Source organism: Electrophorus electricus, chromosome 7 (assembly GCF_041902795.1).
Source record: "Electrophorus electricus isolate QZ-2024a chromosome 7, ASM4190279v1, whole genome shotgun sequence".
Lineage (NCBI taxonomy): Eukaryota > Metazoa > Chordata > Actinopteri > Gymnotiformes > Gymnotidae > Electrophorus > Electrophorus electricus.
The window spans coordinates 24,521,457-24,628,323 of NC_137503.1; the positions used below are offsets into that span (position 1 = coordinate 24,521,457).

General features: G+C 46.1%; 1 protein-coding gene across 4 annotated transcripts; it reads left to right on the forward strand.

Annotated features, from left to right (window-relative positions):
- Window positions 1-5,433: 5,433 nt before the first annotated feature.
- Window positions 5,434-104,461, forward strand: nkain2 (sodium/potassium transporting ATPase interacting 2). 4 transcript variants are annotated; one of them, XM_081717447.1, is made up of 8 exons: window positions 5,434-7,408; window positions 7,482-7,640; window positions 41,981-42,118; window positions 44,160-44,240; window positions 76,191-76,391; window positions 95,207-95,267; window positions 99,510-99,591; window positions 101,841-104,461. In XM_081717447.1, exons 2-8 carry the CDS (start codon window positions 7,587-7,589, stop codon window positions 101,848-101,850), a joined length of 627 nt encoding a protein of 208 aa, XP_081573573.1. In that variant the 5' UTR covers window positions 5,434-7,408; window positions 7,482-7,586; the 3' UTR covers window positions 101,851-104,461. The 4 variants fall into 4 exon arrangements, with proteins under 4 accessions (XP_081573573.1, XP_081573572.1, XP_081573571.1 ...); XM_081717446.1 differs by having other exon boundaries at window positions 5,434-7,640; XM_081717444.1 differs by lacking the exons at window positions 5,434-7,408; window positions 7,482-7,640; window positions 41,981-42,118; window positions 44,160-44,240 and adding exons at window positions 74,025-74,377; window positions 74,530-74,670; window positions 74,808-74,840.
- The last annotated feature ends 2,406 nt before the right edge of the window (window positions 104,462-106,867 follow it).

The following is a 106,867-nucleotide window of genomic DNA, read 5'->3' on the forward strand; positions in this document are numbered from 1 at the left end:
GTGTCAGTGTGTGTGTGTGTGTGTGTGTGTCAGTGTGTGTGTGTGTGTGTGTGTGTGTGTGTGTGTGTGTGTGTGTGTGTGTGTTTGTAGAGGGCTTATGCAGTAGTAGAATGTTCTGGTTAATGTTCTGATGTGGCACCTCAGGACTCCTGCTATATCAACTCTGCACAGCCCTGTCCTAATAGAGATGGCATTGGTGACCTTCTTATTGACTTATTGCGGCGTGAGTTTAACATAGATATACATCTAAATGCACCTTGGCTAAATTGCTTCTGAAATTATGCTTCGTAACAGAGGCTGGACTCCATGACAGTTCAGAATAAAATCTGTGCTACTCAAACGTCAGTGAAAGATGCTGTTTGATTGGTTTAGCTATAAAGTAAATAAACATCAGGTGTAAGATTGGACATCTTTGGGTAGATACTGCTGCAACTATGAACTGAATATTAGAACACACTGCACTGTCTGATAAAGCAGGATTACGGATGGATTATGAAGTGCCTCTAATGGCCTGTAATGGTATTTCTGTGGGTTCCACATTTGTTCTTCTGGAAGAAGAGCTTCATGATGCAAGTTCCTAACAAAATTGCGGAGGTACTGAATTAATAATAAAAGTATACGTTTTCTAATTAGCCTTCAAATATAATGTCACTATTATTGTTATAGTTTCTGACTGTCAGACTGGGGGAAACTGAGGAAATCTGGGTGATTTACAACAACAAAAGAAATTTAAAAATAGAAAGTCCAATTTGATGAAAAGAAAAATTTAAATTGATCTTGGCTTGATTCATTTTTTGTCAACAATTTGTCTCAAAAAGCAACAAACAACTTGGCCAAGAATCATCATCTATCAGCAGCCATAAATGATTATGTCAATCACCACGATTCTCTGAACAGCCCGGGTGCTCTAGTGAGTGACAGCAGTATACTAGCACAAGCTGTGAAATGGAAAAAATATATAACACATACAATGTTATCTAATAATACTAGCGTTGCTCCTTGGCCAAAAAGCGTCATGCGAGTGTTTTCCGGTCAGCTATCATCAACTCCGGGACCTTAAACCCCTCCTCCACCCACCTTATTTCCTCTAGTATGTTGTGCACAAACCCAAAAAAATAGAGTGCTCAAGGTATCAGGTAGTAAAGCAAAACTGAGTAGCACCAACCTGGTATGGTGTAGGACCATGTGGCTTCATTGGTAATGAATCCCTGAACAGAAATGCTTCCCTTTGTGGCTTGAACTGGCACACGGCGTTGAGGTTGCCTCCATGTTTCTGGCCCGCTACGCTTAGAGAGCGCAGTGCAGGCAGACATGGAGCTGAGGGGAGGAGTTCACAGTGTAAAGGATGGAGCTGAAACTGCGTCCACACGGCTAATTTGAAAGAACTGCTGATGTAGTCATTAATACTTAAAGACAGCCTGTCTGCACTGCAATAACCACCAGCCCTGAATGACCATAATGGGCAGAAGAGTCAAGACCTGACACTGCTAGCGTTTAGTGTGCCGAACATAGGGAAAAATATTTAATGGTGCTGTCATACAGTATCGCAGGCGGAGGCAGGCGGAGGCAGACGGAGGCATCTTGCTCCAACGCATCGGAGCTTTGTCAAACTCGATCATAATTTATTCCTCTCGGCTCTAAACAGCCCTCCGCTTGCCAAGGGCACTAGGCAACAGCAGAGATATGAACAGCGAAGGGAATGAATGGGGAAACACAGAGGGACAACTGAGCTGGCCAAACACAAGTCCCTTTGACATTACAGAAAGACTTTAATGAGACCATAGTGCACAAAATAGGCAACTTAGCCTGCCAGTGAGTCAGCACAACTGATACTGTAGGAAGAGTGGGATATGTTGAGTTATCATTCTGTTTCAGTCACAGCTGTTGCCTGGTTATGTAGCTCTGATCCGTGGCACCTACACACATTAAAATCTCTCCGGAAAACCAGTGGGACGTCAATAGGACTCGCCTGGGAATTCATCCAAACCCCTCCCCCCTCTCTATCACTCTAGCACTCTGAAGTCCCCAACACAATGCCGAAGGACCTGACTACTCCACACCCATCCTGGTGATACATCCATGTTGAGTGTGGCCCACAGTCTGGGTGGATGCGTTCACGTACCCGGCCGGCCTAGGGTGTGGACCGCCGCGTCAGTGAGGGGTAGCGGAGGTGGAGAGGCGGCGTCCCAGCAGCTCCCGCGGGGTCCAGGGCCTTTGTGCAGACAGTGTGGTGTCGGTTCAGTGCCCCCACCTCATGGGGCGGAGAGCACGCCTGAAGCGCGGTCTCCTTCTCCCATTTACGAGGCGCAGTTCAGAGGTGCAGGCGCGCAGCAAGGGCCTGGCTCTGGGTAAGCATTTAGCATCTGAAAAATGAGCCAGTCGCTCCAACAAGCTGTTTCTGCATAAACAGCGATGAATGATTATGAAGGATTTTGCAAGTGTAATCTATAACCAGATCATGGAACACCAGGATCATGGAAAAGATCCTTTGAACTATGCATTTGTTGTGTTTGATAGACTGTACTTTACTGTACTTAACCTTCCATTATTTTTTGGAGAACCATCTTGATACTTGATATGCCATCATGAAGTTATACCATTATTTGGATAATTACATAATAGTATAAAGACAAACAGGCCATTAAGACATTACAACATCTAATTAAACTTCATTGGCTATTGTATAACCTGCTATATGCTGTTGAATGCCATCAGATGTAACCTGAGTAGCTTGTACAGCATTCACATTGTAAAACAATCATAGTGGCCAGATCGGAGCCTTTGACCCTGGCTGCCTGCTCTAAGATACACACTTTAACCAAGCAGAAGACTTAATTACTAAATATTGAGATACAATTTAGAATTTAGATACAAAACCACAAGGGGGCACTATGTGACCCAAATGAGCTTGTTAGTTTCTTATTAAAATATTAATTACTAAACAGCCTCAAAGGCACTTTTATTGAATTTAATTGCTTAATTATATATATAATTATGTAAGCAGCCTTCACTCTGGCATCAGTGACTCTAAGACAGGTAGAATGCAATGGGGACACTGTGGGTGAACACTTTCTCCATGCTCCACTCATTAAAAAGCAGACAACAACAGCAAAAAGAAAACCAGACCTGGCAGTAGGAAAGAGGATGAAAAATGTAGGGGAATTGTTTTGTTTTGTTTTTTTTCCCCAGTATACCAGTGCATAATTTGATGAAAAATGATTCCGCATGAGTCTCATTAGGAAAACGACTTACCTCTCAAAGTGAAGATGTGTCCCAGTGAATGTGGCTACGTAACTAAGCTTCTAAAGCTTTTGTGAAGTTAAAAGTGAAAATGCAGCACAATTATTAAAAGACTCGGCAGACTAATTACCTGCGTTTATGAAGCTATTTCTCATAATGTACAAATACCCAAAGAGTACAAATACCCAAAGAGCCTAAGTACTTTTATTATTATTACCTATTAAAGTAAAAGCATTTTATTTTTAAGTCATTTAAACATTGTTCATTAATATGCATTTGCTTATCTTTGTGCTACTGAGAGTAAATAATTTCGTATAGCAGACAAAGCAGGGCTGCTAAATATAATTACGTGTGATTTTTAAAATAGCACAACATGCTGGAGTAATTTATCTCCATCATAACTATCCTCTTCAACGCAACTTATTTAGACATCGAAGGAAGCCCTTGAAAAAAAACTGAGCCGGTGTCCTTTCCCATCTTTGTGCTAAAGCCTTGCTTGCTCAAAGCCACAGCTGATGAATGACAAACGTGAGAAAGACGGATCAAATGAAACATTCAGGAGAGCCTGAAGTTCAACCTCACTAAAGCATTAAAGAGGGAAGTGCATTTGTCTAGTGTCCAATTTAAAGCGATAGAAGTCAAGAGCTTTGCAGACGCTCATGAATTTTTCAGGGATCAATATCTCTCTCTACAGCTGCAGATTCCTGGCCTTTGTTCATACCTTATGCTTATATGGTGTAATGGCTTACCCCAGTTTACCAGCAACCTTAATTACGGAAAGATGGAACATAATGGATGTTTAGAGTGGGTGCATTTACACTCAAAATATGTACAAAATACCTTTTAAAGTGTACACGTAGCCTATATTACTTTTGGGTTATTTTTGCTCTCAAGAAGATCCTTCAGTGTCCAGCAGTCTGCCAACATCGGCATCGTATTTCCTTACTAAAAATGTTATGCGAGTATACTCGATACTAGCCTGTTTGTGCTAGCTAAGGATACTTATCTAAGTACAGAACTAAATCACTTTCTTAAGTGGCTCTGCATAAAAGTGTCTGCTAAATGCCATAAGTGTAAAAATACTGGAACAAAAACAAACTAAAAAAAAACCAAACAAAACTAAGGGGCGACAGAGAAATGCTGAAAACATGTTTGGATTCAATGTGAAAAAATACACAAATAACCGATACTTCTCCAAAATACTATTCGACATGTGAAAACTGTATCTTTAATTACATGCAAGTTGCCGACGTCAAATGATGTACTAAGTCTTCATTTATGGTCCTTTTAAGGAATTATGTTTTGTGGTACTGGATGCTGTTATGTTTTATTGCTAGACGAGGGTTTAGACATCGGCTACATGTGGTGCATGTAAGTGTAACAAGCATCACAGTAAATTTGCTAATCACGTTGTGATTAGTACAATTTGTGGTACTGTTCTTGAACTTTTGCCCAAACTAGACACGTTATTTTTCTTTATATTTACTTTGCAATTGGGAGACAAAAGAGCGAGAGGGGCTGTCGCGCTAATACTACTGCGCCTGTAGGTGGTCGAAAGAAAGTCCAATAAATCAATAACAAACTTAATCTGTAGAAAGTACTGCATAGCTCAGGTACTGCATTTGTTAATTTTTATTTCTTGTAGTGTCTATTAGTTAGCTAGCAGTTTTTTTCTATCAGAATATGCTTGATATCGTTGCATTGTAACACTTTTCCTGTTAGTGACGCACATTCGGTGGAAGCACCGATTTCGATATATCGGAAGCTATAGTTAGATATCGGAAGATATGGTTAGATATCGGAAGATATGGTTAGATATCGGAAGATATAGTTAGATATCGGAAGCTATAGCTAGATTGTCTTTTTTTTCATGCATCAAAAAGGATGCCTCCAATTTCGTCCCACGCCGGAAATCTTGCCCGTTCGTTTTGTTGGTATTTATTGGTTACCGAAGCAAATCCGTGCCACTCAGTGATCATATTTGGGGGTCCCTGTAACCCTCTCACACAAGACAGTCTCTAGTCTTGGGGACACCCGTAGTTAAACTAAACGTCCAAAATATGCTCTGAACTAAAATTATTTTTGAATTGTAACGAAAAGAACGTAGATATAACTGAGTAAAGTACATTTTAAACATATTTCTAAAAAGTAAAACAAGTCTTAAAGCTACAATTTGGTCCAAAAGTTACTTAAGTAAATGTAACGGAGCAAATGTAACGCTTTAGTAAGACGTTTCATCGCAACTCAGACCTCGCTAAGCCATTAACGTTTTTGAGTGACAGTCGGCGCTGCCAGTCATACATGATTATCTCAGAGTGAAGATCAGACACCAAATGGCAGGTAGATTTATCTCACCCCCAGAACGCGAGACAAAGTCAAAAGGTTTGATCGATACTGTCAGCGCGGGGAGGGGAGCTTCTCAGTGCGGCCGCTTAGCCACGTGCACTGCCGTCAGCACCCACGCGAGTTTCGGTGCATGTCCGGACGATAAATGGAGGAACAGACAAGCTAAAACGCTGCGCTTCCGAATGCAAACTACTCGGCAAGGTTAGGCACAAGGGAAGAAGGAGGAAAGGCCTGAAATATATTTCGACCAAGGTGCTTTTGCGGAGGTTTCATGAGAATATCATCCTTTTGCAATCTCATAAGCTTTTGTATAGACATTTCTTTTCTGGTGTGGGATTTGTTGGTTGGTTTGTTTCTTTGTTTACTTCAAACTGTATCAAAGCCTTCGTAGGTGAGGTCAGGCTTTCCACTAATGACGTGAAAAGCACAGAAAGCTCAGAAAGCTCCCAAATACATTACTGACTGACGTCATTGGCCTATCTGAGAACACAATTAAATGAAATCCTTGATGCCAAATTCAGTTTACTGTGAAGACCAATCTCTCTCTCTCTCTCTCTCTCGTTATGCGTGTGTATGCCTGTCCCCACTGACTTACGTTTAATGATTCAGCACTTAGGTTATTAACTGCGAAGTTAACTGCAAACATAACTATGCGTTGTCATTATTTGCAGTATCTCAATCTAATTCTCAATTTCTTACGTCCTTGTCTTGTCATTCAGTGTAGCACCCGCGATACTAGCCTGGACTGTCTGCTCTCTCTAATTGTCGTATTTCTTTGGGACATCTGAATGTCAAATGATTTACTGAGTAGCCCTCGACTCTTGCCCACCATTTCCCAAGTGACCCGACACACAATTCTCATCAGTTCAACATTGCGTTTCAGCTGCTTTCTACTCACGCCCACTGCGAGTCGGAGCAAAGAGCTATTCCCGTGCATTCAGAGACGGCCCCGGTCCTCGGCTGCGCGCTGTATCGCATCAGAACCACGCACAGCGTGAGAAAGGAACCTAGCCGCTTCCCCGCCGCGAGGAACACCGCGTGCGGTTCATTCAATCTGGAACGTCAGATGGTGGTGCTGGCGACAGCGCGAGATACGCTGCGTCTTTTGTCCCGCTTCCACCGGGCTGTGTTTGTCGCCGTGCATGTGAGTTTCGTTAAGTACCAAACGGCTGTTGGGGAAACGGACCGCCGGAGGATGCAAAGCGCCTTAGACAAATACTCCAGCCTCACCGATGCCGGGAGAGCAGTTTAAATGCCCATCACCAGTCTTTTTTGTATGGGCTTAAATCTGAGAAGTAACGCAAAGTTGAAGACTGTTCTCGTGCGAGGTAACAGTTACAGTTTTCAAAAGCGTTCATTCGTTTTCACATCGCGACTCAGAGAATCTATCTTCTGAGGGAGGAGCGATGAGTGCAGCTCTATCGCCGTAAACAACACTGGCTCGCTTTGTCTCAGACACCGACTGCGCGGAAGACGGTTGATACGGCTTGCTATTGAACTGGGCGAAGCAATTTTTAAAGCGCTTTGTGCACTCCATTTTGTGCATCGAGGTTTTTTCGGGGGATTTTGTGTGTATTCGTTTTGACAGTAACTTGACAAGTCCTGCCTTGTCGCAAATTTAAATTTGCTTTGACTTTCCACTGTACGTTGGACAAAGCTGACATTTTAGTACAAGTGCGCACCGTGCGAATAAAAGGACTTTCTAGACCTCTCACAGCTGGGCACAACCAGTTTGACTCCACTGAAGACATTTATTCTGCTTGGCTGGCAAACATTTGGATGTTGTTTTCTGCACGAGTACGGGGGAACATTTGGCGTTAAGGTATGATATCAAAAAGGAGGACCAACTGAATTCGCTCATACCACCTTGGAGTGATAAATTGCTCTTTGCGCAGGACGCGGCGCGGTGGTCTATCGCCTAGTCTCCTGCCAAGAGATCTGGGCATTTTTGGAGTTACAGCGACCCACGTGGAGCAAGATCCCAGTGTGGCCAGATCACCATGGGCTGTTGCAGTGGCCGATGCACTCTGGCCTTTATCTGTGGCATGCAACTGGTAAGTTTCAGTACACGCGTTGTAGATCCCAAGCTCTGCGTACAGCCTTGTGACAAATCCGCGTTATTTATTGTTGTGTTGTAGCCGTAACAGCTGTGTTCTCGGACTTGAATGTGAACGGTTAGTGCGAGCCTAAAGTTGCGAGGGAGTTTGCTAAAACGATTAAAGCCATACAGTCCGTTCCTCTTTTCTAACGGTGGACTTCTTATCTTATTGACCTACCTGAGCGGTGATACGACGATAAAATGTGGGTCACCAGAGTGTAAGGAAAGGCACGACTGCAGTGTGCAGTCTTGGTGGAAACGTAAATTATATCTTGTATCTTATTGGAAGGTGAACCTTGGTTATGGAAAGTCCGATTTACACTGTTATCATGTATCGTTTAGGCTTGTTTTAATTCTGCTGTTGGCTTTAAAAACAGCTAGTTGGGAGTGCACGCTAAAACCAGTGTCTCCATGGCCTCACAGGAAGATGGCACTCGGGAAACTCACTGTAAACACCGACGATAATCTAGTGTCTGGATACGTTAGGCTATACGCTATTGGACATGCTGCCTTCCACTGCTAACACAATTATTAAAGTTTGGATATTATTGCGCTCATATTAGACAAATACAGGAATTCTGGTTTTCCCAAAGGTGCTAATTAATCTGTGAAACCTACTACTGTTTCCCTTTGTTTAAAAAATGTGTAGCCCTGCCTAGTGTATAGAAAATGGAAAGAAAATTCTAAAGGATGCGCTGAATTGTGTCTAATTGCCATTCCACTTTGTTAAATATACATAGTCAGTTCAGACTCTTCTTTTTCATGTTGGTGGCTATCCGACTCAAGCTTTATTTTTTTTTACCATATTTGAATTTTCTTTTGATTTTCTATTTTAAATTGGTTATCAGTTCCAGGCAAACACAGCTCACACTAAGCAAGAGACTATTAGAGTGTAACAGTGTATGACAAAGAAAAACAAGTAATCTGGTTACCTTTCAACTGATGACACTTCATACTGTTGAAAAAATCGGAACATGTTACTGACGATGTAACTTCATAACACATTGTGGCACCCACTTTGCATTGAATCATGTCCTTAGTTGATAGTGGGCAGTGATGGCCTCATCATGCCAACCAACTAGCACGGTGAATCAGGCCCGTGTGATCTGGCACTTCACAATTGGCAAGCACAGCTCAGTTATCCCTTAAGCGAATGCAGTTGGCCATTTTGTGTGTTAATGTATTATGCTGGCCATGGTTCCAAAGAAGCTGCTTTAGTGGGTGATGTCACCCTCTGGACTCTGTTAATTAGAGCTTGCTAAGCATTGGTGGCTAGAGCCCTGGTCTTTGGCAGCGTGCTACACGATGTCATAGTTAGCAGCAAATGACTTAGTCATCTTGGTGGACTCCAGGAGTGAGACTTGAAAGTGAATCATGCGCTGCAGGTTGCAGTACTGTAAAGAGAATGTGACTGGATCACTGAATCACTTTTCTTACAAAATGCTTCATGTTTTCTGGTGAATAATGGAAGCAGGGGGAGGACTGTGCCCAAGGACAGAGTGGGAGTGTCTCTTTTTGTAGAGTGTGTTTGATGTGGAGAGGCTTAAGGGGAGATCACACTGCTGCTGCTCAGCCATTGGAGCTGGACTGGACTTCCTCTGAGGCAACAACACCCCATTCGGCCTCAGCACCACTCCGTGATCAATGGGTTTCTTGCTTTTACACAGTCACAAACACGCACACGCTCCCACCCCTATTTCTCTCCGTCTGTCTGTCTGTCTGTCTGTCTGTCTGTCTGTCTGTCTGTCTGTCTCTCTCTCTCACTCACACACACACACACACACACACACACACACACACTGACCTTTTCTAATCTCTCTAGTGCCTCTTCCCTTTCAGTACCATGGGATTGTTCATTCTGAGCACAGCCCTGTCTCTGAATGCAGGATTGCAGAGGTCCAAACATCAGGATCTCTTGGGATTTTGTTTTGGGTGATGCAATGCATGCCTTTGCCACAATGTCAAAGTTCGATTCCCTTGTGTGATGAGTGTTCTATACAGTCATATGTTGGGAAACATCCATTTTGTTAAATCGATCCTTAAATTGCTCTTGCTTCTCTTGGGATGGAATTTGTGGTTTCCCATGAGAGATCCCTGCTGAACCCTGTTATGTATTGTATTTGGTTAAAAATGTCAATTTGGGAAGCTTTTACACCAAGCCAGTGAGCCTTGTGGCCAAATTTAAGAATTGATTTCCAGAGTTTTAGAAAGATTTTTATCATATATGTTGTATTTACAATTAACACACCTGCTTCAGTGTTGAAATAGGAAATATTTGTTTGGAAACTTCAAAATGATAAAAACTGACAACCCCAGCTAGCAAAGCTTAAAAGGTCATTGACTTACATTTTAATAGATTAACTTAGTATAAAATAATACAGTTGTATTAGTATTGTGAACCAGATTGAAGATTTTTAGGATGCGATCCCGATGACCCATCTTTTCGTAATGCTTTGATCATTTGGCTCTCTGGGTATTCTATTTGGATTGCTGAAGATCTAGTGCTATAACAGTGCTTGTGTTGAAAACTGCAGTCGTCTTTCAGAATATGGTGTTTCCTGAACGAGTTACGGCCTTCGTAAAGAATGAACTTGTGGTGTCTGCCTGTTGTGGAAACTAATGACATGCTTGACAGAACATACCATCCTTCTAGATATCCTACTCCAGCCATGCGAATTCTTTCTTCCATTCGATCCAGAACCTTCAAACTGTAATTTCATCCATGCCCAATAACAGGAGAATAGTGAATGTATTTGTTTCATTATTAAGGCTGTACATTTTGTGACTGTATGGAAATTAAGTTCTGGTGATGTGTTTAAAAAAAACAACAGCCCATGACAAGTGGGTACTTGGCCACAAGCGCTACATTTTTAGTGGCCAAAATGTGAAATGACATGACCACACGAGGCAATAAAAAATGTCGACTCCTGGTGAAAGATGGGCTGGTTTACGTATTGAAGAAACTGATCTTCTGGGATTTTCACGCACAACTCAATCTCAAGATTACACAATGCCAAGCGCAAACCGAAAAACAAAATCCAGCACAAGGCAGTTCTGAGGGCAGGACACTTTGTTGATGAGAAAGGTCAGAGGACACTGGCCAGACTGGCTTAAGCAAACAGAAAGGCTCTGGCAACTCAAATAACCAGTCTTCACGACCATGGTGTGCAAAAAAAAAAAAAGAAGAAGAACAGCCAGACGGGCTATATCAGCAGAAGACCACATCAGCGTGTGTTCCGAGAGCTGGAATCCGAAGTTACAGCAGGCACGGTTTATCGTACTTCAGTTTGGGGTTCTTCTGTGGCTTTTTTAGTTGCCAGGTCTGAATCTGAAGAGCACCTCTGAGATGTGGCAGAATGGGAGATTAGCGACCGAATGTGCATCTTGGTACTCTGCAGCAGTGTTGTGATGCAATCATGTCAACATGGACCAAAATCTGGAAGGAATGGTTTCAACACCTTGTGCAATGAATGGCATAGAAAACTGATGTGGGGATGGGAGCAACCCAGTGCAGATCAGGCAGTTTTATACATTGAAATGTGTTGTCTAAACAGTATTGTGTCACACTGTAACACAATAAGTGCCCTCACCTTAGTTTGTGTTCTTTTGGTATCACGTTGCATGTTTTCACACGCACTGGACTCCACTTGTTCAAACGAGCTGCACCTTGGTGTGTGCAAGTCCAGCTGAAAGAGAAGCGCAGATATGGGAGTATTCCCTGCTGTGCATTAGTGGCCCACATGAGTCACGGGGCTGAAATATAAAGCAGTGAGAGCCTTTCACCTTATCGAGTGAGTCTGTTAAAAAAATTGGGTACTGTTTTGGTTAGAAAATAAAATGGGTATGCTAATGTTTCCAGCTCTGGCATATCAAATGGAGAAGCTGGCGATAGCTTACAGAAGCAGTCGTCAACACGGGAGCTGTTCAGCCATAGCGCCTGGTGTTTTTGCAGTTTGGGTATTAAGAACTCCCAGCCTACCTGACCCTGAGGCACCTTGCAGTGATGCTAATGGAGGAAAATGCATAAGTAATGTACACATGTGACTGGAGCCTGAGACTAATAGACACATGGTGCAGTAGTTAAGCTTGTGCGTTGATGCCCATTTCTTGTTAAGCCACTCCAGTTCGGTTATCGGTCCAGCGTACTGTGTTGCTCATGATCTCACATCTACAGAACACCTGAAAATGATGTTGCTCAGAGCTGAATGGGTTTTGAAAATCGGACCCTTTAGAGCAACACAGTATACAATCCCTGTGTTTTTGAACTGCCTTCAGCGCTTTTTGGTATTTAGTAACATGTCCAGTGTGGTAGATTTTCTAGAGAAAAAGTAACTGCGACTCATTAGCTGAGCGCATTTGTTTGCCTTAAGCCAAAAGTAAACGCCAGTGTGATGTCACCAGCAGAAAGCAAAGCGTACAAGCACGCCAAAGTAAAGTGATCCTCCGAAAACACCCTCAGCCACACCTGAATTTATTGGTCTTGTTAAATTCGCCGTGATTAACAATATTTGATAAAGTCATATCAAGCCATATCAGAAGAGAGAGAAGTAAGAGTACATTTATATTACAAAATTAATATAGGCATTTGAAAACTGAAACTGACAAATGATGTGTATTTTTTTAATCTAATGTTATCCAATTTGGTTTTTTTTAGCTGCTGTCCTGACAGGGTCTGATTGCTCTGGTGCCTGGACATATTTTTCTGCTATCCGTGAGCTGCATTTAGAGCATTTAGAGGGCTGGGGAGACCTTCTGAGGACTCATTTGCGATTTGTGCTTTAGTGTTGGGATATTCACTTGGTACAATCCCCATACTCTACTGCCAGCTGAAGCTATTCATTCGATCTCTGGAAATCTGCAGACCTTTATCCAATTTTACATGCTCTCTGCCTAACCGTATCCAACCGCATCTTATTCCCACATTTATTCCTGCTCCTGCTGCCTAAACAAAGCCACATTTATCCAAAAGCTGTTAAGACCGGATCTAAATTCCATTGCTATGAAAAGAACAATTTTGTAATTCTAATTTCTTATTCAAGTGTAACAGCTGGCTTGACTTTGCCTGGAGCCTCACATCCAGTGGTTTTTGTCAAGGTCATAGACTGCCTTGTTCTGTTTTTGTACTATAGAGAGCCGTACCTGACATGATGATACAAAGTAGCCATTAATAAGTACTACAAAAATGCTTTCAAATTATAGTTTTCTCCAAAGACTAACCTTTCTGCCACTGCATAGGGGAAAGGTTATTGTTCAGTGCACTTTATTAATTCCTTTCAAAACTACTGCACTTTCATGCCAAGGTTTTTGTGTATTTGTTTGTAGTGTGAGAAAGAGATTATTTAAATAATGAGCTATATGGAGCCGCACCAAACGTAGCAACCAGTACCAGAGTTTAAGACTAGAAACCACTGCTGTGCAGTTAAATAATTTTTGAATCCTTAAGAATGTGTTCTTCTGTACCCCAAAGTGGAAGGTTTTGTGTTTCAGAAATGCACATGATAACAGCAAAAACAGTGGTGCAGCATTAAATATTGAACACAGTTAGAGAATTTCACATATTTTAACTCAAGTGGCTTAAAGAGAATTCAGCTAGACCCTCCAAACAGCCAAACCCCCATAATAAAAAAAGTACAAATATTTATGCCAGCATTTGTGATATATGACTTTGCGGCCATTCTTGGAGGACCGTGTGCTGCGCGTGAGTTCATGCACGCGCAGAGGCGGTCTGGGAGCCAAGGGTCACTGCAGGGAGGGTGACAGACAGGTGCTCGGCCAAGCTTCCTGGCAGGCTGCTCGAGTCCTTGATGTTTGGCAAGCAAAATGAATCCCCTTTCCAATGCTGCCACCCACCAAATGCAGAAAGATTTAATGACTCTTCAAATATTGTAAAACACGGCAAGCTAAACAACATCAATAAATTCAGGTGTGGCTGATGGTGTTTTCGGAAGGATGGCTTTACTTTGGCGTGGTTGTGCGCTTTGCTTTCTGCTGGTGACATCACGCTGACCTTTCCTTCCAGCTTGTTTAGTCAGCGTAACAGCGTCAGGTGTGACGCCAGTGCTCCCTTGTCGGGCCATTGACTTTGGTAGATTCGCTTTTGGTAGAGCCGAGTCGTAGGCGATAACATGCCAAAAGTCTCTCCTAGAAGCAGTAAACGTAAGAGCTTCTGTATGGCCCCTGACAGCATAACCCTGAGAATGTGTGACTTCTAAAGTGTCTTTTTCCCCCCTTCTTTGCTCTCTAATCTGGCTAAGACTATGGCCTTATTCCCTGTAAAAAAGTCTAAAATTTGAAGTACAAACAGAAATTGTCACACTCCCTGTGAGTTCTTTACATCTGAGACTGTGCTGTTAGTCTGATTCTCACATTTAATCAGATCAAGCTGAGAAGTGAAAACCAAATCAATTCTATGTGACAGCAACTAATTAGAGAGCAATATGTTTCTCCATATCAAAATGAAAAACATCACAACATATAGCGAGGAAAGCACGGAGCATTAAGGATAATGTGAAACCCAGCATCTAGCTACAAAGTCATGGTTGTCAAAAGATAGCAAGAAATCAATACAAAAATGAAATTTGTTCAGGCCAGGCCCACGCTGTTCTGTAATGGGTATATATTCTGTGAAGTTGTGACAGGAGCAGCCCAGGGGAGCCTGCTGGCAGCTCTAATTTTTCTGTTTCCATTTTAAAATAAATGTTCCAGATGTGTTTTATCAAACTTTATTTGCCTGTAAGGCTAAATTGGTCTTAAAACATAAACATTGCCAAACGTGTTGAGAATCAAATAACCAGTAAATTTGCTGAAAGAGACTCCATGCCACTGTAGAGTGAGGCAAGGCAGTAGTGGAGGTTGTAATGTCAGAATGAAACCTGTTTTTTTAGCAATTTGACTTTCAAAAACTGAAGAAAAAAAAATGCAAGGGAACTAAATACAAGACTGATTAGACAGCAGTTTTGGAAAAAGCCCTTGGAAAGCAACTGGAGGAATAAACATCTGGAAATAAACACTACCAAGGTACATACAACATCAGATAAAAGGCAGAATGAGATATGTAAACACATCTCTGGTAGTGGGCGGAATTTCATGAAGCCTGGACCTTTGAGTCAAGGCGGAGAGCAACATTTATCACGTTGCATTCATCATGTTACTGATTTCGTGTTACATGTGCAAAACAAGCTGTTAGTTACAGTGTTGTAAATATCACAGTGTGTCAGTATCTTGCAGCTGCATTAGTAGCTAATGGTATTGTTGTGCATTATTTACAAAACCATCAGATGATGTAATGCAATTGTGGTTTATTCATTGTTTGTACATGTATTGATGGGCCACACAGTAACATCTGGTGCTGTATTTTTTGCCCAGACCCAATTTTAATCTGAGTTCAACAGTGAAGGAAACAACCTTATAGAGCATTGGGGGGTGGGGTTGTGTGCCTATATCACTGTTTTTTCTGGCTATATTTCAGATATTGTAAGAGCATCTTTTTTCCACATGCTGTTGCCTATTGTTTATGATCTAATAATAAACACTATCCAATGCTGTTGTCAAGAAATATGAATACCCATAATGCCTGGGCTTTAGCTGTCTCTGATAAATCCCGGGTGCTGTTTTGCCATGGCAGAAGCTTCCCTGGCTCTGCCTGCAGCGGTGAGCTAGGGAGGATGCCGTCCCACAGGGCCCGACACAAAGGCGCTTTGGCTCGGTGGAATGAAGCAGGCTAGCAGGACTGTCTGAGAAAGGCTGGCTTTTTACTTTACTCCTGCATTGTGTGTGTTTGTGTGTGTGTGTGTGTGTGTCTGCATCTGTGTATGCATACATATGCCAGTGTTTATATGTATCTTACTGCAAAGCACTACCTGAAGCGAGACCCCCTGGCTGGTGCGGGTAGTGTCACCGCAGGGCTGGCTGTCTCTCCCGCCTAGCCATAATTTTCACCTCATATCAGGGTACGATAATGACAGCGTAGGCTGTGACCTTTGCGAGTGGTTTGTTTGTGCAGTGATGGGAAGGCAGGCTGTGGGGTTTCTCCTAGCGCAGCGCCAACGTGTGGAGACGGTACGCGCACTGGATTGCGCGTTCGCTTCCTAGTTGTTTAGAGGTGTCTGTGCAAGGGACCTCATCTTTGCTGAAAGCGTTGAGGAACCTGAATCTGGCTGCGGTGTGTTTGCTCTTTCTCCGCGCTCTCCCTGAAGCTGAATGTCTCCTGCGCTTAATGAGCCCCTTCAAATACATGCAGATTTAAATACAGGGAGTAGCGACCAGCACAGCAAGTTGTATGACTCACTCTTTAAATGTTTTGATTACACCCCATTAAGAAAGGTGCCATTCAGGCTTCATTTGAACTTGCAAATGCTGTATTAATTGGACCACTTGTAGTTTCAATGACATCGTAAACACTAGTTCAGAATACTGCATAGCCAGCTATCTTAGCACCCTTTTTGTGCTTATCCCAGGCTTATCAGTTTTGTTAAATGACTTGTATTTTCTAGCAGCATATCATTTGATGCCATTTAAAAATAAATATAATAAAAACCACTAAGCTACTTGATGATGTAAGATGATATAGTGCCCGGTTCTAATTTGAGCCAGTACGGTTTTGTTTAGTCCTTCCCCCAGTCTCTACGGTCTGATCTTAACATCGCCTAGCCTGGCTTAACCGTGTTCTGTATTGGGTTTCAGAAGGCAACCGAAAGCGCGACATTCGCTCTGTAATTGTATCTGTAATCTGATGATCACACGGCACGCAATCAATGGACAAGCACACAGATGACACCACTGCAAACAGACCAGGGCAGCTTCTCCCATGCCGTCACTAACCTCCAGTGAGTAACATCCCTCTACTCCCTGCTTCCAAATATTGCTAGAATTTACATTTCGCCCTTAAGAGTGAGATGGGGCCGTATTTTCCATAAAATGTTTTATGGCTGCCTGGATGGGCGTTAAGTGGAGAGTCGCGCCTCTTCATGATATTCGTCTTGATTGGAGCAGGGGCTAATGCGACACGAGCTGAGAGAGACGATAGCTCAGGAGCAGGGGGGGGGGAGCAGCCAACACCTGACCACATCAGCTGGGGTGCCTGCCTAGAGTGCTCCTGCAGCTGGAGCTGGGCTCCCATCGAGCCCCTGCTGACACCGCCATGCCTTTGGACCTTTACAAAACAGGCCCAGATTTCTGTCCACATCGGTTGGCCTAATACGATGGCATGATGAAATGACTGGAGAACAGAGGGATCCAGGAACTTCCAGTAATTCCACCCAATTCAGTGGTTTTAAAAGGATCTTACAGAGTTCATTAAAGCAATTTCAAGTATAGGGTTCCAGTGCAGGGTTTTGGCTCTAAGACACTTCCCCAAATCCTGCTGATGAGGAGGCCAGGTATTGTACATGCCATGCCTTTTTTCTGGGGTTTTGATCTGAAGGACATGTTAGTTCAGCTTAATTGATCACATGCTAGATGTACTTCAGGTCCCTGCTCGGAGAGCTTCTCAGCACTATGGGAAAATCCATAATTATGGAGCACAGAAAAGGAAGGCCTCTGATGAATACATTAACAGCATTAGATGCACATTTTATCAAGCAAATTAAAAATAGGTTTTTCTCCGAGCCTCTGTGTTCGGGCTTGGACAGATAGTTGGGCATGACAAATTGATTGTTATTCTATTCACTCAGAAGATTTTAAGCTTCTGCCTGTGTGATTGGACCACCTGGGGAACCAGGAGGCTCGGCATGGAAACGCTGTGAAGCTTGGCCAGTCGTGCCGTAACTCACTTTTGATTCATCCGTCTATTTTATTAATTAGTGTTTTCAGTGCTGGTGACTGCCTCGGTGCCAGGTAGGACGTATGCTTGAGAGCACAAAAGCGCACACAGACCCTGGAGTGCTATTTGCTGTTTGCAAACCTCAGTACCCTGCAGCTTCTGCTACTGAGGTGTTTAGAAATTTAGGCAAGCTTGACCACACCCACTCTCTTCTACTGATTGCCTTGACCAAGCTTTAAGAGGTAGCAATTTAATCATTTTTATAGTTATAATAATAATAATAATAATAATAAGTAGTAGTAGTAGTAGTAGTAGTAGTACTAGTAGTAGTAGTAGGATTAATATTATTATCGTTTTTGGAAAAGCTCAAAAAGCTCCCAAAGAAAGCTTTTTTAGCAGAGAAGGCAAGTACTAAATTACACTGTAGCCTGCAGGAATTTCTTTTGTCGTTTTTTTTGTTGGGTCGTCTGGGGGCTTTTAGGCACAAAGCCACCCTAAATACCGTCATGACTCAAATTCAGCTCCAGCAAACACCGATCGGGCCCCACGAGTCAGCTTGCCCACCCTCCCAAGCCAATGGAGGGAGGGAGGATAGCGATGGAGTGATTGCTGTTTGCGACTCATAAATAGCATTCAAGCCCTACAGCGAGTTGGTTGCCATGTGGTGGCTGTGGTTGCTCCAGAGGGGGCGGGGCCAGGGGGTGGGTTTGTTGGGGGAGGGGGCGGTCTGACCTTGTGAGCTAGGGAGCTAGAGATGTGGTCTGGGATGATAGATTTCTTTGAGCTTGTGAGGCCTCTTCTGCTTCCACGGGGAAGTTTTTTCCCAGCGAAGAAGCCAGGACAGTGGCCTTTTTGATTTAACAATAAAATACTTTTTATTGGAAGGTTTTGCTGAGTTAAAATTGTATTGAATGGGTTTTTCTGTATATTGTTTGTAGTGATTATATTTTCTCACCATTCAGGTAGTTTGAGCTTTATTAATCATTCTTACTGTATTGGCCTTTGCTGCACACTTATGTCAAATGGTTGCAATATGTAAATGAGCATTGTGATAAATCACAATTTGTGTGTGTGTGAGAGAGAGAGGGAGAGAAAATCCTGACCAACTGCAGATGCCACTGATGAGTCTTCTTTTGGAGTCAGGGCTTTCACATAAATAATTTTAGTCAAACCATGTGTGCTAGTCTTCAATCATGTCACATTAAGAGCTCACCAGTGTATTTTAATATATTGCAAATCATATAACAATACTGCCTGAAGCAGTATTATTGCAATACGATTATATATATATATATATATATATATATATATATATATATATATATATATATATATATATATATATATATATATATATATATATAGTTTGTACTTCTGGAATGCCAAATCACCCATGTTAAAGGAGCGCCTGAATCACTGAGCCCTGGCTGGCAGGGTGGCACTACATGTGTTTGTTTAACCCTGGTGCTTGTGTGGTGAGCCGTGTTAAGTGCACCGCATATTTGCATATTTCCACACGCTGCTTCCCCACCTCCTGTGGTAGTGTGACAGGAGAAGCCTCAGCTTATCTTATCAGTAGCACACCACAACACTGCTCTCTTGTTTTGTGTGTATGTGTGTGTCTTTTTAAACACAATCATAGGCACACAAACGCACACAGACACAACCACACAGACCACAGGCAGAATAATGGGCAGAAATTAATTACCAAGCGCCAGCTGAAGATGGAGGTTCAGCCACAGAGCGCAGCAGCCCACAAGGTGCTGAGCTGGCTAATGAGATGTGGAGGCCGCCTGTATTAAGCAGCCCCGGCTGTTTTAATGGGAAAGGTCAGGCGTGTCAGCTGCCATTATTGTTCGCCTCGTCCGCCTGACGCTCCTGCCAGCATGGCCAAATAGAGATCTCAGCGCGCTAATGGCGCGCGCTTCAGCGGGGCTATATTAAAATTGTCCGGAAGCTCGCGCCGCCACCTTGCCACGCGCGGGAAAAGCTAAAGCATTGACGAGGCACGCGGGAGACGCCTGCCTGCGCCCGTGCTGAAATACATGTTCGAAGATGACAAAGACGAACCGCTCGGAGCGCTTGGGATGGAACCCAGAGAGTCGGCGTCATATCCTCTCTTATTCATGCCCTAATGAAATGAGCCTAAATAATAAGTCGATACTAATAGTAAGTCTAAAAAGTAAAAGGTTTTTACATTTTTTTTTTTTATTATTAGATCACTTAATGGGTGTCTGGCATGGCAGTGTGTCATTTTAGCCATCTGAATTGTGCAGCCATTATTAAAGCCTGCGCAAATGGAGATGAGGGCGTGTTTCCTCTGGACTTGCGCAGCTGGGAGAGTTGGATGGCAGCCCCGACTGTGTGAGACCTGTCTCCATCAGGAAGAGCATCAGAAGCCACGAGCTCTCCTTTTGGGGATCACTGATTTAGTGTGGGGATTGTTACTGTGTGTAATTGTTTCTTCATGGTGGTGTGTCTGTGATCGATTGTCTCCATGTAGGATTCTCTTTCTGTAGGATTGTCTTTGTACAGGTCTGTCTCTGTGTAAGATTGCCTTTGTGGGTAATTGTGCAGGACTGTCTCTATGTGGGGTAGTCTCTGTGTGGGATTCTCTCTGTGCAAGATTGCATCTGTGTGGAATCATCCCTGTTCAGGACTGTCTTTGTGTGGGACTGTCTTCCAGGATGTGGGATTGTCTCTGTACAGTGTTGTTTTTGTGCGGGATTGCCTCTGTGTAGGACTATGTTTGTAACTGTGCTGGATTATCTCTGTGCAGGACTATCTGCATGGGGTTGTGACTGCAGGATTGTCTCTGTGTGAGGCTACAGACACCAAAGCCACTCATTTGTTTCTATTCCCATTCACAGAACCTTCACACAGTGCCAGAATTTAAAATACCAGAGGTTAAATTACCTTCTACAATATAGTGCTCATTTAAGACCATCCGAGTACATTTATCAATTGTAAATCTGTTGTGTATTATTTTGTGTAGAGACTGGATATTTTGAGGCTGTGATAGGAAACTGAATGTAAATTGTAGGTTTTACAGAGCAAATTACATACTGTACATTTATGTTTACTGGATTGTTACAGATGCACCAATGCCAACACTTGCACCTACTATATCAGGACTGTCATGTTATATCAGTTGCATATACAGATTTGTACAGTGGTGTTTGTTAGTACCCGTTAAGTGTTTTGTACTGACTGGCTGGACTGTCAGATCTCATGGAGTCGTTATGGAAATTCTAATGAGCAGTATGTCCTAGGCACTACAACTCACATGACCAGTGTCACATGGATGCTAAAAGGCCACATGACCAATAAGTGCAAAAGGGTGTTCTTCACTGGTAGTCAGAGAAGCATCGCATCAATATGACCCTCCTGTTTAATTCATTCTTATTACCGGACCTATGAATTGAAAGGTCTCGGCCACTGAATTTGGTTCCATCAGTGCTGGTTCTGTCTGCAGGCGTCTTTAGCTCAGACTGTGTGTAGAGTCATGAATGCCATTTGGGACACGACGTAGCCCTCTGTACTCCTGAGCTTTACATGCCAGACAAAATCCCATTCACCTTGTGAATTATTAGAGGCCCACTCAACAACCCACACACGTCTGTGCTAAGCAGCCCAAAATGGAGGCTCACAGACTGGTAATTAAGTGGTAAAATTTTGATGTATTCATAACGATGAAGGCCACCAACAGCGCCAGTCGCGCCGTTTTATAGGTCGTGCCTGGTGTCAGGCTGTCAGAAAACTGTTGACGGAGGGAAATTATCATGCATTTAGAGAGCATGATTAAAAGACCACAGACACTCAACGGCTAATGAACGCAGGTCGCATTTTGAACAGAGCTGCACCGGGCCCTTGCACGAGCCGTTTTATAATTCAAGAGCGCGTCCAGACGTTCCGGCTGGGACGTGATTGATCACTGTTTCTGTCGAAAAAGCTTTCTTTCCCATTCAACTATGGCCCGTTTCACTTTTCCTGTGCCGTCCCAACCTGGTGTGGGGAAAGAAGATGGCTACCATCTCACCTGCCGTGGGTGTATCACACATTGCAATGGACAGCACGTTAACCAGTGACTGTTTGCAGGAAGTCACTCGGTTGAGCATTCAGCCGTCAGCCATACAGATGGCAGCGTGGCAGCCAAGGGGCATCGTCACCGTTAGTCCGTGCTGATAGGAAGTAAACATGCTGTACAAGGGGACCCTCTGAACTGACACAGGCAGCACGTTCACCCTCGGCCGGCCTGATGCCGGCCAGATAGCTCACTCACGCCCAGGTGAGTAAACAAGACACAGGAGCAGCCTGGAAATGAAAAGCGGATAGGTTGTCAGGCTGCAGGAGATATAGGATGACATGAATGATGAGAGGGCGGCAAGGAGGGAAGGCATGAGGAAGGGAGAGAGAGATTGGAGATCAAGTAGGTAGTGTTAGCGGAGAAAAAGACGGGAAACGAAAGAGAAGTGAATTAAAGGCCTTGGGGAAACGGAGAGTATAAGGATGTCAGGAGGGCGAGAGTGGTGAAGAGACACCTGGTTGGGGGGGGGGGGGGGGGGGCGTGAGAGGGCTGAGGACAGTGGTAGAGTTTTGGGGGGAAAAGGTTGGGAACTGTGGGGAAAGGGAGGATTCAGAGGGGCTAAGGCCAGAACAGTTTGGCTGGTGATGACACTTGACTGCTGGAGGGCTGGCTGGAAGACAAACTGTCCCTTGCTGTCAGGGCTTTGCGCTCTGATTGATCTGTTATCTCTCCTTACAATTTATCTCTCAACAGCTTTAATGCAGTCTGTTACTCACTCACTCTCTCTCTCTCTCTCTCCCTGTATATATTGGGTTGGTTGATGTTTTCTGGTTTTAAACCTCTGTTGGAGAGATAGACTGTTACCACTGTGAATGTGTGTGTGTTTGTGTGTGTGTGTGTGTGTGTGTGTGTGTGTGTGCGCGTGCGCATGGTATGGGGACAGTCTTCTTGTTTCAACGCTGCTACCACTGCACTGTGTGACTGAAGCAGTTCTGAAACGTCTTCCGGTATTTGTCTTGGAGTAAAGTTGTACTTGGACAAGCTCCAGGGTTCTTTGTCCTTAGCTGCATGTCAGACTCTTGATCTCTGTGGCCAGACTCAGAATCAGTATAGCTCCCTGCTAATTGCCTGTTTTATGAATTACATCGACGTTAACTGGCCTCCACTGCCAGACTTGCTGTGGAAACTGACTGCAACAGAGACTCTGGGCTCCGGTTTATATGAAAAATCTATATGTCAACAATAGCCTCTCCATTTCTAAAAGCTGCAGTGTTGACTCAGCTCAGTCAGCCATTAAGCTAATGAAAAGCTCTAAATGAATCCCTCTTTCCTCCCACTGAAGCCCCATGTATTCGTTTTTTTCCCCTGATTTTCTCTGGATGAAGGAAAGGAGGGGGTTTACTTTTTATACTCACATCATAAGTCTGTAGTGAGTGTACTACGTGTGTGCGTGTGTGTGTGCGTGCGTGCGTGCGTGCGTGTGTGTGTGTGTGTGTGTCAGACCAATATCTTAAGTAGTATAAGCTTTAAAGTGCTGGAGGTGTATGAGATGGATGGAACAGGCTGATAAATTGCATTAGTTAGAAAGCATTGAGAGAATGCAGCCAGGAGCAGGTGGAATTAAGAGGGCTGTGAAGCAGCCGGATGGTATGACATCATATATCCCGGCTCGCCAGTGCGCCGTCAGTCTGCCTCTCCAGCACCTGGGCATTGCCCCCTCACCGATCAGAACACCTCCCGCCCATCTCCCACCGAATACACCCGCACTAGTAATCTCCTGATGAAATGCTCAGATACAATCTATTTGTATTAATCACTGATTTGTTTTGTGTGCTCCAGTAATTCGTGTCCAATGAGATTGCCATGTGCAATTTGCCTTCGCAGTGGGGATCGTTAAACCGGGCATTACAGTAATGTTCGTCATCACCGTCACGTGTGCCAGTTCCCGTTGCGATTTGTGCAGGGGGTTTGTGGAAGGCCTCGGGCAGCCAGCACTCTCCTACCTGCTCTTTGCTCCACCACAACGGGCCGCCTCCGTTTTTTAGCGCCCGTCCGTTATTTGCTTCATTCTGCCGAGGATCCCGCCAGTCAGTAGAAAATTGCTGATTATTTTCAGTGCATGGAAAAATAAGACCTGATTTCGCCCACGCGGTCTCCGAGCTAATTCAGACCATCGCGGACAGGAGAAATACACCCAGCGAGGACTGATGGGGGTTCACCGTAAGAGGGAGGGCATGTTCAAAAACCTAAACCAAAGCGGAGGGGCCTCTAGCACGCGTCTGCAGAACGAGAAGAAGGAATGCAAATGTGAATGTGTTCACTACAGCAGGAACGCCACGGCTCCATCCTCGTGCGCGGCGATAAGGGCTGTAAATAATCCAAATGAAAACGTTGCCTTAATGGAAATAAAGCAATCAAAGCCCAGCTTTCTGATGTCGACCACAGCCCCAAATCTCCTGAGTCTGTGTGCTAGGTGTTGATGTCAGTGTTTGATTTGTGTTTCCCGTTAATGAAAAGCAGAGCTCTTTATTATGATAATTGCTTTTGTCTTGGAAGGAAATCCAGTCCGATTCCACTGGTCCCCCGTGTGACGGGGTTTTTGCAAAGGCAAGTATACAATCACAATATCTTCAAGGATTCTGCCCCACTGATGTGTTTTTTTTTTTAATTGACATATAGATTGTTAGCATTTGTGAGGCCACCTAATTGGACCAAGTATATTTAATATATCCATGGCCCACGGTAACTGAGAAAGATAGCACAAAAAAAAAGATGCTGCACTTATGAAATGTGAACTGAGAGAATTTCTTTTCACCCAGAGGGCTTTAATTTCTAGTTGGTCAGCAGTGTCTAATAAACAGTCTACAAAGTGACCACCACTACAGTGATTCATGAGGTGCTATTCTTCTTAGCCTGTTCCAGATTGGTTTATATCAGCGTTATGGAAACAAGTATTCGGCCCATTAGAGATAATGCTCTGAACTCATCTGTGGACACACTAACTAGTTGTAATTACATTGGATAAATGGCAGTTGTCCGGTGTGGCTCAGTGTGTATGTCCTGAGCCATTAAATGTCTCGCTGTCTTTAAGAACAGGGCCGCTGGACTTGTCGTGGGCTGTGTGGAGACATTCAGGTTCCGGGCGCGGTTATCCATACGCCTGTTTTTAGTGAATACCTGTGTTTTAGGAACGGTTCATCCACTGGCCAAGACGAAAACTGCAATCAGAATCTACACAGCGCTTCAGGTTCTATAAAAAAGATGTCATCAGTTCTCAAAGTTGATGTGGAACAAGTCTTTATTCTTGTCCTCTTCTTCAGATCGTTGGAAGACCATAAACGCTGAACAACTAATTCTGACTTATCATGGCTTCTTTATTTTGATTAGCATATCTAAGCCCATTACCACTGTGGTTAATGTTCACTAGCAGACATTTGAAGTTATCTGTCTGGTGTATTACAGTTCTGGGGATTGAAATGCATAGTTGATGAGGGCTTGCCTGTGTACAGGCAGCTCTACGGGTCTCCCCCCTCGCAAACCGTGCTTCTGCTCGGATCTGTTGTTGTTCTGTTTGCTGCTATTGTTGATCATTCCGTGTGGCACTCTGTGATTGTGTGGGCGTGTGGGTCCAGTACATTAGACATATGTTCCAAATTAGGTTACATGTTATAAGGCTGTTACAAGCAGGCTAAGCTACCTGCTATAAGGCTCTTATAAGGAGGATAAGCAATAATCTCTTGAATTTTAGCACTTTTTATATAAAGAGGTATCTTATTCATTTATACTTAACCAGGACTCCAAAATTTGGCCATTTGGCCATTTGGGGCTGTGAATTTTTTCCTTTATTTGCAGCGATTCATTTGCTGTGTGATTGGCTTAGCCTGGTGAGCAACACTGCGCCCAGAGACTTCACACTGTCTCTGTTAGCAGTGCCCACAATCTCTCCGTATTTTTCCTCTATGAAGACCCCCTTCACTCCCTTCAGGCAGACGCCCAAAACACAGGGTCGGACAGTTCGAACTCTTCCTTCGCGTTCCTAGGCCGCGACTTTTATTAACGACCGTCCGATGTAACTGACTGATAGCCTCCTGCCATACTGCCCCCGAAATGGGCAGCGCTGGGGTGACCGCCACTTAATTCCAACCTCACGCCGCACTTTTAAGCGAGTAGATAAGCTAAGAGGGAGCCAGTCTGGCTCCCAGGATGGGTGCACTGCAGTGACGGAGTGGACCAGGCTAATGTTTTTAGCCTTCTGGCTGTCCATCTGTGAGCGGTTTTCCAATGCCACCACCACTCTGTTTAAGTAGCTGCGCGATGGCTTCTCCGGGCAGAGGGGAGATAATGGCGGCTATTTATCATGCAGAAATTCAATTTCGGGACCACAATTCTCCTCATAAAAGAGTTACCAATCCATATATCAACCATTTAGTTGTCTGTTTTCATGAGCGGGAAATCATTTGTATGCATTTTATTTATTTATCGCACTGGGAGTGGAGGCTGTTGCTGGTGGTGGTGGTGAAGTTGTGAGGGGGGTGGGGGGTGGGATGGGGTTACGTGAAACTCCGGGGGGGGGGGGGGGGGAGAGAATAGACAATTAGATGGTGAGGCATGGGAAAGTGTAGTGGAAGTGGAAGTTTACTTTCTGCATGGGTCTCTCTCTCTTTCTCTCTCTCTCCACAGCTCTGCTAGAAGCCATATCCTATTAGAATTCTTTTAGTAGCTTATGAGAATGGCACAGGCGTCCGGATCGCCGGTAAAATGTACCTTAATAACATCCTGTTTGCCTTTGTCATTTTGGAATAGTTTGTGTCACTGTGATTTGAGCAAAGAAACTAGTAATCATAGGAAATGATTTATTTTCTCTGCATTTCTGCAGTCCGCTGATCCTCAAAAAACACTCAGACCCCCTGAAGACACACACACACACACACACGCATACATGGCCCTGTTTGTTAAACAATGATGGCTAATAAAGGCTGGACCATTATGTGATGAGGATGTGTGTTTGTCACTGGCCGTGCGCTCCTCTTGCCTGCTCTGCGCGCTACCGTAGGCCTGCTTTGCTAATGAGCTCTGCCGTCGCCATACACACCAGCTCCGCTGTGGAGTGTGACCTCCAGGCTTCTGACGCTTACTGTAGCATGATTAACGAGAGCACAACTGCAAAAGATCAAATGTAGGTTCAGACACTGTTCCCCAGGCCCCTTTGATGAAGACCCACTGTTATTAATAGCCATCCAACAATTCTTGTCTTCTCTCGTGGGTGTGATGTTAGACTTTTGTGTTTGTGTGTTTGTGTGTGTGTGTGTGTGTGTGTGTGTGTGTGTTTGTGTGTGTGTATGTGTGAGTGTGTTTGTGTGTTGGGATAAACACCCATGTGTGTGGGAGGCTCCAGCTGTCTGTGCTAAGCGTCTGGTCTGGTCAAGGTCGTTTGGTTGGAGTGTGTTTTCGCGGGTGTGTGACTGTAATTAATTGTGCCAAACTCAGTGCTAGTTCTCTCCTCTTCAGGCCTGCTTCACATAGATCTCCTCTGAGCTGGCTGACTCTGGCTGACTTTGACAAAGCCATGGATTTGTTAGCATGCCAACACAGTTAATGGAACTTGATGGAGAGCCACGCCAAACTCCACTGATTCTGCCCTTTGTCTTGTTCCACACCCCTCCCCCCTTCCTGTAATGGAATGACAGCCAAGAGACTCCCTGATGAATTCTAATGCTGCATTAGAATTGTAAAGGCTGCCGTGGTCGTGTATCCCGTCGGCTTCGTCTAGATGGCAGCGGAAGCAATCTACAGGACACACGCGTTAGTTGTTTTTTTTTCGCTTTTTTTTTTCCCTCCATCGCAGCTCTTCGTATCGGCTGCGAGTGGCATGTGTTTCCTCAGCGGAGTCCGCCGTTTAGCGCTCTCCATTTGTCAGGCCCTAATGCAGCTTAAGCAGCGGTCGTCAGACAGAAGGACCGCTACCTCCGCGTGCATCATCACTCTCAGCCCGGGCCGCGCAGGCGTCTTTGCATTTGCGGTGTTGCTAGATAAATAATAGTCCATCAGCTGCACGACCAGCGTCTGGACAGCAGACGCACAATGTCAGATAAACTCTCTCTCTCTGGATTTATGCGCGCCATTGCTCATCTCGATAAAGGACGACCTGCTTACTCACAGTACGACTGAGGGATATTCAAGGCATGACCGTGTTTAATGGAACTGGCATCAATCTCCCAACAGGCTTTTCCTCTGCTGGTTCCTGTGACACCAGTACCGGTGATTCCAAAATAAAGGAAAGGTCTTTAAGGAAACGGACTATTTCAGCTAATGTTCCAAATGTTCCAGGAAGCGGTTGCTTTATTTCCCCTTCAACCTCTCCAGCACCTGTGGCTACTTTAAGTCATCGGCGCGGAGTTTGGATTTGTGCAAATGGCTCACTAACGCGCACAGCATGGCCTTGTAGGGGGCAGGCCAAGCTTCTCGGGCATGTGCTTGTGCGACTGGGCCGTGGGTCATGATTGCTGAAGACGTAGAGCTGATGGAAAAGCCCTGCGTTTATGACCAGCACTGCTCCTGGTGTATCCAGGAAGGTGGCGTGACTGAGAGGTCGGTCCACCAGACAGCGGGGCACACAGCAATCTTTGTAATATCTTCCCATAAGCGGTTAAGGGGCCAGGCAGTCCCCACTGATTTAATGTGGCAACAGCGCCTTTGCATTGTTGGACGGCAGTCCTTACAGAACATGTGCTGAAAGTTCGTCTCCAAGTGTACGAATTGCACGTTTTTAATCTCATGGTTAGTCGTGCATTGCCTCAGATATATCCTTTAGTATTTATGCTGCCGGAGTGCTGGCTATCTGCCTCTTGGATCCATTTTAGTTCAAAAATCTTCATTACGCTGCCCTTGGGATATGTTTGATGCTTACAAAAAGATGTCATTCTAACCTTTTTTTGGGTTTTATTTTTTATCTCCCCGTTTCAAATTTCATTTGGTATCTCATCTTTCTGCTACTCCTGGCAATGGTGCTTGTGCTCTACTAAACTCTCCCATGAGAGGGAACAGAATGACAACAAAAGGAAGAAAGTTTGAGAGAGTGCTTGGCTGGAAAAAGAGATGCGTTTTTACTGTTTGATAGAGTTTTGTCCATGACAGCTTCATTCAATAGCTGTTATGCAGCTTCATAATCTTGGGTAGAAGCCAGTGTGTGTGTGTGTGTGTGTGTGTGTGTGTGTGTGTGTGTGTGTGTGTGTGTGTGTGTGTATGTACATGCACACTTGTGTTTTGCATACATACACCTGTGCATGTGTGTGTAGACGTTTGCATACGCATGAGAGTGTGTCTGTGTGTGCGTAGACAATCAGCAATCTCTTTATCACATTTGATCACTTCTGCACTTGTGAATGGCTTGTCCTGATGCACATCCCCAAATATCCCACCTGCTTTGAGAAACATTGCAGAATTAGAGATTCATTTAAGAGCTGCGGTTTTCACTCAAAAGAGCTTTTTTTTAAGAGAGCCAGGATCCATCCCAGATCCCTGACACACACTCATGAAGCCCCTCAGCTTGCCTGTGTATGCTGTACTTGCTCAAAATGGGGCTATATACAGAAGCAAGATAGCAGGCTAGAGATGACTGTGCACTTTCACGGTGTTCAGCATGAAATGGGGGAGAATCTGAGCACACTTTTAAATTGCCCTGACACCACTGAGAGTAAATTTAGTTATTACAAAAAAAGGACTGAGTAAATGACCGAATAAATTGATGAATAAGTAAATACACAAATAAATTTAAAAATCCTCTATGAGAACATTTAAATGTCACAAATATCAGGATTTTGAACATAGGGTGAGCAAATTTTCCGAAACAAACACAAGCCGCTTGTCTGATTAGTGGTTTGATTTAGTAAGATCCCAGTAGCTGAACTAAACCGTGGGCTCGTGCGGACTCGTAATTCTGTGCACTGCAGTCATTTTGTAATCAGCCTGTCACTGGGATTGACGCGGCTGTGACACGGTGGATAAAATGAAAAGCTCGAGCCCGTGTTGCAGTTTTTGTGCTGGTACCAAGTGCAATTCTGACTACCCTCCTTCATTTCCCATCAGAGGCTTGCAGTCCTCCTCATATCTGGGTGCAGAGCAGGGCTGAGGAGGGTTTTTCTATGGTGCATTATATGCCGTTGTTTCGCGAAAGACACGTGAAAGAAACTCAGCTCTCCTCTGAAGCGCAAAGCCTTCATTTCTTTTTGATGAGATGCAAAACATTGTTTTTTTGACTTCATGTCATTATTATGATATTGATAATAGGACTCATAAAGGTAACACATCCTCAGCTGGAGGGCTTCATCTGCCTTTCCCTGCATGTTAAAGTCAGAATTAGCACTGTGAAGGTCAACGGCTCCAAATAACAACGCTAAATGACATGGGCTAATCATCTCCCAAACAATGCTCACTGAGGCAGAAATGAACAAGACCACGTGCGCATGCACAATGACCTGTCTTGAAGTACACAACGATTTGCAATAGAACAGCGATCGGCACATTAAGAATATCACTTGGCCGTAATTAAGGCGCAGTTATAGCTGCGAATTTGGATTCCCGCCTCAGACTGGAGCCACTTTTATGCCCCTTCCCCACTCAGATGGAACTTTCCTCACTTTCCTAATGGAAGGAAGAAGATATTACGCTGATTGATCTGGTGTCCATTACCCTCCGAAATTACCAGGAGGGAAGTCACTCCGGATGGGAGAATCAGCAGCATAGCGTTGAAGCGTCTTAATGCAACGCACCTTAAATTTAGGCACGTGTTATCAAGTCCACTCGGAAGGCAAGGGCGGTCGTTAATCAGGGCTTCCCTTCTGGCACCGTTTTCTTCGCGGACACGGTTCTCCGGGTCTTAACTTTTCTTTTCTCCTCCCGAAGAGGATCGCGTCGGCCGATCACGTTGCTTAATGCCTCATCACATCGGCAGGGAACAGACCGATGGCTGGAGCAATCAGCATCCCTCTTCGCTGGTCCACAGGATGACACTGTCGATCAATCCCACTCCCCCCGAAGCCGCACCATTAGAGCTCAGGAAGTCTCGGTAACAGCCGCTGCCGGTTGCCCTCCTCCCGTCTGCAGACCTGGCATGTGTTTTGACCTAAGAAGACCTAACGCCGCACGGCTCTGCAATAGTCAAGATACAGACAGAGTGCCGGGGGGGCGGATCGGGGAATTACATTACTCGCTCTCACACTCTCAAAGCCCTTTTGGGGAGAAAATGGTACTAGTTCTGGGGGGGTTTTGTATACTTAAAGATGGCTGCTTCCTTGATCTCACTCACACAAACACACACACACATACACACACACACACACACACACACACACACTTACTCATTCATTGTGTAGCAGAATCTGCTCAATGGCTTATAGAAAAGGTCAGAATCAGAAAAATGGTGGTAAATCCTAAGGGTAGAAGTTAAAGAGTTGGCTAGCTCCTTTTTCTTCCTTTACTGCTGAGGACATTTTTTTTGCTTGTTTTGTTTTTGTGGCTTCGGGTTCTGCACCTGCACGCGACTTTCAGCGGCTGCACCAATCTCAAAGGCTTAGCCGTTCATCATCTTGAATTGTAAATATTTCAGGAAATCCAATGGGACACTGAACGGTTAGCATGCATAAATGGCCAATTGTTTTCAGGCGTATCCACATTAGGCGTAGCACATCAATTTTTCGGCCTGGGAAACGCTTCGTCGGTCGTGCTGACATAAGGACTGTAGCGGGGAGGCCTGGGGCTACCTGGAGGTGCCGAGCCTTTGTCTGGAGTTCGGTCGCAAATAGCCCCCTTGTCTTTCTTCTCCCACTCCTCCCACTCCTCCCACTCCTCCCAGCTCATGGTATCTCTTGGCCTCAGGATGGAGTGCGCTGTGGGCTTACCTCCTTTCCCAAACTCCTCCGTAATGGGGAGGAGGCATGCGACCGTCGGTTAACTTCCCGAGTCGATGCCAAAGCAGTGATTTGGAACTTAACTCCTTTCCACATTATCATCCATTTCCTTTGTATCCACAGACAGAATGACTCATCGTTCTCCGTAAAACCGACCTTGAGTGAGCCTCAGGATGGAATGTAGAAGACGACAGGCCGTGGAATGAAAGAGACCCTCTCGCGCTGAGCAGTTTCTGAACAGCTAGCTTTCCAGCACACATCAAAGCTAAGAAACACTTAGGAGTGGCCCGTGCAAGTGTCTTAGGCGTCACGCCTGAATAAGATTGCTCTTTACAGCCAACTCTCACCAACACACACACACAAATGCATATAACAGCCTCACCCACCCTGAATGGATCAGGCACTCCCGATCAACATATGTTCTTCTCCAGAGGGGGCCTGTCACCAGGGACCATGTGTGCTTGTGGCAGTTTGACCTCAGTAATCCCCTGGCTGTTGAACATGCCTGATGCCCAAGTTCTGCTGGAAGATTTACATAAGAAGTAGGAAGCCACCTCATGCATATTCACGCCTTCTGCACTCCCACTCTCATGTCCTTGACCCAAAAGGCATTAAAATATTGTTGAGTTACACTCGAAAGAAATATCATTGTTTTGAGAGAAGTCCCCTGTCATAAACATTCTTTCCTATCCCCTCAGCTCAGTAGAACATGACAACAGAGCACGGATCTGGTTTACTCCACCGTTGACGTTCTATGGATGAAGGGTGGATACACGCCAGAGTCAGAATATATGTGGAAATCGATAGAAATAAAAAGATCAAGGTTAGGATGATTGCGTCAGGAAGTGTGAACTGCACTCACCTGCTGTATCACACTTGTGCCGGGTTCGTTCAGGAACCCAGAGTGAAAGGCGGGACGGTTATGTAACAGGTAAGACAGCACTGCTAGGTGCATCAGTCACAAAGTCAATTTCTTCCAGCTACATCCTGCATGTGATAATTAGAAACTCTCCTTTTCCCTCTCTCTGTTATTTACACTAGGATTTAATCCGTAGTGTTATGCCCAGTGTACCAGTGATCTGCTCCTGCTCCCGGTGATGGGGGGGGGGCTTTCTGGGGCGCCAGATCCCCCTGTGTAGAGTTTGAATCTGTTTGGTAATGACGCCCATACATGGCCACTTTCATTCATGATCAGTGGGTTATTTTCATATACATCTGCAGACATCCCCTCACGCACCGCGAAGCTTAAATTGTAGCAAACAGTGCACATGCCTCACTGTTAAGAGAGACAGCAAGATACAGAGGACATGAGCTTGGCACATTCGCAAAAAAAGTTGTGGCGGAGCTCATCTTGTGTGGTAATTCGGCAAGGAACGCCTGACGCTGCCAACACGCATCATTCTCGTTCCTCAGAGGGAGCACTGTAAGGCTTGCTCTCTGCCACGTGGAGACTTCATAGCGGTTCAAACCCAGCCGAACATCCAATGGCCATGTGTCGCCTGGCTGTAACACGACGGAGGGGATTGAAACTCTTTCCAGCGAGCAGTAGCGGGGCTACCGCTTGGATACTGACAAAAAACGTGGAAAATCTGAAGCCACATCGACGGCTCTAGCTGTGTCATGGTCCACAAAAACAAAAATCACCTGAGTGAGTTTTCGGACATCACACGACTCACAGTGGGGAAAAAAAATCAAGCAATTATGGAAATAATAAAAGCTAAAAGTTAAAAGCCAGCCAATTAGAGGGTACCTAGCTGATCTCTGGACCTGAAGGGCTCACTGTGTGATTACAGTGATGTGTGCTTCACCTCTTTGTGCTGCTAAGCCTAAGCAATATGGATTTAAACTGATCTTGTAATAATTTGCACCTCAGATGGGAAACACGACTCAACATGATTTGTTCTCCAAACACCCTTTGATTGAAGTGCAGCACCATATAGTGTCGCTTTATAAATTTTCTATAATAGTCCATATATAGAGTCAATTTCTCACAATAATATAAATCATTTGAAAATTGAACAGGTTTTTTCCATTTCAGAAGGTACTATATGTGCAATCTGTAATGAACAGGTGTTCAGACACGCCAGATTAAAAACATGTCAGTCTGTATCTTCTGCATTCTGTATCTCCTCTGCTCACTTATCAGTTTGCATTGTAGATTTCCCACAACACCTGACATTTGAGTCCTCTAGTCACGGCCAGCTCAACTAAAATATTCTCTCTCTCTCTCTCTCTCTCTCTCTCTCTGACTGTTATTTAAGCCAAAGCTATTGACAGCGTACAGACAAATAGGCTAAAAGGAACTTCATGGTAATGACACCTTATACAGAAAGAAAGCATATGGGTAGGGGTACTGTAACAAAGACTACTGCTAATTAGAGGAAAATTAAAGTTCTCTGTCAGCACTGATTAACACCCCCCCCCACACACACACAATATCTCACACGGTTCACACAGTCGCTCTCACTCACCTGCACCATTTAGGCCATGTTCTCAGTGTCATGATTCTGACTTATCCATATTGATTTTTAAACATATTGCCCAGGCTTACCTCACAGCTCAGACCTCCACCATTCTGAGGACCGATCCAATACTATTGCAGCTCGTTTCTCACAGTAAATTCCACACCAGGAGTCCACATCAGGAAACGCTAGAGGATCCTAACAGATAAGGAGCTCTCCGAGTTAATTTATGAAGAGTTCTTTGTGTTTAATTAGACCTTTTGGTAATTAATACTGGACGATCGTAAAGATTGAACAATCACTTATAAGCAGGTTTATTGGAAAAAGCACAGAACACAGCTTTTACTACACCCTTCAGGTGTAAATTGATTTAGTAGAAAGAGGAACTTTAAATGGAAAGGCTGCAGGTCACTTCAGGAAGAAGAATAAAGGTGTACCTGAGCTTTGAGCAATGTTAAATTAAAACTCCGATCCTCCATTAGTCTCCATAGCTATGCAGCCATTCCGAGAAGTTTTCCCCGTCACGGCTGCTGCAGGTGCGTCACGGCCAGAGGCTACAGGGCCACGTTCCGTTACTCTCAGCCAGAGGTCGTCAGTGCGCAGAGGCAAATACCGCGATCAGTTGCGAGGAAAGGGTCTCTTTACACGAGCGGGAAAATGCAGCATACGAGCCGAAGAGAAGTTGGAAGCAGAGAGGTCGCCGAGCCCCCCGCGACGGTCCGCCTGCACCTGTTCCGAAACCCCTCCGTGGTTTTGACAACACTGCGAAACGGCCGTGGGGGCCTCTGTCTTCGCGGAGAGCAAAGAACTCCGTGCTTCACCCAACCCGCACCGGGCCGACCCCGCAGGCCGACCGGCGCCGTTCCGTCGACACGGGAGATTTTACCAAGGCACTGGGTGGCAGCTGCCGCGGATTGTTTTTGCTTAATTACAAATCCGTCTTTTTTATTTGTTTATATATATTTTATTATTATTTTGGTAGAGGAACACTTGTTGAAAGATGGACTGTTTGATCCCTTTCCAGTGGAGAGGATACTCTGCCAGTCAGTGGCATGGAGATTGAAGTATTCCCTAAGCCCTGAGTGATGCGTATTTATTAGTGAAACGACTGTGGCACTCATCACAGTGGGCTCTCTCGGCGTGTCGACGGGCTCCATCCCTCTCAGTCAAGTGCCATTGGCGTTTAGCGCGGCTCCTATCCCCAGACTAGGCCTCATCATCATTTTGGCCCCCCAGGCAAGCGCACTTTTTTTTTTTTTCTTCCTCATTGAAATGCAAACGAGTATTAAAATGAATTATCTTCATTAAGGCAATGGCATGTCTTGATGAGTTTTATTCAGACTGTGCCCTCCTTCTCGCAGTGCCGGCAGCAATATCGAAATTCGGGTTCCTGCAGAAGCTCGGCAGGGCAGAAAGACGAGTCTGCAGGCCTCGGGGCTTCACTTTGGGATATGTTAATGAGATGTGGCTCACACTCTGGCTTTAGAGTTAACTGCGTTCTTTTCTGTTTAGCTCAGGTGTGTGTGTCCGGGGTGTGTGTGTGTGTGTGTGTGTGTGTTTGTGAGAGAGAGGAGAGATAAGAAATCTAGAGCTCTGTTTAGTGTCCTGATTACATGTACGTATTGAATGGAACATATAAGCCAGGCAAGGACCAATTTTTGAGAAAGAAAGGGGGAGAGAGAGAGAGAACATCCCTATTCCCTTCTAAAAAATAATTTCCTGCTGTGTATTTTAGTCTTCTATCCCTGTTCATTTCCATCCTGTGATCCAAGACGGGGCTGTATGGTCTGTATTTACATCGCCAGAGGCTTTTCGCAGCCCAGAGCTGTGGTGTTACTGAAGACATATGGTGGGTTACAGGTCAAAGAGCAGGCCACGGAGCCCTGCAGGTCACAAAGAGACTTTTTCACACTTAGCTGTAAGTTCTGTCAACAGCTCCAGGGCATCTTCGCACCGAAGCTAGACCACGTGCTTAAGCACACCATCGCCTCTGTCTGATCACTCCAGGGCGACAGTGATGGGAAACCATCAGCGCAGCATTTGACAAACAGAGCGTCGGGGCTTTGAACGTCCGACACGTGTCATGTGGAAGGCGCGCAAAGCTGTCAGATGTGGGGGAGCGTAGCGGTTGCGACGTAGCCGTAAAACCGCAGCAACCGCTCTGGACACGGAAACAACCTCGTGCGTTTGGCGTAGCACCTCTCTGGCCACGTGCAGATGCTGACGTGTTTTCTATTGGTCGCTCTGTATTTACCAACCGGTTGGGAACGGTTTTTCCTATGCCACCATCTCCTCGGGTCCTAGCTTTCCGACAGAGACATCGGAAAACGTCACTTCTTTTTAAAAGGTGTCTTGAAAGAGCCCATGAATGATGTCGACACTTGCTCATTATTTGCTCAATGTGTTCAACGAGTTTTGAACGGTTTCTGATTAGACATAAAAGATTACTGTCTGAACATGTTTAGGGTTCTCCAGGAGATATGCTCCAGGAGATATGCTTTTAGAGACGAGATTTAAAAATAAAAAAGAAATAGTGTATGGCAGACATCGTGACGGCACTTGTGATCTGTGGCCTGTCATCTGTGTCCTAAAGGCAACTAGAAGTAATTAATTTTAATAAAACGAAACACAGTAGATGACAATGTTATTGTGTACTGATATTACAAAAGGTATTTTTGCCTGCAGTGATGCAAAAATGAGTAGTGTTTTGTGAGGTAAGCGGTTTGATATTTTTAGAAACTGCTCCATTTCTCTCGGCCCTTACCTTACACTACAGAAGTGGCATGGATCTCAGAACCACTTACAGCAGACTCCTTGTGCAAATTGGAAGTGTTTATTTGGTCAAGCTGAATTTCGAAGTGACAAACAAAGCTTGTTACCATGGCGTGTGCTTCCTCAAAAAAAAAAACAACAACAAAAAAATCTTCATCTTCACTTGTAACCCATGTTAATAACAGGTCTTGCAGGGTGAATAACACTCCTCTGAATGTCCCTAAAATACAAAGCTCATCGGAAGACTGACTGATGCTTAAGAAAATTCCGCTCAGCCTGCGTCCTATTTGGCTGCTAGCGGTACTGGCGTTAGCTTCGCTTCTCCTTGCCTTCTGTTGAGCTGGAGCGGAGCGTGTCTTCAGCTAACGAGAAACAAAGGAGCTGTATTATCATGTGCATATCTCAGAAGCCCTCGGCAGTGAGCGGCGAAGGATCCCGGCGGGTCCAAACCGCCTGCACCTTTCAGCTCTTTCATCGTCATGGCTAGATGTCTTTCATCCTCCTCGCAAGATTGTTCCGCTGCGTTCCTTTCGGACAGACACCTATTTTTCGTGCCTGGTATCCCTCCCTCACTTTTCACCTTTTTAACAACGCATCAGCCATTGTTATATCTGATTATTTTACGCTCTGCGCACCTCTCGGATATAATGTTCTGACACCTGGACCTTTTTTTTTTTTTGGAAACATGGTGATGAAGCATCCAGCAGGGCGCCACGCTTGGGGTCAGGACCAACAGGACAGCGCACCTGTTCGTCAGCGTGCCGTGTAGCTCACCCTGCAACTGCTCAGAGCCGATGAACTGCGGATAATTGGGTCTTTGCGGTGTTCTTTGATTGGGTTTCATTATTCATGAGTGCGGTTGGAGGTGCGAATTGCCTCATTTTCAGGCACCCAGATTGTTTATCCACAAAGCAGAGTGTCTCCGGAAAAAGTCTACATATTCATATTGACGCATACATTTTGCAGGAATGTTGCCTTTTTGGTGCTGTGACAGATAAGAGCAATCGCAAAACCACTCTGTATTCTGCGCTCCACCTCGTTTTTATGCAACTTAAATTGGGTTATACCCTTGTTCTTTTACTCTGAAGCGGAAACAATACAACTCCTAGAAAAACAATTCTTACTGTGGTTAGTGCCTGCCATCAAGACCTTTTGAGAAACAGCACGAGAGAAGCGATGGATTGTCAGAGATGGCTGACTTCTCAGAGGTTGCGCAAGTGTTTGATGGGAAGCGACACTGTCAAAGGACAGCCGGTACAAGCCAGACAAACAAAAGCCTTTGTATGTGGGATGTTTAGTACACTGGCCAGAGATTGTCATAACGCTGCAACCATTAAACAGAAATGAGGGGCGCTTTGGTGTGCACGATTACACCTATAGATTCCCATCTGACCACAATCTCCTTGTCCTGTTTGATGCCCAGGGTAAGACAGGCTGGTGCTGCCTAATGGAATTAACCATGTAGTGCCTGCTTTTCTTCTCTTTTTTTTTCCCCTTTGCTTTTTTGCTTGCTGTTGCACTTTCTGGCCGGCAGAAGCCACACAAAGCTGGATTACTGATGGACAATTGAACAATGGAAACAGCCCCCCCCCCCCCCCCCCCCATTCCCTCTGTTCTTTATCTGGCCCCCCTTTTAGGAGGGTTCGTTCTGCAGCTGACGCTGGTCGCCGTGTGGTGCCTGCAGCACTGCTAGATCGGGCTTGTTGGAATGCAGTGTGGAACATGCGCTCTACTCAGCCTGTCATGGCTGATTGATTGGCTTTTGTCTCACTGATTAGAGGCAGCTCGTGTCTCTACACAGCAAAATAAATACGTGAATAGAGCGTGGGGGAGAAGGAGAGAGAGACCTTCAGCTGTATCAAAGGGAGAATAAGCTGAGGACTGGAGTGTGCACTTCACTGAAATCAACTCTGAGACGATGCGTTGCAGCTCCAGTAATGAGATGCTCAGTTCCCTTTCACCTAAGCAGTAATCAGTGCTGCACAATAAAATGGAAAATATAAGGACTAAACTGGACTGCTGACAAAGGCCCCTGTATTTAATGGTAATTGAATGTTTAATAGTTGGCTTGCACATCTTTCAACTTTCACGCATTATAGAATGTTTCCATAGACCACCATTTGTAGCCACGGTTGTTCTACATTGCCTTCGCAGCAAGGCGTGAGGGTCCAAACACTACTGTTATAGTCAGTCTACCCCAAATTCTCTGTAATTACCATAAACAGATTAAATGCACTTGAATCAGATACCAAGTAATGTTTGAACTTGCTTTTAGTCCACCACATACACCAGAGCCTCAAACAGCCATCACGGAGGAGTCTTAGTGCATTAAAGCTTCTTTTGTCTCAGATTGCCATGCCAATTACAGCTTATCATGTTACTCTGTCCAAACATACTGAGAGACTTCAAAGCCAGTTTCAAAGTTTTATTTTAGCATTTCTTTTTATTACCACATTCTTTATGCAGTACATATTTTGAATGAGCTTCAATATGTATAGTATTGTTGAAGTGCAATTCCTGTGGCTACAATGCCCACCACTTTAAAGCAGAATTTGTAATGTGGCCTTTGGGTCAATACACCTATGTTTTGGTTCCAGATTTTTGGGTGTTTTGTTTTTTGTTTTTTGTTTTTTGTGGGGGTGGGGGGTTGGGCTTCCTGTCTAAGCAGTTGCTATTATTTCAGTCAAGGCTGACACCTCTGTTGTGCCCATTAATAGACTTGGCACTCATATTTATGCATCTAATTACTCATGTATACATAATTGCCTGATGAATCTGTCACTTTGCCCGCAGCTACCCTACAGAGTTGTTACATCAGTGTTGATAAGCAGAGCCTCAGGGGCCACATTAGTGAGGGGTTGGGTGTGGGTGCGGGGTGGAGGCGGGGCACAGCGCCTCGTCTACAACCGAACCCCACGACCATACTCAGAGACTCAGAAAAGTCTTAAAAGCCTTTTGACTTGCACTGTACTGCGGTGCTGCATAGTTTGCATGTATCGCCTTCCTTGGATTTTCTTTTTAGAGGTGGGATAATTCTCGGGGGGGCAGCCATGCTTTCATACCAATAAATATATGTGCATTGTTCTGGATACAAATGTCTTCCAAATGCTGAAAGTGTAAACGTAACATGTTCATAGATCTGATCGAATTATCTTTTTTAAAAGCACAATACAGTGCGTCAGTGTGCTAGCTTTTCACACAGTTAACACACAGAACCTGCATACCAACTTTAAATCAGTATACAGTGCGAAGAATCAACGCAGGAGCCAAGAATAATCTGAAACCATCAGCTGGTGACAGCGAGTAAACAAAGCTCACATTTCTTACCATGTTCTTTCTTCTTTATTGTTATTCCTCCTGTATTGTTATTGTCTAGACATCTTCAACGCTGAGTGAAATCCCCTTGTAATGATGTCAATCTGACATGTTGTGGGACATCATAAAGTAGGTCTGGGTGGTGCCATTTTGAAACCACAGTTCCAAAAATGAAACACGAAGGCAGAAGGTGATAATGTCTTAAACGTATCAAAGGGCCATTACACCAGACGTCCCTAGCAACATGAATGGACATTGCTTTTGTAAAAAAAACATCATCATAATATTACAACCTCCTTCCTTATTTATTGACTTATTTATTGGTGTTCTGGTTATGTTCTTGTTGCTTTTAATGAGTCTTGCTTCTTCTTCAGCTGCGGTTCTGCTTTTCTTCACCAGGATTCTCAAATGCCGTGAAAATGGTGATGTGAGCTAATGAACATGTTTTATTTCCTCTCCTTTTGTGCTCATCTACAAAAGCGCCTGCGAGGAGATGGTCTCATGCGCGTCACACTAGGTGGGAAAGTCTTTTGCTAATAAAGGCATTATAATACTATAATACTAATTCTTCGCATTGAAGTGTCTCGGTCTTCCCGAACTCCCAGGGTTCTCTTTTTCACTCAGAGCATATATATATTTTTGTACTGGAAGCTGTTCAGGAAACAGATGGTGAAACATCAGTCATCCTTTAAGCCTTCTGTTTTACGAAATGATTAGCGAAGGTGTGTGGGAAGGTGCCCAGACGTGCCCAGGGGAAGAGCAGGAAACTGGCGCATGTGCAGAGCCGTCCGGTGCGGCCTGCGGTTGCGACCAGCGGCACAAGCTGGCACCGTTGGCCTTTTCGCACCTTCCTCTGCGTCCTCGAGGGCCGCAAGGCTGGGGCCGAACTATGCGGCGTGGCGGGCAGGACGAGCGCCCCCCACCATGTGAACTCTAATGCAGCGGACCAAGAAATGTCTTAATTAGATGCATTCTGCTTAATCGCTTTGCATGTGCCGGCGGTGCTCCATGTCGGCAGAGCAGGGTTTATTATGATGGAGGATGTAGAGCGCGCGTGTGTGTGTGTGTGTGTGTGTGTGTGTGTGTGTGTGTGTGTGTGTGTGTGTGTGTGTGTGTGTGTGCGCGCGCATGCACAGCTCACTTACCAGATGTGTTCTAGCAGGGGCTCGAGGGAACCATTCAGACAGCAGAAGAGGCATCCCTTTGGGGAGGTCACCAGCTGGTCAGCACCAGGCTCCAAACAGGAGGCACTGATTAATACAAGCTAAAGCACTGGCTGCCGATGACGAATTTCTGGCATGAAGCAGTTCTCACCAAACTGGAGCTTATCCGCAGACCTGTTTTCTCTCGCAATGACGCTCAAGCTACGGCACTCCTGCTCCTAGGGTGCACTCACATACACAGGGGCCGATGATATTCCGCGACGATATTCGTGTACGGACTCATTATAGACGGGGAGTGCTCTTTAGGGCTGTCAATCATCCATGGCAAAGGGGAGGTGGGATTAAATGTCTCGGCCTTGTCACCAGTCCAGCCCTTCTGCATTGCTATTTCATTTTCAGAAAGGGCTTGGAGATCTTAGGTCTTCCACTGGAGCACTACAGCAGGCATGCCAGCGCTGGGGGAGTCTCATTAGCATTAGCCTGCTCGAGGACGGCAGTTTTGCGGCTCCGTCGGGAACAGGACCTGATCCCATCCCCCCGCCGGTGTCGCGCGCAGTCAGCGTCAGTGATTGCGCCGCATTGCAGGATTTGATCCCTCCCGCTACACTCGTGCAGGGGTGGGGCAGAGGTGGAGATCCCAATTCCTCTGGCCCGATCAGGCCACCATCGGAGCTGCTTGAGGAGGTTTGGGCTCTGCCTTCCACAGCACAATGGAGAATTCATGGGGCCAAGTTCTCTAATGTGTCGTAAAACAGTGTGGCTGCAGCTACGTGTCCATTAAAGGGGGAGGGCCTGATTATGATTTTATGCTCTAGACGTTGCCACAATTCTATTTTTAACTCCACTGTTTGGTGAATTAACGTGTCTTTAATCTCCTCTGCTTCCATTACAGATTAGCATCTTGGAGCGGCAAATATTTGATTTCCTTGGTTACCAGTGGGCACCAATTCTCACCAACTTTGTCCACATCATCACAGTGATCCTGGGCCTCTTTGGGACAGTGCAGTTCAGACCAAGATACGTGACTGGGGTGAGTTGGCAGATACTTTTTTGATATTTTTGCACCACATCAAGCTCTCTCCAATGAGCCCACCCCGGTTTATTTTGCGTTTTCATTGTGGTTGTACCACTGTTAGCAGCGAATCAAATCTTTTACACCCTCCTCAAAAAGCCTCGGATACAATTATAAATTTAGGCTTCCTCTGCATCAGTGTGTCCTGGGAATTGATGCGTTGGCTGTGTCCAATGGCATGTCAGTAAGGACAAACAACATTCATTCTCCACTGGGTGAGGAGCAGGGTCCCAGTACACATGAAAGGAAGCTCCCTGATATGATGGCCTTTCATTCAAATTAGGTATTACAGTCGTTTAAATTTCAGCCACCCAGAGGGAGAAGGAGAGAGAAACAGAGGGAGGCCCAGCTCCTGTGTGGAGGGCCAGAACCCAGTCATTTCTTTCTTTGCACAAACTCAGCTAACATCAGCTAATTACTAGGTTTAGAGAGAGAGTGTGTGTGTGTGTGTGGGGGTTGGGGGGATCACCAACCTTTCCTGGAGTCTGGCCCTCCACAATCACAGTTGGGCACCCTTGTCCCACTCAGAAGCTCTGGCGTGTGAACATGGCCAGACACCGCACTGGACTGAGGGCCTAACCGAAGCCAGTGCCTTGGCCTGGCTCCCCTCCCTCTCAGGGACCCATGGGAAGCTCGTTATCATGCAGCCATGTGCTGGCGCTACAGTACATCAGTTTCAGTCTGGTCAGAAGCGAAGCGTGGCGCTCTGGCCTGTGAGCCAACCCCAGGCACTGAGGAGCCCCCATATATTGGAGGCCCAGTGTGATCTATAAATGAAGAGGCACTGGCTTGCTCCCGAGACTGCCGCTACCTTCTGGAACATTCTGTCTAAGGCCCTCAGTAAACAGCCAGCTTCGCCACTTCTAATACAATGCCAAAGATGAGTATAGTCTTGGGTTTTTTCTGCCATTCACAATAACTTTCCAACTCCCAACTTTGCACACCAAAAACCTTAGCAATAATGCTTATTAAGGAGCCTATATTATTAGTTTTTTATTGTCACTGCGGTAAATGTAGTTAAATACCTTTACCATAACTTGATAGCTGCATTAGCTGGATAAATTCAGTAGCTAGCCTGGCAGCGTGCTGTGAATGAGAACAAAACTCTGAAGCACAGTGAAAGTATTCATACCCACTAAACGGCACTATCCGGCTACCTTTTCAGTCAGGCCAAGCTGTGCTGAAAAGGGCACTTTGAGCTCATGCCCACCTATGGAGCAATGTCTGTCCTTCTCTCCATTCTGAACAAGCAGGGCCAACACGGAAAGGTTCTTGCCGTGCGCAAGTCATTTCACCTTCTGGTCAAAGTCCCTATGGGTAACACAAATAGGGTTTTTTGGGGGTGTTTTTTTGTCTGCTTACTTGTTTGTTACATTTCAGGCACATCATCTAGGTGAGATTATGTCGAAAGATCATCCCCTGCGTAACACATCTCAGGAAGATGCGCTTTACATTTTAATCTGGAAAAAAAATTGTTCTGGGTTTAGAATAACAAACAGTGCTGTGTCCACTAATCTTTTAATGGATTTATTCATGACTTTCATCATTTTGGTTTTGCTTCTCAAGGACACAAGCAGTGTGCATTGGGGGGGGGGGGTTGTTTTGTTTTTTTTGTTTTTTTGGGTTGGTTTGTTTTGTTTTGTCTTTTTGTGGTATCCATGCTCTGCTGTTGCTTGTGCATGGATATTTGACTCATTGTTTTTGATTCATATGCCGCTGTTTTGACAAGCTTCAGCGTATGCAGCAGAGAGAAAGCTGCCCCCTCACACACTCCCACACAGTCTCTCGGCTTCGCCAGGAGAAGGCAGCCGTCTCCCAACAGATCTCAGATCTGCGAAAGAGGGACTTAAGGCGCACATATCGGGGAATTAATTACAGAGAAAGCATCCCACTTCACGCTTTTGCAAACCAATTAATCACATGTACGTAGAAGTAGGTTTAGTTGGCTCCTTCCCATTTTGGATGCAATTTTAATCAGGTTTGTGTCTCTCTTCCCCAGTATGCTGTCTGGCTGGTGCTCTGGGTCACCTGGAACATCTTCATCATCTGCTTCTACCTGGAAGTGGGTGACCTTTCCAAGGTAATGGAGGATTTTTTATCCCCCCCCCCCTCTCGGTTTTTTAATTCAGGTCAGGAGGAATGGAGTCTGTGCCAGAGGTAGATATATATTATCTAGAGCCAACAGGATGATTTTAGCAAGCAGGTTATTTGCAGGTGTCCGTCTTTGTAGCAGCAGCAACCCCATCACCACCACCACCACCACCACCACCACCCCTTTGCAAATAGATTGTGTATCGTCAACTGTGTTTGAAGAGTCTGAAGCAGCGTTGGGGAAGCTGTTCTTTGCCTTCATGTCAGCACACAAAGTCTTTGCTAAGGATGGAAATGTGTTGTTTCTCACTGCAAACGGTGCTGAGGACTTCATCACTGGTAAACTGTTACCTTTGCTGAGCTACTGTAATAATTTCATATAGACTGAAATATGTACAAATATTAACATCTTCATTAGTCTCTATTTCCCTCTGTTTTATTTCAAAGGATAAATCATTCCATAATCCATCCTATGCTCACATGTGTAGAAAGAATAAGTAAAGATGTAATTAAAATGACAAAAATGTCATGTATTGTACCCAATTACATGGCAAAGCAGCAATGTAAGTTGATTATCAAATCCATCAGGCATTCCCTGTGTATCGCATTTTCATTGGAGAAGTGACAGTTCCCCTTGAGCAAATGAGCCATATTCAGGTCATATTTTGGTTTCTGTCTAATGCTCACTCCTGTGTTTTGCTCATCAGTGCAAATGACCTTCCTCAAACAGAGCCCTGCAGACCTCTGAGCCTCCAAGTTCGTTCTCACAAGTTCATTATTACAAGCCAGATATTAAGGCTGCCATTGTCATGGTTACCAAGGTCATCGTTACCGCTGACATTGTTACAGCCATCATGTGGAGCTTGTATATGATCTTGGATGGCAGTTTGGTATACTGAGTGCCCCAAATGCTCAGAAAAGCAAGGTGGATTTTTCTCTCAGTCTTCAGGGGTTTTTGTTTGTGGTGCGGTAGATAAAAACTGAGTGGAGGTGAATAATGGTCAAGAGTGAATGATAATGCAGGCCAGGTGTTGTGGGGTTTATGCAGCACCACTGGACTGGACCCTTAATGATGAAAAATGGGACCATTGCAACAGCACAGGGTTGGGTTTTTTGGTTGTTTTTTTTTTGAGCGCCCATGTGTGATCTCTTAGTTACACCGCTCTGCACTGGGGATTGATTACTTCATCATTAAATCACCCCGTTGGTTGCCAGGTCTTTCTGTTCTCCTTGTTGATCTGTCACCACTGTACAATCTTATCAACCATCTCAGACAACAGATGGAACCTTCACTTTATAACGACCTCTGCTCCTTTTCAGTGCTGCAGTGGCAGAATGTCTGACTTACGGATTGCCTTTTCAAGACCGCCAATCTGTCTTGGGAGATAGCCTCAAAAAGCCTTCAGGTGTGGGGATCCATTCTAGCGCTGGTATTGCAAGGTGACATTCGGGCTCACTCTGCAGGGAAGCGGGAGGCCAACAGCACCAGAAGGCCAGACTTTCGTTTCAGGTTAGATTGGATCCGTTATCAGACTTTCTCTAGGACTGCAGACACGCAAAACATAATGACCCGGGAGAAATCCTCCACACCTTCCCTCAGCAGAATCAGTCGGCTCACAGGGTGCTTCCTGCCCCTTTTAAGGCAGAAAAGAATTTTAAAGCGCTCCAGTCTTCCTGTCCGCTGATAGCCCTTCCTACGAGCAGCATTCTGAAACATACGTTCCCAAGCAACACACTCCTCAAAAAGCCATGGCGAGCAGATCCCCACCTCGCCCGCTCGAGGGATAGTCACAGGCAGCAGACCCTATGACGCTCCTTCTCTGGAGAGCCGCAGACGTGTCAGCGCTCACAGGAGAGAAAAACGACACCCCTCCCGAAACAAACCCTCGCCGGTGCCCCCCACAGTCCACCTGGTCGCCAAGCAGAAGGCGGCAGCAGAAGCCAAAACACCCACGATGATATTGCCGTGTGAATCCAGCACCCAGTTTCAGTGCCACTTCTTTGCTTTAATTAGTCATCGAAGTAATAGCATATTAGTTACTATGATTTATTTCCTTGTGTTGAGGGTGGTTCATGATTTATTAATGTAGGTGTAATCTGTTTAACCAGGAAAGAATCCGTCGAGACCGGCAGAGGCAAGCACAATTAGATTTATATCGCACAAATAAACAAATGAAGATAAATAAATGACAACTCCCACTCTCTCTTTTTTCATTAGGTGATGCTGGCTTGCGTACAGGTCAAGACACGCTCTGACTCGTTCGTGACGGCACCATATCACCTTGTTGTGCCACCGGCAGATGGCAGAAAGAGTGACAGAATTGATTGACACAAATACAATTTCACTCCCCGGGAAAAAATCCAATCCTTGTTGTTTGCCTTCCACGGTGTTTGCCATCCTGGGTCAATCTAATTTGCACTTGTAGAGAAAAGTAATATCTGCTCCCCCCCCCCCCCCCCCCCCCCACAACAGGAGCGATGGCAGCACCCCCTGCTTTGCGCCATACACAAATGCCCCGCCTTGGAATGGATCGTCTTCTGTGCGCCTTTTGTGTTTGCATACGGGAATGGCTGTTGCCAGGTGTGGGCTGGAGGGGGGCATGAGAGCCATCACTGGAGGCTCGGTCCCGGAGCTGAAATGTCAGAGGGGCGTGTCTGAAGGAGGGATCGCCTGGGGAGGCAGGAGGGAGTTAATAACGCAGCAGCCTCCTCCAGAACGGAAGCAAACACGGACATCTAGGGGTTGGTGGTGGTGGTGGTGGGGGGGGGGTAGCGGAGCCAGTTCACTGCTCGCAGCCAGACCGCCCTGCGTTGGGGCGGCGCAGCACAGACAAAAACATGACATTGCGGTGATGACGCATGTTGCGATTGCCACGCGCCTTGCAAAGAAGACCAAGGAACAGTCAATGTGACGTTGTTAAAAGCTGAATTGTCTTTACCAAAATTATTCACATTTGCTGGACTGCGCGAATGTCGTCACAGGAACGAATTTTGTCACATTGCAGAATGTTCTCTGGATACTCTGGATACTGGTAAAAAAAATTCATGCATTGTTAGAGGGCTCATTGGAAAATTCATGGCCTGTGCAGTATCAGGGACCTAAAGGCTGACATTAGTATGTATTAAACGCTAGATGTGATGAACAACGCAATGGCTCTACTTTCAAGAATATAGAGTCAGCCTCAGAACAAATGCCATGGACAAGTTCGGGTAAGGTCGGATTTTGGACAGACCTGCGTAGAGTCAAGTATTTTCATGCTTCTCTCTGGTCTAGATTGCGTTCTGTATAGTAAGCATGCGTCATCTATAGAGCCCCACTAATCAAGCACTATCCCTGCCTGACTACACTCGCTCAAAAAGTATAGACCTGACAATCTGCTCTGCTGAGATTTAAATAATCTTGGTAACAATAACCTTCTGACTCCACAAAACTCTTCCTTTTCCATTAAGATAAAGTAAATGTCACTGAAATGCGATGTTAAATTATGCTGGCATTCACACTGATACAGCTCTGTGCTTGTATACTAATAAACCTCAGTCCCATTGGTTTCGATGGACAATTAATTCGATGGACAATTCATATAAAAGGACACTTCATTTGCACCTTTTTGCGTGGCTTTTGTGTTTGGGCAATTGCACAAGATCCCCTGCTTGAGTGCAAACAGGTTGATGGATTTGATGTTGTTGAGTTGATTCACTCTGCAGCACCTGCACGTGCTGTTAACATAATCACCACAAACGCACGCTGGCCCATTATTCCCACCTTTTGAAAGACGTTCGACTAATGGGACCACGCTTCCTAATTTCCGTATCTTTTTAAACGGATGTGGAAAGAGCAGTAGCACTGCGCTATGGAGGAACCGAGTAGCACACTGACCAGCATTACTGGTGTTGCCACACACTGATGCAACCGCCGCAAGTTAGACACAAACTGATATTCTTAAAGCTCAGTAGAGCGTTTTTGCCAATGTGACTGCCTCGCTGTAGGTAAAAGCCATGCTAGCTTAATTTTTCTTTCTTTCTTATATAAATAGCACAGATTTCCTCTAGTACTAAGCAGATGGAGCAGGAAAATGTTGCCGAGCTTTTCCGAGTGAGCGGGAATGCTTGCCGAAGGGAGCAGGCACACCTGCATAAGCACGCTCGCGGTGCCGCCCGTCGCCTGCTCTCCGCTTCGCTGGAAACATCTGCGATACTTTCAAACTTCAGGACTGAAGGCCCGCCATCCCCACCCATGCAGCAGATCCACCCATGCCGAGTTAACCCTTGCCGCGCTGGCTCGTCGGGCTGCTTTTCGGCGCTGCGGATTTTCCAAGGCAGACTGTGCCGTTGCACCTCCCAGACTTTGCGTCACATTTGCGGTCGTGACGCCGAAACTGCAGCGGCCCTTCCGCGGAATGGAGCTCGGCAGATAAGATTTATTCATCAGCTCCTCAGGCATCCATCCTTAAAACTTTTTAAAAGTTTGTTTTGTCTCATGACTTGCCATTTGTTATATTGATAGTTCTGTGTTGCTGCAGAAGGTGATATTGTTGAAGCTGGCGACTCAATCTATAAAACGGACTTGCTCCAGGTTTATCTTTGCCCTTTACCGTGAAGGCAGCTTTAAATGCATCACACCTGGGCTCTGTCAGCAAACTCAGGGTCTCCTCATATACAGTAAAATGGAGGAATCCTGATAAACTGTCAAGGGGCTAAAAGTGATAAGGTGATTTATAGTCAATTTCACTGGGAAGAGTAGAAAAAAAGGGCTGAGGCTGTCAGCTCCAGGCCCCTTTGAACAAATGAGTTAGAGTCCATGTGCTGGCTCAATAAGGCCATCATTTCCCATCAGCACCCATCACCACCACAGCCCCAATGAGAGTGGAGAGGGGCCTGGAGATTGTAGTTTTGCATAAGATGACTCTGGGGGAGCATCATGTGTATTTGCCCACCTAGTTTATGCTGTACCTTTTGTACCTGTTAATCAGGCAGAGAATTTAGGTTTTGGCCCTTTGTTCAGAATCGGTATTTCACTCGTTTTCCTCAGCACATACCTTGAAAGGGCTTCACAGTGCTTGTGTGCATTGTTGAGTAACCATTACAGCCGAAACCTTGGCTAACTCTTTGAATAAACAAAATGGTTCTCTGCTTCATAACAGAGCATCTTGTCTGCAAAATTCGGCTCATTTTCGCGTCTCCGTGCGCTTCATGAATGAGAGGGTTAAAATATGAGCAAGTTAAAATATTTAAAACTGTTAAAGTTCTGTTCGAGCAGCGGGGGGACCCTCCCTAAGACGCTGTGGCTTTTATATCCACTGGTTGAGTCCCTGTCCCCTGTTCCTGTTCCTCTGACCTTTAGCATTTAGCTTTACTTTCTGTAATGCTAATGAAAATAGGCTATATGGTATCAGAATGATACTGTACAGATGTCTAAGAGCACAGACCAGGGCATATGGTTTCTCATTAATAGGAGTGTTATTTAAAAAAAAGAAACTAGGCACTGGAGTGATTCACCATGGTGTAATTAGTATCTATTTCAGGCTCACCACTACGAGTCTTATAGCCTTTTAGGGGGAAATCTATATATCTGATTTCCTATTATTTAAATTGATCTGACCCTTTGTTAAATAAGTCCCCAAAACTACCTGATGCCTGCTTTTATTGAGCTATTCCTGGCCTCTCAGGACCTGTTGCTGATAGCAAATGAAAGAGCTAACATACATTTCATCATGGTCCATATACCCTGATGTGGTCAATACATAAAATAGTTCCTCCTGTAATGCAAACGGAGCCTTCCGTCTCTGTCCCCTCCTGAGCTCTGACTGTGTTACCGCATAATGCAGCAGCATTGTTACATACACTGCGGGATTCTGGAAGGGATTGTGAAGGCTGTGGGCACAGCCATTCAGACACGGAACATTTTTGTTTGTTGAATGGTTCTTATGGGGCTTTTTCCTAGCGTGATGAACCACGGCAGCCTGGGATCTCCACATCAAAACGTTACACTTTCAGCGTTTAAAGAACTCAGAGACTGGGTTAGGTTTTTACAAAATCCTTTATTGCAGGTTCAACCGTTCCTCGGCAATTCTCTATCAAAGAGTTCTACTTGACAATGGAAGCATAACTGGCGGAATCTCATAAACTGTTTCTCTCCGGTGCGTGTGCGCAGCAGCTCCCACAGGCAGCTGCTATAGGGGCCTGTGACGGAACGTGCCACAGTTGGCTGTGGGTTAAACTGCAGGATGTGGAGAGCTCCATAGGCAGTCCATCTCTGACGAATGTGGAGCTGTGTAAAGGGTCATCATTAGAGATGACAACGAAAGTTCGTATTCCAAAGCACCATTAAGATTAGAGTGACACTAACACGCTACCCAGACACTCAGTGAGCTTGTAGGAGTCGTACCTCTGTCTCGGCGCTGGAGGGAGGACGACGGCGTTTTCCCACACTGCCACTTAATTTTGCTCACACCACACGTGAATACCAGAGCACCTCAGCACACGGAGCGCACCCGACGTTCTGTTAATCTCAATTAACTTTATTAATCATGACACATCTGAGGCTGTGGAAGCTCACGTTCTTTGCCAAACAATAGGGAGTTTGTCGTTTTGGCAGGGATCTTGAAGGAGGCTACGTTCATCACAGATTCCCTCTCAACAGCCCGGGAGCTACTGCTATCAATCATGCCACATCAGGGAGTCTCAATGCTCGTCCCACAGCTTGGTTGGTGAGGGAAACGTGTCATCCTCAGTGTCACTCTGTGAAGAAAAAAAACAAACAAGCAAACGGAGTGACACCCCACACATGCGCACTCTCAAAAACCAACACATCCGCGGGCGTATTATCTAGAGAGTTTATCGCCATTATTTAATCATTCAAAACCTGGAATCAGACATCACATCAGCTGCCTTTCGGTGGGTTTTCAAATAGGCTGACTCGAAGTGCACAGTGTCAGCTATGACATGCAATGCAGGAACTCGGTGCCCCTGCAAGTAAAAATGTGAAATGAGGGTAAACCGGTGAAGCACGGTAATTCTAGCCTCGCATACATAGTGGCTGCCCGCTTCAGCGAAGAGCTGTGATCTCCCAGGCTGAAGCGAAATCCACCACCGAGCCAACTCATCATAAGCATGAAGGCGGTGATTTGCCCACGGCTCTGTGACCGACGCTGTTCAACCGGCCGGTCATCTGGAGAGGACCCTGTCATTTCCAACACGGCTTCCGGGGCCGAGAGCGTCAGCAGTGAGGATGAGGGGCTGCTCAGTGCTGCGCTCTCCTCTCTTGCATTGAGGAGCACGGAGGGTCCCAAGCAAAGACGACGGTCTTGGTGGAGGAGAAGTGCGTTGACGAGAGGCAGCCGGCTGTGGCTTTGGAGATTGGCATCTGCAGGAATCGCGGGCACTTGTTCTTTATCCCTCTGCATAACGAAACCTACTACACAGAACTGCTGCTGGAATCCGTGACCCACACATTTAGAGGTCACAGCTGAGGGCTCAGAAACCGTTGCAAGAACACCGAGATGCAATTTAAAACCAGCGCCATGCTTAAGGGCAAGATATGACAGTGAAAAATAGAGGGAAACGTGTGATTCACCTCAGGTTGACTGCATTCAGATGTTTAATCTTAGAACAGAGTAGGCACTGATTAAACCTCCCTGTAGTACCACAAATTCACAGAAGACGTTATCTAAATCTGAATCATCAGAAGGCATTGCTGATTAGACACTGTTACTCATTAAAAGTGTGGTATTCTGAAGTGTTCTTTTTCTATACCACCATACTGCTGTTTATCTTTGTGTATTTTTATATTTGTGACCATATAGGTAAGGACATTATTAGGAACACCTGTATACCTGCTCGCTCATTTATCCAATGAGCCAATCGTGTGACACCAGCACAATGCAAAAAATCATGTGGTGGTGGGTCGAGAGCTTCAGTTAATATTCATATCAAACATCAAAAAGGGGATAAAAATGTGACCTGAGTGACTTTGACCTTGACATGGTCACTGGTGCCAGATGGGCTGGTCTGAGTATGTAATAAAGCACTGATCTCCTGGGATTTTTGCACACAACTCTCTGAAATTTACACAGAGTCATGCGAAACCCCATAAAACGTCCAGTGGGCAGCAGTTCTGCAGGCAGAAATACCTCGTTGATGAGAGAGGTCAGAGGAGAATAGTCAGATTGATTTGAGCTGACAGGAAGGCTAAGGTAACTCAAATTACCACTCTTTACAACCATGGCGAGCAGAAAAAAACCTCTCAGTTGTGCAACCTGTCAAAGCGAATGGGCTACAACAGCAGAAGACCTCATCGGGGTCCACTCATGTCAGCCCAGAACAGTAAAGGGAGGTCACGCAGGCTTGCTGGAGCTGGAAGGCTGAAGATTGAAAGCCCATTGATGCATCTCAATTATTGCTTCAACTTGCAGATTGTGGGATTTGCCATAAACAGCATTAATCCATTGACCCAACCTCTCCTGTGTCAACAGCTGAGGTCCTCCTAAATCTGAGCGTCATTTGAATGCCACATGGCATATCTGAGTTTTGTTGCTCATATGTGTCCCTTGGCTGCAATTCGGGTCACAATTTGCCATCTTAAAATGGCTCCTACCGGCACAAGTCATCTCAAACCAGTCCCATAAACATGACAGTGGACTTCAGTGGCTTCCCCATTCATCAGATCCAAATCTACCAGAGCGTGTTTGGTATGTTGTAGAGCAAGTGGATCACGGCATGAAGGAAGCTGCGAACTCTGCAGCAGTTACATGACATCATCATGTTATACACAGTATTCGTAGTACTGATAACACTGATATGGTTTCCCTAATAAAGGGTCCAGTGAGTGTACATAAGAGCTATCTTTGAATAGGTTTGACACATAATATGTATGACAGGAGGTATCATCATGTATTTTGTCAAATCCGAACATCTGGAGTGTGTGATCTGACAGTAATTCTAGTTTGCTGTTTCCGGTTACTGTTTGTAGCGGATCGGGTTGTAATAGGCCTTTATTTTGTTTGTTGATGCTTCATAAATTGATCTTTTATCTCTGTGTCACCTTCATCCATTACCTGTTATGAAATGATTACAACTTACTGTCGGATTTGCTTTACTGTGCTAGTGTAAATCACCTCATTCTCTTCAAAGCCACATTAACTTCATCTATGGGACTGGCTACTCAGAAGTAGTCCTGGCTCTGCAAATTTAGATACCAGGCAACCCCAGCAGTTTTTTTTTCCTTACTGGATGAACTCTTTGCAGTGTGATGGTGAGTCAGCTCTTCGGTGTCTCACTTTCTCCAGAGGTTACCCGGTCCAGACCCCACTTTACCCCAGAGAAATTAAGTATTTAATTGCGGTTAGGTTGGTCAGAGAGGAGTTGGAAGTCCTGCAATGCACTAACCTGTGCTAAACAACTGCTTTTCTTCTACACAGTCAAACGATCAAAATCAAATTTAAAACTCTCAACCCTTCAATTGCCCTCTGAAGAACTTTTGTATTGCAACAAAATACCTGTTGAGCATTATTTTAGCATAAGTATTCCTAAAGTGACTTTGGGAAATGTCCTTAGCCATTTTTTATGATATCACAAAAACATGATACACCAATGCATAGTATGATGCATGTCTCAGGCTGCAAAAAAGCTTCTGTATATAAATTTTAAAATGAAAAAAGGAAAGAGTTTGAGAATAAATGGTGTTGGGTTTTCCATAACAGTAAAACATAAAAGAGAGAGCTTTGTTCTGCCATAGATCCTTTACACAAATAATGACCCTCATTAAAGAAAAAAATCTTACAATGCAAATAGAAACCCAAAGAGTGGCCCTTAGCTATATTCCTACTGTTCCCGAAAATGATTGCCTGGGATTCACAGAGAACGAAAGCAGGCAGCCAAGCAACAGAAAATAAATTAAACCTTCAGCAGCTGCTCGCATTTCTGCTATAAATCTGTCGCACAGTCTCTGTCAAACACTGGCAAGTACTAAGTACAAGGGAAACAGAGGGAGAGACAGAGAGAGAGAAAGAGAGATCATTTAACAGGAAAAGATATTAAATGTGTGCACTCACTTCATACCTGTGTGAACCGAAATGCCTTTATGTTTTCATAGAGCATAAGCATGATGAAGCGGACGCCACCACCTAATGTCTTCACTGTGGATCTTCTTTGATGGCCTTTTCCAGATACTGCCGCTCTACCTGTAATCATTAAAGCCAGCATGTGCCACTTGATTTGTATGAAGTGTGTGACTGCTGGCCATTTTGAGGGCTCCTTTGGCAACCTGCAGAGAGCAATTTGGGCCTTATGTGAGGTGTACATCTGCTGATATTTCTCTTCTGCGTGATGGTAAATCCAGAAAATAGGTCACCCAGAAGCAGGGCAGGCCTAGCAGCCTTGTGTTGTTTCTGACTTTGGTATTTCCCGTAATAAGCGTGGCAAAATTAGCGCTTTCGGTGTTCAGGAGTGGTTGCACCTGGATCTCAGCGATCAGGATCCCGCGCTGACATCTGGATCACAGCAACATCTGCAGAGCAGGATTGTATTTGGTCTAGTTTGCATGGATAGAGAAAGACCTGAGCTCTATCCTGAAGCATGCGCGCGTCTTATTTTGAACCTTGCCTGTGCATTATAGTCAGGCAGAAACGCAAAACTTGTTTTTGAAACTTCGCTCTCCTGGAAAATGAGACTCACATTAAACACACATAATATGAACAAATTTAAAACAACTCCAGCAGAGCACAGTAGCATATACCATTTAGGTATATCAGAAGGCACCCAAGAACAATGAAACCATTGTCTCTCTCTCTCTCTCTCTCTCTCTCTCTCTCTCTCTCTCTCTCTCTCTCTCTCTCTCCCTCTCTCCCTCCCTCTCTCCCTCTCTTTCTCCCTTCTTCTGTCTGATTAGTCTTCATTAAAACCTTGTGAGTCACTCCCTGCAGCTCCCTGCTGTTGTAATGAGATGCAATCCCTACAGTCGCAGGAGCCGCCATATTCCCCCGTAATCTTCCCCACTTTCAGATTCCCCACACAAAGGCTCCTTTGTTTGTTTGTTTAGGTCGGGCACCACGCTCGCTCTTCATCTGGCTTGGCTTTGTCCCAGCACCCTTAACGAAAGACGAAAAACTACATTACAGAGATACCCCCCCCCCCCCACGGATCCCCTACTCCTGGCATATGCTTATAATTAGATCATAACGGGGATGTCGATCCGAAAGGACTCTGCGCTTATTGGTTGCAGCTGATGCATGGGGCCTTGTGTTGGAGAGCTTCAAGGATGAGAGGGTGTCGCACCTCTTCATGCCTCCTGGCGCAGCAGGCTTTATTAAAGTGACATGGCCGCCACATTTCATGAGATGATGGGGGTCAGCTTTCAGACACTGCCGTCTCATCACAGGAGACCAGGGGACCTTTTGTTTAGGTAATCCGTAGCAATATAACCTCGTCGGAGTCTGTCTTTTCTTCTCCCACCCCCCGTCCTTTGTTCTCATCTTCTCTTTGTCTGACTGTTCCCGATCATGCATTCCTACGTTCTACGTTCTGCGTTCTTCTCATGCCTTGGATGATGCGACTGGACCAGAAAAGCGCCCCCCCCCCCCCTTTTTTTTTTTTGAAGTTTACGTGTACGCTTACAGCTGCCCTGCCCGTTCCAGAAAGCGCATTTCTGGGAACTCTTGTCTCCTTGAGGGTACCCGAGGTCAGGTGAGGTCATGGAAGGTCACCCAGGTGGGTGAAGACGAGCCTCTCGTCCGTCTCCGCAGTGAAGCAGGTGCCTCTGGCCACGTGTGGCAGAGCGTTGCACTGTGATGTGTGAACTCAGGCAGCTTGTGAGTTGAGACCTGCCTGCCTTTTTTGTGCCCTGGTACTTTTCTGCTCCACATGTTGCTCGCGACAGCGGTCGAACCCAGACAGAGCTGATATAGGCAGCTTAAGATGACAGTAGCCTGGGGTGGGGGGTCAACTTTTCAATCATGGACATCATTTAGGGATAGTTGCGGTTGATGCACAGCACAATACACAGCACAGGGTAGGGTTTGTGGTTAGTGAGCTATCTGGTATAATGGAAGGAAACACAGCAGTGTTTGGATGATTCTAGTGTTGTTGGGGAAACACACCCCTGCTTGGATGACCCCTGGTGTTGTGAGTGAAACAAACCAGTGTTTGGATGACTAGCATTGTGGATGAAAGACAACAATGTTTGGATGACTTTAATGATATTGATGAAACACAAAAGTGTTTGGATGACACTAGTGTTGTGGATGAAACACAACACTGTTTGGATGACTGTAGTGTTGTGGATGAAACCCAACAGTGTTTGGATGACTGTAGTATTTTGGATGAAATACAACAGTGTTTGGATGACTGTAGTGTTGTGGATGAAACACACCCTTGTTTGGATGACTCTAGTGCTGTGGATGAAACACTAGTATTTGGATGACTCTAGTGTTGTCGATGAAACCCAACAGTATTTGGATAACTCTATTGTTGTGGGCTACTGGTTTGTAGTCTTGAGTTTGAATCTAGTCCTAGCTGAACTTTAAAAGCTTGGCACTAGCTTGATCTGAGCCTGAAGTTGTCCAGAGGTTAAGGCTAAGAAAATTGGTGGCATGTCACTGTAGATTAGCAATGCTGTACCAGGTTACTCCTGTGTCTGTGTAATAACGTTTTTTTTAAATGAATGATTGTGTGTGGAAAAGGAGTGGGGCACCCATTAAGATGACGGCCTTCCCAGATGTACGTGCGTGCCCGCACGTGCCACCTGGCCGTCTCGCTGACGTATCTCGCGCACGCTGTCAAACAAGGGCAGGCAACGGCAATAATTCCTGCAGCCTGATCATACAGCTCTGGCGGCAGACTGGCTAATGAAGAGGAAGTGTAATTGTGGAGCATGCAGCATAGAGAACATTCACAGGCAGACTGGCTCACTGGGAGACCCCCAACACCACCCTTCTATGCGATCATTACTGCTTTCTGTGCCCCGAGCAGATAAATAACATTCAACTGCGCATAATGGCGGATTGAGTTCCTGGGAATAGAGATCCCGCACGTACCGTCCACAGTTTCACACCGGCTCTCAGGCTGCCGGTTTTGCTAAGCTTTTGAGAAAAATCTGGGAACGTTTTGTTCCACTGCAATCATCCGTCCCCCAGACAGATCCGAGCTGGAAGTCGGAGTGAGACATGGTGTTCCTGTGTGCGGCATCAGCTAGTAGTCATCAGCACGCCATCCTTATGAGAGGTCATTTAGGGTGTTATTCACACTGGGCATCTTTCACTCACTATCATGATGGCATATGCATGAGAGTTTGAAAGTACGTGGAAAAGAGCTTAAGAGTGAATTTATGAAAGTTTGATAGTGGGTGAAAAAGAGTTTGATAGTGAACTTGATAGTGAACGCACTATCAAACTCTCATGCATGAACTTTTCACACAGACTATCAAATTCTTTTTCACACACTTTCATCAAACTTTCAGGCATGGAGTATCAAACTCTGTCTCACACACTATCAAGCTCTCATGCACACCTTATCAAACCTCTCACGCCCCTGACCAAAGACTCAAGAGTACACTATCATAGTGTCTCACACGCTATTAAACTCTGATGTGCACTTGCATACACCATCACACCTCTCAAACAGACTATTACTCATTCCTACTCTTTCATATTTTCCATCACACACTATTCTTCCTGTTAGGTGTGTGTGGGTGTGTGGGTGTGTGTGTGTGTCTAATAGCATGTGTGAGAGATGAATAGTGAGTTTGAGAACTACAGTAGTGCCTGCACGGGAGTGTAATGCAGCACAAAAGATGGTGTTTGCGTTAGAGTTTGATAGCATGTGTGCGCATCTATGACAGTGTATGCATGAGATTTTAGCAGTGTGTGGTGGGGGGGACTACGACATTGTGTGGATGAGAGTCTGACAGCGCGTGAGAGCATATGATGAGTGTGTGAAAGAAGACAAGAAGACAAGTATGAATAACGGCCTGAAAGGCTTTTCCTACAGCCCTGTCCTCACGTTGCTCATCCTTAGAGGTGTTATTAGAGCCATTTGTGACTGATGGTGGTGTTTTAGTAATTACTTACAGCAGGCCTTATTAGCAATGGAAATGAGGTTGTAATTTCAGGGGTCAGACTTTGAATTCCCATCATAGGCAGGGTGATTAGCTAATAACCCTCTGGCAAAAACTTTATTATCATGACACTGACGTGTGGTGCTCATTCTGGGGCGTTTTCTCAGTGTGTTACAAAAAAAGTTTTTGTTTTTTTTAAATATATAGATTCATTGGATTACTTTTTTCTCTAATATATTTCCTTGGTTCTCTGTTAATTGTTTTTCAGTAATGGTAAAATAACAGATGTGTTCCTGTAACCTGTAGAGTTCCTGTAAGCTTTGTTATCCATTATCTACAACATGTTCTTTACAGTATACATAATAATTTATTTGCTTCCCAGATAATTTGTTAGGGGGAATGAGAGTCCACTCGCCTTTGTGTACTGTACTCCTGTTTTTGTTTGTCTGTCTCTCCATTCACCCCTACGTTTTATAAGGTGCCGCTTCTTCCTCGGTCATTTCTTTAGAGAGTCTCCCGATAGATGTGGTTCGATGGCATCCCTCCACCGAGCAGTTGCCGGAGTGTGATCGTCCATCTCCGGTAGCCCGAGAAGCCAGACAACCCCCCCCCCCCAATCAACACACACCCTCACCCCTCACATGCAGAGCCCCCCACCCCCCACCCCGGAGCCTGTGGTCTGCTCCTCTCTTTCATTATCTGTAGACACTTCCCCCAGGCCGCCGCAGGCTGCCGATAGCACAAGCGGCATGATTGATTACCTTTGTCGTGAACGCTCGCGAGGACCCGAAGGGTCCGCTTGCTCCGTGGATGCAGACATGCCATTCACTGCTCTGAATACGCAGCATTGGCTCAGGTTGCAACGAGGCACACTGCAACATCAAAGCTGCAAATATCAAGCGCATTCCGGGCAGGCACCCAGGCGCACGCATGCACCCGCACATGCACTCGCGCATGCACCCGCGCGTGCGATGATGTGAAGTTTGCAGGGATCAATGGCGAACCTGGCTGGCACCAAGCTGAAAGTGCAGATACGTAGTATCATGTTCCAGAATTGACTGTAGCCTTAACCTACTAACATACCACGCATGGGAGATTTAGCGTGCTAACTGCTCTCTGCTGTGCCTGGTATATGTGTCATATACACAAGCTCAGTGCAGTGAATTTGCCATCCAGGCATAAAACCTCAATTTAGTGGAGATATTAACTTGAAATTTTGTTGATAATGTTAAAGTGCTTAAAAGGCATTGCAACCATATTTCTACCAGATCTCAAACATCTCATAATTGTAAAGCATTTTGGCAAATCCAACTGCATTGGATCAGAAATTCCTAAACTGGCTTAGTGTTGGAAAATGCTGGCAAATCATGTTGGTTCAGTGGAGATCCAGCCATCTCTGGGGATTCCTTTCAGGACTCCCCCGACATGGTCCTCTTTACGTCCTTGGGAATCTTTGGAAAGGACTTTGAACTCTAATACAACTCTTCCTGTTTTGTTTCTTTGTACGGACTCCGTTCTAGTTATTTTTTATTACGCATTGTTTCAAACCATGTGTCACCTGGACATCATCGTTTTGCTGCAGTGTCAAGAACAGTTTGACCCGAACCAATCAGCTTATTGAGTTTTGGCTGCTTAATAACAGAGGTGGGTGTGTTTCTTTCGCTGAGGTGTTCGTGCGGTCCACTACTCCGTTAGCCACTTTCATGCTTCCTCCCCACAGCAGTCTTGCAGTGGCAAGGAGCGGAAAAAAAACAAACCCCCACCACATGTCCAGTGACGCCCGGAATTCATATTCTCCTTCCACCGCTACCTTGATCCTGCCGTAATGACATTTTATACTGGATTTAGTGGGCCAAGGCCAAGGAGAGCGCCAGGGATATGGGTGTCAGGGTATGTGCGTGCGGGGGGCTGGGGGTTAGAGCACTGGATGGATGGATTTGTATTCCAATCGAATGCAAATGACCCCGACATGGGAAGCGGCGCCACCGTGACGAATGCGTAACCACCCGCCCCAAGCACCCCCCCCAAAAAAGCCAGCCTGCTCCCCATGACGAAGGCCAGCCGCCGATCTGGCAGGAGAAGTGGGGGGGTGCGCACAAGTGGCTTATGTAAATTTAAAGTGAGAAGTGAACCTCTCGCTCAGCAGTGATGGGGTGGGGGGTGGGGGATATGAGCCCCGGGCTGAGCACACCGCTCAGCCAAACCCTGCTCTCAAGATCCCCGTTTCCCAACAACAACTCCCACACATACACACACTCACGCGCACACACACGGCATTACTGCGCTAGCAGATGTTTATCTTCCTCAAAGGTTCATGAAGCTGTTCATTAGGCGTGTGTAATAACTGCAAATGAACGTTTGGGTTAATCTGAGGTTTGGAAAGTAAAGCTGCTGGCGTTTTGACTCGGAAAGCTGGAAGTGCCTCGACGCGTTCCTGCGGAGTCCCAGTATGGTGCTCCAACAGCAGCACCATCTATCTGCCCCACCCAAACGGCTCCGCATCTCCTCTGTGCCTTCAAGGATGCCACAGATGATTTGAGCGGTTTTGCCACAGTCGCAGTGTGCAATTACCTAGCAAACGTCCGCAGTGGGTTTTGAGAGTAGGGGAGTGGCAAGGTCCACTGTCAGGGTGGAGAGTTGCGTGGTTTATTTGCGCCTTTCTCGTGGCGTGCTGCACCTCTTCAGTGGGCGGTGTGTCCTTTATCTGCGAGGAGCCTTCTGAGAGCGGATGAGGTTTAGCCCCTCTCTCGTCGCTGTGAGGCTGGGATTCCATTAAAGGCCCAGAGTGCAGAGCCCAGCGCCAGTGAGTACCACTCAGGCAGCAAACCCAAATTGTTTGTCTTGGTGTTATTTCCGGCCGGTTGGGCCTGTTTGATGGGCTCGGCCTCTGTCACTTCATCTGGGGCGCAAATGGTCCCAGCAGACTTGCCTGCATCTCCAGCCGCCGGGGATGCACTGACCTCCCTGCTGTGGGGGTCCGGATCCGCTCCAGGGGGCCGACAGGAGCCAGACAGCCTGCTCCTCCCCTCCCTCTCTCTCTCTCTTTCTCTTTGTCTCTTGCCCTCGCTCTCCTTCTCTCTTCCCCTCTCTCTCTCTCTTTCTCTCTCTCGCTCTCTCTCTCTCCCTCTGGCAGTGCGATCCAGTAGGTGCCCTTCATCTGCTTGTGCTGGACTCCTTTCATTTGGCCCGTCATGGAGAGAGAGTTTTCGTGGGGGGGGGTTGAGGTAGGCGGGCACAGTATGTGTATCTGTGTGTGTGTGTCTCTGTGTGAGGGTGTGTGTGTGTGTGTGTGTGTGTGGAGGACCGTCTGTCGCGGGGGTGGCTCTCCTCCTCCAGTTCTGCACCTGCTCCTCAGGAGGTGATTGGAGGAGAGATAGACAATTCTTGCCTTGGGTAGCCAGACAAGTGAGACCCTCTTCCCCATGCAAGCGCGCGCACACACACACACACACACACACACACACACACACCTCTGTGTACACCATTCACTCACCCCTGCAGGCACCCAACTAACCCATTTCCCAATTATGTGTAGGTCAGCTGTGTTATTATAGTGATTGTAGAGCCATTTTACCACTGCTCTCTAAAGGTCTCCTTTATTGGCATCTCATTGTGTGTGTGCGTGTGTGTGTGTGTGTGTGTGGTAGGGGGCAAGAGAGCTGGGGCCAGGGTGAAGGAACACAGGGTCTTCAGTCCCCCTTTATTAGATTCATCACATATGACTCTGTGTGCAAACACAGGACTCTTGATGGGCGTGAAATGCTTTTTCCGGAGAGAGCAGCTGCTTCCCCGATGCAAAGCTTTTTCGGGACAAATGTGGTAGAGGTGGAAAGAAGAAAGGAAAAAAAACTGCAGGAAAGAATATCGGCAAAAAAAAACCCCTGCTGGAATCAAGTTCGTGGCCTCTTCTACTGTCCTCTGCCTGAGCTGGAATAAAGGGCCTCGTTTCTGCAGTGGCAGTGAATGATTCGTTTATTTTAAATTGAAAATAAAGAGCGTGTCATATCTGCGGTGGCTACAGTGAGGCGTTATTAGCAGTTTTTCCTCCCTGCATATTCTCACTGTTAGGAGACTACAAATTTCAAAACAAATTGCATACATGAAGCTCCTAGAGGATAATAACCAGTATAAAATTACCAGCATTTTCCTTTAGGCCGCCATTAATCTAAATGGAGGTGTAGTTTACTCCGAGTTCGGGGTAAAAACATGGATGAGTACAATATTTCATTCAAATTGTGCTTATGTGTATAAGGGGATATCTGCTTTATGGTCCAGTCCACTAGTACACAGAGGCTGACCTATAGTAGTGGCCTTATATAATGTGAGTGACGGTAATACACAGATGCACGGTAGAGATGACTATTCCTGACACTCATCACGTTTGAGTGCAGGTGTTTCCTGGGCTGTAGGCACCACTCTGGACATGGAGCTTTTCCTTAAGTGATGTGGCGTGGAGATGGGCACTCCATGGACGAGGCTGACGGGAGAACAGATGTCCTCAGCCTCATCGCCGGCACTTCTATATCCCAGTTAATGAGCTGTGTCCCATGTGCCTGTCTCAACCTACCTACAGCCCACCTGGGTGCACACACGCAAGCAGGCACGCACACGCATACGCGCACGCACACACACACACACACACACACACACACACACACATATATATATATATATATATATACATACACACACACACACAACCCCCCCCATGTCTCTCTTTATCCCTCTCGCTATCTCTCTCTCTCACACACACACACACACACACACACACACACACACACACACACACACACATATATATATACACACATAACCCACACACACACACACACACACACACATATATATATACACACATAACCCACACCCACACACACACACACACACATATATATATACACACATAACCCACACCCACACACACCTACACCTACACACACACACACACACATATATATATACACACATAACCCACACCCACACACACACACACACACATATATATATACACACATAACCCACACCCACACACACACACACACACATATATATATACACACATAACCCACACCCACACACACCTACACCTACACACACACACACACACATATATATATACACACATAACCCACACCCACACACACACACACACACATATATATATACACACATAACCCACACCCACACACACCTACACCTACACACACACACACACACATATATATATATATATATATATATATACATACACACACACAACCCCCCCATGTCTCTCTTTATCCCTCTCGCTATCTCTCTCTCTCACACACACACACACATACACACACACACACACATATATATACACACATAACCCACACACACACACACATTCCCACGTTCAGACACATACACACACACACACACATATATACATAACCCCCTGTATCTCTCATTCTCCCTCTCTCTATCTCTCACACACACACACACACACATTCACACGTTCAGACACACACACACACACACACACGCGCGTGCACGTACACACGTGTACTTGAGCACACACACTCGGTCAGCCCTTCCTTCTCCACCTTACAAGCCATCCTCTCTGCCTCATTAGGAATAAAAACACTTTTCACGCATGGCGGCCGAACGTATGCCTCTCGCTTATAGACCTCGCCCCTGTTCTTGACGAGCCGGTCAGAGTGGTTAAAGAGAATGTGTGCGCCGCGTGTCGAGGTCAGCCAAGGACCTCCCGCAGCAATTCCTCATGATAGCAGCGTTCACTCTCTTCCAGGCAGATCGCTTGCATTTTGCTCGTGAACTCCCGGAGTCATGTAGCGCAGCTCTGCCCCCACGCTGGCAGTTCATCCATCTGACGCCTGCCTCAAACTCGGCTCGTAAACCAGGCAGGCGCCCGGGCGGCGGCGGGCAAACCTTTTTACCTCCACTAAATACGGCCCTTTTGGATTAATACAGTTTAACAAATTATAATAACAGGCTTGAGCTGGCATATTTTGAGTTATTTATTTCTGGCACAAACAACTTCATTGCATCAGGAGAATAATGGTGGCATTAGTCAAATTAAAATGCAGCCAAAGGTCAATTACAGAATGGGCCGTAAATCATTCCAGGAGAATACTGGGCAGAATACATTTGGCGCAAGATGAAAGCTCATCCTCTGGGTTATCAAATGTAAGGATTTGCCCAAGCGTTGACTGCAACTCACTTCTATTTAACCACAAAATAGTAACATATCATTACATTCTCACTAAACTCAAACTGCTGTGCTCCTAATTACAGTTTCTTTTCTATGCACGAGCAGAATTGCTACAACTGCTTTTTGTGGAATTGAGATGGTTGCCGTGTATCAAGTTGCGCTGCGCGTTTGGACCCCGGGGGGGTCTGAGCCTCCCTCCCGTCTGTTTTTGAGGTGTAGCGCCGTATATGTGCACATGCAAAGGTGTGCACAACGGTGACCTAATAATCACCTCGGGAGGATAAGATAATTAAAAATGTAAGTAATTTATGCGCCATAAATGCTGAAGGTATATCGCGTTCCCACCCTTCTTGTGTTCTACACTAGAGTGTCTGCTAATGGGTTTGTTTTAATGTCTTTTGCACAGGTCAGCATGCAGTCGTAATCGGCTGTACCTTTAAAGCGACTTTCCATCAATTGGTCAGTTTAATGTCTATGAAATCAGGCCTTTTAGCCTGGCCAAATGGGTAGCGAGGTTCATGTCAGTGTCCGTGATGTTCCACCATCAGACCACATCTTGTTAAGGCAACCACTCTGCTATTTTTTCTCTGACATCATATATTTATTTACAAATACACCATAGATTGATGTTTTTGTTTTGTTTTTTTTCTTCGAGGTTTCTCCTGATGTGATTTTTGTTCTGTATGTGACGGTGTGTAAGAACACTCAACACCCTTGCACACAGCACATAGAGATATTCCCAAGGTGGAGTAATGATGCTTTTAGATGCTGCCTCCAACGTGCACTTATGTGTCAGGGATTTTGTGATCATGTCCCTTAGTTCAGCCATTGTTCACCTCGTCGATCTGTAGTTCTGCTATAGAGACTGGCTCCACATAAACCTCTCTCCCTCTCGCGCCCTCTCTCTCTCTCTCTCTCTCTCTTTCTCCCTCTCTCTCCCTTCGTATCATCTCTCCCAGTATTAAGAGACATGATGCAGTCTCCCAGCGTGGGGAAAATGGTATCTGCCGAGTGTGATACTCGGCCGTAAGTGTGGTCCGGAGTCGGTCTGCAGACATTTGAGGTTTTCATCCTTCACACAGCGTGTCGTGTGATGTACTCATCGTGTTCTCTCTCTCTCTCTCTCTCTCTCTCTCTCTCTCTCTCTCTCTCTCATTTTCTTTCCATCTTGTACACATTCCATGTAAGAGCTATAAGTCTCTCAGAGAGTGAAAAACAGAAATCAATACCGCCAGCACAGTAGGCTGCACTGTGGGCCATGTGTATTTTAAATGAGATGAATGATGACACTTAACAGTGGTATTTTCTGTTGTGATAAGGTGGTGCAGCATATTTCCACTGTGATCTTTCCTTGAGAGACTTTGCCTGTTATATTTAAGCACCTGCAACCTTTACTTATCCTTAAACCTTATAAACAACTTAGTTTATTTTTCACTGTTGCTATTTAAATGATATGTTCCTGTATGAAATGATTAGAAAAACGTTGCCTCGATGCAGTTTGTGCATTGTTAATTGTTTCTCTTTTTTCACTCAAATCCATCTGAATTAGTCAAACGGGGCTTATTTGCATACACCATAAATGTTTAGCTGCAGGGTGTGAATTAATAAGTGAGCTTTGCTAATGGATTGTTTAGGTAAAAAAAAAAAAGGGGGAGGGAATAGCAAGAGGAAAAAAAAGATCATCTGAATGAATCGCATAATTGGCTTCTGTGAAAATATCTACCCGCAGCACGGGCACAGTGCTGAGCACACAGTGCACCGGGCAATTAAAGTGCCTGCATGTTTGCACTGAAGACTTGGTGGCCGGCCGCGGTGAACTGTGAGCTTTTAAGGAATAAATACACGTTTGAACTCTTCCGAACCTCTCAGGGCGTCTGTATGATTGCTTTTATATGACTGCTCCTCTCAGGTAATTGAGAGTGTGGGGGGGAGAGAAAAAACACGTGACCTTCGCCAGAGCCTGTTGGCTCGTCTGTTTGTGTCAGACGGGGAACGAGTGGGTGTCGGTGCGGTCCCGGGCACCAGGCACTGGGCGGCGCCCCCCCCCCTCCCCCGCTCCTTTCCTCCAGATGGGTGAGAGTGGCAGGCGTCTGCTTACTGGCCTTACAGGCCGGCAGACGCAGGCCCCGGAGGTGTTAGAGGGCAGTCTAGCACCTGGCTGGCGCTCCAGAGTGGATTGCACCTCCTGCTTTGGAGAGAGCCCGGAGGATGAGTCAATGAGTGGTGGGGGGGAAGAGGTCAGGGTCCAGGAACCTCTCCTTTGCCTTCAGCTGATCTCCTGGCTAAGCTTTTCATCTTGGTTCATGGTTTCAAGATGTAATTTGCCCCGTAGGTTCCAGATTATCCTCCCCCACCCAATCGAACCCTGCTGTGTCTCTCACTGGCTTTGTTTGCCTCCTCTATGTGGCTAGTGCCCTGGACAGATGCCAGCCGGAGCACATGGCCTCCTCTGACCCCTTGACCCCTTCCCCCTTCCCATTGGCAGCTGCTCGGGGGGGCCTTAGCCCGCCGCGTCTTGCATGGGGTGCCGCACCCATGTGAGCCAGCACAATGCTTTCATCTGTACCCCGACCATCCCAGCAAACAATCACCTCTCTGTGGGCCTCATCACATTCAAGGACTCTTGTCATGGGGCACTAGCCTCCCATTTCTGCTGTTGTTGTTGTCGTTGTTGTTGTTTTTTACACACGACTGCCACAGCGTCAGTCCCCAGAGCGTTTCAAGGACTGTCCAACCCCCTCACACAGACCGCATGTACCGAGAGAGCAGCACTGGGTACTGACTGGCTGGAGTGCCACTGTGCCATTCAGAAACCAAGACCAGATGTGTTTTTTGGGTTCACCCCCGATCCGCCTCCTCCCAGCTGCGTGTGGCAGTTTTTTGGGGGCACTCAGAAGATGCCAAGCGGCTACAGTGGCGCTGCAGGAGGTCCGGAAGCAGAGCCCGAGCCAACCGGGCCTTGCCTGTGCTAGCCTGGGCATCGGCACCAGTCTGGCAGGCACACGTGATTACAACCCTGGAACTTAAAGGAAACGGGAGCGCGTGAAGAAGCAAGCGATTCTGGCCCTCATTTCTGAAATGGTTTGCGCACACGTTACATTCTTTCTTGATCTTCTTTCGCGCTTGCACTTCTAATGGAGAAGGTGAATGCTCAGAAGGGGTTTACATCACCTGCATTGTCATTGTCAGCGCGAAAACATCTTCCCTGTCCAGTCACAGGACTTTGGCTCCTCCAGCCTTAGCTGCTGCACTCCCTTCCCCTGCAGAACGCTGGTGTCAGCCATTACACACATATTACACTTGGCCCCCCGGCAACCAATCCACTCCCCCCCCGCCCACACACACACACACACACACACAAGCTCAGTGGCACAAGTATCTTTCCTTCAGCAATCTGTTCTCTCCCAACAAGAGAACAGGAACCTCTGTGTTTGACTCCCTGCCACCTTCCTCTGGACGGTCCGAGGTGATCCATCGTGCCGTGGGTCGTGGCTCAGTTCGAGTAACCGCTCCTCCAGCAACAGCAGCTTGGGAACTGGGCGCGTGCGATTGGAGTCCGCCCCCAGTCCACGCCCTGGCACAAGCCGGCGGCAGGTAACCCTTTCGACCGCAGTTGAAACGAAACGCTGCCCTCTGTGGGACTGCCCCCGCCAACACCCCAGCATCCCGCCGTGCTCCAATGCGTCTCCTGTATATCCCGCCACTTATGCCAGCGGTGCAGTTCTTTTCTGCCCCTAGACCGCTAAAGTACCACATCGCAAAGAGATAAGACTTTGATGTAGAGTGAAAAAGAATATTAGAATGTTTTAGAGGCCCAGAAATAATGTTTGATTTTTTTTTTTTCATTGTTTTATTTTGTTGAAATGGCCTGCTGTTAGTGCCACAGTCTGTGTGACGTTAATGCTTCTATTCCCATTTGCAGCAGCTGTTAGAGGGCTATTAGGATCGGGTGCAAAAGCTCTGGTGCTACGAAAACAACTGCGTATGGTGCTTGTCCTCACTGAGGCAGGGTAATGCCTCGAGTGCCGTAACAGAGTGCACCCAGCTCGTTTGAACCATATGGGCCGTTCGGGAGAAGCGGCGCGTTGGTTAATGGAAGCAAGGGATTTAATTTGCCGCACGTGGACGGCCACCCTCAGCTGCCCACGCCGCCTCCGACGGGTCCCGGCTGAAGGCAGTGGCTGATTTCAGGTCCTGTTCTGGACCCCTTCCCCACCCGTAGCCCCCAGCCGCCCCGACTCTCATCGGCGCGGATACTTGGAGGCAGACCGGCATTGTCCGTAGCGGCGCATCAGAATAGCATGAGCTCGGCAGCCCACGTCAGACACACAGCCCACATCCACTCTATGCTGCTTTCTCTTCTTCTTGTCTTAATTTCTGTCTCTTTTTTCCTCTCTCTCTCTCTCTCTTTCTCTTTCTCTCTCTCTCTCTCTCGTTCCCCAGCTCCGCTGCATCTCTTCAGCCTCATCACCTTTTCTATGTCCTCTGATTTTCCGTTCTTCTTCTTTTCAGCTCTTTTCATCTTTGGTTCTCCTTTCCTGTTCTATCCACTCTTTTGCGCTATCCCTCTTTCTCCATCTGTCCTCCTGATTTTCGCCCTCTCTTTCCCTCATCTCTCCGCAGCCCCTAAGCCCTCTGCTTTCTCAGTTCAAGGGAGCTTTATTGGAATGGCGGAATCAGGTGCAAATTTGCCAGACAAAAAAAAAAAAAAAAAGTTTGGAAAAGCAGAAAAAGAGTGCAAAAATAGCAATAATGTCTTTAGGTTAAGGATGGCGATAATGGCTCTCATAGTCATAATTAACAAAATAATAGTAAAACGTGACAAGAATTCTCTCTCATTGTCTCTCACTTTCCTTCTCTCTGCCTCTATCTCCCTCTCTCTCTCTCCCACTCTCTCTCTCTGTATCTCAGTCTCTGATGGCAGAACAGCATGTAGATGAGAAGTTTGCTGTAACTTGTCCTATTTTTCCTGAGTGGAAGTGCTTCACTCGGTTGCCTTTAAAGTCATCCAGCTTTGATCTTCTCTTTCTCCTTTTGTTTTGATCCTGCACTGGCTGGCCTTAATATAAATTTAAAGGAAAGAGCTTGTTTTACATAGAATGTGCGGCTGTCTCACCTACATCGTTCAGAAATCACACAGTACTACCTTTCAGTTGAACTTATTTTGGACTTCGGTTGAATTCTTGCCACTGTTGTAGCATACGATCTTTGTCTTTGCATTTCTGTTCACAATTTAATAAACATACGTTCGTCTCTGTTTAATGGAATTGAGACAAGCATATATATATTTTTTATCATTCTTCATGTGCTGTATTGTCTGTGTCAGACACTTTTTATCACTAATAATATACCCAGTGGTGTGTATGTGCGTCCGTTTTTTCTTTGAGCTGAAATCGGAAACGTTGGTTCAGCACACAGGAATCACGCTTTAGATGTGCGTACGTCACAAGACGAACGTCTGTGAGCGTTGCCCCCAGGGCCTGAGCGAGCGTCAGGGGCTTCAGGCCTGTTGCTGCCATACCTGCTGATAGGGCGCTTGAAGCATGGGCCCTGTCCCTGTGAAGACGTCAGTGCGCCGCGCACGCCAGGGTATATCGAGGACGTGTGGCAGCATGCAATTCCAGGCAGCGAGATGCAAGTAAAGAAAACAAGCGCTCTTGAACGGCCTGACTCTCTGCGGTGAAAAACCCGCGGCGGCACCGTGTTGGAGGTGAAAGGTGAGCAATGACATCATGCAGGATGATACGATTACTAGGACCTTGATTTGATCTCCTGCCATCCAGCCGAGCCAATATTCACTGCTTTTGCTCCATTTGTAAGCCTTCAGCTTGGGATCTCAGGACATCTGCGGCGTGGAGGCCGTGCTGCTGTCGGCCCCTGAAGTGAAGGGGTTAAGGGCCATTTGTTTAGCCCAGCAGAGGGGGGAGCGTGAGGCAGGTGTCCTCCTCGCCCAGTCTGGTGGGGGGGGGGTGCTCGTCGTTAGACTCCTGTCCGGAGCGCTCCTGTCCACGGCCCCTGTCCCCTCCCTCGGCCTGCCAGATGGCTAGCAGCAGCTTGGGTAACAAATGGGGTGGTCCCGAAATGTCCACACCTTCTATCTAAAAAGTGAATTACCACTCTAATATCCAGCTGCTGAGGCGATCAATAAAGCGCCAAGGTACTGATGAGCATGGCCTATCTAAGGGCTTCCTCTCCTCCCTTTCTCTCTCCCTTCATCCCTCTCTCCCGTTATTGCCGTTTTTCCTCTCCTCCCTCTCTCTTTCTCCTCCCAGCCTCTCTCTCTCCTCTGGCTCATCTTTTTTTTTGTTTTCTTCGCTTCTCCACCTTCTGTTCCTCTCTCTTTGCATCTCGCGTTCTCTCTCTCTCTCTCTCTCCTCCTCTCACCATATGATATCCAGACCAGTGGTTTCCGTTTTTAATGGATAAACAGCACTCATGCCCATTCACATTGGTATCATCGGCTGCACGCAGACGCCCTGACATTTCAGCATTCCGTGTCGACGTTCCACTACCCCCTACCCCTACCACTGGTAAATATGTGTTGCCCGAACTGCAATATTCATAAACATAAACAATCCTCCATCTGTTAATGGACGTTTTCGAAATGTCACATCGCGGTTTCTGACAAACACATCCTGCTCACACTCCAAACAAGCCCCCGCGTGCACGTAGAAGGGCCGGGAATAGAAGCTCCCTAATTAGGGCCCCTTTCCCTTTTTTTTGGCAGTGTTCTATGCCAGCACATGCAATTATTTTAATCACAGCAGATTAATTTAGTTCTACCAAATGAGCTTATTTCATGCTCTTGTTACCAGGCGCAGCTCCTTGAGTGACGAGGCCCATCTTCTCAATGGATGGCAACGGTGTGACCTTTTTCACGGAGGGGAGGTCTTGTGTTACGGGGCGTCGTCATCCATTCTCGGCCTGCAGCGGCCACGCTTTTCTGAGGTTCTTGGCATGCCGGTGCCGGAGCTGCCTCTAGGCCTGCCTCAGCCCACCTCGTACGGTCGGTAGCAGGCTCCAACACAGCCCACAATCCCGCTCTTTAAACTTCATTACAATGATGAGCAAGGAGCAGGGTATGGTGAAGGAGATGGGGAATAGAAAAGATCCAGAATAATGTGTGTGGATGATTCTCAGAGTTCTAAAGGACACCTACCAGCAGGCTTTGGGGATGGTGCGATTCTGGCTTCAGTAACCCTTTTTGTAAGGATGGATTTGACCTCAGAGGGGTCCTGGTGCTCGACAAAAGATCTCACCAAGTGAAGACAGCATGATCTCAGCCTTACGCATTTGTGACATGTTTCTAGAATGTGTTAAAGTGGGTGCCATACCTCCAGCCCTCCATCCTCTACACCTTCACACACCCCCACTGTTCATTACAGCAGACACTCCATCTAGGGTCTGTGCCCCTCCTCCTGCTGACTCTCTTGCTGGTGGGATAGTTATTGCTGACTCCCATGGCATGTCAGTCTGATGAGAGAAAAGCATCTCTCGGCGGACAGGCAATTAGAGCCCGCGTGGCGAGCAGGGCCCTCTGTCCACGCTACCTTCCTGTAATTGCTCTCGACAAACAACTGGGACGGCATCAGGGAGTGCAGCGTTCCCGGACCGGCTCGAAATGTTTCCGGAGATGATCCATGGCACGGGTGGTTGCGGACAGAGCTGTTTGGTGGCGGAGCTACTCCAAGCAGCACAGCACGTGGCATTCTCGTTATGCTGGAGTAGGTGGAGGTCCTGCTGTAGCTCCACGCCCAAGGTTTTGGTAAGCGCTTTAGGCGATATGGTGACTTATTTACCAAGTCATCGCTGTCACGTTGGAGGCATTGGACGATATCGGTGCGGAACGCGGGGTTTTCGCTTTTCTGAGACTGATCCGCTCAGGACATTTAACTGCAGGAAAATATGTAGCTGATAGGCGTACAGCTCATTACCAGAGGATGAGTGAAAATGGCTTCGGGGATCTGCAGAGTTTGACGCTTTTTTCTAATCGAGGTATAACTAGCACACCACAGAAGCTTAAACACTTTTACAGAACTGAGATTTAACCTTATATGGCTTTAGTTATAAAGACATTTTTATGTAAGTCTTCCTTGGGGAGAATCTCAGTCCTTGGTGTACTTCTTTTCCAAGTAGAAGTGTAGGTCTTACTCAAGCAAGACAGCAGATTGGCAAAGCAGGGCATTGTGGGTCAAACATTGAATGTTAAATCTCATGCTGGGTATATTACTGGATATATATATATATATACATATACACACACACACACACACACACACACACACACACACACACACACACATATATATATATATATATATATATATATATATATATATATATATATAAAATCAAAATTGCAGTAAAGTACATAGAGTTTCCAGAGAAACAGAACGTTTCAGACAGAGGTCCATTATCAGTTGTGCAAGCAAAGTTTGGTTGGTCGGCTGGTTGCTTACCTAAGTGGTTGGTTCTGTTTTGCTGCTAACTCTTTTCCTCTTAGTGTTCACTAGTTTTGCTCATACCACAATGCAAAGTGCCAGCCTGAGGGAAACATGGCCAGGGCTTGACTGCAGAAACTCATTTACTGATGGATATTGATGACTGATACCCATATCCTGGTTCTGTTCCTTCCATCTTCCTCCTCTCCACTCGGCCGGCAATGGCATTCAGAGGACAAACTCACCTTTTTTTTTTTTTCCCTGATGGTGAGGAATCAAAGCAGCGTCGCCACCATAGTGTGAGCGAACTGCATGCCCTGTGGCCCTTCACCACATCACGCTCTCTTTCAGAGGTCGCTGCGAGTTCGTGGAAGGTTCCTTCCCTCAGGGTAATTTGTTGCACAAGACCCCATCAAGCAGTACGCTGAGTGTTATAGCTAAGGCCATTTCCATGGTGTCATGGGTCCTCGAATATCATCTTTGTTGCTATTTTTGGCATTTATTTCAAGCCTCTGCTAGACTCTCATCTGACAGTCATTAAAGAAAGTCCTCTTCTCCAAGCCAGAGGCAGCTGGCTGAAACAGCACTCAAGTTTTAGCTGGAAGCCACCAAAAGAGTTTAGATAAGTTCATTTTGTGCTGCCTTGGTTTCTAAGCGAGAATAGGACAAGGGAACAGTGTTTGGCATTGTTTTGTGCATCTCTAAGGGCAGCTTAGATAGGCAAAGACAAAGCAGCCTAGTCCATTTTGGTTCTGTTTTTCAGGTCCCTGTTTTTATGCAGAGCTCTTTTGTTCATGCAAACTAAGTATAATAGCACTGACCATTTAAATACCATCTTGAGCAGCAGAATTACTAATGGCCACATTTTCCTTGAATACACAGCAATACAGATTGGTCATTTCCCATCCATTATTCCATTAATTGCTTTTACTTTCCATAATGGTGATGACTCAGGTTGGACTGCTTCATTTGGCTTTTTTTTTTTTTTTTAGCTAATTAGTAATAATTGTTTCAAATTTGATTATTTTATCGATTTTATCATCAGTACAGTATTTTTTTTTCCATGGGCTGCTCCCACAACCCTCGTTGTGGATGTCGGACGTTATTTTTGTAGGCCTCTTCCCAATCAATGCGTCGGGGAACAAGGTGCCGGACTGATCTCCAACGACCGAACCCCCCCCCCCCGCTGGGAATTCAAACCCCATCACCCTGCCATACTCCCTGCGACCCACCCCACCCTGCCAGACAGCAGCAGGAGGCCAGGCATGCTCTTTATTTAGCCTTTATCTGTCTCCGCCTGGACACAAACGCCAGGACGCCTACTGCGCTGCATGTTCATGTTCCATGCTTGCCACTTGTTGGGTGTAGAAGTGACCCTATGGCGTATCTCTGACCTGTCGTGTTTTTTTCCCTTCCTTTACCCTGCCGGTTTGTCTCAGGTATTTTTATTCCCAGCTGAGTGTTTAATGCAATCTGAACTTAATGATTTATTATTTGTCGCTAATCTAATCTGTCCTTCACTGTTCTGATTTGCCATTCGGGCTGCGAGATTTGGTTTTGCCTGACCATTACATCCGACTTGACGGTGCAGGAAAAAACGCACGAGATGCAAGACCTGCCCTTCGGCCGGCGGAGGGAAAGGCTCTGTCACCGCCGGACCGAGATTAGTGCCACCAGGCCTGGTGTGGGCAAGCCTTCAACAAACCCTGAGCCATTGATCTGGGTTTTACGGGTGAATTAAAAGCACTTTATCACGTCTCCTACGCTCTCTCCCCTCCTGCTGCGGAGCACGGGCTGACTGATCTCAGCGGGGAGACATAATAACGTTGCTGACACAGAGCCTTCTGGTGACTCACTTTTACTCAACAGAGCCGAGGACCAAATCTGACAAACACTGAAGAGGTGCTTTTGTTTTCATGGTAATGGTGTCAAGTGTTTCCTCGGCTAACACTTTCTGTCTCGTTGAGGGTATTGTTCTTCTCGTTGTTGTTATTGTTGTTTGTTTGTACTCTACTAAAATTTTCCGACCGAGCGCACAGCTAACCGCATGAACAGCATAAAGGCCTGCGGCCCTGTGAGTAGAAACGTTAGCTGACTGTTCATTGGAGCAAGTTTACCAGGCTGTGACTCCTATGACTCATGAGTCTGATTTAGCCGTGCATGTGTTTGGCAGGAGAGCCAGGTAGGAGCTGTTCTTTTTTTCACTTTTTGATTCTGGTTATTCGTAATGAGCCTAATGGACTCGTGAGCCGCTACTGATTTCTTAGTTCTTCTCTAATTGAACCTAAGCATTCCATCGTTATTTAAGGATGCTCCTGGGCACCCGTTACTATATATCAGGGTCCTTGACTGTCCATCAATTAATCCTACCTGCTTGCTTGAGCTAATTGGCGAATCTGGCAGGTTGAGGCAAAATCCCCGGGAAGACTTTTACACGGTGAACCTGGACTGTCCACATCTGTGTGGGACTGTCGTGTTGTGAGAGCCCTGACGAATTCGCTTCTACCTCTCCATTCCTCTAACGCTCACTGGGGCATCACATCCACTTCACACATCCGCTCCTTTGGATCAGTCGAGACCGGCAGGCACAAATGCAATACAGGGACAGACAGAGTCTCATCCCTTGTTTGTGAAATTTATACCAGGCCGAGCTAAGCGGGAGACAGTCGGCTTCTGCTTATTATGGAGCCCTTGTGCTGCCGCAAACGAAGTTCCCCGGGGCCCCCCGAATAAAACGGCGTGAATGTGGTGTCGCAGGATGTTAAGCAAAGCTTTTAAGTTGATTACTCATCAAACAAGACAAAACCTTGACAAATAGTGGAGTAGATTTATTTCTTTCTCGAATGAAGTGTGAACGTATACCCTCTCCAAATGTTCAGAGGTGATCATGAACAGACGACAACTGTAAATAAAGAATTAGCTTGACAGAAAACATAAGGGCAAAATATTTAGAGACCCCCGCCGAGCAGCAAATTCGGCCTAAAACGCCAAAGTGAGCGCATGAGTTCTGGCTTGATTGGAATATTCCAGAGTGCTTTGCATTTGACCTACATTGTTAAATCAGTCAGAGTTAGTGGTATTACACTCGCTAAGCCAGAAATACATCATTAAAATGCTTTTTCTCTTGCTTGGCTTACACGAGACAAAGAGCAAAGAACTAATGCTTCCATGCACATAGGCCGCGGGGCAGACGCAATGCCGCCAGGGTGGTTGGGTGCGTCTAAAACCTTTTTCTCTCTTCCCCGCCCGCAGGACACGGACCTGATCATGACCTTCAACATCTCCATGCACCGCTCCTGGTGGATGGAGAACGGGCCCGGCTGCAAGGTCACCCCAGTGACCCCCCCGCCCTCGTGGGCTCCGGAGGACCACCGCTACATCAGCATCGCCGGCTGTGCGTTGGAGTACCAGTACGTGGAGGTGGCGCACAGCTCCGTGCAGATCGTCCTAGCCGTGAGTGTCCCCATCCCTCACCCCCACCCTGCCCCCAGACCCACCCGCTCCACTCCCCTGCCTCCCGCAAACCCAGGTGCCTCGTTTCGAGAGGACTGAAAGCAGTGCATGGAGCACCCGGGTTAGAAACCGCTTTCGAACGCTCCGTTTCTTGCCAGCGATGCGTTCACAGGCCCCGCTTGGACCACGGACAAACGGAGGACGTGTTCTCACCTCCAAACCAATTCCCTCTGGGGAAAAAAATCCCTTTTTTTTTTACCCCCTTCACATATTGTAATGTGTTACAAGACCAGGCCTAACCAATCCTCAGGAGCTTTTTCCATTTCATGCTATTTACAAAGTCAGCGTGGGAGCTGAGAGGGCGTGCGAGATGACGTTGAGATTCACACTCCAGGCAGCGGTTTATTAATAGGAACCTGTCGTGTTCCTTACCTCTGAGTGTCCAATCTCCTTCATTCACTCATGATACCTGCCTCCAGTCCTCCTGCACTCAGCAGCTGTTATTCGCACCCGAACCCTTCGCATCCCCATTTTCGCGTCCCGCCACGCCTCTCGCCTCCACCTCCCCCGGCGTCCGATTGGCCGCCGCATCATGCCATGAGTTGCTCTGTGATCGTTTGTCGCAGCACGGGCGCGCTTCTGCTCCCAGTCGGACCGCATTAAAATGCGAGGAGGCCCGGGCTTCTGTTGGCTGTAGCGTGCTTTAATACGCCAGCCGTGAGCGCGTCAGAGGCCGGTGGGGGGACTTTACCACTGCCGCCCATAAACAGCCGTACCTGCACACAGCCAGGCGGGAGCTGTGTTCGGCTGGTATTTATAGCTTGTGCTGCTCGAACAGCTAATGGCCCTGCAGAGATCTTATATCAGAAGATAGCGGAGGAGAAAAGCAGCTTCTTGCCTGCGTGAGCGCTCAGACTGAGAGCCTGTTGGGAGCTTTTAGTGGTTTCGCGGGCCGCATCCCCTGGGATAAGAATAAGCTGTGTGTGTGCGTGTGTGTGCGCGTGTGCATGTGTGTGTGTGTGTTAATGCATATGGCTGTGCGCATTTGTCAGTGCATGTCTGTGTGAATGTCTGAGTGAATGTGTACATGCATACGTGGATGTGTGTGTGTATATGTAACTGAACGCGTATATGTGTGTGTATAAGCATGTATGTGTGTGTGTGTGCACATGGAGGTGACTGAATATGCATGTGTACATGCATGAGTGTATGTGTAAGTGTGAGTATATACATGTGAGTGTGGGTAAGTGTGTGCGTGATCTCACTATATGCCAGCGTTCGGAGGTACACAGCCCTGCGCGTTCCGAGGTAGACGGCCCTGCGCGTTCCGAGGTAGGCGGCCCTGTGCGTTCCGAGGTAGGCGGCCTTGCGCGTTCCGAGGTAGACGCCCCTGCGCGTTCCGAGGTAGACGCCCCTGCGCGTTCCGAGGTAGGCGGCCCTGCGCGTTCCGAGGTAGGCGGCCCTGCGCGTTCTGAGGTAGACGGCCCTGCGTGTTCCGAGGTACGTGGCCCTGCGCATTCCGAGGTAGACGGCCCCGTGTGTCTCTAGTGCGCCTTTAACTCTCAGCCCTTCCTGGTAATTACAGCGCTGGGGCTCCAAGCCCGCGCACCACCAAGCCCGCCAAGCACCCCCCCCCCCCCTTTCACAGCAGCTTAATGTATGCCATGTAATTAGGGGAATGAAACATGTTTATAAAACAGATCTGTGTGTTGTGCTATGGAAATGATAATGTGGAAGCTCCCATCTTTCCCTGGGGAGAGTCGGTCCTCTGTGCCTGGATGAGAGGCCTGAACCGTTCTCTGCACCACAGTTTCAACAGCTCGGTTCTCGGTCTTCTCCCGAACACCTGCGCACGGCCCACACGTAGGCACTTGCTCGTCCGCTTAACACTCTCTCACAAACGATGAAACGCCCATTACACCACCATTATACAGTTGGGAAAATTGTACTGGTTACTGATTTGTCCATACCTAGGAAATGAACTACTTGCAGGTGACACAGACAATACTGTACTCCTTACTGCCATTCGCGAATGCTTTTCAGTTCCATGTACCCGTTTGGAAGGTTTCTGTAGGGATCTGTTTCTTCAGAAGTAATAATGGCTGAATCAGTTTCAAGACACTAACCTTGGAAATGGCTTCAGTTATTCCGAAGCCTCCCATCAATAAGTTATTAAGTTATGTTCGCTGTCAAATCTCCAAATATAAAAAGGGGCACAGCTGTTGCACCTTGTAATTTGCGTTCCCATCCTGTTGCCTGCAGAATGGAACGCAGGTGTGTGCCCTCGGGTTTCCTCAGCACATTTGGATGAGAGAATAAGGCTTCTGCTTAGAGTTTGTCATGTAAGAACTGGCCAGAGTTATTGCCCAATAACATTTATCCTCCCAAACACCAACCTGTTCCGCTGGGCTGACGTAAGAGAGCTCCTGCTGGCAGGATCAATATGACAGTGATTGAATTAAGTTCTTTGTGAAACATTGAAAGGGACAAGGCACTCGTGTGTGTGCACGCGCGTGTGTGTGTGTGTGTGTGTGTGTGTGTGTGTGTGTGTGTGTGTGTGTGTGTGTGTGTACATGTGTGTGCGTGCGAAAGTCTGTGGGCTCCAAATCTGTGGTGGGAGAGTGAAGCCCCTACAGTGAAGAGTGAAGCCCCTGGTGCTGTTTAAAATGCAGGCTTAGTCTTTTTTGTTGAAATGTACAGTTTTGCTTGCTGGAAGAATTTGGCTGAGAGCTTGTGGGAGCAGTATACACTTACGGATTGATGATGCTGATTTTCCCTTGGTTTGTTTGTGTGTGCGTGCGTGCACGTGCGCATATGTGTGTGTGTGTGTGTGTGTGTGTGTGTGTGTGTGTCTCTGTGTGTGTAATTTAATCAACAGTCATTTCATGAGAGCTTACCCTTAATGCCTTTCCTTTTAGAATCAGCCAGATAACGAAACAGTTGTATCATGATATATTTTTAAGAATCAAAAACTTTATTTCCTTGTCTTTATAAGACCAGATGTCAAGGCTCAAGGGTGTGTTTTTAAGGTGTGGTGCAAGCATGTAGCCACCAGCTGCCACCCATGTCAGGTCCTGCTCCACACAGGAACCACAGGCATCAGATATCTAAATAGCAAAAATAAAAAACAGTTCGTAGATTAAACATTCTCAATATCTTTAAGAAGAGCTAGCTAATGACATGTTTAGTTAAATTGGGCATGTAGGAGCCAAGAGCAACATGGACTGGGTCCCCAAAGGCTGATATAGAAAACCACCGGCCTAGATGAGACCTCCGAGATGTCAAAGGTGTATTTCCAATGTTCCCTCCCTAGTGACTCTTTCACCTCAAAACATCTTCCTCTTCCAGTGCCCCTTAAACACCCAGCACCTTGATTCGAGCTCTTCGTCTAAGTGGTGATCTGAGAAGAGCTAGGAATTGATTTTCCCAATGCCTTCGGAAACCCATTAAGATGACAGCTTCTCTGCAAGTGGCTTTGTTTGGTAAGGGAGGTCACGATGAAGCAGCTCAGGATTTAGCTGCAGCACGAGGCAGCACAGTCGCCTGGCCTGGCCCGGCCTGGCCCCGCCCCGCCCTGCCTCACAGTCTCTCACGGGCTAAACCAGGGACTGCATGTGTTCCATCAAATGCATAGGCAGCGGTGTCACGCCTTTGACCCACAAGTGATTAGACCCGGAATGACTGCCTTTTGTTTCCTTGTGTGGGGAATGAGGGTGCTGAGAAGAAAAAAACAGCTCATTTATTATCTTGTTTTTGACCAATGAATAAGTGGCTGCTTGATCAACAGACAATCTCTCCCCCCTTTCTCTCTCTCTCTCTCTCTCTCTCTCTCCCCCTGTCTTTCTGAAGCACCCAACTGATCTACAAATTTCGGTTGTCTCTTCTTTCGTTAGCGGGCAGTCACCTGACAGCATACAAAGTGCTCAAGTAATAATTTCTTATCTCATTTTTATTAATGACTATAACCCCTGAGGTTAATTCATTGCGCTGCTACGGGGAGAGACGGGCCGCAGCGAAGGGAACTTTTGCGTGTCGTACCCCGACGATAGCTCGATCCTTTTTCTCCACCGCCTCCACTGACGCGCGGAAAGATAATTACAGGGATCACAGAGGGAACGTCTGGGGCGGCTCCGCCGTGTTCCCCCTCTGACCCGCCCCCACCACGCCGTGGGCGGGCCATGATGGAGGCCCCGCCCCACAGCCGTTGCTTTTTCCCCAGCAGAGCAGCAGCGCAGCACCCTCGGTTAATGAGGTTCTGCCGCGGCTCGCGATGGATACGAAGGCCCGGGCTATTCATTTCCACGCAGCTCAGACATTAGTGAGGCTGCACGCATCATTACGCCACGAGGAAGCGTCAGGCCGAAAGTAATTAAACAGAGCTGCATGATAATAGGAAGCCCACCGAGCGAGCTGATGTAGGAATCCGACTATGATCTTTTTGTGATAATCTCTCTCTTTTCTCTTCCCGACGCTCGATCTTGCTCTCTTGCTCTTTTTCTCCCTCTGTCTCTCCCTCTTGTTTCTCTCTCCTTTTCTCTCTCTCTCTATCTCTCTCTCTCTTTCTATTCACTCTTTTTCTGTCTTCTCTGTCTCCTCTTTCTCTCTTTCTTTTGCTTTGTCATTTGGGCAGAGCTCTTATGAATCTCAGCGTCGTAATCCCAAGCTGCTCGGGAGAAGATGACCTCAGGGTCAGCCTTACACAGGCCTTATCAGCTCCTGCTGCCACAAAGTCCCAGCGTCACAACTGAATATGCAAGCAGAACAAGCCAATGTCCTCTCTGATAGGAGACACACACACACACACACACCCAGCCATTAAATGTCCACCTCCCCATGGGCGGACGTACAGACGGGACCATCCTGCCCCCATCATGGCAGCGTTTGGGAGCGTCTTCGGTTCCGGTCTGCCGACAGTGTCGGTTGCCAAATCCCACGCTGAGTGATGTTTGGATAGCGGTGTTCTGAGAGCTGTGGGACCCCTTCGCTGTTCCGCTCGGCGTAACCCGACCACAGCTGCTGCCCTCCACCCCACCAGCTCGGGGAGTCATTAACACGTTAATTTACTTGGGGGGGGGGGGGGGGTTTCGGAAGGAATTCGGCAGAACTCCTGCATCCGCTGACGCTGTCTTGCTGTTACCACTGGTAATGAGCAGTGCATTGTGGGTTAGCAAGGGAGAGAGATGGAGGTGCATTGTGGGATTGCCTGGGGAGAGACAGAGAGAGGGGGCGGAGGCAGAGGCAGTCGGACCGTTAACGCTTTCCCCCCGAGTGACCCGTGCCAGGGCTCTCTTCGCCTCCTGCCTCGTGCACTCGTGAGATCTGAGCGTGTTGCTATGCACCAGTGTCCGCGGTCTGACCGCATTACGCTGCCCTAACCATCCGGGCAGGAAATGGGACCCACACCAAAAACGAGAGGCCTCCACTGCTCAGAAAACAAACGGACTGTAATATCCTCCCTCTGTGCGGTTCTGCCGAGCGGCTGCCTCTTGCTCGTCTGCGCCAGCCTGCCCCCCAGGCACAGAGCGCTGTTCCCGGGCAGATTTCTCCTTCGCACCGAGCCGGAGCGAAGGGAGAATGCGCCGGCAGCCGGCGTCTACCCCCTGTGCCTCCCCTCCCACCCTCCTTCTCTCTCCCTCTTTTTTCCTCTCTCTTGCTTTCCCTTTTTCGCTTTCCTCTTTTTCTCTCCCTCATGCACACACCTCTCTGCAGCGAGAGGCGGGGGCCCTTCCTATGCCTGGATGCGCCAGCAAATGAGCTGAGTCCAGGAGCAGCAGTGCTGTATCCAAGCCTAGCGCTCCGCCTGGGCCCCTGCACGCCGGGCTGGGACAGGAGCTTCCATTAGCTGAGCCTTGTTAAAGCATCTTAGCCATCACAGCCAGTGAAGAACTCCGCTGCTTCAAAGAAAAGACCTAAAAAGAGGCTTTTACTTAAGCTTTTTGGAGTAATATGGAAGCCTGTTAAGTACATTTCTGTACAAGCAACTCAGAAGAGTTGCTATATTGAGATACAATGAGTTGCCAAAGCATTAGGTAGATTATAGGCTACCAGTCCTGTTTTGGTCAGTTCTGTGTACTCTGTATACTTTTTGCCTTGCTGTGGCAGGTGATATATATAAATTTACATTTACAGCATTTAGCACTTATAAAAGTGCTTTGTAATTTCCTCATAGAAAACATCCTAGCCAGTAGAGTAGGTTAGAGTCCAATATACCAATGATCTAGAATACTGTAGAAATACAGGGATCAGTGCTGATACCTAGAAGTACAAAATACATAAGCTCTATCTGTGACATTCAGAGGCTTAAGCACGACACAGGGACGAGACACGTTGAAACAGACATAGTTTCAAACACGATAAGACAGACTTTTATACACACGCAACAATGACACACATCAAGGATCAGGTGTGAAACATGAGAGGGCGTGGCAATACAGGCGAACACACACACACACACACAGAGACATTTGGGGGGGAGGGGCCGTACCGTGACAGTGCCCCAACCCACCCCCCCCCACACACACACACACAACGGCACAACTCCTGGTGCGCCAGCCTATCAGGCAGCGGCCCCGAGACCAACAGAAAGGGGCAAGGCAAGGGGACCAGACAACCCACCATGGGCCAGCGCGAGCAGGACTGCAGGGGGAGGACAGGGACCAGGGACGCACACACGGACGCACACACGGAACAAAGCAATCGGTACATTCAACATAATCGGGACAGGCACGGTGACAGGGACAGGCACGTGAACAACACACAAAGGATTGTGTGTTCCAGTCCGGAAAAGGAGGAAGGAAGTCCCCCAGCCAGTCCCCCAGTCATCGGCTGGGTCGGAGACCGACCAGCCTCGGGGGGGTTGTCCTTCGCCGTCTTTGGTAGCGGCGGCTGTTCTGCTTTTGGCGCATGCGCCTCGGGAAGCGCACCGGATATATCGTCTGCTTCTGGTGCAGGCACTGGTGCCGCTGCCTTTTTGCCTCTACGAGGCTTAGGCATAGGCGCATGCACCCTGGGGCTCTTCGCCTTAGGGGGCGGAGTGTCCTCCTCTGGCGACAACACCTCCTTCCAAGTCACCCGGGGCAGCTCGCTTGCTCCAGGGCGGCGTGCCCTGGGCAGAGCCTTGGGAGCTGGGGGCTCGTCGTTCTCGGAGCCGGTAATGTCGCTTTGAGAGGGAAGATCTCCATGAGGGACCTCCTCCACCTCCATTGCAGGGTCCTCCTCACGAACGGACCCCCTGTCCGACCGCAGACTGACGTCGCTGTACTCCCCACACTCCACATAGCCTTTATATTCTTCCAGGTAGGGGTCGTAGGACCCAGTGGAGTCCACCTCTGAGTGCCGGTTCTCGTAGTCCAGCTGGTCTCCGTAGGACCCAGCGGAGTCCACCTCCGAGTGATGGTTCTCGTAGTCCGGCTGGTCTCTGTAGGACTCAGCAGACAATGACACACAACAAGGAACAGGTGTGAAACACGAGAGGGCGTGGCAATACAGACAAACACACACACACACGGAGACGTTTGGGGGGGCGGGGGGGCGGGGGTACCGTGACACTATTTTCAAGAATGATAAGTGCAATAAACAATAAGTGCTAGAGTTTGTTAGTCAACATCAGTGTAATAAGCAATACTCTACAATAAGCACTAATTTAGTTAGTCAATAAAGCAGCAGGGTATATATTGTGTGCAGATATACGTTAACGAACATATATATTTATTTCTCAGTCTCTTTATTAGAATACAACCAGAAAATACAGGAATTTTGAATGCAGTTTAAAAACCATTTATAGGCTACAGTGGTAAGTGTTTAGTGTGACCTCCCATATACATGAACAACAGCAGAAAAATCTAAAGAACTCTGGGACGTGCTGAAAGAAGCCTGGTATAATATACCAGTCCCCCATAAAAGTTCCAGATGTGTTTGGTGGCTAATGAGGTTGTGCTAAATACTGTCATTTGCCTGTAGAAGCCATTTTGTTTTGAAAATTTTGTTCATTTTGTTTCGTGTACATATTTCCTGTATTTTCAGTTTGTATGTTAATAAAGAGACTGAGAAATAATTATATGTGGTCATTATACCATTGCTAAAACTAATGGTGGCCTAAGACCTTTGCAGAGTAATATATATTTCTCTTTTTTTTAAATGTACATAGACCCCCCCCAGGTACACCTATACTGTAGGTGTCATATTCTACAAAAATAGTTATTCAGTGTATTCAGACTATAATTCAATAATTAATATTAATAATATTAGTTATTCAGTTATGCTATTAAGATGGAAATCTTTGTTTGCCCCTGTCGGTTACCAGTAGGTGTCAGCTGCCATGACAGGGTAGCACATTGTATGCTAAGCAGAAATCTCGACTAGTTCACTGTCAAAACTGCTTTGTGTTCATCCTTTGGCCTCCAGCAGGTCCAGCAAGGCCTGCGGACGTGATCCTCTCTGTAGGAGAAAACAGTGTCACCTCCTCCCCTCTGACTCTCTCTCTCACACACACACACACACACACACACACAGCTCTCAACAGGCTGCCATGGCCTAGGGTCTGCCCATACACCCCTAATGAATGAGCCCATTACAGTCCAGCTCTGCTGATGAGCTTTTGAGAGCATTTTTAAATGGCAATCGTAATCAATCAGGGCTTGTTTAATTACAGTATGTCATGGCAGTACTGCCGGGTGCTCTTGATCGTGAGTATGTAATTGTTTGGAGAAAAGCTTAGTCCTGGGTCCATTAGACCACAGATGAAAGCATTCGGCCATGCTCCGTGTTAATCACGCCCCCCACCCCTCCAAAAGAGTCTTGTACCAAATTTACTTTATTAACAGTCCCGCTCTGATGGGTTTTATGTACACTTTCCTGTGTTTAGAGTGTTGATGGAATGGTCGGATTTGCATAGACGCTGGTGTGTAAACAGCTCTCGCCGAGCTCACGGGCCGAGGACGCGCCGAGTGAGACGCTCCTCTCCCCGCTCCGTGTGCTACTTCTCCTCAGCCGAGCTCTCTTTCATGTGCCTCCCCGAGCTGAGCACGAACCTGCCTCTCCAACCTCCCCCAACCCCCACCCCCAAACCTCATTTTGGCTCCCATTGTTCTGAGCTATGTGTGGCAGTGATAAGAAAATGAAGGTATTGGACATCTTCAAAGAGATCTTGGAGGAAAATGGCTCCTCTGTCAAAGAAAGAAGACAAACATTGAAGCAATTTGGATGAAATCATTGCGAGAAGGCTGAGAAAACACCACCTGAGAGAGAACGAGACAATCCTGTAGCACTAAAAGGAGGAACTCCAATAGAAGTGTCTACACTTCTTCTATTAATATTAGAAAAAAAAACGAAACTGTACCAGCAGTAGAAAAACCATTGTCCAGTTATCAAAGGAGAGCTTTACCATTATAATGAGAAATGTTATGCTCTTAGAGGAGTATTTACTCTTGGTGTCATATTTGCCTTTGATAGTCTTAACTTGTATAAAAGCTTTAATCGGTCCATGTTAGTTTGTTTGAGCGCAGGTCTGACAAATTCCACAGTACCTTCCACGCCTCATTTATCATTATGCAGAAAATCACTCACCACCACCCCTGTATGGAAAACAATTTCTTACACTGTCACTCTGTGACTAGTGCACAGCGTGCGCGAGGAGGAGAAGGTATCAGTTTTGACAGGTCCCTGCACCCCAGAGGGAAGAGAATCAGTTGGCCCCATTACATGTCAGTCCCCACAGACACGCATTGGCAAGCCACGGTCGTAGCCAATCGCCTTCTTGCAGCTAATTGTGCTCGCTCGTGCTCAGCGGCTCTCCAGCTCGACAGTCGGCGGCCTGGCAGACAGGCCATCCGCGCACGTCCGATTCCGGACCCCTTCTGCTGCGAATGCTGTTGTGGGGTCTATTTTTTGCTTCTTTTCAGCATCCGTTGACCTCCCCGATTCCCCCGTCTTGTCTGGTGAGGGTTGTCGGTTGCGCGATCGACAGGGGATCTGATGTCCCGATGCGGGCGGGTTGTCCCCCGGCAAACGTGACAGGTCGACGGCCCCCGTCCCCCACAAACCGCAGCAGTCAGCGGAGACGACTGGCTGCTTTTATTACCCAGCCGTAATCATTTGGTTCTCTCTCTGCCGCCGCGGTAATCAGAAAGATCATACGGACAAAGAGAAACCGCGAGAAAGAGTGAGGGACTTCTCTTTTACACATGTGCACAGATGAACAGATGCACAGATGAACCCCTGCCTTTGACGCAGCATCGTTCCAATCTCCAGCTTGTCTGGGGAGATTTTAAGACCCCTGCATTGCACGTCACACTCTGCATTAGGATCCGGCCATGTCCTGACGGTTGTCGGATGCAGACCGAGCGCCTCTCTATCATTGTTACCGGAGGAGGTGGTCTAATGTACTGTGCATGTTATTACAAATGCGATATTAATCCCTAAGCCCGGCTCTATCACAACAGGCACAAACAGTGCGCAGTTTATTTGAAGTGCATGCATGCGTGTTTTCCACGGGTGTGCAAGTGTGTTTGGATTAAGATTCTGCTTCTTTTTTTTTTTTTTTTTTTTTTTTTTTTTAAGTACCATGCCTGGTTTTTAAAAGACTGATTAGATAATGAAGTCTGTTGGAGTGAAGAGTAGACGCACATTGCTTATTATTAGCGCCTTGTCGCCTAAACCACCTGTAATAACTCCCATGTAATATCTCCTAGTTTCCTTGTCTCCCCGACCTGCCATGTTTAAGTACCGTCATGTACTCTGTCATCCGTCAGGCTAATTATGTTCGCGGACGCACACAATCCTGTAACCTGGTTCTGACCCATGCCAACACAGAAAACCTCCCTTCCCCAACGTGTTATCAACCAGCCATTACTCTGCAGAGACCTGGTAGAGGTTGCCGAAGCAATTATCACCGATCTGCTCCGCACGCCATCTTGGGAGCGTCACGACGCGCAGGGCCCCCGTGGTCTGCAGGAGGTTCAGCAGCCCCCCCTGCCGTAACAAGCCTTGCGGCTCCTCCACCTGGCGTGGAGGTCAAAATGCACATGGGACATCCCGCCACCCCACCCACACGCCGCACCATCCAAAGCAGCACTCCCAATCCCCCATTGTACACTCCACAACACACCGCACCACCCATCCCACTAACCACACACCCCACTACACCATGATCCCCACTCTGCCTTTCCGTTCCTCTTTATTTTTAAGGGGGTGGGGGGGCAGACCTCCGAATGCCCCGCCTTACTCCTCCCAGCCCCTGAGCACTGACCTGCCTGCCAGGCGGGTGTGCGGAGTGTATTTTGGTAAGATCAATGATGAATGTCTGAGCGCATTATAGTGAGCAAAAAACAATTATGCTCTTAGCTGGGCGAGTTGGCTTTTACCCCACGCGATCAATCCAGGCACGACGGAGCTGAGAGCTAAGGGCCACATAATGAATTGTTATCAAGTGAAGGAAAAGCATCTCCGCAGACGCCAATACAAATTAGCCGACACCACCAGAGTGAGGCCGAAATGCGCAGGTGCCTGTGCAGGACGAGACAGTATCGCTCTACGTGGTTGGTACTAATCCAGCAATACAGTTTACTGTTGAGCTTGTGTGTGTGTGTGTGTGTGTGTGTCTGTATTGCACACACCAGCTGTTAACCTTAGGCGATTCTTGTCAAATGAAGTAAACTCTGGCAATAGTTTCAAGTTTCAAGTTTGGTTTATTTGTCACATACATAGTCATACACAGTATAACTCGCAGTGAAATGGTTGAGTGCTCTGTCCAATCTGAGGAAAAAGAAAAACAGGGGTGCATAGAGAAATATATTCTATATATATACAAAAATATATTAACAATGTATGTACAATATATGTATATTATGTTTATATACACAATGTACAATGTATATATGATATGTATATATGTATGTACACAATGTACAGTCCCATCTTGTAATTGACAACTCAGTGTGAAAAAATCCAGTTCTCCGGAGGCTTGTAACGTATCTGTTACAAGCCTGTAACATGTCTGTAACATATCAAGTGAGGGCGCTAGAGAGCACTTCCCACTGCGCTCCCTCTTCTTGTGTTGGCAAAGGAGTAGTTGGAATGCATTTAATGTTGAGCCCCCCAACTCCCTCCCCCCACCCCCACCCCCCCTAGGTATGCCATGTTTTGAACTGCCAGGTGGGTCTTTAGGTTTATCTCACTCAAGCTCCCTGACTGCGCGAGTGTGTTAGATAAAGGACTGGCCAGCCTGAGAGAACAGGCGTGTAGTGAGGGAGAGCGACAGAAAGCCTCCCTCTTTGAGCGCACGGAGCTCTGTTACCACCATACCACAAAGAAGCCAATTTTCCTCGACAGCTAAGTGCCTTCTCAAATGTGAAAGTGGAAAATTGGACCTGGTGTGTTGTTTGGGAATCAGAGTAGTGGCGATGAAAGCACGAACATTAACTTGTTCTGCACTTGCTGCAGCTGTGGGAATTCTACCGTTTGTCAGCAAAAGTGTTATTGCTGCATCGCATTGATTTATGGATCGCAGGGCTTTGGAAACATATGGCTAGCCTTAGACAATGCTAAAGACCACTAAAGATCGTCATTGGTAAGTTCTGTCTGATGGGGTGGGTGGTTTAACCTTTTGCCCCATAGATTATCACTCCTTCCTCTCACCCTGTGAGACATTTTACTGAAACAAGAAGTGCCTCATCATCCAGCGGGCAGGTGGGGGGGGCTTGTGAGGGGGTTGGGGTGGATGTAATCTAGCAGGTTTCCTGGTCATAAACCACAGATCTAATCATCAGAACACTGGCCTAATCTGGAGTGTGAAAATTCCTGAAACTGTTCCTAGAGGATTAAACTGATGTACCTAGAGGATTAATCTGACTTCTTAAAATATACATGTGGTACGTTTAACACTATGAATCTTATCATGAATCTTTCATTTCTTATAGCCTGCATAGACCCACATTCCTAGTATCGTATAGTATCGTATTCCTTAATGTATGTGATTAGAAATCCATCCATGTCATTAATGTGCAGGCAATATCAAAACATTTTCCAATTCAAGGCTTTATTTAATAGTTATTGTTATAAATGATGATTATTGTTATTTTTATTAACAATAATAATAATAATAATTGGCTATATGATGATACTTTGTACCCTACATCAAATTTGCACAAGGCATGTCACTTAATGTCATTGTCTTTTAATCAACCTTCAGTAAGATCAACCTTCATGTGACACCACATCCTGACCCTGCTACAGTCTGGCCCACTACAGGTCTAGAGCCAGGGCCAAGATAGAAACACAGTGCCGGTTCCAGTGCTCAAAACCATCGTCTTCCCCTCGTTTGCATTTCAAAAAGGCAGTACAAGCTTTTCATTACTGAAAAAAAAAAAAAAAAAAAAAAAAGGTTTTCAAATTTGTTTTATGTCATGCAAATATTTAATACCCCTACCAATTTGCAAATTATCTGTAAACTCATTTACAGTATAACCCTGACTTCATGTATCATTATGAATCATAATTGTGGCTCCCTTCTTACACAGAAACATTTTTTTCATATATGCAGCCTTTCATGCACCTGCGACTTTGAACACATGTAGACCTTATGCCATATAACTTAATGTCAGATATTCAAAATCCTCACATGCACAACCTGTGGAAATGAGTCGTCTTCCTGTACATTTTCTTTATTGTCAACACTGTTTATTACCTTTGGATTACATAGGCTATATTATAATTGAAAGTGATCACAGTCAACCCAAATTAAAAGGGCAGAAACCAATGAAATAGCTGATATGTGTTGAATGACTAATGACTTTGAAAGTATGAATAGTCTGCATGTGTAAATGTTCATTGCAGTTTCTGACAGGGTGCAATGAACAGCTCTAGGATTTTTTTGTTCGCATCCATGTTGAGTGCAGTTTTTAGTGGCTTACAAAGTTAACCATGAGCATGCTTTAGTTAAGTTCAGTCTGACTTCGATCAGTGAGATTTAAAGCAGCTGTTCTGGAACCGATAACTCTGGGTATGTTAAGTTAGGTCAACTTAGAGATTCAATTTAAAGTTTGTTAAACTCACTTTCTGAAATACGCCCTCAGCAGAGCAGAACCCACCCCCCACAGTGCTTTGTTTGTAATGAAAGTTCATAGAGCACTGAAATGAAGTCACCGGTTGCAAATACATTCTTACAAATTATGTGACAAATGGTATGACCGCCTGTGCTTTGTGTAGTAGATGCACTAAAGCCTGAAAATTTTATGTTATCACCTGTCTGCCTGTGGTTAAGTGTCTAGAGTATTATGTGCTTAAAAGACCCCAGCTGGCTATTATTTAAATACAAACAAATACTAGTAATTCCAAATATGTCAAAAACTGCTGTAAATACAGTGCTTTCTCCTGCCTGTATACTAAACAGAAATGTTTATGCTTATTCTATTACAAAGTATTGAAATGACAGCAAAACTGATAAACAACACCAGCATAACAAATTACACAGTATCACATTTGAACTAATTCCACGTTAGGAATAGCCAAGCAACTGTAAAATCCGACATGCATGTCTCAGACCTTCTCAGAGAAAAACTCTCCAAAACTCCCATACTCTCCATACTCCTCTTTCAGTAACAGACACAGGAGCTGAGGACTTCGTAAGGGGGTCTGTCGAGGACCTCGAGTCTGATTTCAAAGGTAAAAAGGTTCATTTAGCGAGCTAACGAGAGAACCTGCAGTGTGGCACTCCCCATGTCTCGCTCTGAGCCATGAGGCCTCACTCACCCTAATGCACTGCGTCTAATTCAGATGAAGAGCTGGCTGGAGGCAGCCCAAGGAGCTCCACACTGAAAATTGGTTTCTTTTTTTTTTGGGGGGGGGGGGGGGGGGGGTGAATATGGGTTTATTTCATTCAGAATGGAAAATGGCTTCCTCACTCAAGACATTTGTAACATTGTAAGAATAATGTCATAGTGAACTGGAATGGGCTGTTATTCCTGGGGATCGTTCAGTGCAGAGAGAAGCATGACAGATCATTATTTTATCAACCTGGTCCTTCTGGAATGAACGGCCAACCACAAAGTTACAGAGGTTCTGATGCCAAAGCACCGTAAAGCGTGAATTGTAAGATTTTAGGCAAACTCCTGTGATCCGATGCGAATCTAAAATGCGCTGTAATACTGAGGCTTTATACTCACTTCCTCTCTCAGGGTTTGTAAATAAACAAGCAGTGTTTGTTAGTAAGCAGTATAAATCATCAATAACTAGCTTTCCAAGTAAAGGTTTTTGTGTATATGTGACTAACATTCCCTCATTTCTCAGGTATTTACACCACCATAGCCATAACAGTTGTGCTTCTTGTCTTATGATGGAGTCATATAAAATTGCCAAACCTCTTCCATGTCCCACAAACGCTCCCAGTCAGCATAGGGTCATGCACTGTAAAAACTAAGCACCGCTTTCCCCTAAATGGTTGTTTGCTCTCAGGAGCTTGTGAAGTGCGCGCGCACATGTTGAGAACAGCAGCAGCTGGCGACCCAAAGGTTCCCTGCGGTGGAAACCGTAAAAGCCACCCAGAGAGAGGTCCGGCCCACCTGACGGGGGAGTCGAGAACTCACGAGCCCTCAGTCCCATAGCTACGTCCTGACACCCTGTCACCACACACAGACTCTCATGCAGCAGAAGTAGGAAAGACAAATCAGGTCATCAAGTGGGCTTCAGAAGCAAGGTAGTCGATGAACGAATCAATGAACGCATAAACACGGTCATTTTAAACCAAAATATGATCAAATAAAATATTTTCCTACAGTCAGTAGTTTAAACTGCTGGCAAGTATTTTATTCCCCAAAGAATGTAAAGACCAAGCCCCTTAACAAAAAAATTCCCCAGACTTACTCAGACTTAATATTTTCAACCATGTACTGAACATATTTGATGGAAAAAGTGGTGAGAGGCATTTTCTGCACCAAGATGGGACAGCCAATCATTTGCTGTCAGTCAAGGACCTCAGCTTCCTTAAGTAGAGTTGTCAGACACCAAGGATGGCATTTGTGCTCATAGCCTTGCTACAGCAATTTGTTTGTCCTCCTTTCTTTTCATTTTCATCTCCATTTATTTTGTTTTCTTGTCTTTGGTGGACAAACCTGTAAAATTAGTAGTTCGCCAAGCATGTCCATATGTGAAAACATCTTCACCACTTCATGGACAAAAATCACATAAATACTCGTCAGATATGACGTCTAGTTTTTTTTGGCTCTGGGAAACTTAAGTATTCCAGCATAGCTCAAGTTACTGAAGACAGAAGAGTATCAAATGACACTTTTTGCCCCACGGTATACCAAGCAATAATGTCATAACCTCTTGACCAGTTTGGGATAAACATTTCTGCAAACACTCAATCACTTCCATGCAGTTACCAGTAGTTAGTTGGTGCTAAATGCCAGGGAATGCAAGGCACCATTTTTGAAACGCTGCCGATGGTAATTACATCGCCCAGGGAAATTGCTGTGGTGTTTGTGCTCACGGGCGCAGTACACTGAAGCCCCTCTGCCTGTGACTCACCCTGCTATCACCTCTGCTATCCCATTAGCATCAAATCCATACTGTTCTGCCCTGTGATGGCAGTCCACAACAAACATTCTATATGCACGCACGCGCACACACAAACGTGCGAATGCAGCCGGACACACAGGCAGGCAGCCAGCCATTACATGTCATGGGGAAAACACCCAGTCTTATCTGTTGGAATGCTGTACCAACAGAGATGGCTTAAATTCCACCAGGCTCCCCAATACATTAGCTCCTTCTCAGAGTAGACTGAATTACTTGGTGTTTTTAAATAAACATATTAAAGATTTAGACCAGTAATTGAGACTGCAGACACTAAAGAATGAGCAGGCTTAAGTGTGTGATGTAACTTTAAGATACTTGCATTAAGATCAATCATTGCTCCCAGACTTAACCTCAATTATTTAGCGTCTCCTTAGAAACCCTCCATGCATTATTCACGCGCATGAATTCTAATTTTAGTTTTCCGTTTGGGAACGGCATGGCAGATATGCGCTGTATGTCTGTGATGGCTCGTGTTCGAGTCTGTGTGTGTGTGAGAGAGGAAGCTTGTATGTGCACACATTTGAGAGTGAGTGTGTGTGTGTGTGTGTGTGTGTGTGTGTGTGTGTGAAGGCCCTCCATTACATCCCCAGCACTGTATTTGCAATCCACAAATTGGGTTTACATTTACACAACACAGTGGGGAGGAGATAGCATCAGGTAACCAGAAGAGCCACCTGTATCATGTGCCTCGTGCCATAATCCTTCTTCCCTATGCCATAAAAAGCACACATGCGGTATCACTCTGTGTGTGTGTGTGTGTGTGTGTGTGTGTGTGTGTGTGTGCGCGCGCGGGTGTGTGCGTGTGAATCCTGTGCCCTATGCTGGCTGAAAGCCATGTGTTACTGAGTCAAAGTAGCTGGTTGTCTTCCTGCACCAACCATAGCAGGGCAGTATCTGGGTCGCCACCCATCACATGGGGGCGTGGCCTTATGACTCAGCGCGGAGACAGATTGCACGCACCCAGAAGCCTGCTGCTGTTCGCGCTGCCTCTGTCGCCGCCGAAGGGAGGAAGTGGCTCATTCTTTTTTGCAAATGAGGGCAAGACCTTGAGGTATTCCAGGAATCCTAAAGCACTTCCTTCCGTTCGCTGTGGCTCGGTGTTTATCTAGCGGCCGAGCTGGAGACGGATTCCCAAATTGCTTGCCATATGTGCAGTTAATTGAACTGCTGAATCGATAAGGGCTGGAGATACAGGCCTGCCGCACAGACGCTTCCGCCCGCCCCCCTTTCCCCAGATGAGAGGGGATATGTAAATTTCCCAGCCAGAGCAGTGCTTTCGGAATGGCGGCTTCGGATTAGTAGCCTCACCACAGCACATGTGCTTAACAGAGATCTTTTCTGCTGTTGGGGTGAGTTGTTTTTTTTTTTCTTCATTCAGACTGCACTGTGACGTCCGCAAGTATGTCCATTGCCTTTCTTTACCCAGTACTAACACAGACACTTAAGGCTATAATCCATTCTCTGAATTCAATCAGACACCACAAATTACTCTGCTTCTGTAAAATAACTGGTGTAGCACACAAGGCTCGGATGACTAGGATTTAAAAACTCACACAGGCACACATATACGCACTGCTCCTTCTTTGAGCTTTCATTTTATGTATTGTATTATGTATTCGTATTTACATGAATTCTCAGTGGTGACAGTGCCTCCCACTGCCACACCTCAAACTAGCGAATCCACTTTTATACCCAGTCTCATTCTGTCTCTTCCATCAGAAGCCTCTTGGCCTCTGGTGCATGCCTCCTGTTCTGGATTTACTTGGTTAATTGAGTGAAGGCTTGGTGGCTTGTGGAGTGGCACTGATTTAGTGGGCTGATGCTGCCTTGCGTTCCCGAGCCAGAGTGGCGCTGGCGCTCCTCATCCTTATCGCTCTTCGTTCAAGCTCTGGCGCTCCTCATCCTCATCACCCGGAGCTGATGTTCCGACACCTGGGTACTCGGCATGAACAAACGGCTCTGTCCACCTCTGACCCCCCACCCCCTTCCGTCCCATATTCAATGTCTCCTTCCAGATCCCCAAACGCATATCTACAGACAGTCCACTCCCTACCTCAATCAAGGACTTTTCTTTGACAGTTTTTTTGTGATTTCAATAAAACAGCATCTTACTGCGCCGATGAAAATGGTAGACTGTTGTTAGTCTTTAGGAGATAATGAATGTGTTGTTCTGATATTGTGTGTGTGTGTGTGTGTGTGTGTGTGTGTGTGTGTGTGTGTGTGTGTGTGTGTGTGTTTTCTAGCTTGCTGGTTTCATCTATGCCTGTTACGTGGTGAAACTCATTTCAGAAGAAGAGGACAGCTGTAAGTATAAGTTTGCATTCCAGCTGTTTCTCTGTATATTAATCTTTTTTTTCTCATACAAAATCACTACGTGAGTTTGTAATGAATTCAGTGTTTAGTATTGTGTTTATCCCAAAACAAAACTTCTCCAAGAGATTTACATATAAAATTCCAATACCATTTACAAATAATAAATCCATATTCCTATGTTTATGTACAAAAGTATATACAGTATCCAATGTACCATTGTATTCCCACTGCCCACTGTTATATATTCCCACTGTTCAAATTAAAAACATCGCTGATGTTGTGGAAGTTGTTTGAGGCTTCAGCATCTTGCCGAACTACCGTTAGCATGGATATGGATACAGAGAGAGCTGTGTGAAAAAGAAAATTCTTCTGTGAGACAGAATGAAGCGAAATGCTGTCACCTGATGTTCAGTGCTTACCACTCAACCAAGGTAAGCACTATAAGGTAGTACTGTAAGTTAGCTTAGCAGGACAGGCCACCCTGGGGCGGCTTAGTTATTATCCTAACTAGCTAGCATGTGTACCTAGTGTTACATAATAAATGGGGCGAAATATAGCTAGTTGGCGTCTTCTAAAATCCGCTAAATCTGTCATTTTAGAGAAACTCGCTTCACCCAGTTAGCACGACGCATGACTGTGATTGGCAAAAACGCTGGCCAATCAACTGGCCTGAACGGACCAACGACCGGCCAATCAACTTGCCAGCATCCTTTTTTACTGGTCCATCGGTCCATTGCTTATCTCCTGATATACTTACTGGAATAATAAAACATCGGCATAGACATCTCTCTTAGTGCCAGATCTTTAGCCTAGTTACAGTGCCCAACAAACATTTAGATTTAGACATTGCTGAATTTAAAAGATTGCTTTTATCGATCCCGAACTGCCAGCTTGTGGCCATGTGTTTTAAAGGCGAGTAATGGGAAATGGTCTCATTTGTTATATTCAGACACCGTGCTCTGCCCCGCTGCAATCACCATCCCTTTAAGAGACATGAATAGTCGGCGCCCTATTTCGACAAGATTAGAAAGCAAAATAATTAGGTCAGACGTTTGCGTTGTGCTAATGTGATATATAATTAATGTTTATTGCTTTGAGACATTTTGTAACTTGGGCTGGTGTTGACATTGTTGCTGGAATTTTGTGTTGAGGAACACAGAAAGGAAAGCCTTGGTAAGCAAGACAAGCACATCAGATCAATAGTACCCCTCTCAGTCCAATTCCTATTCTTTCGTCCTTGTCTCTCACTTATCACCAAGCAACAGAGCAAGAGAAGGAGAGTGCGATCGAGACAGATAGAGTGTGTGTGTGTGTGTATTTCAGTGTGTCGCTGAAGGTCTGTATTTGTGCGGGTAATTCAGGCATGGTCTTTGATGCTCCACTTGGTTGACCATGCTAACCTAGTCGGGCCCTCTCACTGCAATACCCTGTGTCATAATCAGGACCATTATGCCTCACTCTGGGTGCAATTAGGAACAGCCTTGTTCGGACGTGCCGTTTTTACACTACACTAAATGACTCCACACTGGGATCAGGAGTGGAGCCCCATAGCCCAAAATGGCTATTGTGCCTTAATAAAAGTGGTCAGTGTGCATGTGGATTGTGAGGTCATCACGCTAGCCGTGGTGAGCAGTTTTCTATAATGCACTGCACAGCCATGAACAAAAACAGGACCAATCAGTGGTGTTTTATTTCATTCACAAAACTGTTTCAAACCTTAACTGCCTTAACTGAGAAATTCTCTTTTTGATGGGTAAACGAATTTTGTAAACGGATGCCAAAATTTCTGCACACAACTAGCCTCTTCAGAGAGTATTATTCATACGCATGAAACTGCTGCAAAAAAAGATCTTCTTTTGCATAGTATCTTAGGTTGTCTGATGAACTTGCCTGTATATAGCCTACAAAATCCAGTTACCTCAAGTTGCAAATAAAATCTTTCGCTCTTGTACAAACAGGCTCTAATTCAATCAGCAGACATTATGCTCACTGCTGAGTAATGCAGCACGTGTCTTCATCAGTGATGTGGGGGGGGGGGGATTCTAGGAAATGTGCGTAATTGAAAAGCTCCTTCCTCAGTTAGCGAGAGGTTCATTGGCTGCTGGGTGCCACTGCTGGGGTTGGTGTGTGCACGTCTGCCGAGTGATTATGCCTGTCGAGGGGATATCAGGATGCTTTGATTACCTGCACGAGGGATTGTTGGGGCTGCGGGAAATTTGGCCCTCTGCACTGGAATAATGTTGTCGGGGAGGCTTTGGCGTTCCCTGACGAATGCCAGTAATATTGACGGTTTGATCCCCGAGGCATGCAGGAACACTAATCTGGCAGCCATATTGGCCATTATAGCTCTAATTAATATAGTACATGAAGTACCTCTACAGAGGTAATGAACACCTCAAACCAATCAACATGCGCACTGCATAATTACTGCTACTATCAAGGGTAATGTCCCAGGGTCCATTTAAAGAAAGGACAGTATTTAAAAGGATTCCGCCCCCGAGACCAAAACCAGGCAAGAGAGCCGGTGGGGTGGAGGTGGGGCCTAGGGGATTGTGGGGCTGGCCTCATCGGGAGGACAGGGAGTGGCTGCTGGTTTAGCCAAGGTGCAGGGAAGTGTCTTTGCTCATGTAAGGAAATTAGGAGGCACGCCTCCCCATGGGGATACGCCATTGGGTTTGTGGCTGCACGGAGGCGGGGTCCCTGGAAGCAATTAGCGTCACGCCGCGCGCTACTTACGACTCTCAGAGACACGGGAATGGCACAGGCGGAAGACAAAGCTCTCCGACTCCAGCTGCTGTGCAGTGCCGAGGCCTGGGTCACCTCCAGCCCCGCGTCAGACCTCTCGATCATTGCCAGAAGCTGCCATTTTAGTGGAATCGATGTTAGAAGTCCATTTGTTGAGGTGGAGGAGGTGAAGGCATTTATATTTGAATGTTAATAGTGTAGCTTAAGGCCTCAGGCCTGCACACTGTCCTCATGCCCACAGCCATTAGTGCATGGTATCTGTTTTTTGTTTTTTTTACTTCATTATTGAAGTAGTGATCCCAGTATTTGCCATTAGCTTGGCAAGGCCAGCCAGGGGGCATTTAGCCATTAGAAGGGTCTGAGCTATTTGCTACGTTAAAAGAAAAGGGAGGGAGGCAGAAATGTAAAAGCATTCGCTTTCCTTCAGCATGCTTTATAACATTTAGCTCACAGAATAATGCACTATAAGACTCATCTATTCATCAGATACTTGCTGCATGGATTTAGCCTGCAGACGTGATGCCTTATAAGCCTGCCTGTCCATTCTATCCTCACACCGTGTTGTGCTGTCTTTACTCTGGCATGTCTCGCTTCTGGTTCGTTAAGTGCATCGCCATGCACAGACAGTACAGATGCCATGCTTATGACTGTGCTGCTGTCGAACGCGACGGAAAGAGAAACCGCCCGCACCAGACTGGCCATCAGCTACGGTGCCGGCTGCCTCTGAACCGTAGAGCTCTCCGGATGGATCGGCTGGCATGAGTTGTAAGGCTGACCTCTGCAGGCCCCTCGATAACGCTGATCAAAACACAACGTTCCAAATGCACAACAGGGCCCAAGATGGACTGTAGGGTTTCGGGGGGGGTTGTATGCCCTCCCCCAGAAATATATATAAATATATCATCGTCTTTAATCTTTGCTTCTCTTCCTGTTTAAAATATGCTAGAGAGCCACTCTGCTAATTCTGCCCCTTATCTCCGGCGTTCATTTGTGCGGGAAGCTGGCCTTTTGCTGGGGACGCGCTGGATCCTTATCGCTCTGTAGTACCTCAGTGTCTTTGTGGAAAGGCCAGATATGGGCAGCTAAGGGGTGGGCTGGGCCGTGAAACAGCTGGCCGGCAGGGGGCCGAGAAGCCTGTGGCTAATCCTGCTGCTAGGCGGTACTTTAGGGCGTCCGCTAATCCAGCGGACCATGGTCCGACAGCTCCTCGCCACTGATATCACCCTCTTCCAGCCCCGCCGAGGGCCCCAGCCATCGAGCGGCCGCTCCTCGGGATTATTACACAGATGGATACACATGGATGCAAATACACACAAACGTTCACTAACACGCGCTTGTGCTCAAACACACACACACACACACACACACACATAGGGATAAATGGTTAGATGAAATATTATTCATATAGTAATCCTCAGTCTTTCTCTTTCTCTCTGTCTCTTTGTCTCTTTCTTTTTCTGTTTTCATTTGTCATGCATTTGCTTCCAGTTGATTTTATAGGTGGGTTCGACTCCTATGGTTACCAAGGACCACAGAAGACATCTCATTTGCAACTACAACCAATGTATATGTAAGTACTGGAAACACCAGTCCACTGCTACAAACCTGATCAAGTTCCTAAAATAGTCCTTTGTTGATACTCTCCCGTTTCCTCGTCTAGTGCCAGCAAAAATCCCAAAGCATGCAGAGACCCCAGGGTTATTCTACTGGTTCCAGTGTTTTGATTTCAGCTGGGTAGAAAATCCAGCTACTGAGTACATGTGTCCATGGGGATACAATAAGCTTGGCTGTGGTCTCCAGCTTGCTGCCTTTTCTTGCTGATCCGCCTCCAGACTCGTGTATCGCCTTGTTCTGAGTCACTGTTGCTGTGTCTGGGTGCGGAATGCTCGCTGCTTTCCTCCCCAGACACAAATTGGGCGTAGTGAGCTACCGGTGGAGTGGGCAATGAGAGGCAGACGGCAGAAGAGACAGCAGAATAAAACCCCTCAGAGGTCCGCTGCTCACCGTACAGTCCGAGGAAAATAATATCGCCGTCGGTCTACCTCAGATAACGGTCTGGGTCAACTTGGAGGGGTGAGAGTGTTTGCTCAGTGTTCGTCGACAGCTTAAAAGTTTATGAGGACTTGGTTTGATGCGCAGAGGTGGGCTCGCTTAGTCCCTGGGGAGATTTGAAAGGATTTGGCTTATTGACACTGACGTGCCAGTGATGGGTATATGTACACTGGGTCTTCTCCAGTCTATAGTGTGCCCAATTATCGCAGAGAGAAAAACAGACCACAGCACTCCTGAGCTGAAGCTGTCTTTGTTTATTTCCAGAGAACTGGTTGATTAAATAGTGCTTTCGAATAAGGCATGGGATGTCTTTGATGGCTTGCTGGGAACACTGGAAATGAGACTGCAGTAGCAAAAGCCGTTTTTGTGGAAAAAGCACATCGTGGCAGCTCGTTGTCCTTGACGAAGGATGCACCAACTTTCTAATGTAACGCAGACAGTGTAAATTCCACGGCTTGCATCACCCAGTCACCCTTGTGAAAGTAGTGCCATGGTGGCACAGCCCATCTGATATGGAAACACATGGCAGGTGCTCAGAATGTGCCTGCCGCCAGGCTTGGCACAGAAACGACACTGATGGCATTCAACCGTCCTCAGCCTAGGCATTCCCTGCCGTCCCCTTCAGGGAGGAGGAAGGGGCACGGCTGAACCTGGCCTGCCTGGTGCCACCCTGGAGCCCTGCCAGGAAACGCGGAGTAGGATGGGATGGGTCCATATGGCGTTAGAGAGGGGTGGGTGCGTGATGGCTCACCTTCGGGTTCAGCGGGGCCTGCCTGAGGAGAGTGCCTGAGGGGCTGACTCGGGCCGGGCTCTCATTTCGAACCGGGGCGTGAGCTGGCAGGGGCAAGGCAGCGGTGAAGATCAATCAGTCAAAAAGCCAAGGACCCCACGCCCAGGCGGACGTAGAGAGAAAAGCATACTGTGAGTTGTAGTTGCATGTGGGTAGTGCCAAGATGCTCAAATTGAGCATCTGGGTAAAGTCCAGCATAAGGCCGTTTGGGAATGATGGACGTTTCAGATGATTTCTCCGTTCCTTTCCTGTGCTTCCTACTCAAGGAGAGACAGCTTTAGCACATGTCAGGCGATGTCTGGATTGTGACGATATACCCGTGATTACTCATCCTGTTCACATTTGTATAAGTGTTTTGTTATTTAAGCTGCATGTCTTGTCCCACATTCATAGTCTGTCAGTATTCTGTATTTTTCTTACAAATATGGCTGGTAGAATCCTACTTTTTTGTGTCATGGGTGTCTTGCCTTTGCAAATGTCAAACTCCCTCTCAAATTCAAAACCTTTGCCAGTTATTACCATCTGTGTACACAGCACATTTTACTTCAGCCTATAGAGCAATCTGACTGTGCGTTTTATGTTGTTCATTTTATGATGTAAAAGTTGAGCAAAACACTGGAATACAGGAAAGGTCATGAATGCCGAAATTAGACTGAATGGGAGAAAGACAAGCAAATGAGCAAAACCAAATGCAAATGGAACAAGGTTTAAGTGCAATTAGAAGACAATGCAGAAAAATAGCTCATGCTACCTATCATTGGGGACAAAGGCTAGAAATATCTCAGACCCTGAATCTGAAATTTGTGCTCGCCCATTGTATTGGTCTTAATGAGGTATTTTATTTGTTGTACTGACTGTAAGACAGGTATTTGTTGCAGCCCTTCTGCATATCATTTGAGCTTGCTTTGAAAACCAAACTCTTGTGGAAACTAATCCTTTAATGCCCTTATTTTTCTGTTCTTGTCTTTTCTCCCCAGGTCAAAATAACAAGGAAAACTGCCTTATAAACCAATCAAATAGAGAACTGCTGTTTTAACATTTTGTCTTTTTACGTAAATGTCTTAATATGATAGTGTCTTATGAACTGTCAAAGGAACATGAAACATGGCACTTTAACCTTAAAGGCTGGAACCGACCCACTGGACTTCCTTTGTCTCAGCCTAGCGCTTCCTGTCTGGTGCCTTGCTGGAGAGCTGGCCTGGGTCCTGCCTCCCAGCAGGCACAAGGGAGCCCCCCTGTGGCGGAGGTGCTGTCTGCAGGCATCCTGCTCCACTCTCCGGCAGCGGCGTCCTCCCCACGCATGACAGCCAAAGCAAAAGGGTGATACTGGACGAGCAGAGTACAGATCGCCGTGGATATCCGGAAAAAAGAGTGAAAAGGATGAGAGCCTTTTCGCACAAAGCTGACTCGCCTCGCGCTGGACAGTGTCACTGTGTTCTGGTTCTGACCACACTAGAAATACTCCTTACATAAAGAATGTTCAATAACCAGTCGGCCTTGGCTTTAGTCACCTGACATAGTGTTGAAGGATTGATAGCGTGAATTAACAAGAAGAATCATATGTGTGCGTTTACATATGGTTATTCCAGTGGGTTTGGGATGCCATGGCATCAAGGGGTTAATTCCGTATGCGTTAAATAACTGTATCCCAAATTGTTTTCATGTGTATTATGGGTGTATTTGTCTTGAAAGTGCCAAGAACAGTTGCGAGAAAATCAATATCAGAAGATTCATAAATCAGAAGATTCGTATTTTCAGACGTCCAAAATCTCACTTCACCCCTTGAAAGTCATCTTCAGATTGACTGTATTTGTTTGCATGAGGTGTCATGTAGCATATTAATCTGTAAGAGCAGGAAATAGCCCAGCCTAGGCCGAACAGCTGCCCTTTCTACAGCTGTCTTTAGCTCCTAAAGTTTATGTGAATATTGTGCTTTTTCTAAGAAAGTGTTCAGTCTTGTTAAGAAGAAAAATGAAGAGAAAACTAATGTACCTTCTTTCTATTCAAAGCTTTTTTAACATGTGTGCCAGTGTTCACTCTTTTCTAGTAGACTAAAATTTTATGTTGTGACAGTGGGACTTTCTTTTTAAATGTATATAGATGCAGGGGAAACCTTGGCAAAAAACGACAAAAAAGCTGTACCGTTTCAGTAGTATGATGTGAAAGGGTGTGTGTGTGTGTGCGTGTGTGTGTTGTGGCTGAAACATGCTTTGCCACTATCACATGAACCTATGAGCAAGCATAGGTTGGCCTCCATGCCTGCTCTTCAGGACGGTGGCCTCACCCCCATCAACAGTAAACTAGCAGCATTTGTTTGTCGATTACTGTTATACAAACAAATCGTTTACAATACGAGGGTTTTTTTTGGGGGGGGGGGATTCTTCACCAATAGAAGTGTGCATATGGACTTCTGTGTAGGCTACTATTAAGACATCAATACAAAGAAATGAGTTTCTTTTTTAAGTGAATTTTCTATTCCCCATAATATCTCAAGATCTTTCATGTCAAAATAAGCTGTAAGATGGTGCATGGAAGTGTGGAATATTTACATTTCGGTCATGCTATTACGTCCAACTGGGAGAGAGAAGGACACACGAGACCTAGCGCCCACTTCCTGTTTGAAAACAGACCATGACCTAAGTAGTTCTCCACTGTGCAGTTGCCTCAGAATCTCATAAATGTCCATAGAAATGTTCGGATGCACGTATGGATGGAAATCTGCGCTGTATGGGATCTATGTGGAAAGTGCCTGATCCAGTGTCCTGTTAACATTCCAGTCAATAATAACCTGTGCTTCTCCTTACAGTTGGCTGGTTAGTAAATCGGTCCATGTGGGCATATTTTGTCACACCCCTCGTGAGTGGTGCTGGCAAAGCCACAGAGCTTTGGTGATTAATAACGATGTTGCAGCCCCACCACTTTTCAGGCCTTATTGGCTAATAATTCCCCACAGTCGTCTTTCATGGTTGCAAAGTTTTCCCCCGATGCTCCAGGTCGAGTGTGAATATGCTAGCTGCTAGTCTGAATTAGTGTACTTAAAAGAGATGACAGTGAGCGTTGTGACAGTATTTAGGATTTTGCCTTTGAAATGACGTTACAGCAATAGAGAGTAACCATTGTGTAACTTGGAGGGTGAATTTACAGTATTTGCTGATTTATTACTGGTCTGATTAGCTCCCACGCGAGCCTGACTTCTGCACTGGACGGTTTCTCCTCAGAGACTTCTGTAAATATATCTCTGTTTCAGACATCATGGTGCTGGATTAGTCCTAACATGCTGATACTGTTGCAGGACGGCATGTAGGCAAAAAACAAAAAAACAACAACAAAAAAAAACCTGCTCGTTCTCGCTCTACTGGCTGAACCCAGTCATGTGTTGTGTGGGGTTTGCCCTGTATCAGTAATATTTGCAGCGCTGCTCTTGGGTGCTGCTCAGTGTTTAGATAATGGAGACTGAGCTCAGCTCGAGTGAGAGTTCTCCAGATGGAAACAGATTGGCTGATCCTTCTGCATGATGCTTCTGTCTGGTTTATATGGAAACCGTCCTGACAAGCTGCTGTTTACTGTCCCAAGTTGTAAATAAAAAATGTTTCTGAAACCTGCAGAAATTTCTTTGTGAAATATACAAAATGTGTACGAGAACGTCCTGTGTTTAATGAATCTAGGTTTCGAGGAATGCCTTCCCAATAGTATATAGGAAGGTGTGTTCATTCTGTTTCGATCCAGTGGTGAAGATGACGTCTGTGATGCTCTATTACAGTTAATACACATCCTCGAGGAGTTCCTAGGGCAGAGGCTCCCAGTTCAGACCTCAGGGACCCTGTAGCCATTCTGTGTTTATATGACAGATCCAGCTCCTAACATACCCGAGGCAGGTCATGGGCAGTCTCCTGCCCGTGATGGACTGGCTCAGGTGTTTTAGAGGTGGGACAGAGTGAGGACTGGTACAGGCTTGAGGCCTTTGGCTACTGCGCTGGGATTTTCCGCACTAAGGGACCTTTCAGGCTGTAATGATTGGGTTCAGTGCTGACTTTGACTTTTGAATAGACTTAGCCCTTTTTCTATTTCTGTTACTTTACAAGAATGACTGTATATCTAATAAACAGTGTAAAAAAAGCTTGTCATTTTATTAATTTGCTTGTAAAAGGATGTGAATTAGGGAAGCAGTGATGTCTAGCAGAGACGTCGTGCCGCTCAAGTAATAATAAGGTAATTGGCATGACGTAAATAATGCATGTTTAGGACAGCTAGGTACAAACTATCATCTTAATGGTTTCTGCAATGGCCACCTTCTACAGATCTCAGCCCTGCAGGCTTGCTTGCTCCTGCTCCGCACCAGTGATGAAACCCCACAGTTCTGCAGTACCATCATGTCCCATTGTTTTTTGGCTGTGATAAAACATGGAGTTCTCCTACACTGGAGAAGAGCTATCGCGCATTTTATTAGCATTATTGCACATTTAGTATGCTCAGTGAATTTTGCCTGGCATTGACCAAACAGTGATAGTTAAGTCAGTAATTCAAGCTCATGCCAAAACTGGGAAAAGAATGAAAGGAATGCCACTGAGAAAAGCATTGAAAACAGATAAGTATTTTTACATTTTATCTGTTAATTTGTCATTTCTGCCATTTTATTTCTTTTTTCTGTGCCTTCCAGTTCTGTTATAACTAGTAGAACAGCAGTATCAATCTCTGAGCTTTGGTCATTACTAGGGTTTCTTCTTCTATGCCTCTTTCTGATGTTGCCACCAGCTGAGCAGGTCATAACTGATTGATCTGACTAAGAAAAGGCCAGAGAAACAGCTCCCTGGCACAATTCCAAACAGCCTGTGCAGGAAAAATTGCATGAAATTTCCCCATATTCAGCCTGCTTATCAGGCTAGCATTCCCTATGGCAACTAAGTTATTCATAACAGAACATATGTGAATGAGTGCCTTTGCATGTGTTTTAGTTGGCAGGTGTGCTCTCGAACACATTTAAGAACATGTTCTTCCTGTTTCAACTTTATCTACATTTGGAATTCAATGTAATCCAAACCACTGGGATTTTTCAGATCGAATCAGTAAACAAAGCCCCCCCTCTGGACAAAACATGAAACCTGCTCCATCTCAAACATAAATCCGGTCTCCTAAGGCAATCAGACAAAAGAGAATTTTTGCACAGTCCTAGTGGAAATACATCTAGAAGGGCTGCTACTCTAAGAAGCTCTAATGTTTAGAAGTTCTGCTTGCATTCTTGGTGTGCAATACTTTCATCCATTGATTTCATGGGCATCTTTATTGTCTTTTGTCAGCAATCTTAAAGCATTTTTGAAAAATCATTTTCAGATAACATCTAAACCCAGAGGCACACACAGGAGAGTTGCGTAATATAAAAGTGTATGTTGTTTGTCATATTCTGTGTTAAATGTACCATGGGCTATCCAACTGGAGTATATTACAAACTCGCTGTAGGTAAACATACTCTCACTGTTTCTAAGGGTGCTAACATCACCTAGGTTGTGTAGTCTGATTTGAATAGGCTTGTACTGTTACTTTTGCCTGTGGACTTTGCAATGGCAGATTATTTTCTATTATTAACATTTTGGAGCATTTGCAGCGACAAATAGTTATGCATTGTTAAAATCAACCCTGAATTACTGTTTTACCATTCAGATTTCATTGACCTGCGTATGGCTATCAAAGAAATAACACCATATTTACATCTTTGAAAGAGCTTGTCAGAGTTTTATCAGTAGCCTACTACAGGAGCCCTTTACCTCTTAAATCCCAGGCTTATAATTATGTTCCTAATCTTAAAGCGTATTACTCTACATGATAACTAAGGGGATGTTGTTACAAGAGTGAGAAATAAACATCTGGAACTGTATTTAAGACAACCTTTTTGTTCTTGTTGGCTGGCCGGCTGGCTGTAGAAAGGTGAAACCGTGTCTTGCCATGTAACTTTAGAGGACCTTTAAAGAATCTCAGATTCTTGCTTGTAAGCACTCAAGTTATGATTGGT

Excerpts from the sequence above, each read along its gene's own strand:
- nkain2 (XM_081717444.1), top strand. The coding sequence starts at position 74,270 with ATGTTCATGTTCCATGCTTGCCACTTGTTGGGTGTAGAAGTGACCCTA. Across the intron at positions 76,392-95,206 it reads CCGTGCAGATCGTCCTAGCC|CTTGCTGGTTTCATCTATGC; the intron begins GTGAGTGTCCCC and ends TGTGTTTTCTAG. Across the intron at positions 95,268-99,509 it reads TTCAGAAGAAGAGGACAGCT|TTGATTTTATAGGTGGGTTC; the intron begins GTAAGTATAAGT and ends ATTTGCTTCCAG.